The 143,340-nt window shown below is 34.0% G+C and overlaps 12 protein-coding genes, 1 non-coding gene and 1 pseudogene across 16 annotated transcripts; 4 read left to right on the top strand and 10 right to left on the bottom strand.

Annotated features, from left to right (window-relative positions):
- The first annotated feature begins 2,906 nt into the window (after positions 1-2,906).
- On the top strand, positions 2,907-7,329 carry LOC132036079 (septum-promoting GTP-binding protein 1-like). Of its 2 annotated transcripts, XM_059426310.1 has the most exons (6): positions 2,907-3,480; positions 3,999-4,119; positions 4,266-4,362; positions 4,474-4,513; positions 5,616-5,699; positions 6,823-7,329. In XM_059426310.1, exons 1-6 carry the CDS (start codon positions 3,145-3,147, stop codon positions 6,985-6,987), a joined length of 843 nt encoding a protein of 280 aa, XP_059282293.1. In that variant the 5' UTR covers positions 2,907-3,144; the 3' UTR covers positions 6,988-7,329. The 2 variants fall into 2 exon arrangements, with proteins under 2 accessions (XP_059282293.1, XP_059282294.1); XM_059426311.1 differs by lacking the exon at positions 5,616-5,699.
- A 501-nt stretch (positions 7,330-7,830) lies between these two features.
- Positions 7,831-11,390, top strand: LOC132036669 (tryptophan synthase beta chain 1-like). The gene is made up of 5 exons (XM_059427048.1): positions 7,831-8,137; positions 9,123-9,479; positions 10,212-10,653; positions 10,806-10,901; positions 11,072-11,390. The coding sequence occupies exons 1-5, from the start codon at positions 7,838-7,840 to the stop codon at positions 11,245-11,247; spliced, it is 1,371 nt and encodes a 456-aa protein (XP_059283031.1). The 5' UTR covers positions 7,831-7,837; the 3' UTR covers positions 11,248-11,390.
- Positions 11,391-11,590: 200 nt separating this feature from the next.
- Positions 11,591-17,152, bottom strand: LOC132036670 (glucose-6-phosphate/phosphate translocator 1, chloroplastic). The gene is made up of 5 exons (XM_059427049.1): positions 16,145-17,152; positions 14,981-15,206; positions 13,958-14,180; positions 12,934-13,147; positions 11,591-11,882 (listed from the first exon to the last, which is right to left on the bottom strand). Exons 1-5 carry the CDS (start codon positions 16,667-16,669, stop codon positions 11,871-11,873), a joined length of 1,200 nt encoding a protein of 399 aa, XP_059283032.1. The 5' UTR covers positions 16,670-17,152; the 3' UTR covers positions 11,591-11,870.
- A 3,795-nt stretch (positions 17,153-20,947) lies between these two features.
- On the bottom strand, positions 20,948-26,828 carry LOC132036842 (F-box/LRR-repeat protein At3g59190-like). Of its 2 annotated transcripts, none has more exons than XM_059427239.1 (5): positions 26,717-26,828; positions 23,633-24,597; positions 23,349-23,504; positions 22,955-23,254; positions 20,948-21,392 (listed from the first exon to the last, which is right to left on the bottom strand). In XM_059427239.1, exons 1-4 carry the CDS (start codon positions 26,724-26,726, stop codon positions 22,970-22,972), a joined length of 1,416 nt encoding a protein of 471 aa, XP_059283222.1. In that variant the 5' UTR covers positions 26,727-26,828; the 3' UTR covers positions 20,948-21,392; positions 22,955-22,969. The 2 variants fall into 2 exon arrangements, with proteins under 2 accessions (XP_059283222.1, XP_059283223.1); XM_059427240.1 differs by having other exon boundaries at positions 23,633-24,593; positions 26,717-26,812.
- Positions 26,829-34,607: 7,779 nt separating this feature from the next.
- Positions 34,608-34,678, bottom strand: TRNAG-CCC (transfer RNA glycine (anticodon CCC)). The gene has a single exon. It is a non-coding gene; the product is annotated as a tRNA-Gly (tRNA).
- A 4,144-nt stretch (positions 34,679-38,822) lies between these two features.
- Positions 38,823-49,902, top strand: LOC132037483 (protein disulfide-isomerase 5-3-like). The gene is made up of 15 exons (XM_059428020.1): positions 38,823-39,032; positions 41,433-41,523; positions 41,810-41,904; positions 42,360-42,417; positions 43,311-43,495; positions 43,581-43,638; positions 44,756-44,796; positions 44,938-45,012; positions 45,577-45,633; positions 47,008-47,074; positions 47,318-47,464; positions 47,840-48,064; positions 49,035-49,184; positions 49,278-49,355; positions 49,483-49,902. The coding sequence occupies exons 1-15, from the start codon at positions 38,992-38,994 to the stop codon at positions 49,558-49,560; spliced, it is 1,446 nt and encodes a 481-aa protein (XP_059284003.1). The 5' UTR covers positions 38,823-38,991; the 3' UTR covers positions 49,561-49,902.
- On the bottom strand, positions 49,881-51,770 carry LOC132037485 (early nodulin-like protein 9). Its single transcript, XM_059428021.1, has 2 exons — positions 51,460-51,770; positions 49,881-50,616 (listed from the first exon to the last, which is right to left on the bottom strand). Exons 1-2 carry the CDS (start codon positions 51,659-51,661, stop codon positions 50,123-50,125), a joined length of 696 nt encoding a protein of 231 aa, XP_059284004.1. The 5' UTR covers positions 51,662-51,770; the 3' UTR covers positions 49,881-50,122.
- A 7,515-nt stretch (positions 51,771-59,285) lies between these two features.
- Positions 59,286-65,442, top strand: LOC132036427 (uncharacterized). Its single transcript, XM_059426767.1, has 11 exons — positions 59,286-60,037; positions 61,155-61,250; positions 61,464-61,567; positions 61,975-62,222; positions 62,406-62,528; positions 63,054-63,142; positions 63,539-63,644; positions 63,753-63,850; positions 64,241-64,498; positions 64,648-64,731; positions 65,159-65,442. The coding sequence occupies exons 1-11, from the start codon at positions 59,948-59,950 to the stop codon at positions 65,177-65,179; spliced, it is 1,317 nt and encodes a 438-aa protein (XP_059282750.1). The 5' UTR covers positions 59,286-59,947; the 3' UTR covers positions 65,180-65,442.
- A 5,132-nt stretch (positions 65,443-70,574) lies between these two features.
- Positions 70,575-71,831, bottom strand: LOC132036353 (2S seed storage albumin protein-like). The gene is made up of 2 exons (XM_059426675.1): positions 71,606-71,831; positions 70,575-71,024 (listed from the first exon to the last, which is right to left on the bottom strand). Exons 1-2 carry the CDS (start codon positions 71,758-71,760, stop codon positions 70,769-70,771), a joined length of 411 nt encoding a protein of 136 aa, XP_059282658.1. The 5' UTR covers positions 71,761-71,831; the 3' UTR covers positions 70,575-70,768.
- A 1,794-nt stretch (positions 71,832-73,625) lies between these two features.
- LOC132036828 (2S sulfur-rich seed storage protein 2-like) lies at positions 73,626-74,885 on the bottom strand. 2 transcript variants are annotated; one of them, XM_059427217.1, is made up of 2 exons: positions 74,679-74,885; positions 73,626-74,059 (listed from the first exon to the last, which is right to left on the bottom strand). In XM_059427217.1, the coding sequence occupies exons 1-2, from the start codon at positions 74,819-74,821 to the stop codon at positions 73,804-73,806; spliced, it is 399 nt and encodes a 132-aa protein (XP_059283200.1). In that variant the 5' UTR covers positions 74,822-74,885; the 3' UTR covers positions 73,626-73,803. The 2 variants fall into 2 exon arrangements, with proteins under 2 accessions (XP_059283200.1, XP_059283199.1); XM_059427216.1 differs by having other exon boundaries at positions 74,664-74,880.
- Positions 74,886-78,664: 3,779 nt separating this feature from the next.
- LOC132037745 (COBRA-like protein 10) lies at positions 78,665-81,755 on the bottom strand. The gene is made up of 3 exons (XM_059428351.1): positions 81,393-81,755; positions 80,831-81,215; positions 78,665-80,162 (listed from the first exon to the last, which is right to left on the bottom strand). The coding sequence occupies exons 1-3, from the start codon at positions 81,579-81,581 to the stop codon at positions 78,736-78,738; spliced, it is 2,001 nt and encodes a 666-aa protein (XP_059284334.1). The 5' UTR covers positions 81,582-81,755; the 3' UTR covers positions 78,665-78,735.
- Positions 81,756-83,137: 1,382 nt separating this feature from the next.
- On the bottom strand, positions 83,138-88,880 carry LOC132037252 (DDRGK domain-containing protein 1-like; annotated as a pseudogene).
- Positions 88,881-91,645: 2,765 nt separating this feature from the next.
- LOC132035852 (pectinesterase 2.1-like) lies at positions 91,646-94,650 on the bottom strand. Its single transcript, XM_059425993.1, has 3 exons — positions 93,628-94,650; positions 92,494-92,685; positions 91,646-92,367 (listed from the first exon to the last, which is right to left on the bottom strand). Exons 1-3 carry the CDS (start codon positions 94,616-94,618, stop codon positions 91,862-91,864), a joined length of 1,689 nt encoding a protein of 562 aa, XP_059281976.1. The 5' UTR covers positions 94,619-94,650; the 3' UTR covers positions 91,646-91,861.
- Positions 94,651-132,380: 37,730 nt separating this feature from the next.
- On the bottom strand, positions 132,381-135,328 carry LOC132037481 (thiamine thiazole synthase, chloroplastic). Its single transcript, XM_059428017.1, has 3 exons — positions 134,915-135,328; positions 133,163-133,723; positions 132,381-132,797 (listed from the first exon to the last, which is right to left on the bottom strand). The coding sequence occupies exons 1-3, from the start codon at positions 135,266-135,268 to the stop codon at positions 132,636-132,638; spliced, it is 1,077 nt and encodes a 358-aa protein (XP_059284000.1). The 5' UTR covers positions 135,269-135,328; the 3' UTR covers positions 132,381-132,635.
- Between the last annotated feature and the right edge of the window lie 8,012 nt (positions 135,329-143,340).

Below are 143,340 nucleotides of genomic sequence, written 5' to 3' on the forward strand. Positions count from 1 at the left end.
GGTGGGGGTGGAAGAAGGTAGGATGGGGGTGGGGTGGGTATAATGGAGAAATGAAATATGTAACCACGGAAAAACCAACAACCAGGTGGTTAAAAAAAATTGATGATCTCCGGTGAATCATTTCTTTGGTTGATAAATCATTCTTTTAGGTTTGGTACCATTACTCATCTTTCTTTATTTTTTTCAAACCTCCAGAAAGTTGCAACCAACATAATGACTTTATATATGTAAAATTAGGTGGTTTATGATAGCAGCCAAAGTCCATCCTTGGAAGTTTGAACTACCTACCCTAAATGAATAAATGAGATAGCAAATAAAGAACATTCTTAACAAATCATTCCTGGTCCTATAATCACCAAATAAGAAGGTCGTCTTCCGTTGTAATCATCCACAATTGTATATGTGACATGTTAGTCATCCACAATTGTATATGTGGCATGTTAGATTCTTCATGGTCACGCCTTCTACCTAAATTCTATTTCTATATAATAAATGCATTGATTATTTCTCTTTAGAGAATTAGAATATGAAGAAAAGTCAATTTTGTGTATTTTCTTAATGACTGATTGAACAATCTCACGTAAATTTGTGTCGTATTCCTTACAAATTACAATGTTGATAACGACATTTGACTTCTACAATTTGTCTGTTTAATCCGCTAATTAGTGTCGGCTTGTAGAATTCTACAATTCTAAATTCGAAAGGGCAAAAGAATTGCAGAATGGAAACAAAAAATTGGTAACTTTTAAGTTTAAGCCCCTAATTTGGGTTTTAAGCTGAAATTATTTAAAGGAATAATTAAGTTTCTACTCTTTCCATTCACTTTTACATGTCCATTATATTAAAAATAAAAAATAAAATAATTTTACCTGTCGACTTTAAAGATATAAATAGAAAGACAATTTCTTTTCTTGTTTTCCCCTTAACATTAATTTCTAATTCCCCAAATCATTTCTCAAGATTTTTTGAAATGCTAATAGTCATGAATATTATAGTAAATTATACTCCATCTGTTTCAATTTATGTGAACCTATTTCCTTATTAGTAAGTGCCAAAAAGAATGACTCATTTCTATAATTGAAAACAATTTACCTTTATGTAATGATTTATAGCCACACAAAATATATGTGACTCATTTAACACCACAAGTTTAAAAGTCTTTTCTTCTTTCTTAAACTCCGTATCCAGTCAAATGGGTTTACATAAATTAAAACAGAGGGAGTATATTTCATTTATTGTTTTCTTAAAAGAAATATAAAACCATTGTAGACCAAGTAAAAGTGAAAAAAGAGAGCACATGAGGTTAAAAAAATATCTCGTTTTTTCAAAAACTTAACCAAGGGCAAAATTAAATAATTTCAACGCATAAACACTTTTGGGCTTTACCCCAAAATTTAAAGTGAAGGGGAACGTAAGCCTGGAGTTCTTTTTTTTTTTCTCGATCTGTAAGTGTCATTCTTGTGCAGTCCCTTTTGGTATCTAGAAACTTACTTAAATTTGTTGTTAAAGAATAAACAAGATTCACACTGTGAACTGTGAAGTACTTAAAAAAAAGTTATGGACCTCATTAGCCGGGAAAAGGCAAAGAACAAATGAACTTTTATTAATTCTAACAAAATGCTTTGTAGAAAAGCACAAAAGTATGAGTCATTCTGATGCTATTTTGCAGCTTTTAGCTTTATTCCATCAGCATGCCAAATTTTAAAATATCTCTGATCTGCATCCACCAATCAAATCTTGACTGTGTCTCATTTATCTCAATATATGTAATTCATTAATTTAATTGTTTAAGTAAATGTATGTTCTCATCTAGAATGGAAATAATTTTGTAAGACTCGCTCAAGCCATGGTCTAGTATGGAATGAAGTGATAAAAAATTATGACCGATTAAGATTTAATTTCCAATAAAAAGAATGTCTAATTCTCATTTGCCAAAATGGTTTTGATCGACTGAGCTATTAGATAATTGTAGTAGTGAGTTTCTTTAGAAGAAAAAAACAGAAACAGAGGTCAAATAATATGCTGGATAAAATATATTTTTTCTATTTAAGCATCTAATAATAGCGGCCAATTAATATCGGGTTGCACAAATAGAGAGTAGACCCATTGAAAAACAAAATGATCTGTTTCAAAAAATTCTTTATTTTCATGTAAAACATACTCACTTAAGGTGGATTCTTGATTATTTTTTTAAGTCAAATTGTGTCCAAATTCCGTAGCTAAACTTCCTCACTAGATGCTTGTTTTTTCTTAATCCATTTTTTCTTCCACTTTTCTTCTTGGCTTAATATATCGATACCCTCTTCAACTTATCAATAAATTTTATTTTGATATTCAAACTACAGTTTGTTCCAATTAAACACCCAAATGCATAATAAATTTGTTCTTGTTAGATACTTTCGATTCAAAATTTTGATTTTTTTTTTTTGCGCATATTCTCAAGTGTCAATTACATAAATTAACTACTTAAATGTGTCACATCCTTTAATTATAAAGATTAGCCTCAATAAGCCGCAAAACCTCAAGCATGTTCCTATTGAGGTCCCTGTTATAATTAAATGAGATAACATATTTTATATGATTAATTTAACTAACTAATGTTTAAGAGCACGCACAAAAGCTTTTCAAAAATTTGAACCAAAACCCTCTAATAGAAATACTTTATTATGTATTCAGATGCTCAATTAAAATAGACTGTAATTTAGGTGTCTAAATAAAATTTACCGATAATTTTAAGGCCACGTTGCACTACTAAGCCTTTCTTCTTCCTCCCCTCAACAATTTTAAATTATTTGTTTACTCCAAGTCTCCAACTAATCCAATTTATAAGCTACTGAAATGACCCTATTACCCCTACATAACACCTATATATAGTGTAGAACTAGAAAGTGCCTATCTCAATTGACCCATATACCCACGTTACATCAAAATCAAGAAACAACCCAACCGGCCGGCAAATTGGACCCTTCTTTTTAGATTCCTACAAAAACACACATACAGGTCAACATTTCACCATTCTTGATTTTTGTCGTCGTGACAAAGTCCCAAGTTGTTCCAAACAGAACATCCAACGAGAAAAAGACTTACCAACATGTTGAAACCAAAATCATCTCCTATGTATTTACCTCATAGCTCAAAACACCCATGAATTTCATCAAAATGACTAAAGTCTGCAAGAAAATAGTTCAAGTCAACATTAAGTGGAAGATATTTGATAGAGTTTCAATCTTTAAAGATTTTTTTCGTTTCATTTGGGAAAGAATTATTGTTTGTTCAACTGGAAGGAAACCTGTAAGATACAGGCGTTTGTCTAGAAGAACTTTATCAACTCAGGCCATGGAGGAAGTTGAACAGTATGTTGTAGAAGGGGAAAATGATGTTTTGAATGCAAGTTGTAGTGGGTATGATAGTGATTCAGATTTAGTTACTTTGAAGATCAGTATTTTGGGTGATTGTCAGATTGGTAAAACAAGTTTTGTGGTACGTTTAACATAATCTCTTTTTAGATTAAGTATGTTACTACTTTGTTACTCCTTTCTTGTAATATTGATGATGTCGAGAGCCGGAGCTAGACTTTTGAGTTTATGGGTTCTGAATTCTAGAAAATACAGTTTACTGGATTCTTGATATAAGTGTATTTTTAAGCACAAATATATGGTTTGAGCCAAAGCGTCTGCGGAACCCGTAGGCGAAGCTCTAGGTCCGTCCCTGCGGGTGTTCGGACTAGGTTGCTCGGATCATCAAATAGCGCAAACTTTTGGAGGATTTGACGCACACCCCGGCCCGAAAATATTTTTCGAAGAGCCTGACCAATAATATTGTTCACCAAGACTTAAAAGATGAATTTCTAGTCAGATTTGAATTCTGATCTCGGCCTTAATCCACTTCATTGATCACTAGTCCACGCCCTTTGAGTTAGCATGTAACTTCATATTCTTAAACCAAGAAATAGTTTTTTTTTTTTTTTGGGGGTTAAATTTTCTTATTTTATTTTTCAGATTAAGTATGTAGGTGATGAACAAGAAAAGAAGTGCTTGCAGATGAAGGGATTGAATTTGATGGATAAAACATTAGCTGTACGAGGTGCAAGAATTGTATTTAGAATATGGGATGTAGGAGGTATGTTTAATTATCTTCCTTAATCTGGAAAATTTTGAGTTCTATTTTGGTTCAAGTCTAGGCCAAATTTGTCACTTTTAAGGTGGTTACTGTAGCTTGATCAAAATGAGTAATTTGGTTTTGCATTTTGAATTTTTGGTTTATAGGTGATCATAGCTCATGTGATCAGATTCCAATTGCTTGTAAAGATGCTGTTGCCATTCTTTTTATGTTTGATCTCACTAGCAGGAGTACATTGAACAAGTATGTCATCGCTTTAATATGATACTGTTAAAAAATAAACTTTACATTGTTAGTATACAGAAGTTAAACTCCATTATTAAGAGCGTTTCTTTTTCTTTTTTGCAATTGCAGTGTGATAAGTTGGTATAGTGAAGCAAGAAAGTGGAATCAGGTGAGAAACTTAACTTCTCTTTCGCTTTAATGTTGTTTTCTTGAAAATGGAGTAAACGTTAGAACCAAGAATCATCTTTACTTATTAACAAAGTTGGATGGGACTTTCACTAGCCAGTAGCAATTCTTTTCACCAAACAAAAGAAAAAGTAGTACTAACAGGATTATAACTACAGTAGTTGGGAATTTATTGATATATTGAATTAAAGTTTGAAGTGAGTTGAGTAATGACAGTGGTTGGAACTACTTTCATTCCTTTGGATAAAAAGTAGCAAATGGCAATAAGTAAAGTACTTCCTCCGGATAAAAAAAAAGTCCACTTAGCCTTTTTTTCTTGGGTCAAAAAAAGTACCCAATTATTAAATCAAGAAATAATTAACCTTATCTTTTCAGATTTGCTCCTATTAAGTGTTATGTGATCAAATCCCAATGCCTATTTAATTAGGGGTAGTTTAGTCAATTTACATATTTTTTTCTTAGAGTAGTTTCTTAAGAGGTGTGCAAATGGCTAACTGGATTCTTTTTTTGATCCGAAGGGAGTAGTACTTTTGTTACTTTTTGTTCTTGAAGATGATTACTTTATCAGTTGGTTCTTTAGATTTGAATGATTGAAGCTAATTAATGACCAGAATAAAATGGTTATTAGCAAACCTTGATTGTCTTCAACTTTCAAAAAGAATTATTGAGAATGAATTGAATAACAATCATGAGATCATTATTCATTGCTAACAAGTACAGGCTGTTGTTTCCCAATGAAATTCTGATTTGTAAGTACTCATAAGCAAAGATAACCACTACTCTTTCTTGATAGTGATATATGAGACTATGCAGAAAACTTATCGCGCCTGATGTTCTACTTTAGTTTTTCTTGAGTGATAAAATTAGGTGAGGATGTGTATTAGTTAACTATGGTTGATCGAGAAGAATTTACATAAAGACATACGTATATCATATGTTTATTGAGTTGGTATAAACCGTGTGTAGCATTTCAGATGGACATTGTTAAAATATGTGTGATTTCTAGACTTAAAAACCTTGATAGTTATGCTTTTTTTTGCCTTCTAGAAACTCTAATCCTTCGCTTCTACAATTGAAAACTACAGACTGCCATTCCAATACTAATTGGGACCAAATTTGATGATTTTGTCCAGCTTCCACCAGACATTCAATGGTCAGTAGTGACACAGGTGCAATTCTTGATCAACATAGCACTTAAATAATTCCTTCCATCTTTCTTCGAAATCAGTACTTAAATGGTTTTTAAAGCCTTATAACTGCAGAGATTGTTGTAGAAAAAATTTACTCAACTACGTGTTTACAACCAATCCAATAAACACGTGACACGTGCCTTGATATGCACATTTTATCACTAATCGTGATTAATTAATATATGTAAATCACCTGAATCCACACTTAACTCTGGGAAACAATTGAGTTTGCTGTAAAGGTAATTTTTTTAGAATTGCCATGATTAAAGACCTTATTTCTTCATGGTTGTACATTTTTACTTTTTGCAAGTGGGAAAACAATGTGATCCTAACAAGTTCCTCAACTGTTCTTTTTCTCCATAAATGAATATGGTAACCCACATATGCTGGGATTAAATCAGAAGTCAATGTCAGTCCAGAAGAATATTTTAATTTTCTCTCTCCCTCTTTCCCTTTCTGTTAGACAAGCATAAACTGAGAAGGATTGGGATATTATTTGCATTATCAACTGAATTTCAATGCTTTAATTACAAACTTTGTTTTTAAAAGAGTATAAAATAATAAAAAATTAAAGATAAGAAGAAGAAAGAAACTAGTCTTTTGGGTTATAGTCATCCCCAGTGCCTTCCCACAGGTTCCACCCACCCCAACAAACCAAGAAAACAAATAGTAGTTGGTAGGATTATGTATCAGAGTTAGAATTTAGAGCAAGTTCTGCCAGTTCAAGTGACCCCACAAATTTCAGCTGGAACTATATATACATCGTAAAAGCTTGAATATATACATATAATAAGATAACACTTGTTGTGATTTCTTTCCATCCGTCCGATTCTAAATTTCAGATGACGAGAGATCAATTGAGTGAGAGTATCGACGACGATATTCTTTTTATATTAATAGGGATCCCCATTCATTCCTAGATTGCCGTCGCTACGGACTGATTGTCCCTACCTAACAACATGGCAGTGGTCGATTTGAACGGATGTCCTCTTGTTGATTCCTCCTAAATTGCAATGATTTAGGACATTTTGGTTTTATGTCTTATGTTGTGAATGAAGTTTGTGGGACATTGTTGAGAATTTGTTGAAATGGTGCTTTGCAGGCAAGGGCATATGCAAAGGCAATGAAAGCAACTCTTTTCTTCTCAAGTGCAACACATAACATCAATGTGAATAAGATCTTTAAGTTTATTATGGCAAAGCTGTTTAACTTGCCTTGGACTGTCCAGAGGAATCTTACTATTGGGGAACCAATTATTGACTTCTAGAGTTACTCTGCTCTTCCTACTGATGTTAACATTATGTTGTAAATAGTGATATCATTTCTAACACCCTTTTCTTTTGGCCTATGGCCAGAAAAAGGAGATTGAGTTCTTTAACATGTAATATTGCATTTCCTTTTCACTTTTTTTTTCTTTTCTCTTTGTAATAGGCAAAAGGGTTCTTGTATTTGTGGAGTTGAAAGTTGAAGGTAATTCTTAGTAGAGAATGAAGAAAAGTTTCTTGAAATTCAGAGATGTTGAAAAAACTATTTGTAGGAATTTGTTGCTTGACGCTTAGGGGGTGACAAAATCAATCAATAAAAGTATGATCATTTTCAATTCGTTCAAGTTTGGGTGGATTAATGTCCTTTTCATTTATTAACTCACTCTATCTTGGCTCGTTCAAATTTAGTTTATTTAAAATTTGGGCTGATTTAGGTTGAAGTATATAATCCAAGTTAACCTATGAGAAACATTGTCAAAATACTCAAATAAAAAGTTTTTATTTTATTTGATACGTTATATATACAACAATAATTGTGCCTTAGTTCCAAACAGGTTGGAGTTAACCATATAAATCCTCGCTTCTCCATTAAACTTAACTCATATCATCACCGTATCAGATAAAAATAAGAGTTTGGTATGTTATAGTAATGGTAAATTTTTTGCGGGAAGTTCCAAGAGCAAGCTATTATTATCCTGGCGAAGGCTAGACCTCACAAATATTTTTATGTAAATTGCAAAAATAGCCACGTCACTTAAACTGGGTCCAACTCCCTATAATAAACCTGTCGTCATCTTTCTTTGCCAAAAGATGGAAAAAAACAATCATCTCAGCTTTTAAGATCATCCAAACATGGCCTTCTCCTCACCGAGCCAAATATATCCACAACTACCCAACCCCCACCGTTTCTCCTCCTTATCCCAATCACAACTACCCTTCAAACTCATCAAAATTACATCTTTACCCTCCAAGAAACCTGTCATAGCTTGTGTCCTCACCGGACAATCAATGTCGGGTCAGGTCGCTCAACGACCCGATTCGTTTGGTCGGTTTGGGAAATTTGGAGGCAAGTATGTACCGGAAACCCTAATGCATGCTCTCGATGAGCTCGAAACCGCATTCAATTCGCTCGCTACTGATCAAGACTTTCAGGTGTGTGTTTGATTTTATGCATTGTCGAATTGCTGATCTGAATGAAATGGTGGCAAATTAGAGCGAAATGTATATAATGATTCATATAGCTGAGAAAAGTTAGTTAATATTGTTGTTTTTTTGACCGCATTGTGAATTCTGTAATAAGATTAGATCTAATTGATTCGACGTTACAACATTACAAGCTAGTATATTTTCCCAGGATTTAGCCACGTATTATTAGATATCTGACTCTTTTTAAAATTCTTTTTTATACTTCGAACTATGAATGGTGAAGCTAAAAAAAAAAAAAAAACTTGTTCTTTTAGTTATTCAATCATATGAAATGATGAAACTAGTTTTCTAGTAATTTTTTTGATATTCGAAATCTGTGTTTTTAAACGTGTTGAAAGAATTGAATGTGAGTTAACCAATTCTTTGAGAACTAGCTTCAACTGCAATTTTTTTTTTTGTGTGTGTGTGTAAGTTTTAAATAAATGGTACATATCTGCCTCGAGCATAGTTTCTTTGGAAATTGCAGGAGCTAAAATTTTGTTGGAAATTTAGCACAATTGAAATGTTTCTTCTGATATAAAGAGTTGTAGTTATGACTTATGTATGAGCTCTTTATAATTCTCTGCTTTGTTGTTATATCACGTGTAAACCGGGTTTTCTCCAACATCAATAAAATTATGTTACCTTATGAAAAATAAAAAACAAAAGAAACTTTTAACCCCCCTTTTTCTTTTTCTTTTTTCGTTTGCGTTGGGATTTAGAGAACTCCTAATTTCAGTTATTTCCTTGTAAGAGAAATTATTAAGTCTTCGAATGAAAGGGACTTGAATAGATAGAAAGGGATATAGAGGATTCATAAGCTTGACACCAAATGTTTCAGAATTGAGGCATAGTTGTTGGATTGATTAATTTCATCTGCTTTGCGTTATGAAGACTTGTTGACCCCTATAAAACTTCTAACTTGTTTATACACCATTTATGCTGACTGCAGAAGGAACTAGATGGGATATTGCGAGATTATATTGGCAGAGAGAGTCCTCTTTATTTTGCGGAGCGACTTACTGAGCATTATAAACGTCCAGATGGTGAAGGGCCACTGATCTACCTGAAGAGAGAAGATCTAAACCACACTGGTGCTCATAAAATCAATAATGCGGTTGCCCAAGCTTTGCTTGCCAGTCGCTTGGGGAAAAAACGCATTATCGCTGAGACAGGGGCTGGTCAGCATGGTGTTGCCACTGCAACTGTTTGTGCCCGGTTTGGTTTGGAGTGCGTTATTTACATGGGTGCTCAAGATATGGATAGACAATCACTGAATGTCTTCAGAATGCGACTGCTTGGAGCTGAGGTCCGTATCCTACATTATGGGTTGTCCTCTCTGTTCTTAGCTTACTTAAAGAGAGATTTCGAAATTTATCCAATGAATTCACTTATTAACTTTGTGGTTTCGCTGAAATCTCTGCAACCTTTTATTAACTGACTCAGCTACCTGCAATGACACTAACTTGTTCAATAAAATCGTGTGGTTTCTTCACTATCTGTGATGGCACTATGTTTTTCTTGCATTCATAAATTCTCAATTTCAGGAGTGATTAATAGGCACAAGGAACAAAAGTTTGAGTGCAAAATATTGGTAAGTGGGGAGAATAGAATGTGATATGAATAATGATATCCATGAACTTAGAGAGTATGGATAAGATGTATGCAGATGGGGAGAGGTCAGTCGAATAAATGCAAAAGTGAGAAGTTACCTGCAAATTTTCTGGCTCTGCATTACCTATACTGCCTTTATATTGATCTTTTTTTTGGATATATTATCCTGTCTCTGTTTTGATCTGAAGACCATTTAGCATTCTTTCTTAGGGCTTGAGGGACAATGGTTAGCTGAACCATTGCTTTTCTTCTGTTATACGTTCCTGTAGATGGTTAAGTTTTATCCTTTTTTTCCTCCTCTTTTTGGGAAAATACATAATTTTATCTTTTGTAGTTTGGAAGAGTATAAAGTAGTTTGGAAGAGTAATATTTATACTGCATTTGAATTAATAAACATAATTAGCATTTCCCCAAAATTAACATGCAGGTTAGAGCAGTCCACTCAGGAACTGCTACGCTCAAGGATGCTACTTCAGAAGCTATAAGGGATTGGGTTACAAATGTTGAAACAACTCATTACATCCTTGGATCTGTTGCAGGACCTCATCCTTACCCAATGATGGTTAGGGAATTCCATGCAGTGATCGGTAAAGAAACAAGGAAGCAAGCTTTGGAAAAGTGGGCTGGGAAACCAGACGTGCTTGTTGCATGTGTTGGAGGAGGTTCAAATGCTATGGGACTGTTTCATGAGTTTGTTGATGACAAAGATGTGAGGTTGATTGGGGTTGAAGCAGCAGGTTTTGGTCTCGATAGTGGTAAACATGCTGCCACTTTGACTAAGGGAGAGGTAGGAGTTCTGCATGGAGCTATGAGCTATCTCCTGCAGGATGAAGATGGGCAGATAGTTGAGCCTCATTCTATCAGTGCCGGGTAATAACTTGGAACTTTGCTTGTTACTAATGTGCTCGTTTTGCTATTACAGAATCCTGAGTGGGTACACTTGACGCTACTGAAATAAGTATATCGTTCAAAATCAAATTTTACATCTCTTAACTGGTTCTACTCCCCTAATGGATTATTTGATTGGATTACCCTGGAGTTGGGCCAGAACACAGCTTTTTGAAAGATTTGGGGAGAGCAGAATACCATAGTATCACAGATGAGGAGGCTTTGGAAGGTGATAAATCATAAATGACTTCGCTTATCCTTAGTTCTAAAGCTTTACATATGATTTGGTTTCCCTTTGAAGTTATTTTTTTCTAGTTTGTAATTGGCTCACTTTTGCTGCCTGTTTATGATGTATCTTACAAACCCGTTCATGTTTCACTTATTTCTTCATGGTTGCAGCCTTCAAAAGGTTATCGCGGTTAGAGGGCATTATTCCCGCTCTGGAAACATCTCATGCTTTGGCATACCTGGAGATGCTGTGTCCAACCCTACCCAATGGAGCTAAGGTTGTGCTCAACTGCAGTGGTAGAGGAGATAAGGATGTTCAAACTGCCATTAAATATTTGAAGTTTTGACGGAATTCTTTGGTAAAGCTTAGGCTAAAGGATTCTTTGTAGTCTTACAAAGGCAAAGGGCATTTGGAGTATTTTCTGTTTTATGGGCAGAACAAATTTTGCAAGTTAAATGAAGATTTTCCTAAACAAAATCGTTACAAAAACCATCTTCACGCAAGTGTCTCGTCAGTGTTCGTTTAATACATTTCTCCAGGAAACGTGTGTTTTGTTTAGTTTTATACAAGATTCATGTTATCGTTTAGTTTTGGCCCTCAGACTATATCAATGCCAAACATGGAAAAGAAGCAAAACCAACCCTGCCTCTCTATTTGAGCCAAATTATGGAAGGGTTATAAAACAAATCTGCATCAATGAACTAATTTATACCACTCTCAGTCAAGTATTCAGTTTATTAGTACAGTTTTTGATGTCTCTATCAAGTTTGATGAATAACAAAACAAGGAAACCAGCCTTAGTAACTCTATAGGATTTGAGTTAATTTTAACCCATTATTGCTATCTACATACTCATAAGTACCCAAAGTAAGGGTAGACTGAGAATCCTCAGAGATGTTTTCTCAACACCTCACCTCAAGGTTTTTCTTCAACGCCTTTATCCCTAATGCGCTATGCAAATTGCACTCTTCACTGTTTTGCCTGCATATGATTCGGAAGAGTTTTAAGTTAGTAGAGGGCCGCAATAAAAATGATGAAAACATGGAACCTTGGAACCAACGCAAAAACACGAAAAACAATATCATATACCTCATCTAAGTTACAGGACTATCAGGAGCAACAATAAGTTTTGAGACAGGAAATATTACAATTCTTCACATTTTGGAATCAGTTTTACCTTACCCTCAAGGAAAAGTCAAAAAGTTTGGAGTTGGATCATTTTGATTTTTTACAAAACTGGTGCTAACAAAGCAAATGGATCATTTTGATCATCTATAATGCAGTTCCTCCCCCACCACAATACAACAAAAATATTTGAATCCTGAAGCTAGCTATATGAATCTTTTACTATCCATTTTGCTCTATTTGAACCCATTCTGTTCCAATATTCAATAAAGAAGCTCTCCAATATATGCCTTAATCCCAAATTGCTCGGGGGCGTAGCCACCACAATACGCTTTATATTAATTTCACACTATTCATTTCAGCACTAAATCATATTAGGAGTTCTCTAAATCCTAAATTAAAATTAGCTTAAATATGAAGCGTGCACACAAAAATAGGAACTAAAAGATCCGAGCGAAGATTGGCATGGGAAGAAAAGGAAGACAGTTGTTTCTCATTCCCATTTTATAGTGGCAATAGACGATAGTTATCGATTCAATACTTTCCACCACTAAATGATAATAATTAGGGTTCTCTGAAACTTGATTAAAAAATAGTCGAACTATGATGAATCCTCCCAGTTCTTCCTTCCAATTCAAAAGGAGAACACACAGAAAAAGAGAGAACTAAAAGATCCGAGTAAAGGTTGGTGTGGGAGGAAAAGGAAACCGTTACTTCTCATTCCCGTGTTTATAATAACAAAATAGTATTTATCTCATCAAAAAAATAATGACAAAATAGTTATGGAGAAAAATTAGCGTGCATGCATACTTGAAAGCAGAAAAAACTAAATAGGCTTTAGAAAAACATATCAAGGAAGCACAATCGATCACATCTGATACAGAAAGGCAAAAAATGAAATTATCACCTGTGAGTACAAGAAAGTTCCAAGAATTGCAATGGCAGCTCCAAGAGCGTTGACTGGCTGGACGGGTGTACGGAAGATAATGATGGAGGAGACAATTACAGATATACGTTTCATGGTGTTTCCAATACTAAACGTCAAAGGAGAGATCTCATCTAGGGACATGTATGACACCTGATTGTAGAGGTGATAAAATACACTCTGGGCCGCCATCCACCTGTTATCAACATATATTCACCACATTAAACATCAGTTTAATTGGATTAAACAAAATTAGCTCTGGGGCAGTTCATGGACTTTATACTTTCACAGTGCTTGTAAAGTATGTGATGCAACTATTTTCTTCCTTGTCACAATCTGACACAGCTCAAACTAATGGATTAAAAGGGAATCGATTCACTTATTCACATATCAGTTATTCTTTATACAACTAGTGTTATAAATGAAGTAAAATATATATTTCTCTCACACAACAAATGACGGCAATCAATAACAACAAATATGTCTCAATCTCAAGCAATTTAGGGTCGACTATATGAATTCTCACTGAACTTGTCACTCTATTAAGCAGGTTCAACAAACCTAGTTTCTCTTGCACTAAAAGTTCTCTACATTTTCAATTGACATATTAATCTCTAATATGATTAAAATTACTGCAATCAAACGTAGTACGCTCTCAGTTCCAATTTATGTGGTAATATTAGTATTTATGGAGTTAAATAGGTTCTTCCTTGACCACACATAAATAGGTTTTTCCTTGACCACACATTTCTTAAATATTTTGATTATTAACTATTAACGACATATAGTAACTTTTATATAGTTTCCAAATATGTAAATTTTATTTCCAAAAGCTTATAGACATTGTGTCGGAATCCACGCCAAAAATTGAATACTTTGACCCTCATACTCCGAACCTCGCCACATAAAGTGGAATGGAGGGAGTATTATTTAACTAGACCAATTTTTGGCAAAATGCAGATGCCACAAAATGTAAAATAAGATAGGATGGCAGTCATGTAATTACCAGACTATTTGGGGTCCAATTGTAGAGACAGCCTTTTCAAATCCTAGTGCCCACATTTGTGGTCCCTCAACAGCAATGGCAAATGGTGTGAGAAGCAACAAAGACAACATAGACAAGCAAGCATAGTAGTTCATCCCACTAACAGACTTCCCCTTCATACCCTTCTTGGAGAATATATTTCTGAAGACAAATGCCACATTCGAGATCATAGCCCCCGAGAAACCTAACGTGGACAAACCAACAAAAACAGATAAAAATTTCAGCAAACAAATTCATAAGCAAAGTTTGTCTTCAACACTCAAAACAATCTTAATTGTCAAAGACATCACAAAATGCCAAAACCACTGTCACCTGATTAAACAAGAAACATGTCAGCCTAACAAAAACTCAGATGCTATTTCATCCACAAGGGAGGTCTCCCAGAAATATAAAGTGATCAAATGCATCACATAACAATCTTTCCATTAATCGGAGAATTATCAAACTCGAGAAGTCAGAATTAAATGATGCACTATACGGTGTATGTAGAATGACGAAAGTCATTTTTCAGAAAAATGTGTTCCATGAATAAGTCAAATGCTGATATTTTGGGTTACCAGAAAATGTTGGCAAAAGTCATTTTTCTTTTAGCACTAAATTTTCTTTTTTTGATAAGGAACGCTATCAAAACTTGAACTTTATATTAGGCAGTTAGACATTGTTATTAAATCTTACTGCCTCAAATTGTCATTAAAACACTCTTCGATTTGCTAATTAAATATTTTCCATTCAAGCACTGAAAGATATTTTTCATGGAAAACATTTATAGAACACCGAACACAGTCTAATATTCAAGCTGTTACAGCTAGGAGTATAAATCATTTTTCTTATGCTACGAAAGATTTGTCATCAAATTTTCAGAAAATTCTGTGTATACTTGTATAATGACATAAAAAATGTCTTACCATGCAAGCGGGGAAGAGAATCAATACAAATGATGAGGAAATCAAGTCTTAACAACTAGTAAAAGTTGAGCTAACTTACCAATCCAGTTGAAGTTCAACTCTGTAAGAGCAGAAAGACCACAACCACCAATGATGGGAATAAGAGATAAGTAAACGGCCGTAGGGAAAGTCTCTCCCAAGAGGAACCTTGAAACCAAAACGCTAAAAGCAGGTTCACCACTCTTGATGATGTGAGTGAATGAAACGGCCACCTTTGACATGCTCACTGTAGCTGCCACATGCCCAATTGTATGTGCAACGGCAACCTAGAATACAAAACGTGAAGAAAAAACAAAGACTGATTAAGACTCTATTCTGCATAAAAAAACAACTTTTTTTCATTATGGTAATATCGAAGCTAGCTTGTATTTAAGGCTCTATTCGGCACAAGCAAACAAACTTTTTTTAATTAGCTTGTGTACATACTATCTCTCACTAGCACAAGCAAAGATACCAAAATAACTCTGACCACAAGAAACTTAGGAAGAAAAGAAATCACTTAGCATTGAAGGTTTATAAACAAACAAAACTTTGTTTTCAGAAAACAATTGTTTGTACTCCAAAACCAGTATTTTTGTTGTTTTGTGATCTCTATCAACAAACCCAGAAAATATTTCTCCCAAAGCTAAATCCAGACAAAATGGGTTGGTAGGTTTTCTCTTAAATCCATGATTAAACCAAACCCATAGAAACCCAACAAAAATAACACCAACATACAGCTTGTCAGGCAGGTAATAAATTCACTATTACAAACAAGACTAGATCCCGGTAATTGAATGAAAATTTCAAAGTAAACCAAACATTAGAAAATAGATCACAAGTACCAGTAGCAACCTAAAAACAAGACATAAAAGACCAAAAATACGGCCACGAAGATCGTCAAAAACAAGAAAATAAGCAAAAAGTTGTTGCCTTTCAGAACAAATACGGCCACAAAGATCGTCAAAACAAGAAAATAAGCAAAAAGATGTTGCCTTTCAGAACAAATATGGCCACAAAGATCATCAAAAACAACAAAATAAGCAAAAAGATGTTGCCTTTCAGAACAAATATGGCCACAAAGATCATCAAAACAAGAAAATAAGCAAAAAGTTGTTGCCTTTAAGAGCAAAAATTGCCACAAAGATCATCAAAACAACCAAATAATCAAAAAGTAGTTGTCTTTAACCAATTGGGGTATCCAAAAAAATCCAATTTTCCTTACCGGGAATAAAGTTTTCCAGAATTCAAGATCAGTTTTGGGTGTCTCAGCAATTCTAACAGCCCAAGAAATCAACATAATAAGTGAACCAGCAGCAAGTGACAAAGTTGATGTTAACCAAGGGAATGGAAATGCATTCAACACTTTCTTATTATATATATTAAATATCACATTCAAGAACCACCATGTAGCAAAATAAACACCAATCTTCAACCTCCTTGCCACCTCAGTTTTCGTTTCGGGTCCCTCAATCGGGTCGACCCGATCCGCTTCATATGCCTTACACTTAACCAAACTACTACTCTTCTTCTTCTCTTCAACCGGGTCGACCCGACCCGATCCGAAGCTTTCGATTTTAGAAACAAAAATGGGTCTTGACAGCGCTACGCCGGAGCTCCGGCGTGATGTCATCGCCGGTAACGGTGGGATAACGGAGAAACGCCGTGAAGAAGTCAAAGATTGAGACTTTGACCGAATGAAATCACACCCATTGATTGTAAAACCTGATTGTTTCACTGTTGAAATCATAGTGCAAAAAAATAAAATATTAAACTTTGAGCTGGCAAGCGAAAATTTGGGTTTTTTTTGACTAAAACTTGACGAAAAAAACAAGAAAGATCAAAATATATTACTATTAGCAAAAAAAGAAAAACCCCAGATCAAGATTTTGGAAGTAGAAACAAAAAGTTGAAAACTTGGAAAGATCACAAATGGTATTAATATTCAGCAAAAACAGAAAAACCCCAGATCAAGATTTTTTTTTTAAAAAAAAAAACCAAAAATAGAAAACTTGGAAAGATTATATTACTTATCAGCAAAAACCCAAAATCAAGATTTTAACAAAAAAAAAAAAAGGGTTTTTCAAGGCTCTATCTACGTATAGAGAGCCTGAAAAACCATGTGCACTTCGTGAGAATATTTATGAGCAGAGAGAGAGTAAAAAAGAGAGATTTTGTGAGATCTAATTTAGAGATAAACAGAGAAGAGGGGATTGAAATCTGAGTGCAATAAGAAAAGATTTGATCAAAAAAAGGCCAGTAGGAAAACGAGGCTTTATGGAAATTGGAATAGTAGAAAACTAGGGTGGCTGCCAAAAAGTAGTACTACTATATTATGTTATGGTAGAATAAGAAGAGTCTGTTTGAAAGTGGGGTCTTTTTAATATTGTTTTGTTCCTCTATTATAACGCCTGCCCTATGATATTTCAACTAGCATATCAGGGTTTTCTCTCCATTTATGTTATATATTTTGACTAATCACGATATTTAAGAAGTAATACTTTTAAAATTTATGATTTAAAATAAGTCATAAATATTTATGTGATTATAAATTATTTCATTAAGATAAAAAGAAAAGTTTTAAATTAAATTATTTTATAAAAAAAAATGTATCAATCTTTTTTGGATTGATTAAAAAAAAAGTGTATAATATAAATTGGGACAAAGCAAGTATCTTTTACGGGTATCAATCAAGACTTGAACAAGTTGATAAAAATCACATACTCCTTCGTCCTAATTTATGTTGTCGTGTTGGATCAAGCAACGCGAGTTTAAGAAATAAATGAAGAATTTTTAAAACTTGAGGACTAAAATAAACTATTTGTGTGGTTATAAATTATTTCATTAAATTTAAAATTAAATGAAATGTTTAAAGTTAAATCAATTTTAAATAAAAAAAAGTATGACTTTTTCTTTAATATACTAAAAAGGAAAGCATATTAGGTAAATTAAGACGAAGAAAATAGTATATTTGGCTCCATTATATTTGAATGTAAAATAAGTTAGAAAGAAAATGGGGAAATGGTGGTTGGTGCGATCCAAACTTTTCATTTAACGGGGTGTTGAGTATTGACCGTGAATTTTGTTCTGTGAATGTTTATGCACCAAAGTCTAACATGACATGAGTGGGGTGCATTGGTAGGTAGATTGTGACCCTGTATTTCTTAATCATGTATTCTTTTAAGCTCTAAAATGGAAATCTTTTCGACAGGGAACAATTTAACCCTTCACTGGCTATCTAGCATGAAATCAAATTAAATTAATCGGGTCAAATAATTCAAGAACCTAGTTAAACTAGAAAAATATTTCGGTTTATTGTTATTCAAAACGAAGTGCACAAATAGCCGTTTTTAGAATCTCTATTTAAAGAATTTTTTCTTGAGCGGACAGTCTATTGAAAATAGTTTTTCTACCTCCCAAAGTAGGGATAAGATATGCGTACACACTACCCTCCACAAATTCGACTTGCAGGATTACACTCATATGTTGTTGTTATTGTATTTAAGGACTTTTAAAATTTCATAATCAACTTCACTACTTCAAATACGCATGTCTGAAGTTTCGAAAACTTGATTATTGGAAAGGATGAGGTTCAGTTTGAAGTTTATCAAAATCGATTAAATTTAAAAAAAAAAAAAAAATTTTAAAGAGGCGTACTACAAGAAGCTGTTTGGTGTCATTTCTACTTGCCATTCATCTATGGCTTAACTCGTCAAAATAGAGAAATTCTCCCAACTAAGTTTAGGTGACATTTTCGTTTTTCTTTTGTGTCACAGAAGAAAAGATAACATCTCTTAGTAATTAATAATGGAGCACCTAACATGCTGTTGACTTCTAACAAGATATAAAACCTTCTAACTTTGAAAAAAAAGTATGTACGGAAGAGGCAATACTTTTAACAACTCCAACAATTATTTGTAAGGTATTTGGATAGTGATTAGTTTAAAATATGATGTGATAAAACAACTCAGCAATTATTTGGAAGGACTTGGGGAAAATAGCCTTCACCTTGAAATGTTTGTATCTGATGCCGAATAGAAGCCGTCCTGAAGGTAGTTTTTACCTGAATATAAATGATAATAGAAATCTCCTTAATTCATTTATGCGTGTTACTTATTAGATGACTGACTATTATTTCAAGAGAGCCGTAGTTATTCTTGTTGTTTACTGACACTTGATTAAATTTTTCATTTTGACATTCGAAGTATCAGGGTTCGTCGTCACATTGCGTGGACATCTGTGAGATCTATTACAATGCTCTGTTTTAATTAAACAGTTGAATTTCTCTTGTTCGTACCAATTCTGAGGTGGTTATTTGACGCCCAGAGAAGACCTCCAAAGTAACCGTTCTTTAGTCTGTCCCTCGATCGATTCGCGGTGACCCACTCTCACCGTAGGAACAGCTCTAGCAGTCTACCGACATCCCATAAGCTGGGATTGAGACCCATGCCCAACCTCAAAACAAATCTTTCTTCCAAAATTACAGATTCATCTTGCGGACTTTGATTATTCTGTCAACCGAAAGTTATTCATCTCGTAAAGATGTTAACATATCTTTTATTACAAAGAAGTGAATAGTGTTTTCACTTTTTTTTTTTTATTACACTTAGAACTATCAAGTTATCAAATCTAACTCCAGACAAAAGTTATATAGCTAAATTTTAGGTAGAATGGATTATAACTTTAGATATTTATGTCTGAAGTTAAATTTAACAAATTAAATAATGATATCCAAAATAAGATACACCATCACAAAGACGACCCCTCGCTATCGATCAAAGCTTACCCACAAGTCTCAACTCTTGAAGAGTAAGGGGCACACCATGTGTTCAGTTGAGTAAATTTAGTTAGAGATTGCATCATTACAAATTATTATAATTAGTGTTATGTATCATTAAAAAAATAGTCTCATTCTTTTTCTAATGACGATCATAATCAAAAGCAGTACTGGATTCAGTGCATCGTAATTGCTCTTGATAACGACAAAAAGAAACATAAATTTATAATATCAGTGCAAAAGTTTGACCATCTAGTATTAAGAAAAAGTTATCTGAATTGGCATATTCTTGTTAGATTATGCAAATGCTGTGCCATTTAATAAATGTGTATCTGAGAATTTTTTGCAGTTGTTCTCTGCCCCTTGTCTGGTTTTCTCCGTGGGGACAGAACAAGTCTTATAAGTGGCTTTTTATTGGAATAAAAAGACATTTTTAGCCAAAGGGTATAATAACAACCCTCCACAGTATTTATAAGCCAAGATGGGAAAAAAAAAATGCTTTTTCGAGCAATTATTCTTTTCCTTTTTCTTTATACTTTTCCTCCCTCCCCCCACACAACCACCAAAAGTTTTACCCACTGAAAATGTAATATACTATCAGAACATATAAACAGCTAACTACAGGTAACATTCTATAATACAGTGAGATTTGTACATAAAAAAGTAAGTTAAATCACCTGCTATTACAGATTCAAATGTCCTGATAGGGTAAAAATTCTTCAGGTCTGTGTATGAGTAAAATTTTAAGAACTCGTGTACAAAGCAAGGGCAATCCATGTAAATCGATCTTTTTCCTGCTCATACAATGAACTATTTATTGGCAACTTGGACAACTTATAACGATGTTTGTCCCCCGAGCTTCAGCCACGGAGGGTGAGCCAGGGCCTGAGATCAGGCCGAATCCGTAATCGATGGACAGTGAATATTCATGTAAGAGATAATTATCGGTGTACAAAGAGAACAGGCCATGCCACTGATTAGCAATGACTTAGGAAGGTCCAATAGAACAATACTGAGCAGTGCGTACTAAGTAAATGGATAAATGGGAATACAGAACTTTGTCCCTTCTATAAAAACTCAACCCCTCTGATATTTCTATTTTTTATTTTTTTCTGACATTCTGAAAAGGACTTATCAGCAGAGTATCCCCGGTGTAAAAAAAAAAACTCAATTTCTCCAATTGTGAAATGAAACATAATGCATAAAAGTTTGAAGTACCACACACAAAATAGCAGACATAGGAACTTGATATATGCATGTGCAACTTTCTTTCCCAAAAACCAAAATATCATACAATATTTTCCCTATCCTTGTTGTTCATATGCATGAGTCAGCTATCAGCTATAGTAGATTTACAATGCTTGATTCCTTTTGAATAAAGAACAATCACAAAATCATCTTTCTAGCATCTATACCCATCCCCCACAAAATAAAAGACAAAAGAGGCAAAGGGTCCTAAGCTGAGCTAAATGTTTACCTGTTCCACTACAGTCAGATTCCACTACTTCAGAAAGCCAAAAGAAGTTCCAACTGATTTACATGAATCTGGAGAAGTCATTAGCAAAAATAACTGATCTATGAAGTACAAAAATTGTACTAAAGCATGGCGTTGCACTTGTAAAAGGAACCAAAAACTCATAGCCAGCAACCTGTCAGATCCACAGCTAATGCTTGCAAACTAACTGCTTGTTGGAGACTGCATCACATAAAAATGTCATTATCAGGTTTACACACCAGCTTAAATGCTCTGTAACAGTCTATGACTCGTAAATGCAATACTGCAGCACTACCAAGTGTCTGGAAGCAGCAGCCATCAGATGATCGAATTGTCAACTAATTTCATTTTTAAGCGAGCACAAGACTTTAACCACTGTAATCTTGCAGAGCAAACATGAGTTTGATATCGAAATACGTGATGTTACTTAGTACATCAAGAAGTTTAAGTGCAACATGAAACTCTTCAAAGTCCAAGTTAAATAATAATAATAATAATAATGATAATAATAATACATACGTACATACATACATACATACATACATACTTAAATTGAGGAAAATCTTGGCCAGCTGAAAGAGAAGAAAAATCAAATTTCAACAGGCCCAAGTAGATTTGCATATTGAAATCACTCTTGCCTTTAGCTCCTTGAGGAAAGAAGAAATTCTTTGATGTTTCCCGTCATAAAAGTCCAAAGAGGTTCTAGTTCAACAATTTCTTAGCAACACTGCTTTTTAAAATAAGAAACTCCGTGAATGTGCATCCTAAGTCCTAACTAGAGAAACCAGATATTCAATAAGAGATTACCACTCCCAATTTAACCATGTTATAATAATGGTAGTCTAATTTAATACACAGTCTCATGTGCAGAAGTTCAGTTAAGCTGCTGAAAGATGGAAGTTGATGGAACAATTGGGTCTGGATATAGTTGTCCAGTCAAACCTTAACCAACACGGTGAGCTTTTAGTGCAAGCATGCGTAAATCTTTTTATACAATATAAAGAGACATTTTCATTTGGTGACCATGGATACACAAAATTAGGAGTGTTATAATAATGGTAGTCTAATTTAATACATAGTCTCATGTGCAGAAGTTCAGTTAAGCTGCTGAAAGATGGAACAATTGGGTCTGGATATAGTTGTCCAGTCAAACCTTAACCAACACAGTGAGCTTTTAGTGCAAGCATGCGTAAAATCTTTTTATACAATATAAAGAGACATTTTCATTTGGTGACCATAGATACAAAAAATTAGGAATAAGTGAGAGATCTTATTTTGAGCTGGATAGCAACTAAAAAAAGTAATATAAATGAACTTTGAAATGTCGATTAATAGGACAACATATGTGTACTTCTATGTGGTTTTCAAGCACTAGGTACTAAGTTAAATCAACTCCATGATAGATGTACTTCTATGCTATTCTGAAACATGCATAACCTTTCCTCTTTTTGTATTCCCGACTTATAACCAGCTCCTTGCAACTTGCAAGTAACTCATGTATAGTCCATGGAAGACTGACCATCTAACAATGACGAAAAATTAAGCATTCTTCATGCTTGCTTAGTAAAACTCAAGTTCATATCTCAAAGGGAAGAATCTGATATTTAAACTCATTACCGTACTCAGCAGTCTGATTCAGATACTTAGCTAGTAAATTGAATGATGAACCAAAGCAGAAGGGATAAAACAGATGCCACAGTTTTGCATAGAAAGAAAAATAACACAAAAAAGCTAACTAGCTTCTTGATGGAAAAGGAACTCACATGTAAAAGCTGGTTTTACATAAACTTGATAGCACAAGACACTGATCCTCCATGCCGACTCTGCAGTTGATCTTTAACTTCCTTTTGCTTCTTTGGATCTCCAAAAGGTCTCTTTGAACAAACTATGTTCAGCTCCTCCAAAACTATTGCAATTTCCAGCAAATTTCTTAAAAAAGATATTTCTGTATCATTACCATGAAAATTGCTGTATTTCACTGTCTTGAGACTAGACAAGAAACAGGGTGGTACAGATCTCAGGTTCCAGTCATCTTCACAAAGGTGCATGCAGGGTTCAAGTCCCTGAATGGAAAGAAAAATGAGAAATAGGAAAGAACTCATGTGACTTGAAAAGAATTTATAAACAAGTCCACAATGCCAAAGGTTCTACTTCTACCTCAGAAAAATGAAGCGATTCCAACTTTGGCAGACATTGAAGCAGTTCCTTCAATGGTCCAATGGTATGATTTTCAAGTTCCATACTCAACTCCAAATGCGTCAAGTTATAAAAGATTGGAAGTCGGTCTTTCCCTATATCTGCGATGAAGAGAGACTTTGCCAAGCAACAAGTGGGATCACAGAAAGGAGAAAAAAAAAAAAAAAATCAGTACTGCATATTTAGACATTCAACATTCTAGACTGTGATGTTCTATAGCTAATTTCCATCCTGTTAGTAATTACCTCAATAGCTCTGCTAGATATTCTTGCAGCGCTAATCTTGCGCAGCCCTCTAAAGAGCTTAACAGCACGAAAAGCAATTTGATTTCGCTTCTCATACAGAATGGGTATGTGAATTGATGCATTGACTGAGCGGGATATATTATACAAACATATCTCATTTGAGAGATAACCACTGTACTTAAGGAAACTAAGACTTGCCGCATCAATCTTGATTTTGCAGCCATTTAGATCATCGGTGGAGCCAAAGAAAGGTAAATCATCGATTATCAAACTGTTTAATGAAGAGATCGAAATCGCAACTTGCTTCAAGTTCATCCATTCACAATCTAATATAGCCAACTCTCGAAGCACAGGGCAGCCAGAAAACAGCCTCTGGGTTGAGCTATCATCCCGAAATGTGACAAGACATAGGTGCAAGGTTTTAAGTAAAGGAAAATAAGTAGTAGAAGGTAGTTCCAGAACACAATTCATTTCAAGTTTTAGAGAAGTAAGCGTCTTGCTACTGAAAACACATGGAGGCAACATAAAAGGTTCTTCCACAAAAAGACAAAGATCAAGATCTTGAACATTATGCCTAATAACAGCTGCAAGCCATGAACAAACATGAGAGGCACTGAAGCAGACACGGCAGGAAAGGCGAAACTTTTTTATGTCTGATTGTTCTCGGAGTTGAAGAACTCTGTGGACAAAGTGCATGAAACAAGTGACCTTCATCGGATAACCAAAAACCCCACTTGAGTAAAGAAATGAGTCATCAAAGTCAATGTTTTCAACACAAGTCCAAAGATTCTTCCACCTTGTTGATAGTATACATGTCCCCACAACATCTCTGGTAGGAAGATATGAAAGAATGTGAAGAAGAATGGAATCAGGTAAATTGCTGATCTCATCTTCTCCAACATCAGTGTTATGCACTTCCAAAGCATTCTTCCGTTTGAAGCTGCTAATTGTGTGCCACCCACTACCTGGGCAGGGAAAAAAGCAATTAGTAGGTTGAACTTAGCAGTAAAGAAGTAGAAATGGACAAACATCTATACAAGTTGAAGCATAAGATTCTCGTATGCTAACGTGTTCTAGCCAAATTAAAGAAGACTTGGATCTCTAACGCCATAAATGATTTATTTAGCGCGTAACAATCAAAGTACTTACAAGTTCGTAGAGACATCCAAATCCTACCTTACATGAAAAATTAGACGAATCCATAATCAGCCTAATGCATTAGAAGTCTCACTAATGAATCATGCCCTTCAAATGAAATTGACCCTCTATCCCAACAGAAGAAGGAAATAATATGGTTGATACGTGATAATATTGACATTAAAAGAAACCCACTTGGCCATTGTTCGGCCGAGCTTAGGGGTAGATCAATCGATCCAAGACTTCAGCTGAGACAAAGACCAGTTCAGCCGAGCCGAGTATCAATTCAGCCCAAACAATGAGACAAAGGCCAGTTCAACCGAGTTGAAGACAAAACCTCCGTACCTACGTGAGCCAATCAACTGGATAACGATTTTGGTCTTAACTATGACAGGTTAAGCTTAAAACGGGTCTGAGTCAATTAGATTAGCATGAACTAAGTCCAAGGAGTTATGCCTGAGAAGCAATCAAGGTCCAAGTTTCCGTGGAAGAAATTACTGTACTTAACCAAGTCCAAAGAAACTTACAGGCAAAGGATCTAGTTAGTAACCAACTTCCCAAGGAATGAGAAACAAGGAACAAACCAATTACTTGATACAATAACTATCAACTATCCCCATAATATGTGGGCATGATTCACTTATACAAAACTTAAGGAGCAAGTATAGAAGAATATGAAAAAATAGTTAGGGCAGCTTAAGTTCCATTGAATATACAAATGACAACTACTTTTACAGTAGGTAATCAGGCATCCAACACAACACATCCACCAACTCTAGTTATCCTTTTTTGTCAATTCAATTCAATACAGTTTATTTTAGCTCAATTATCGTTTTCATATTATATCCAGGTTTTACAACTTTTTAAGCTTTCCCGAAAGTTAAGTTCATTCCCTTAACAACGTCAATTTGCTTCTACACAAGTGTTGGAACTTTCACTTGGTAGTATTTACCATTAAGAACTCTATTAGAGTCCCAGTGGTTCAGGAAATAGGTCATTGTCACTCATGAGCTATTTTTTTAGGGTTGAGTTAAACCTAAGATCGATTTTCTTTACATGATATCAGAGCAATGACTCGTCCTTATTCTTGGTTTACCTAATGTTGGGTCCTACATTATATTGTCCATTCTAGTTAGAGTCAATCTACATTGGCCTGAGGGGATGGATTGTTGTTGTCTCGAGCGATCTTCGTATCATAAGCTAGCTTTTAAGTTAGGCCAAAGGTCCATTTCTAGTCAAGGAGTAGAGCCTTTCCCCATGTGAATCATCACAAATTATGGGAATCATTAATATGTGATTCGGCTACAGAGCTAACTAAGCTCAATCGTCTTAGAAACTCTTTGTTATTTCATCAGTAATCGTAGAAACTTTGCCAACAAAATGATCAAATGTCTATCAGAAAAACCAAAATCAAGAGTGGCAATTGAAAAATAGGAAAAGAGCCCCTTTACATCAGAAATGGAATAAAGAGAAAAGAATACACGAAAATTAGCTATATGCAATCTGATACTTACATCAATAAAGAGGGTGTTTGGATTCGCTTATTTTAAGTATTTTTTTTGATTTATAAGCTCTTTACTATTTTTTTATAAAAAGTGTTTTTAAACCCTTACTTTTATGACAAAAAGTGTACAAAAATAAGCTAAAAATCGGATATTCTCAACTCATGCATTTTAGCTTTTACTCCCTCACTTTCTTTTCAGTTTGTCTAATAGAATGTCACATTTCTTTATTTAAAAACAATTTTTACAGCATAAACTTTCAAAAAAAAATCATTTCTTTATTAAACTCCGTGGCTTAAATGGTGTCAAATAAATTTGGACAGAGGAAGTAGCTTATAAGCTATTTTAAAAAACTCAATCGAAACACCCTCGAAATCAAGAAGAGTCATATGAGGAAATGGAACATTAAGATCGTAAGAAGGCAGTTAATAAAGGGAGAACTTACTAGTCATCATATTTGAGGAAAGATAAGAAAAAGCAGACACCACTATGGGCTTTGTTACCGGCGAAATTTGGTCATCGGACTAGTACTGAATATGGCAACATCTGACTCGGGTCGTGTATATATAAGTAGTAAATAAAAGCAGTCTGTAGCAATGATGGGAAGCACGTGCTCCGCACCTGACCCCAAATCGTGTGTTGTCAAATCGCAAATCCTACTTCCTACATTTGGATGGAGCGGATTTGGTATTCGTTTTCTTTTTTTTTTTTTTTTTTTTTGGGTTTAGTTTTTGTCAAATTTAAGGCCCCGTTTGTTCATAGATACCAAAAAAAAAATTGAATTTTTTTTTCATTTTATTTGAAAATCAACGTTTGGTCATAGAAAATTTAAAACAGCTAAAACCCCATTTTCATTTTTTTTTTTCACTTTCAATAAATTCAAACAACCAAAGGGGGGATATTTTTCTGATTTAAACCCGCTAAAATAATATTCCTTTTTTGGGAATTTTTTTTCATTTTATTGAAAATCAACGCTTTCATGAAAATTTCAAACAAACCTCCCCATTTTCATTTTTTTTTTCACTTTCAAATTCCAAATAAAGTTAAAAAATATTTGTCTTTCATAGCCAAAGGCCTACTTAGTTTTTCTCAAACTTCCATGTTTGGATTTAGTTTTCTGATATAAGAGGGACCTTGATATGAGAGTGTGGCGGTCGAAGATTAAGGTAGAAGATTAATAGGTAGTCGAGCGTTGTTTTTTTCATTCTTAGAGTACATACTAACTTTTATCCTTGGATACTTAAGAGTTTTGTCAACACGCAAAATAAATTTACTAATATGAGAAATTTGAATAAGAATGATTTTGATTTATTTTTTTGTTGATTAGTTAATTCAAAATTTAAATTATTTGCTCGCAACATCAAAGGAAAAACATATTTTTTATTAATTCAAATTCTTGATATTATTTCATCCCAAATTTTAGATAATTGACTGTTATTTTGATTTTAGTCCATCAGAATTTCATAAAATCTTTTTACATGAAAATTGTTCTATTTAAAATCCAATCGCTTATATCCAAAAGTAAACTCTTACTCTTTTAGTCATATGAACAATTTTAAAATATTTTATTGCATCCTATTAGTTGTGGCAACTTCAAAAATAATTTTACTAATAACATGAATGTGTAAACGATTGAATTGAATTCTTTTGAACTGAATTTTTTTTTTTAATTCAAAAACTTATTGGAGTATCTCGAATTTTATTTATTTAAGTGAAATTAATAGTTAATCTAGTCAGACTTGTATTTTCAAAAGGTAAAAGAATCATCATCATTTAGTTTTGAATCTGTGTGTTTGCCTTTGATTCCCCTGAAATCCTGGACTCTCGATGTTAAAGTGTCTCCTCCAATTTAATCTCGGTTCCTAGTAAAGAGACAAACTATTTAAAACAATCATTGCAAACTTTTTGGTCCTTACCCTCAGTGGTTGTTTGGTTATCAGCTAAAATTATCCCAAGATTATAATTTGACAACACCTTGCGGCCTTTATCGCCCGCTCCAATTAATTTATCAAATGAAATAATTTTGATTATTTTATCAATTAAAGATTCTTTAGGCGAATTTTCGGGATAAAATAATTCAAAGCTAATAACATCAGCAAGAAGTGTGATAAAACTAATACTAGCATAATTATCTATTATCAGAAATAAGAATGGGAAAATGTGTACGATGCTGTATTTCCTTGACAAATATGTACAGAGATGCTCAATGGAGAACTCTTTATACCATTTATTTGGTATAACTTATAAAGTATAAATTTATTCAGTGGTAGGATAAATTTATACCTTCTACCAAACATGGTATAAAAAATTAGTGCTGAAATATCCCAGCTTATACCATGCACCAAACGACCCCTTACTGATCTATAGGGTCTTTCAGAGAATTAGATATACAGAGGAAACAATCAATAAAGTATTAATAAATATTAAAACAAAGAAAAAATTTATTACTTAAAATTTAGTTAATTTCAAAGTCCTAAATATAGCGTAATAATTAAATGACTATTTTGTCTAGTGTGAAATCTAGTTTTAAAAGACAAAAAAGACGAATACTAAGGACCTTCATGCTTTATAATTGAAATTAGTATTTTGGTTGAAAAATAAATTGGAGCAAGATTTTGCACAAAAAATAAGGCTGTAGAAGAACCAATCAATCATAAACAACGTCAACATACATGCAATAGGAGTGTGAATAATAACTTATTATTTTGGTTGAAAAACACAAGTCTTCTCCGGCAGATAAATTAGAGCAAAACTCTTGCACAAAATTACTGTTTTAGAAGAAGCAATCATAAACGTCACAAGTAGGAAAAAACGTGCAATGGACAACTAATAAATTTTGAGCTTTTGAAGATGAAATCCCAATGTCTCGTTGAACGTTTGATATTTGTAAACAAAGAAAACAAACAAGCAGACAAGCGGACAAAATTGCTTCAAGCAACTCTTGATTCCACGGCTTTAGCTCTAGTCAGTGAAGAAAATTGTGTTCTACGAATTAACATTAGAGTTGGGCATAAATATCGAAAATCGAAAAACCGGATCGAACCGAACCAAACTTTAAAAAATCGAAATCGAAAGAATCGAACCGAACTGAACTAGTTTGGTTCGGTGTTCGATGTCCACCTTCAAAAAATCGAAACCGAAATAGCCGAACCGAAGTTTGATAAAACCAACGCACACGGAAATTAAATACATTATCCAAAAAAAAAAAAATAGTCTAGGCCCATTAGGTTTAAGCCCAAAAAAATCCAATTGTAACAAGCATTCTTTTGCTTTTGTATCCCTAATTTTTCACTTCAGATGAGAAAATCAAATATCCTTAACAAAGTAAGGTGACTAGGATGTGTCTTTAGAATTAATGTATGTACTTTATGTGTTTTCTTAGTTATTCTTACTGTATGTATATAACACCTAGTAATCCTATATCATGGTTATGGTTTTCTGTTCTTGTGTATCCTGTTTGTTTGATTTTGATTTCAGTTTATCAGTTTTATTGCTTTTGAGAATATGAATTAGTGTAAATGGAATCGCTTCTAATATTATATCAAAAAAATAGAAATCGAACCAAACCGAACTTCAAAAAATCGAAACCAAAAGAACCGAACCAAACTAGTTGGGTTCGGTGTTCGGTGTCCACCTTCAAAAAATCGAAACCAAAATAGCCGAACCAAAATTTGATAAAACCGAACCGAAAAACCGAACGCCCACCCCTAATTAACATAGCCATCCTTATGACATAATGAGATTATGAATTTTTATGCAATTAAAATTCAGGAAATGGTATTTGTATTAAACTCTACCATATTTGAGTTCTACTACCGATCTAATTAAGGTAATAACATCTGTTATTAATTACTTGTATGATATTATTTCGTTTACTTGTATGATATTATTTCGTATCTCCTTAATCAAAGATATTTTTGAATGTTGACATTAAAAGACTTCTATTTTCAGCACACTTCTTACCAAAATAGCGTATATTTTTTTCTTTATAAAATTATACATATTTAATATTTAAGTAAACGATTTTTTTTATCTATTATAGAGTCTTTTAATAAATGACAAAAAGTTCAATCAACATTTTTAAGGCCCTTCATACTTTTAATATAGTATAAATATAGATAATGCATTATCCAGCTAAACTCTTAAAACATATGTACCAGTACAACTGAAGAAAAAAAAAAATCTTCCTAAAGATTAAAAAAAAAAAAGAAAAAAAAAGAAGAAGAAATATTTGCAACAAAAAGGAAAAATACTGGGCAAAAGTGTAATTTTGACAAACTACAATGATTAGGGTACTATGATACCACTAAACCAGATGCGCCTTCATGTTACACCTGCTATGTTACGTTGTAATTATATATAATTACGAAGTAACTCACTAAGTGTTTATCAATAGTTCTTTTTCTTGTTTAGTCAAAAGTGGGACGTGCACACTTTGGCAGATACAGAAATTTTTGATACTGCAGTTTGAGTATTGCAGTAGCTGATATGCATTTTAAGAAATTCAGTATTTATCTTGGTGTTTAATATTTATAAATTCGCACCGAATATCGTACCAAAATATTTAAGTGCATATGCAATTCATATATATTATATCATTAACAAGTATATAAAAAAGTATCAGAACAAAGCTACACATCTCACTTAATGGCATTTTGTATCTAACAGAGGATTGACTAATGTTGTTTAGACCTTGTAACTTTGATTACTCTATCTTTATTTTGACTGAAATGTCATTTTTGTGTAATTGATTAACGAACGGAATTGTTTGCACCTTCTTTTGAATATTTTATAAAGATGATTAATGGTTATATTACCAAAAAAAAAAGATAGTTGTTATGGGGTAATTTTCACAAATAGCGTAATGTTATAAAGATGATTGTTGCTGTTATAGGTAAAATGTTATTATAGAGGATTCAGATATAACATGAAAAATCGATTTTGAAAATACTTAACTGTTATAGAAATGTGATGTTATGTGGGTAGTAGAGTTGTCGTTATACAAGGATGTTGTTAGAGAGATTGTTTTTCATCCAACTGTTACATTATTTTATATTATAAACATATGGAATATAAAAGTAACATTTGCATATTTACGGGATAAATATATTGCATAGAAAATATTTTTCAGTTGATACATGGTATATTTTTATTTACGGTATAATATATTTTTGCAAAATTGCCATGTGTATATATATGATATAAATATATATTTCGAAAATACCAATGTAAATTTATTCTGTAAATATATTTTTACAAAAATACCAAGTATATTTATGGTATAAAATATTTTCGAAAATACCATGCATATTTACGCTAATTCCTCCTTTTCTAGTGTTTTTTCGAAGAGGTTGCAGATCAGCTTTTTGGCATTTTCGTAGAAGCTTAACAACCATGGTTTGTTCTCTCACTTCTCCATTATTTTTTTTTATTTTGCATGTGGTTTTTTATAATTATTTGGTTTAGACTCTGTTTAGGTGTTGTGATTAGAGTCATTTTTAAGTTTATTCGCCTCTTTTATGGTAAGTATTGGCTTGACTTGTTGATTGGTTATGTTTTGTGGAGTAACTGCAAATGACAGTGACTTAGGTGTGTCTTTATAGCCGAATTGCGGGCTAGTTTTAATTTACTGTTCGTTTTGAGGATATTTTAAGAAATATACAGCTTTTGAAAATATTTGCGCCACGTAGCTTAATATACAATATTATACAACATTATATCTAGGGGAAAAACATTATACATAATATAACAACCTTGTATAAAATGTATGATAGTCTATAAAAAGTGTTTATACACAAATATGATGAAAATCGGGTGTTTATACACAAAATATGATGGGGTAAATAGATTAAAAAATAGACATAGAGCGTAATTTTCCCTTTCTAAGTCAGTGTAAATGGTATTAAGTTGAGAATGCTAGTTCCCTCTAATTTGCAGAAATTGTAGAAACAGCTAGCGAAAGCCGAAACGGTTAGTGGTTCAAATTTGATATAGTTGTCACCTTTAGAGATCAAACTGTCATCTTTTTCTGTCGAATTTTCTTTAACTTGAACTGCAGTTGTACTACCTTTTAAGTTATTGTTTCGTTAGTCTCTGGAACTAAGTGTTTATGCATTTTCCATTTTCACTCTTTAATACACAATTATTTCAACTCTTAATCTCATATCATTACTTTAACCAACACCAACTCATTATTATCACTCTTTAATACACAAAATTTTCATCAAAACACTATTTGATTGGCTATCTTTGATAAATCAAAAAATACTTTCCACTTTGCAATCAAACATCGAAAATTATTTTCAAGCAAATATTTTCTTGAAAATAAGTCATTTCTTTGAAAAAAAAAAATATCAAAAAGTAACGTTCGCCCTACCAAACACATCCATATTTAATAAACAATCCATCTTGTGTTTTTTTCTTTTTTTAATTATTTCTTATGCTCCTCTTATGCATCCATTATTATTTTGGTACATAGTAGTTAGTGAACGCTATTTTTATTCCATTGCTGACTTTTTTTTATGGTCTCATCATATTTTACCAGTGTCGTAGCTACATAAAATGAAGGGTAGTCAGTTGAACACCCTTCATCAGAAAATCATATTGTATATAGAAAAATATATTGTGTCTATAAGTCAAAAATCCCTCTTTATACATATATATTGAATCTTGAACAGCCTTAACGAAATTTCTGATTTTGCGACTATATTTTATCAAGAGTGCGTCAATTCAGACTGATAGAAGATGGGAAAGTGGAAGTATCGGGGATTGTGGATCCAGTTTTATTATTGAAAAATCTTGCTAAATCTAAAAATTCTGCAGAATTAGAATGGGTCCAATATGGTCAATGTTCCAGCAATTTATTTCTTCCACCAAAACCTTCAAAGGCCCCTGACAATGGGCCATTTAGTCAAGGAGGACCTTTTCGTAATTTCAATAATTCCAAGTATACTTTACCCTACCACGGTGGACCCCACGGCCTACCTCCGCCACCATCATTGCTGCCACTCGGGCCTTATTCCATGGCTGCCCCGCCACCACTGTCGTATTATGAATCGGATTATAGAGGTGGTCATATAAGTAATTGCAATGCTATGTAATAGCGTCAATGTAAAGGTATTTATATTAATTAGTGCACTTATTATAGCTAGTTGTTATAGATTTTACTAAATTCAATTTAGTTGGATTTTTTACAATATATGGTTAATCTTCTTTTAGTTGTCTTATTTGATTTTATTTGATCACTATGATCTTTTTACATGTTCATGAACTTGAATTTCGCATAACTAGCTACAGATTCAAGCTTTTGCATTCTAGTAATTAAGATTGGGATTCCATTAAAGGCAAAATTAATGAAAATCAGTAGCACAACCCCTGTTCTTTTCACTTGTTTTTTCAACTTTAACTTCTAATACTTTTTTTTCTTTTCAAATTTCAACTGAATATTATTCAAACGCCTACTTAAGGATCATTTGGTTCACATACCAATTATATGAGCAAAAGAATATAGTGCAGGATTGTTTTTCTTTGAATATGACGCGAGGAACCCCCCCCCAAAAAAAAAAAAATGTTGTCTAAAACATATTGGTAGTCCTTATATTTTGGCCATACTTTTTTTTTTTTGTTTGTTTAAATTTTGGCAATACTTTGACAATATAAGTAATGTAATCTTTTAATTATTTGTAGAAGCAAATATAATCTCGAATATTGAAACATAGTACGTCTACCACGTGTATTAGATTCCGTGGAATGTTGCTCCCTTACAGTATCTTTCAAGGTATTGTAGTTATTTAAATTAAAATCAAAGCACTTTGGTGTTTAGCAAATCAAGTTCATCAATCAATGAAAGGATTGACGAATTCCATTTTTCTTTTTTCAACAAGTTTGGAGTACGTACCGGGAGAAGAAAACATGAGATACATCATTTATTAAGTTATAATGATAGTGCTAAAAAATTTAAATTGTCAATATATGAAAAATAGTATGAAACTATCATTTACAAAATATTAAGAGAGGCGACATTTTTTTTTTTTTTTTTGATATTATAAGTCAGAATCCAATTCTCTAACATGAAGATTCTTCTAGATTTCTTTTTCTTTTCTTGGTTATATCTCAATCTCATTATAATAAAGGACAAAAGGTACAATCAACATTTCTAAGGCCCTTCGTGCTTTTAATATAGTATAGATAATGCATTATCCAGCTAAACTCCTAAACATATGTACAAGTACAACTGGAAAAAAAATCTTCCTTGAAAAAAAAAAAAAAGATATTTGCAACAAAAAGCAATAATACTGGGCAAAAGTGTAATTTTCACAAACTAAAACACAATTAGCTGCGCATCCAGGGAATCGAACCCTGGTCAGTACCGTGGGAGGGTACTATGATACCCCTACACCAGATGCGCCTTGATGTTAAACATGCTATATTATGTTGTAATTATATAATTACGAAGTAACTAAGTGTATTCTCCTTTAGCTAAAAGTGGGACGTGCATACTTTAATAGATACAGAAATTTTTGATATTTCGGTTTGAGTATTGCAGTAGTTGATATGCATTTTATGAGATTCAGTATTCATCTCGGTGTTTAATATTTATAAATTAGTACCGAATATAGTACCAAAATATTTAGTTGCATATGCAATTCATATGTACCATATAATATATCACTAACAAGTATATAAAAAAGTATCAGAACAAAGCTACACATCTCACTTAATGACATTTTGTATCTATCAGAGGATTGGCTAATGTTGTTTAGACCTCGTAACTTTGATTGATTACTCTATCTTTATTTTGACTGAAATGTGATTTTTGTGTAAGTGATTAACGAATGGAATTGTTTGCACCTTCTTTTGAATATTTTATAAAGATGATTAATGATTATATTACCAAAAAAAAATAAGATAGTTGTTATGGGGTAATTTTCACAAATAGCGTAATGTTATAAAGATGGTTGTTGCTTATAGGTAAAATGATGTTATGGAAAAGTAAAATATAACATGAAAAATCGATTCTGAAAATACTTAGTTGTTATAGAGAGGTGATGTTATGTGAGGTAGGAGAGGTGTTGTGTTATATGAGGATGTTGTTAGGGAGATTGTTTTTCATCCAACCGTTACATTATTTTATATTATAAACTTATGGAATATAAAAGTAACATTTGCATATTTATGGGATAAACATATTACATAGAAAATATTTTTCACTTGATACATGGTATAAATATATTTTTGCAAAATTACCGTATATATATATATATATATATATAGATAGATAGATAGATATTTCGAAAATGCCAATGTAAATTTATGCTGTAAATATATTTTTGCAAAAATACCAGGTATATTTATGCTAATTCCTCCTTTTCTAGTGTTTTGTCGAAGATTTTGCAGATCAGCTTTGGCATTTTCGTAGAAGCTCAATAACCATGGTTTACGGGTTTGTTCTCCATTATTTTTTTTTTATTTTGCTTGTGTTTTTTATAATTATTTGGTTTAGATTCTGTTTAGGTGCTGTGATCAGAGTCATTTGTAAGTTTATTCGCCTCTTTTATGGTAAGTATTCGGCCAAAAGTTAGTCTACATGCAAAATGGAATAAGATTCAGATATATGGGAGTTGTCGGATGACCTATCTACTTACGATCAAACTTGTTTATGTGACTAATTATTGTCCAAATCACCTCCATTAAGAATTGTTCTTTGATGTCAACATTTATATACGAACTAATGTTTTTTCTTGGTAACTTACAAACTACTATGTTTAGTGTGTTAAAAGTATTTACAGTAGTAGGAAGCTAGGTCTCCTCAGGTAAGAGGCCGAGATATATTCAACATGTTAAAACATCCAAAAAAGGCCATTATAAATTGCTCAACAACCTATACCGCTCTACGTATTTTATAACTTCTATAATCAACAAAAATCATAGATAGCAACATAAAAAGTTATTCCAGGTCTATGAAAATCACATTCTTCATTAATCTTGATATCATATACTGCCTCATTGGCATGTCGTTCATCACGAACTAGCATCTAGAATGTGGTATGAGCCGAAAGGAGAAACGAAGCTTCAATTTATACGAGAAATACTAATTGGTTGCTACTGTTAGGGGTCATTTGGTCGGTGGGATAGGAAATTATAAATCTGAAATAAATTGTGGGATTATATTAAGGAAAACACCACTAATTACCCACCCATGCCCCCCACGGGCGGAGCCACCTTAGGCGAAGGGTGGTCCAAAGGCACACCCTTTGTTGGAAAATTATGCGGTGTACATAGTTTAAATGTTAGCTATTATGAGTATATATTTAATATTGCACATGCTCAACACAAATGAGAAGAAAATTTGCACACCCTTCGCCAAATTCCTAGCCCCGCCACTGATGCCCCCTCCCAAACTATTTTCGCTTCTGCCCAGCCCAGCCCAGCCTAAGCTAATTACCCGACGTGCCCCCTTCGCCCAAACTCCTTCTTCCTCGATATCATCGCAGTATATTTATATATCATGATGGTATCATGGAGGACTAAGAGAATGACTGAAGCAGTCCTTGATGATACCATCTCAGTGTAGTTATATACCATGATGGTACCATGGTCCTAAGAAGTGTCTCATTGAAGGATTGAAACAGTCCTCCATGGTACTATCACAGTATATGTATATAAGACGATGACGTCATGGGGTTTTTTTTCGAGAAAAGTGTGTCATATTTAGTAAATGAACATGATCATTCATGATACTGTCTCAGTGTACATGATGGTATTCTTGAGAACTAAGAGAAGGACTGAAATATCTTCCATGATACCATCTCAGTATATTTATATACCATGTTGGTATCATAACTGAGGGACATCTCACGTAAATACTTTTAATTTTTTTTTTTTGGGGTACGAAATTAATAGGAATATGAGCCCATGCCCCCTCCCAAACTATTTTCGCTTCTGCCCAGCCTAATCCAAACTAATTACCCGACGTGCCTCCGCCCAAACCCCTTCTTCCATGATATCATCACAATATATTTATATATCATGATGGTATCATGGAGGACTAAGAAAAGGACTTGAAGTAGTCCTCCATGATACCGTCTTAGTATATTTATCTACCATGATGATACCATAGTCCTAAGAAGTGTTTCATTGAAGGACTGAAGCAGTCCACCATGATATCATCACAGTACATGTATATAAGATGATGGTATCATAAAAGTTTTTTTTGAGAAAAGTATGTCATTTTTAGTAAATGAACATGATCATTCATAATACCGTTTCAAAGATACATGATGGTATTACGGGAGGACTAAGAGAAGGACATAAGTATTTTCCATGATACTATCTCAGTATATTTATATAGCATGTTGGTATCATAACTGGGGGACATCTCGGGGAAATACTTTTAATTTTTTTTGAGGGTACGAAATTAATAGAGGTATGGATTAGTTTGGTTTGAGCGGGCATGGATGATGTCCCCCCCCCCCCACCCCCCTTTTTTTTTTTTTTTTCCCTATGATTGGTACAATATTTAACTCTCAAAATCCGAATATCTCTTACTATCCACTAGTGTACTACCATCCCTAGCGAGGCAATGAACGTGATAAACGCGGCCATTTATTAATTAGGTCCTTCTTTAGATTTGTGGGGACCAAATTTAGAGCCTTCTTTAGATTTGTTTTTTTTTTATAAGCCGTTTTTTTATAAGACCAAAAATTTATTTTTTTTGACATTTTATTGATTAATAACTCAAAAAAGTTTAAAAAAATTATAAAGCCAACTTATAAGCCAATCCAAACGGGCTCTTACACATTGATTAATAACCCGACCCAATACATTTGCCGGGCCAACCATCCACTAATTTCGGGTCATTGACACTTTTGTCCCCTATTTTGTGCTGGTTTTTAATTTTACCCACAAACAAATAGTACATAAATTTATGTTTTCGCATCATAATGCACAAACATGTCCGGTACTCTTAAAGAACTTATGCATCGTTAAGCATAAGTTACTAACCCGTTTAACAATGAGAATTATTCACTTTTTTCCGATTTTTTTCCACTTTATTTAAAAATCAGCCTTTGAAAATCCAGATATGTGAAATTTAAGAAATGCCGAAAACGTCGTTTTTAACTTCTTTTTTTCACTTTCAATACATTCGAACAACCAAATTTCTTTGCAGAAACTATAACCAAACACAACTCTATCTTCAACTCCAACTTCAAAATTCCAAATAAAGTGAAAAATGTTTGATTTTCATGGCCAAACGCCTACTTATATTTTCGCATCATAATCCACAAATTATGTCCTGTGCATGCTCTGCTTAGCATAAGTTTGAATGCTGAGGGCAAAAATTAACTATCAGTCCATTTGAAGGGACAAAAGTGCAATATGTTTTCATTAATCTTTTGCAGATTTTTATAATTTGGTTAGATTCAGCAAGTCACAAAATATAAAATCCCCCAAAATCCCAAATAAATAAAAAAAATGCAACACACATACACATTGTGGCTGTACCGAGATTGTGACTGTCCCGCTCGAAACGCCTGCGGGAACTATCCACACACACACACTTTCCCGCAGATACAGCTAATTCCTCACAATTCTCGAGACATCTATCTATTCTATACTCACAATTAATCAAATCACATTTCTAAATTCCTTTCTTTCGAAGATTTTGCAGATCTGTTGATTGAGCATTAGCTTTAGCATTTTTGTAGAACCTCAATAATCATGGTGTCCACGTCGAAGATCAAATCCGTTGATTTTTACAGGTTTGTTCTCATTTTTTTTTTTTTAGAAAATTTTGCTTGCCATTTTTATTTAGATTCCGTTTATATGATGTAATTAGAGTAATTTTTTATTTTTTTGGCCTCATTCTATGGTAAGTATTTGATTGACGTGTTGATTAGTTAAGTGATTTGGAGTAACTGCAAACGATAGTGAATTAGTTTGTCAAATGGCGGGCTAGTGTTAATTTACTGTTCGTTTTGATGTTTTGAAGTGAATTAATTCAAGTCAATGAAAATGTTATTAAGCTGAGAATGCTAGTTCTAGTAATTTGCAGAAATTGTAGAAACAGCTGGCGAAATGGCCGAATCTTGGTAATTGTGTCCTTGTTGCCTAATCGCGGCCTAGTGTTAATGTACTGTTTTGTTTTAATGCTTGAAGTGAGTTAATTTAAGTCAGTGAAAATGGGATAAACTGGCATTCTAAGAATGTGAGTTCGCGGTAATTTGCAAAAATTGTAGAAACAGCTGGCGAAATGGCTAGTGGCTCAAATCTGATATAGTTGTCACGTTTTAACTTTTTTTGATCAAGTAATAAGATTTTATAAACAAAGGGCATAAAACACCCGCATACAAGGAGTATACCGAAAGTAGAAATCTTACAGAAAAAATATGATTTTTTATGAACGACACCCAATCTTTCTATACCTACAGGGACCTCATGGGTGCACCAAAATGAAATCGGGGATAAAAGGCTATTCCTTAGGCGTATTTGTCCTTCTCTATGCTATCAAAAGCTCTCGCACTACCTTTTAACTTATTGTTTCATCATTTATCTCTGAAACTAAGTGTTTATGAATTTTCCATTTTCAAAATTAGCTACTATTATGTTCATGAAAACCCATTACGATAATTAACGAAGGGCTTTTCTTATATTACTGGCAACGTTTAGGAATGCATAAACCTTAGCTAAATAAAGCCATAACCTTCACCTTCCAATTTCATCATGTTGCTAGTTTTGTTCTTATTCTCCTATTGTAATCCATTTAGTCAGATTCCAGTCCTACCTCTCTTTTTGGTAGGATATCTATTGAGAGGAAACAGGAGAATGGACATACTTAGTAGAAGAGGGACCGAGGGAGAAAGATGTGTAGTGCTTCTTTCTGGAGGGGGTGGAAAAGGTAGGAAAAGGATTTAGCTTGGTTGCATGCTACCAATAAAAGAAATGGTTGGATTTTATGTTAGAATAATTAGTCGTAGAGGGCAAGGATCACAAGTGAAAAAGAATCCTTCACTCAGCATTCTAGGAAAATTCAATGTGATTATCTGATGGGTCAGTTAATATGATTAGAAACGTGAAATATCAGACAGGTCAAATAGCTATCTGTGACCTGCAAATGATGGAGGCCGCAACATTATTCCTAAAGCTCAGGGATTATAATCTATGGATGAGATGTGTGGCTTCTCCCCTCCGAGCTGCCATAATGTTTTTAGTTTTCTCTATATCTGAGCAGTTTCCTGGCACAAAAGGGGAAGAAGATTCGGGGAAACCGGTTAATTTTGGCATCTTCTGATTTCCTTCCCGTCTTGTCCATGGTCAACCCAGCATGAAAAAATTCTGCAGTTTTCCGTTAAAGTTGATGAACTAACTGGGTTTGGTTTTGGAAGACTGTGGGATGGGAGATATCTCTTGCTTATGAATGCCTATATTGCATTTCTGATCTACAGGATCCTCCAATCTCGCAATTCTGTTTCTAGCAACTTTCACTTTTCCATGATCTCAAGGATACGGAGCAAATGATCTTGTGTCCTTTTAATAGAATTTAAAAAAAAAAACATGCAGTGTCCTCTTAGGTTCTGCCTACAAATTTAAGCTGTCTACATCATCCAACACTAGAGGTTGGTCTCTGGAAGGTTCAAGTCTGTATACTAACAAGTCTTTCTTCTGTTGTCTGGTTTGTTCTAGAAATTGTATTTAGCTTTTTTTTTTTTTTTGGTCGTATCTTATTTGGAAAAGAAAGTTCTTTCACGTGGTCTCTAGTTAATTGCTACCGCACTGGCCTAGGGCTTTGATCTAGTGGTAGGAGCATAGTTTGTGATGTGTGGGTTAGACATAATTTGTGATGTGTGGGTTAGACACATATCAGGGGCTCAAACCCTGCCCGGTGACAAAAGCCTGGGATTTCTCGATTATCAAGAACAAAAAAAAGAGTTAATTGCTACCGCACAACTTTTCAAATTATTGATTCTTAATCGAGCTTTAGGCCTTTTCAATTTCAAGATCTCTTAATAAATAAAGATCACTATCTACACAGTTAATGTTCAAACATGCGATTTCACATATATACTGTAAGTGCATCCTGAATTGGGTGAATTCTTGCATGACGATACTCGAAATTTACTCCTTCAGATTGTTGCATAAATTTATTTTAATTTTAATTGCAGGAAAATCCCCCGAGATTTGACGGAGGCATCATTATCTGGTGCTGGATTGTCCATCATAGCAGCACTGTCCATGATGTTTCTCTTTGGAATGGTAGGAACTCAAAATGATTATATTCAAAGAATAAGTGGTAGAAGATAGTGAATTAAGTGGAATTGTTGAAGCACCGCTTTCCACTAGCTTTAAGATAGATATGTAATCCTAAAATTCTGGTACAATATTGTATCTTAATACTGGTATTGTTTTTCCTTGTCTTATTACATTTGCTTTTGGGTCCTGTTATCAGAAGCGATGGTTATCAGTGGTTGTCATTTGTCAGCTGTCTTGTAGCTCCTCATCGGGGTAGTAGTTTTAAGTCTATCTTGTTTATAACTTGTAGGAACTGAATAATTATTTGACATTGAGCACCACCACATCCGTTGTTGTTGATAAGAGTTCTGACGCTGAATTCTTACGAATTGATTTTAATATGAGGTAAGATTCTGAAACATTTTGGGAAAGAATATTCAGTTTCCCTTTTCCCTTCTTCCTTCTACTTGATGCATATGCCAAAGATAGATATTATCCATTTCTGGAATGGAGGCACTTTTGTTTAACATTCTTCCATACTTGGCTTTTTGAGCTTTGTTAACACAAATGATGAGACTATATATGAAAAAAGTAAACTGGGTCATAGCAAGCAGTTGATTACATAATAATGGAGCGCTTTGCTGGATTACTTATGTCAGCATAATTACTACTCTTTGGGAATCTTTTCTTGCAGGATTAAACGATATTGCGAGTTGTTTGTTTCTGTTCAGATTGTTTCAAGATGTCTCATGGTTTTCCATTTGATTCTCAAGTCATGCATTCCCTTCTATGATGTCGTATTAACTAATCAAGCCATTCCTTTAAGTTTATCCATAATACTTTGCTAACCTGTCTTGCAGTTTCCCGGCACTGTCTTGTGAATTTGCATCAGTGGATGTGAGTGACGTCTTAGGAACAGTAAGTTTCAACTTGTTTCTTATGGACTTCATTATGTGACTGAAAAAATGCTTAAAGTGATTAAACTATCTAAAAATTTTGTAAAGAGCTTCTTAGGAGTCGCTTGTTTGAGAAAATCTGTTCAAGTTTTGAAAAACGTGTCTTCAAACTTCTTTTTTCTCTTAAAAAATTTCATTGAAGAAGTGCTTAAATGGTGTTCTCATTGAAAACTCTTCTACTCACAAATCTTTTACACACAGAAAAAAAAAATCTGCAACTATCCAAACGCATTTTAAATATCCACAATCTTTTTTTTTCTCAGAATAATTTTTCCAAATATTGTTTAAAGAGCTCCGTAATTCTTTTGGTTCAGTTCCTGCCTGTGTTTTCTAGAATTGCTTGTGATATACGTATGCCTAAACAGCAATATGTGTACTCTATGTTCTCAGTGTGTATTTTGAAGGTAGCTAAGATTGTTGATCTAGGATATATTTGCTTATCGTTAGCGAAGAGAAGATGGCTATTTGGGGCTGGAGTTAAGCAGCTAATGCGACACTTGCTTTTCTCAACTTTTGCTTTCTTCAGATGGTTTTGGAATGAATAAAATTATTGTTTGACAGTCTGTGGGTATTCATCAAGAAGAGATTTTCTTAGGGCCCATAGGGGATGTATATCTTATGTCGATATTCTGCAACTAGTGTTCAAAGATGCTTTCGATACTGATCAGTCGTCACACTATTCTGCTATGAATCGCCTATAACTATTGACAAATGATGCAAGAATTGTCCAATAGATTCTAGTTGTGCATGTCAAAACATCATGCAGTTTGATGTAATTAGCCATTAGCTTTTTGTATCTTCCAAAAGGTGTTATTAGGTGTTATTGTTTAACAGATTTGTATATATTTATCTCAGAATAGGCTGAACATAACCAAAACAGTACGCAAGCATTCCATTGATAAACACATGAGGCCTACTGGCTCTGAGTTTCATTCGGGATCAACTGCAACAGAACTCAAACATGATGAGGAAGATGATGAGGAATATGGTGAAGGGTCTGTTTCCCTAAATGGACACAGTTTTGATAGAGTTACTCACCAGTGAGTTATTAGCTATACACCTTAGTCATCTGTTTTCACATCGTTAATGTTCATCTCTGTATTCTTATCACCACTCTTTTTGCAGCTACCCAATTTTGGTTGTAAATTTCTTTGCTCCTTGGTGCTATTGGAGCAACCGACTGGTATTTATCTATTTCAACCAAACTGCTACTTTCCTCTCTTCTTGTTTCTGGTTGTAGGCTAAGTTAAACAGAAAGTTTTAGATATACATGATTTGCTTTGCTACCAAGAAGTGTGGATTTGCTGTCTGAGGGGGGATTATTGATAATCTATCTTTCTCATAATGATCTAGGGAATGGGCTAATTTCAGGGTTTTGTGTATCAATATGCACTTACCTGTGTCTGTATATGCTTGTTTTGATATATATGCCTAAATGATGCAACTAACAATCGGATTGGGGTAAGCTAGCATACTATTCATAGAAGAATGAAACCAGATTACTTAATTAAATTAAAAAAAGAAGAAAAGAATTATACAGTAGCTCAACCAGCTAGAGTTTAAAAAATGGTATTAAATTTGGAGAATCGTTTTGGATCTGTAATCTGCTTGTACGGACCAAAAGTTTCTTTTGTTGCCTCTTCTGGTCCTAAAACGATGCGGTTTTGCTTGTAAGATCTCTTGCTGTGGTTAGGTGGTGGTTTTTGGTGCATATCGCTAGCAGCACACCAAGCAAAGTGAGTCTAATGAACTATAGCTGTTCCTCCATGTAGCGTCTTTTAGTTTGGGTGAAACAAGCTCATGGAAAATATAATATGACTCATCCAAATCCTTTTTACACCATAGAAATGTCACTCTGCTTTCATCTCTAGTGGTTTTCCTCTATGCCATCATATCTATGTTCATTATGCAGAGCATTATATTGTTTCTTATCAGAGATGGAATTTGCTATTTATCAAAAGCAATTGGAAGATTGGGTACAGCAGTGGCCTTTTCTGTGTCTGCAGTTGTAAATCTTGGCTTCTAGACTCGGATGTTCCACACATTTCGTGTATTTCTACTTCATATCCTTGTGAAAATAGTAAATTCACGCAGTAAGGCAGTTTTTTTGTCTGCTTTACGCATGTCTATTCCGGCTTAAACAATCAGACTATCTTCTATAGAACAAATTATGGCAGTCCTCCGGTTAAACTAAGAATTGCTTAAGCTGTTCATTTTGCTGCAAAATAAGAAGTTTTCGCTCTATAGAATAGCTAATATTCTTTTTCCTTTTCTGAAAATAATTTCCTGTTTTGTCTCAGAAACCTTCATGGGAGAAAGCAGCCAATATTATAAGAGAGAGGTCCACTTTGTTGCTTTTTTACTTTTTACAACTTTTACCGGAAACAGTATATGCTAAACTCCATCTCATGTCCGAAATGGAGCTTCTAGCAATCCCCTGCTGATATGCTGATTCTAAGTTCCATTTTGCAATCATTTTCAGATACGACCGAGAAACGGATGGGCGTATTCTTGTGGCAAAAGTTGATTGCACTGAAGAAGTTGATTTGTGCAGAAGGTATATTTGAGTGAAAGATTTACTTGTTTAGTGGAGGTTATTCCTGTAGCTGTTTGGCAAAACCTTTATTTGACCAAAAAATTACACCTTTGGTTTTGTTGTCTTTGTTTATAATTACTAGAAAAGATGGTTAATCTAATTGTTTACTCACAAGCTCGAAAATGGAAAAAAGTAACTGAGCATCAAATCATTGAATACAAATTTTGTATAGATTCTCAAACTTTGAGAGGTCAGTTAGTTTTAGGAGATAGTAGTAATGTTACCTCAACTATCACAGATCTAATACTGAATTTACCTCCTCCTTCAATTCAATTTCTTGATTGCTGCAGTATTGATTGGTTGGACCGTGATAGTGAACTTGCAAAAAATAAATATCACCTGAATAAAGGAGAAGATTAGGTTGGACATTTCATACTTTACGCTTTAATAAGAGGGAGTCCATGTGTTTCCTAATTGATGGAGTGCTGAGAGTTGTCTTGACTAATGTTTCGTTAGTTTATGATTTTCTTGCTATGATTTCATTTTATCCTTATGCCTAACAATCATCTAATAATAAATGTTCAGGAATCACATACAAGGGTATCCCTCCATTCGCATCTTCAGAAAAGGATCCGATGTTAGGTAAACCATTAATTTATCTTTATCACTTCTGAACTTGCGCTACTATTAGTTAATATATATATATATATATATATATATATATATTTTTTTTTTTTTTTTTTTTAATGTTCTTCATATTATTGGTTTGACTGTGATCCCAAATCCTCTCAAATTCAAAAAGGAAAAATTAAAGTCCCTTGTTAGGCTGTCTAGCATGATAACCGATGCACTTGCCATATCTTTGATCCCTTTCCGAAGGTTTTGGAACCCTATCAGTGCTACTTTTGGCCACGGAAAATGTACTGAAATTCCTCTTCTTCATCATTCTATCTTCTGCCTTTTCTTTTAAGGGAAAAGGTGCAAATATGCCTCTCAACTTTGCGATTTAGAGCAGATATACCCACGTTAAAAAAGTGGTGTATATATACCCTTGCCGTTACAAAATGGTGCAAATATACCCCTGCCCTTACACAAATAGTGCAAATATACCCTTTTCGCTAACGGGATTTAAAAAAAAAATCATTTAGCTTATTTTTTAATTAAAAAAAATGCCACGTGGCTTTAAAAAAAAAGTCTACCCATTTTTTTTAGTAGACATTTTTCTAACGCCACATGGTAAATTTTTTTCTGGTGGGTCGGGTCTGGTTCGTTTAAAAAAATATCTCTGTGGCTTTTAAAAGTCTACCCATTTTTTTTAAACGAACCAGACCTGATCCACCAGAAAAAATATTATCATGTGGCTTTAGAAAAATATGCCTACTCAAAAAAATGGGTAGACTTTTTTTTTTTTAAAGCCACGTGGTATTTTTTTTTAATTAAAAAATAAATTAAATGATTTTAAAAAAAAAAATTCCGTCAGCAAAAAGAGTATATTTGCACCATTTTGTAACAGCAGGGGTATATGTACACCACTTTTATAACGGGGGTATATCTGCTCGAAATCGCAAAGTTGAGGGGTATATTTGCACCTTTTCCCTTCTTTTAATCTTATTTGTTTCTACTTTTCATTCTGAAATTTTGAGGAGCATGATAACTTTGTTGAAGTTTATATCTTCTACCTTTTGTTGTGAGTTATAAGCGTCTTAACCCTTGCTGAAGTGCTATCAGCATTCCATTTTCTGAATAATTAGAGCTGCACATTACCCGGTGTTTGGATAGTGGAGGTAAAAACTAAAAAGGGAAGCGAATAGGTTAATGTTAGTTAACTTATGCTCGTCTACATCTTAATCCTTGATTTTCTTTTTCTTGATAAAAAAAAAATGTTAGTTAACTTACTTTGTTTAACCTTGATAATTGGCCCATGTACTTGGAAGTTTAATGAATTCAATTTTTAGCCTTAATCTAATTTACATGGTTCTAATAATGTATTTATTGTTTACTATGTTTGCCGTGCAGAGACGATCATGGACACCATGATCATGAGTCATACTATGGAGATCGTGATACAGATAGCCTAGTCAAGGTGAGAAGTCTGAGAACATAGTTGGTGGATAAGGAAAAGAGGAAAGCATGAAAAGAGGAAAACTAAAGGACGGTTAAGATTGAGAAAGAAAACAGAGCTGGTCCACATAATGCTGCCTTCTTACAATCACTGGGCACAACCTTTTGAACTAATTTCACAGTGCCCATGCCTGGGGCACTTGTGTGGCATTAGATGTTATTGTATCATGCCATTAAGATGACTGGGATATTTATTCTTCTGCAGATGATGGAAGATTTGGTTGCACCTATCAAGTTGGAGTCTCAAATGATTACTTCGGATAATTCATCTACCAAGCTGGCAACTGGCATAAAAAGACCTGCTCCGGTAACTGGAGGATGCAGAATAGAAGGTTTTGTACGTGTTAAGAAGGTACGCAAATTATTAATGGGAGCCTGTAAGAATAGGTGGACATTTCTTTGTTTTAAAAAATATTCTGGTGTGTTAATACGGAGAAAAGGACATGATGAGGCAGCCAACCCAGTTGGAACCCTTCTTAAGCATCAAATATGCTTTTATCCTTGGGATCATTGCATCCCCTGCATACTTCCCCCCCTCCTGCAGTTGCAACCAGGTCTAAATGAACACAAGGATGATGGTGGAGATAATGAGAAATATGATGTGTTTTAAGTTTTTTAAAATCTATTCCTGGTATTAAGATTTTTGAAGAGCTCATGCATTATTATCTTGCTAATCTTTTAAAATTTCCAAAAACTAATATATCAGTTTATGTTATGTACTGTTCAGATTCCTGGCAACCTTGTCATATCAGCTCGTTCAGCAGCTCATTCATTTGATGCTTCTCAGATGAACATGTCACATGTAATTCACGGCTTTGCGTTTGGTAAGATAATAACTCCGAAGGTTATGAGTGATATCAAAAGACTGCTACCACATTTGGGTCAAAGCCATGATCGGTTGAATGGAAAGTCATATGTTACTAATCCAAGAGATTCCACAGAAAATGTTACTGTAAGCTTCCTACTTGCCTACTGCATTCCTTTTTTTTTTGGGGGGGGGTAAGTAATTGTTGAAGTGTGTGACCATTTCTTCTATAAAGCTTAAACTATTACAGAGAGCACATTTTATTACTTAATTATATTCTCACGTGCGGGCTTGATTCTTTTTCATGGCCACGCACGTGGAATTTTTTTTAATAACGGGTGACAGTGAGACTCAAACCCAAGACTTTTGCCTGCTTTGATACCATGTTGTAGTGTGTGACCATCTCATCTAAAAGATTAAGCTGTTAGAGAGAGCAGACTTTTATTTACTTAATTATATTCTCAACATTTGAGTTCCCCACATCGGGGGGTGTTAAGGGTGATTGGTCTCTTTATAATCTTAGGCAATCACCACCTATTGAGCTAGCTTTTGAGGTTGAGTTAGGCTCAATGTCCATCTTCTTATCACTCATATTTTATAAATTGTAAAACGACACTCTGTTAAAAATTACCAAGTGTTCAAAGCCCCGATCATATCTAACACGGAATATACATCATTTATAAAGGCCATGTTGCACCAAAAAGCTATTAAAGAACCTCATTGTATTTAGATGTTACTGCAACATTGCCTGGAAGCAACTTCTACAAGCATGATTGCAAACCGTCAGAAATCAAAACCATTATGGTGACAATGCCAATAATTCCTTTATTAGGATGTCCAACTTACACACTTTTCTGAATCACGAGAATGGTGCATGTGATGATTAAAACTTATATTTAAAATTTTACATTTTTGCTGTTTTACCGGCTCCAATCTGTAAGATCTTACAAAAGCACGAAGAAATTCTCAATTCTCGGTCATGCCTTGATCCACTTTTCCACAAGTTTTGGGTGCTCTTTTATAATATTTATTCAGCTGGTGTGATCATAAAGAATTCCAAGGATAACGAAAAAAAACCTAGCTCACCTTATTATTTTTTTTGACCTGTAATTTGCAGATTGAACATTTTCTTCAAGTGGTTAAAACAGAGGTGATGACAAGATCTTACAAATTAGTTGAGGAGTACGAGTACACAGCGCATAGTAGTTTGGTTCATAGTCTCCATATACCAGTAGCAAAATTTCACTATGAGCCATCACCAATGCAGGTTTTGCATCAGTTCATTTCATGATTATGTGATAGAGCTCATTACATCCGTTATTTTGGTTTCTTATTCTTATCGTTTGTGCTGTACTGTCAGGTCTTGATTACAGAAAATTCCAAGTCCTTTTCGCACTTTATTACCAATGTCTGTGCTATTATTGGTGGTGTTTTTACGGTCAGTTTCTCCTACTTGCCTCTCCCGTTGCTTCGCACCTTCATTCCGGCTAACGTTTTTATCTGGGCTTTCTTTTGTGTTATCTTCATTGAAATACCCCTACATTCGTTCTTTTTGGCTGTTACAGGTCGCCGGCATACTGGACTCGATTCTGCACAACACGATGAGAATGGTGAAGAAAGTTGAGCTAGGAAAGAATTTTTGAGGACATTGTACACTGATGATAGAAATTTATTTATGCCATATATTTAAGCTGGATATACGCTTGAAAATTATACTATATAGATATTCTCTTTGTTTGCAGTGTGTTGAAAACATTTTGCTTGCAGCAGGAGTTCTGGTGATCAGCATTACGTGATATGTCCAGTTAAATGTGTAGAATGAGGTTTTGTTGTAGGTTCATATATCAATAAGTGCATCAGATTCCTTAAACAAGGAAACTAGTATTTGTGGATGATTGAATCAAGGTGGAAGATCTGTAAAGCTGTTCTAATAAGGGGAACTCTATTCTATATCCGCACAAAATAAACAGAAGAATATTTATTTCTCTTTTTTGTACATTCGTCTTACAATATTTAGAAGTAAACCACGCAAAAACTTTACACAACATTCAGATTTATTTATTCTCATCGTAGAACCAAACAAATACAAACCAATCTGCCCTTTTAATTCACTGTGAGCAAAGTAGGAAAACCATGAAATATAAAGCCCAAAAATGAAAAACAAAAGAACAACAATCAAATACAAACAAGTCCATCAACTCTTCATCAGAATCCTAGAATGATGGAAGAACCAATAAAAGCTGCAGTGGAGCCAACAAAGCTCAAGACAATCGACGAAGCGGCATTCTTTTTAGGAGGAGGAGGAGATGATTCTTGTGAAGGTGCTGCAGTTGGGTTCATCTCAACTGAGCCAGTGGGTGGTGACGACGGTGCCTCCTCGCCGGAGGGGGCCGGAGACGGAGGAACATTTGCTGATGGAGAAGGAGGTACTGTTTTGTTAAAATCTGCTGATGGAGAAGGAGGAGATGCTACTCTTTCGTTGCTTTTGTTTCTATTTGCCATGACAATAACATGCAACTTTTGATTCTTGACACAGTTGTCATGAACCCCACTGATGAAATAGTATGGCCCAGAGTGGGTTAACTTGACCTCGCTGTGTCCATCACTGTACTTCTCAATAGGTGAAGCAGTGTTGCAATTGTCAAAGTCTGCCTTGTTTACAAGAAGCACTGAGTCTTTATCAGCAGGGTAGTTAAAAGCTGCCAAGGCAAAATGAGAAATGGTGTCAGAAACAAACTTGTGCACGGTCCAGTCCGAGGTGAATCCATGATCTAGAGTTAGTGGATTATGAATAAATGTAATCTTATTCAGCGTCGGATGTAGTCAGAGGCGGATCTAAGATTTAAATTCTAGGGGTTCAACATCTTAAATTTTTAGCACTAAACCATTATATTTCTAAAGTTATGAATTCATATCTACTATTTATTATAATTTTAGTAATTTTTTACACATAAATTTATAACCCGCATCAGAAGTTGTTTAATTGCTCCATCCGCTTCCATCCGCCTCTGGATGTAGCCTTAGTGTTACGGGTTCAACTGAACTCACAATATTTTTGACATGTTAATATGTGAAGAACAACACTTTTTACATCTAAACTCATAATTGTAAAAGTATAATGAGTATAATGAGTAAAACTAAGAATTTTAAAGACCGAATCCATCAAGAATCATTTGCCTCTAATCTTATGATATGTATTTATTTTAGAGTTTCTTTTTTATATGCATTTATAATTGAGTTTAAAGTAATGTATTGACGTGTGAGATCTGCCTTTGAGTCAAGAGAGATCAAAATTAAAAATACGAGGGTAAGAGGCTATCCCAAAACAAATATGGGATCCTTCACAAATACCGGCCCGATTTAGTAGAGTATTCACTTTTTCGAACCGATATACATAGATTACAATGATTATACACATGCGCCTGCTATTTTTAGTTTAATTGATTGGGTAGACGGCTATTTAAGTTAATTCAACAAAAATATTGGAGCTAAGTTTGGGAGTGAATATAAAGGTAAAAAATTGAAATGGAATTTAAACTTACATAAAGTGTCACCAATTTGGAATCGACTCCTCTGGGCCCATTGGTCGTAATTATTGGCATTTGGATCCATAGGGACACTCCAATATCCTGAACCTCCAACTCTGTGCTCATAACAATTGGCATTTTGTAATAACATCAAAATATTTAGCAGGCCCAAAATACAAAAGGCTTTTCTATTTGATCTTGAACTTGTTTGAGCCATTGGAGAAAATGAAAGAACACAAAAAACTAACTACTTACTTAATAAAATTGCAATCAAGATCTTAGCAGAAAATGTTGAAGGAAATATAAAACTATTTGGGTGATTAGAATGGAGAAAAATGAGGGATATTTGTAGGTGCAATTTGAATGTAACTTTACAAGCTGTGGCAGTGAAGCTTTATCTTCTTTTTGTTATTCTTCACCTTTAGATTTCTTAACTACTATTGCAAAGCATAAAGCCAAAGAGAGGAACTTCTTGTTTTTGAGCACTTTTTAGTAACTTATTTTGGGTTTATTCTTTCCTTGAACATAATCAAGAATTTTCAAATCTTGTAAGTTGAATTGTGGAATATGCCAAAGCAAACAAGTCTCTTTTAGCATATATATGAGAAAATTTATCGGGATCACAACGTTGGAAAAAGAGAGGTGGAGTATATAGGTAGACGAAGTATTTTTCTGTCTAAAGGTGTGTTTGGTACGACCGAAAAATATTCCTACGGATAATGTTTTATTTATGTACGCCAAAGTTCGATTTCTTCTCTGCCGCTACACAATTAAGGAGAGGGGGAAAATAGATTGATTGCTCAGGTGAGTTATCTAACTTGGGGCTGCATATCAGTTGGTTCGGTTCAAGTTTGAAAGTTATCTGTTCAACTTATCGGTTATCGGTTTGTAGACATGTTAAACCGTTAAAAAACCGTTATGATATCGGTTAATCAGTTGTTGTTTGTTATCGATTCGGTTATCTGTTTAACCGTTAAAATTTCACACACAAAAAAAATTCAAGAACAAAGAACCCATCTTCAAAATTGAAAGTAGCTTCAGCTCCTAAGACTATGCCGAATAAAATAATACAATTGAAATAGAAGAACGTAAACAAAATTGGACCAACTAAAGATGTGATTTTATCAAACTTGTCACTGCAAACACTGATGCATAAGGGAAATAAGAAACATTCTTCAGGCATATACATAACATTAGTTAGCAATAACTTGTCTAGCACCACCAGAGAAATACAAAAACACAGAAACAAGAGTGAGAATTGAAAGCAATGTAGAATGTAGAAGAAGTAAAAGATAGTTTACGTTGGGCTTGCGTCTTGCGAGTTGGAGGAGAAGGGTTTTTGAAGTTGAAATCGCCGCTTGAGAGACTGAGTTTATGAAGTGGAAATCAAGTGAATCATAAATCTAGTCAAGTGACTTTATATATGGAAGGGTAGAATTGTAATTAAATAAATGGTTATCGGGTTATCGGTTCACCCGTTAACAAAATTGACCAAACCGTGACCCGACCTGTAGCAACCCCCTAGGGAGGATGCTACTAATCGAAATTTATCGATACTAACTAATTTAAATATTCGTCCCGAAAGTATTTTTCGCAAAATAGACTAATAACTAAATTTAAGGATAAAATTTATTTGACAACATGTTCACGAGTAGAACGAAATAATAAATGCATATGTATTCGAGCGTACCACAAAATGTAGAAGAAACAAATTTAAAAAAATGACTTTATCATGTGGTAGCGGAAATAGGCCCATATGAACAAGTTTCCAAATACGACATTTCAATATAGTAGGATCTAAAAGAAACCTAAAAAAAAAAAATAGAAATATCCAATCATAAAAATGGACAACACCTATTTTGAGTTAAATAAACACTTTAGAATTCATCAAACACGTAGTAGAGAAATATTTTTCATGCTACAACATCCAAGGCTCATACCAAGCATGAAATTCAACTCTTAATCTCAAATACAAACTAGTTAAGTTCCCAAGTTCAGCACAAGTACTGAATTTAAAATATTACAAACTTGGGCATGGAAACTCCCAAAATAGTCAAGTCATTCAACAAAACCAAGTTACAAAATATTAGCATCATGACCCAAATTTCATTTAAAAGTGCATATCTAAGTGTATCACATGGATCACGTACAAGTCCCTAAAAGCATATAAAATGAACATGCTCATGCAAATGTAATCTTCATCTAAGCATCCAAAGAGTCTACTTCAAATGGTCATCCTCAAGTCTCTTTCGGAACATCACCTACGATAGTAACAAACTATCGCTAAGCATAAAGCTTAGTAGCACATAAACTTAACTAACACTTAATATAAAAATATATAAAAATATAATGTAAGGAGTACAAGAAGAAATTCTAGGAATAAGTTTGTCAAAATCACCATCAAGAACTAAATGAAGGTACAATCCTTTCAAGGAAATAAAATATCAAATCTTAAAATAGTTCAAGATATCAATATTCAAAATTTCAAATATCAACAAGCTTTCCAAAGCAAATCCAAGAAAGTTCACCATTTGGTTAATTTCGCCCAACACATACATCATGCAATCACATCAAAGCATAATCGAATAATAAGAAGGACCTAATCCCAAATCAAGTAGGGTCGTCACCCAATAATCAAGAGAATCAAGAACCATGTTGAAAGTGGCTTCCCCCATTCATACTTAAGATGGACCAAGATCCATAATTAAGATGAAATGTGAATCCAAAGTCAAGATGGGACAAGATTCGAATAATCTCAAGAGGCATGCCAATATAAGTGACAAAGTCACTATCACAAGAAGGACAAAGTCCCAACGAGAATGCAATAATGCTCAAGCAATCCGTTTATGTGGGCGAGTTAGTTTGTCTTACAAAAGCGTTCCACAGGATACCAAATGATATTCAAAGTCAGGGAGTGACTCAAAGTATTCATACTCAATTAAACATAGCGAAATAAGTATTTAACTAGCAAAAAGAACCGAATATGATAGCAAATTAAAGTAAAGACAAGTTTTACCCAAGCTTAAGATATTCAAAATACTTCAACTAAACAAAATGTGAAATTCAAAAATATGTGCAAACCTTGGAGCTTTAGTGCCTCTAAAGCTCAAAGGAAAACACCAAGAAGTTACAAATCCCCAAAGTAATGATCAAGCACTTATATCGACTTCCTTAGCTTTTACAAGAGCCTCTTGTACCACAAGATTGATTGAACTTCTTCACAAACCCAAAATCTAGGATTTTTTAAACAAGGTTTAACCCATCTTGATTTTTGGTGGCAACATTCGAAAATATATTCAAAGCATGACAACTAGAAAGATCTTGATGATAGTTGGATAGTAACTTAGGTGGACTGGGATTTCTAATGGAGGTTAGGACTTATGAGAAGAACAAGTAGAAAGTGGGGGTGAAAGAAATGGTCCTTTCTCTTTGAGATAGAAAGGCAGTACCCCTTTTACCAAATGGGTCCAACTAATGGGCTTCAAGATCCAAAAAAAATAATATGACAAGTCTAAATTTTTATTTTTTTTCCAAACAAAAACTAAAATTTTAAACTCAAGAAAAATAATAAAAAGTATTTACTACAAGAGCAAGATTATTTAAATGCCAATAGTAAATTTAGGGTGTTACACGACCCAATAAGCCAATAACCACAGCGCACCACCCGATAATCGAGTCATTAACCCAATGATTCGGGTTATTGATTTAACCGTTAATATGCACAACCCTAATCTAACTAATGCAAATTGTGTATGACAATATATTTCCTTCTTTTATTACAAAAGGAAAATCACTTTGTTGCTTATATATCACCTATAAAGCCGTCTTAGGCGTAAATTGATATTTTCGACATCATTTAATGAAGTGGAAAAAATAAAAAATAAAAGCATAAAAACCCACTCAGGCGTACTAAAGTCACTAGTGTTAGGGTTTTGCTCTGATTTTCTTACCATATTTGAGTTTTACTTTTCACTTGAAGGATAGTCAAAGTATAACCATAATTGCATTACTTTTCTTGAAAGAAAAATATAATTCTATTCCATAGTTGGTTAGTCCTTTTGTTGGAGGTAAATGTTTTGGATCTCTATTTATTGAAAATCTCTCTCATACAATAGAAGAACACAATAGCATCCACAATGTAGTCACTAAAGAGTCTTATTTATGGGGAGATTATTCTCTCCATAGTTTTTAATGCTTTCTTTTAAATTAGGTTTTTTAATATGTAGGTCACTTCACCAAACCCTATTAAAATATTATGCCATTTTAGTATATTTCCATTATCTTTTGATTTATCGTTGTTCAAGGTTTTCAATTATATGCTTCCGCATGACGCCCTGATTATTTCGATCCCAATAAGTGGTATCCGAGCTAATGGTTCAACAATGGTTCAACGAGGTTGAAGACAGGTACAAGGTGAATCAGTTCAAGTTGCAACCAACTCAATGATAATGAAGATTTTTGTCCAAAAAAAAAAAAAAAGATATCTGGAGTATTACATGTGGAGACAATTTTCAACAATCTTGCTGCTGCATATTTTTAAAACAAAAACAACTTTTAACTCATGCTTACTTTAACGCATGAGCTCCATTTTTCAACTCATGCTTACTTTTAACGTATGAGCTCAAATTTTCAACCCTTGCTTACTTTAAACGCTTGGGCCAATTTCAACCCTTGTTCACTTTTAACGCATGGGCTCCATTTTTAAGGCACAAGGCTCAAATTTTTAACCCATGTCTACTTTTAACCATAGCAAGCAGCAGTGATGAAGATTATGTGAAGAAGACGGATCAACTTTTGTCAAAAAAATCCAGGCCAAAAGGGGAGATTTGTTAGGGTTTTGCTCTGACTTTCTTACCATATTTGAGTTTTACTTTTCACTTGAAGGAAAGTCAAAGTATAACCATAATTGCTTTACTTTTCCTGAAAGGAAAACATAATTCTCTTCCATATTTGGCTAGTCCTTTTCTTGGAGGTAAATGTTTTGGATCTCTATATATTGAAAAATCTCTCTCATACAATAGAAGAACACAATAGCATCCACAATGTAGTCACTAAAGAGTCTTGTTTATGAGGAGATTATTCTCTCCATAGTTTTTAATGCTTTTTATTAAATTATGTTTTTTAATATGTAAGTCACTTGACCAAACTCTATTAAAATATTATGCCATTTTAGTATATTTCCATTATCTTTTGATTTATCGTTGTTCAAGGTTTGCAATTATAAGCTTCCGCATGACGCCCTGATTATTTCGATCCCAACAACTAAATGAACCGAAAATTCAAAACCTGATCCATTCGATGGCTTTCATTTAGGTTGAAGTTAAATTGAAAAAGAATATTAGAACTTGAAGTTGTACACTCAAAAGAAAATAAGTTGAGTTTTGTGAGTGAAAACTTGAAAAACTTCTAAAACAATATGCAAAATTCAAATTTTTAAAATTTAAAATAGAGATAATGAGTCAATTTACAAACAAATACTTATTTAAAATAATCTCCAAATATTATTTCAAATCTTATTAGTGGTAAAACGGCTTTGTAAGAATTAGAATCAATAGAACAACTCAGTGGAAATTACAACTTCCATAAGAAAAAACAATAAAAGAAACATAAAAGCCAAAAGGAAAAAGAACAAAAAAGAAAAGAAAAGAAAGGTGATTGGGGTAATGACACAGTTTCATTTTCAGTTGAACAGGCTTGGACAAAGCAGTCCATATAAAAGGAAAGTTCTTTCACTTTGAGTTGTGGGTTATAATAATCAATAGACAAAATGATTATTATTTATAAATTTTACACAAAGTCCTAATGATTAGTCAGAAACCAAAAATTTGGATCGTTGATTTTGATTTTTGATCAATGTTTGGTTTGATCCATCGCTATTTGCCCCAATCAAATTGAATGAAGACCAATTCATGAACACCTGCCATAAATAGGCAAAATACATCAAAACCCAACTATAAAATAATGTTTACCAATCACTTTTCCATCATATCTAAAGGGAAATTATTTACCCCCGAAAATACCCCATACTTTGCACAATGTGAAGAACCTAAAAAATATCATTCCTTACAAAATTTCCTAAATTTTAATTTTATATTTATTTCTTTTTCTTTATTCATTTAATTTTTTTATTAATTATATTTACACTAATTAATCCCTAATTAACCATTAAAATCCTTCAATAATTATATCTTCTTCATCACCACCACCTCATTTCAATCCAACCACCAATGCGCTACCACCATCGCAATCAATTTCACTACCACCAATCCGCCACCAATTTCACCGCAACCAATCCTTCAATAATTATGGACAAATGAATTTGAATGAGAAGTATTAGTAATTTTATTTTTTTATTTAAGAGTAGCAAATAGGGATTTCTTCTTCATTCCCATTTCTTCTCCATTCCCATTTCACCCCATTTCTTCTTCATTCCCATTTCAAAATTTCTTCTTCATTCTCATTCTTTTTTAAATTCATATTTTTTCAATCTCATCCCCAATTTATAATTCCCCCCGCCCTTTTTTTCCCTTTTTTCAAATAGAGGAGCATTTTTTTTACCCTTTTCCCTATATTGAAATATAGTCATTATCGTAAAATTTTAAATTTTGCATGCGTGAAACTTGAAACTCCATGTTTTTTTAATTACAATAGTTGAAAATGATTATTATTTATAAATTTTACACGTTCAAATTCTGACTCGGGGCCAGAGTATAACGCTTAGTCAATTCGAAACTCGAATCAACTTATTTGGATTAGAAAAAAATATTTTTTTTTTTAAAAAGAGATAATAAACAAATTTTAACTAAAACACGCGCTTTTTTTGATTATTTTTATAATTTATGCATGGCAATTTGGGTTATACTTAATTAAAGCTCGGTGGAATGAAGACTCATGCTTCGCTCGACATGACTCTAAAAGCATAAATATTTATTTCACTTGACATGACTCGTAAAAGCATAACTCTTTATTCTTTCATATAGTGCCGAGGTTACTTTTGCACCATTTTATAAATAGGGACAAAAGTACTGCAAATAATCCTATTTGTGCAAATCAATGTCGAAATTTCATCAAAGTTTGGCTCAACCGAGTTCGAGCTCAACCTCGATTGGACGAACTAAATCGGATCACTTGACTCGTATAGTGATTAATTTAAAATTAAATTACATTTATTAAACTAGTTATTAAGTAAATTAATAATATGTCAATTTAATAATTGACTCAAAATCTTAATGATTTAAGACCAAACCTATGGTAGACCATTTCTAACCCCTGCCCCATTAAAATTGACCAATTCATGAACACCTGCCAAATTCGAACGCACAAAAATGATGTTTAATGATCAGTTTCCGATCATACACTCGAATCAACTCATTTGGATTAGCTTGAGTTGGATCAGTGTTTGGATTGATCCATAATGATTCAACCTCAAAAGCTTTAAATTTCAAGCTAACAGCTTATGATGATTATGCCTCAAGCTTCATATAAAAATTTCGGGCTCGGCCCGACTAATCATCATTCCATTCCCCAATCAATTACATTTACTAACCCACTCTAACAATTTAATAATTGACCCAAATCACCCGTCGTAATTTCATGAATTCAATTTAATTGAGCCAACCCACGACTAACCATCGATTGAACCAACTAAACCAGCTCACTCGAATCGTGTAGTGATGACTTTAAAATTATATTACATTTACTAAGCTCATTATTAAGTAAATTAATAAATATGTCAATTTAATAATTGACCCAGAATCTTAATGATTTAAGACCAAAAGTATGGTTGACCATTTCTAACCCTTTGCCAAGTCAAAATTGACCAACCCACGACTAACCAGCCCAATTCAGACACTATTCCTTCTTATTTTCTCCAAAAGATCAACAGATTTCAAACACACGCGCCACCGTCAGCGCGTGTCATAAAATAGTTCCAACAAATAAAATAATAATCCACTTTTTAGTAGTAGTTGCTCGATCCCACGTCTTTCTCGCTAACTCTGAGAGTGAAATGTCACCTCCATTACTCATTAACTACAAAAACAATTATTCAACTGTAAACACAAATACCTACCAAAAAAAGAAAAAAATTTAGCCAATTATATGTAAATAATTTTTTTTTTTTTTTTTTTGATATTTCGTTTGTTTCTTGAATCTCTGTCAAATGGGTAGTCACAAAAGCAATTATATGATCTGGGTATGTCACATTTTGTTCTTGTTGTAACTCTGATTTGGATTCTTGAGCTGCAGTTATTGGGTTTCCAAGATTGAATTTTTTTTTTAGCTAATCATATGGTAGAGTAGAAAAAATTACTTTTTTTGTTGTTGATATTTTGTTTGTTTCTTGAATCTCTGTCAAATGGGGGTCCCATTTTGTTCTTCTTGTTGAAACTCTGATCTTGGTTCTTGAGCTGCAGCTATTGGGTTTCCAAGATTGAGATTTTTTTTAAATTTTTTTTGGTTATTTGAGGAGTTTTTAAGTTAGCAAGTTTGGATATTTTCAAGAATGTGGAGGGACCCTGGAGCTCCAGCTGATTCTTTTTACCAGGTTCTCCCTGAATGTACAGATGTTCCAAAAACAAGATTCAGAATCAAGGTTAGTAAAATATTCAATTTTGATGCTATGGGGTATTGTATTACATTTTGTGTTTTTGAATAGATTTTATGGTCTTATGTTAGAAGCTTTTCACTGGGTATGTTGTATGATAGAAGCTTTTCTTATTTTATTTCGTATGATGAAGATATGAAATAAGCTTATATGAAGAAGTTTGGGATTAGTATGGCCAACCGTTTGGGATTGAGGTGTAATTGTTGTTGTATGTTAGAAGTTTTTCTTGAAAAATTAGTCATTAGTGGATGTATTGTCTCATGTTGTGGGATATATAGAGATGATTGAAAAGATCATGTGTTTTGTTGAGATAAAAGATGCTTATTTATCAGACCTTATGATTGGGTTCTAAATGGGGATCATCAACTGCAATGAGCCAAGATTTCAACTCCATGGGTTCTGAAATTTAGACTGAAGATTTCAAGTGCTAATAACTGGGTTCTAAATTTAATGTGTACATATTTAATGAATTTATTAACATAAATACACTATTTGAGCAAAAGCTACTGGATTCAGTCGAACTTGTATCTGGGCTTCCACCTCCACCCCTGGTTGTGAAGACTTCCAATAATGCATAAACGTTTTCCGTATGGTTTGCTCCTCAGTATTTGATAGTGACATAAGGCATTATTGTTTGAAACATTTTTCAGTTTGCATTCAGATGGTATAGTTGGGAGTGGAACTTGGTCTAAGTTTACCTGGTTTTGAGTTGGGGAAAAGGGAATATTCTCCTGAATTTGCTTTTACATGCTTCAGAAGCTGCTACTGACATTAAACTATCTGTTTTTCTATTCCTTTAATTCCAGACAAATAATCCCTTTCTTTCTCACTCCTTAACCTGGCGAATCAGTGAATTCAATTGGACAACACTTCCGGGTTTATGAAATTATGAGGCTGGAGTGCAACATTTAATGAGTAACTTTGCATGATGATTTTCATATAACAATAGTTCCCTGTTTGTTCCATAACGCTTGTGGACAGATGGTTGTTCAAAAGTAGTGCTTACATTTCTCTTGAATAAGTTGAACTCCTTAGTTACACCCCCACCAGCAACCCCAATATTTGTGTTGCTAGATATATATTATCTATTGATTTACTTATTCAGGCTGGGAAAACCTTAAGTGCAAGGAAATGGCGTGCTGCATTTACATCAGAAGGTTATCTTGACATTCGCAAAACACTAAGTCGAATTTATCGTGGGGTAAGTTTGACTTATTGGTGTCAAAGTTTGTGTAGGATCACGTGATATATGATCCTTTAAAGTTCTATTCTACGGTTTTATTATGCTCACTGATTTTCTTTTTTCCTTTTTCGGTCTTTGTGGTACTGATTCAATGAATCCGCATTACATATAAATTTGTGGCAAGATGATTAGCATAGTAGTCTACTAACTATCAAGTATCTAACACTATAGGGGATTCATCCATCAATTAGAGGTGAAGTTTGGGAATTTTTACTGGGTTGTTATGATCCAAAGAGCACATTTGAGGAAAGAGAGCAGATACGGCAACTGAGGAGGTAATTTACTTTCTGTATTGCCTAAGTTTGGCAAATGTATCGAGCACTTGAATTTTTCCATTTTACAACACTTAACTATTACTTTGAGAAGAGAATCATTGGTTTGACTGATGAACTACGTGGGAAATAGACCTTCTTTCTTTGATTTGAAGCAAGATTTCTCTTCCCAGTAGCAGGCGACCCCTCGCATTTTCTTCTTTGAGTTGGCCTATCAGAAAGAAAAAAACAAGTGGATGCGCTAGATTTTATCGTTTTCATTGCAAGCTAATCACTTGATTTTCACAGAGTAACATGGAAGTTTTTTACTGTTGGAGGATAATTTACCATTCCTGAGTATAAATTAACACTGATCCATATCCAATTTCCATGCCCTATTCTTGACCTGGATTTCTGTTGTGTACATTCAGGTCCCAGTATGCTGTACTGAAAGAAGAATGCCGCACAATGTTTTCCATGATCGGAAGTGGTAGTTTTATTACTGCACCTGTAATTACTGAAAACGGTGACCCAATCCTTGATCCTATTACTCTCCAAGAGGCACAAGCAGCAAAAGAATTAAGTTCCGGTGGTCAGCAAAATGGTAATCCTGGATGTGAAATGGTAAAGGAGCACGACAAAAGAATAATCCAGTGGAAACTCTCATTACACCAGATAGGTTTGTTATTTATATAGATTGCATTTGCTTGTTAAAGATTCAATATATTTTTCTTTGTATCCTTCTCTGAAAGTGTTTACCTACTGACATTTTTCTGGTGGCAAATCAAGTACTTGTTGGTTCTCTTTCTCTTCAGGTTGTTTGTATAGTAACGATTCAGTCTGGTATATGTGTTTATGCTAGGGCTCGATGTTGTTCGCACCGACAGGACACTTGTCTTTTACGAGAAACAGGAGAATCTAGCCAAGCTTTGGGATATTCTGTCTGTGTATGCATGGTTTGGCAAAGATGTTAATTATTGTCAAGGTGGGTTGTCATATTATCTTTGAGATATGAAATTTTCCAGTATTTTACCTCTCTTTGATCTGATAATTGCTGACCACAGGGAAATGGCTTTTATCTGTAACAGGTCAAACTTAGCATGTGTTTGTAAAAGCTTTTATACTAGTTTCAGTTATCTATTCCTTGTTTTTGCCCTTTTAGCTATGTCTCATGCAATATGCTTATGGTGGGGATCAATAGGTTTCAGGCATAAAGAAAACATTTGCATGCGCTTAATTTTGAATGTTTCTCTCTAGGTCAAATGAATGCATATTTGTTGATAAATTATTTAAAAAAGGTGAAGCCAAGTGATATCATCAGCATTATCTATATCAAGTTATCAGCTCATACAATAAAAAAATCCTCCAACTAATCAAAAGAGAAAAATAAAAACAGCATTTGTTCTATATTCTTCTTTCAATGCATTAGAGTCTCCTTATTCTTTTTGTTTTTTGCAGTTGTTTCTCATTTTTCTCTACTGAATATTAAGCTCTTGATAATGCTGTGCAGGAATGAGCGATCTCTGCTCTCCCATGATTATTCTTCTTGATAATGAAGCCGATGCATTTTGGTGCTTTGAACGCCTAATGAGGAGACTGGTAAATATTAAAATTTCTGTACTCACAGAACCTGTTTCATCATTGTAATGGCGTAAATCATATTTTCCAACATAAGATAAAGAGTATCTTGTTCCTTTTCGAAATATAACAAGTATCTTGATATGCCACTCAGGTTGTGTAAAAGATAATATTGAAAAATTAGAATCACCAAAAAGACATTTTCCAAATACTAAAAAGAAGAAGTACTCGATTAATATGGGATTAGACTATTTTCTAAAAAAAATTATCCGAAGATTATGCCTCATTTGTAAAGTGGAAATGCCATACTCCAATAGCTATATTTTGAGTTGCACCTTCAATTATTGGTGTCACTGTATGGATTATGCTTTTTGCAGTTCTAGCGACTAATATCAAGTGTTGTGTGAAATTTTAAAGAGAGGAAATTTCAGATGCACTGAGAGATCTGTCGGGGTGGAAGCGCAGCTAAGTAATCTAGCTTCAGTAACACAAGTTATTGATCCTAAACTTCATCACCACTTAGGTATGATCTTTCCCCTTTAATATATACGTACAGATTCCAGTAAGCAGACGTCGTCTCATTTCTTCTTGAAATACTAACATTGGATCTCATTCTGATCTTGTCCCACAGAGACATTAGGTGGAGGTGATTACCTATTTGCTATTCGGATGCTCATGGTTTTGTTCCGTCGAGAATTCTCGTTTGGCGATTCATTATATCTTTGGGAGGTAGGATTACTCTCTTGAATAAAATGAGAATTGACATAACTAGCCTCCCACCAAAATAACAGCCAACGAATGTATATTTTCTTGTATATTAGTGTATAAAAAATATATTAATGTATAATTTACATAAAATACACATTTTTGATACATAATAGCGTATATTTTTTGTACATTTGGGTAGCGAATGTAATTATTTTTGGCCGACCGGCCAAAAGTGTAACATCTGGACCTGCTAGTTGATGGCTTTTCCATTTGGTTGTCTGAAAAGTAACTTTTGATTTGAATTTATCATTCCTTCCTATGATGCGCATGTATACACATATATGATCTTCCTATTATTCTTTTATCATGTTTAAATTTTTAATTTCTCGGTCATCACCTTTTTCGCAACAGATGATGTGGGCCCTGGAGTATGATCCCGACTTGTTTCTTATGTACGAAGACCCTGACTCTGCTGAAAAATCTGAAGGATCGAACGGAAGAGCAAAATCGACACGCCAGTGTGGGAAATTTGAAAGAGAGAATTTGAAAAATGGAGGCAAAGGTGCTGAAGCTCCCCTCCCAATTTCCGTTTTCCTAGTAGCTAGTGTTCTAAAAGACAAGAGCACAAAGTTGCTGACAGAAGCTAAAGGACTGGACGACGTTGTTAAGGTTGGTTTGAAAAGTACATAAATTTAACTTTCTATTGTGATCTCTTACTTGAGAGTCTTTCTGTTCTAACCTCATTTAATGAAAATGTGCCGTTGATGGAAGAAAAATCTTTCGAATATTATTTTAATAATCTGTTTTAATTATAACAGATACTGAATGACATCGCCGGAAACCTGGACGCCAAAAAGGCTTGCACGGGTGCAATGAAACTTCACAAGAAATATCTTAAAAAGGTAATATCCCGAAGCAGTTAATGGATACATGTAAAATGTCCATCTAACTCAGTTGAACCATTACAAGTATTAACTCCCTCCCGTCCTATTAACTTGTCACATTTGCTAAACATAGTTCCAAAATACTTGTTTTTAGAAAATCAAGGAAGAATTAATTTCTTTTTTCAATTTTAACCTTACTACTCAAATAAATACTCTAGAAAAAAAAATAAAAAGATCGTGAGATAGCTTAACTAAGAAAAAATTAGTCAATTAACTCTTTATTATTAATGTTTTCTTAAAGGGTGTGCAAACTGCTAAAGTGACTAGTAAATAGGACTCGGGCGTGAGGAGTATAAAATTATAAACATTGCAAGATTATCTGCAGTATCATTTCTTGTAGACCAATTATGAATTTTCATTTTCTAATGATGATTGCTTAAAACAGGCGGCCAATGGCAACAGGTAACGAAAAGAAAAGCCAACACAAGCGCGCTACGCAATTCATAAGCCATGGAGCTCATGTAAAATAACATTTCTGATGGTACTTTCCCTGTTCTCTCCAATGAGCTTAATGTTGCAACAGTATTGCTGCAGGGTAAGAATGCTATCGTGATTTTTGATATACGGATTTTTTGGCCATGTTGAGGAAGAGTGACTGCTTTTGTATACATACTATGGCTTGATTTGTTAAGGGGCAATGTAAATTTCCATTTGTCATAAAGCTCCAAATTGGGAGTCTTCTTGTATGTTAAGACACGCTTCCATAGGTTGTAACATAGAACATTTTCTTTTGTAGTTTACTAGTTTATGATGAAATTATTATAATTAATATAAGAAGCCAGTTACCCAAGAGACACGGTATTGCTGAGAAAGAGCAGAAGACAGTTCTCTCCTCCATGTTCTTTTTTATGAGAAACTGACATAAATAACCACTCACCCAAAAACTAGCCGGCAAATGTATATATATACGCTAGCAGATTTAAATATTTTTGGCCGAGCAGCCAAATGTGTAACTTCCAACTTTTTATATTATAGAATTACAGAGACAAAGATGAAATCATGCATAGAAATGGCTACACTGACGAAAAATTATCAAAAATGAGTTAATGGAACATTATTGTCCTGACTCTGATTCTATGATAAATCTTTTGGATACAAAAAAAAAAAAAAAAAAAAAAACTTCAATGTGTTGTAATACGTTGTACATGAGAGAAAACCGGTCCTTTAATCACAGCGTTAGCACTCAGAGTTTGTTAGCATAATTTAACTTGTTATACTAAGTTACTATATCAGACGGCATATGAAAAGTAATACTCCTTGTAGGTCAAACTTTTAACTCGAGAAACAAAGTGACTATGTATTCATTTATGGGATTCTTAAATAAGGATTACAAATAATTAAATTTAGTGAGGATTATTCCGTCTATAATTAAAAGATGGTATGTTCCTACAAGTGTTGACAGCGTCCTTAGTCTCCGGATAAATATAAATCACTAAATCTTCAAATGATGCAGTGTCTAACAGTGTTTACTACCCTTTTGTGGGTGCTGCTAGAGCTATCTGCTTTTAAATTTCCTAATACTCGAAAACTTTCATTACACATACTCAAAATCAGTGATCATCTAACGGTTGCAGATTTCCCATAAACGAATGTAACTCTCTTCGTGGGCACAAATTTATTGGTCCAACTCAATGTGTCTGTGTCCATAGTTAACACTTGACAACGCATACTTTCATATCGGTACTCATTTTCTTGCCGTAATTCAACACTTAATTTTTTGTACTTTTGAACTTCCTTTCTAATAGTGGCCCACGTAGTGGTCATCCTGGAAATGGGTCATCCTGGAAATCCATTAACATGAGAGAGAGATAGTGAATAGCAAAGGTAACTGAGGGACTTAAGCAAAACTAGGAAATAATGAGAAGGGATTATAACAGAGAAATGGTGAAGTAAACCATACTGGAAAAAGGCTCTTTGTGAGAATGCCTATGAATACCGAGTTGTAAGATATTTATTTACTAATTATTATAACAATAAATTCATACATCATATCATATTATTATAAAAGGGCGAAGCTCCAAACTCAAAAGTTGAATTACTAAAATGTCCATCAAAAGTTGATGGACCTTTTTACCCTTTAATCAAAATCATACTAATTAAATGTTCTACATTAATATTGTACAATAATGTAGAGGATATGCATAGCTATGATAAGATTGTTAAGCTTCTCTTACCCCCTACAATACGAATGGAACTATAATGTACAATGTATTTGGTTAGGATTTAATGCACAACGTACATGATACTCATTATGATTTGGAACGGTACATAGTATTTTTCAGAATCCATAAATTATCAGACTTTAATGAGTTCTGAGTGGTTCTCATTTGTCATCTTAACGAATATTTTCTGAATTATATCCCACATATGAGAGTCCGTGGCATTTTGCACCCTTAATGTGTGCTCTTTTTTTCAACTTGCATCCTATCCTATTTTTTTTATAATTTAAACCCCAATCTCTTTATTTCCTTACAAAACAAATAAAACACCCTTTTTATAAATTTACCATGAGGGCAAAGTAGAAATATAAATAATATATCTTTTGTTTTTCTTAAATTTATTTATTTTATTAGGAGATTAGATGAACTAAAACTCTTCCACTTTGATTATCCTAGCATCGTTGAAATTAGGTTAAGTCCTCCAAGCTTTCATCAAACAAAGCGAAATATTTTACTAAAATCAAATTTCAATACCAAAGACATCGTTGATGGATAAAAGCAAAGGTCGATTGATGAAGGAGAAAATGAAAGGTAAGAACTTCAGGATAAAATATATTCCATTTGCATGCTTTTAAATTAGTTAATGAAGTACTGATTTGCCAAAAATTTCTTGCTTGAAAACGTGCCTTAATTGCAAGCCTCATTGATATGTTCTTGTCCTATGCTTCATCTTTTTTGTTTCTCTTCATAAACTTAATGATACCAAATGAAATTCCTTAAACTGCGTGGAGACATAATACTTGAATTTCAAGGTACTTTAAAAACTCGAGGGTAAAATGCAATACAAACCGAACCAAGACTTCGCCTTCATAAAATATTTGAAGATCAAACCATCAAAAGTTTATCTCATGAAGCACTTGCAGACTCAGAGACTCTTTGTTGACAATTTGGGGTTTTGCTTCAGTGGGTCTTAGCGTGAAGAACTCATTTTAGAAAGTAATGATATAAAAAGAGGAAAGCACCTTTAGATGTTGTGCTTTGAATGGAGCGAGAGAAAAATGTAATTGATTAAGCTCTTTTTACTTTCATATATTATTTATTTTTAAAGATATATTATTTATATTCCTACTTTGCCCTCATGGTAAATTTATAAAAAGGGTGTTTTATTTGTTTTGCAAGGAAATAAAGAGATTGGGGTTTAAATTATAAAAAAAAAATAGGATAGGGTGCAAGTTGAAAAAAAGAGCTCACATTAAGGGTGCAAAATGCCACGGACTCCACATATGATTATGAAAGCTCCCGTTTCATGTCAGCCATAATTTTAATGGCATAATACATAAATAGGTATTAAAACTTGCAAGAAGATAATTTATCCGATGTGCGAAGTAGGCAAAATAAAGTTGAACATGTAAAACACAAATGACGTGACATTGACTTGAACGTTATTCAAAATTTATGTGACACGTCGGTGTCGTATCGGTTTGTTTACAAGACATTTTATATAAGTTGAGTCAAACGACACCCAAAATTGGATGATCTGAGTTTCTTGTTTATAAGATATTTGTCATGTATTTGCTAGATATTAAATTAGATTTAGTTGTAACAATAAGCAATCTTTCTTTCTTTCCCTTCTTTTTTATAAAAGCATTATATTTTTTACGAACTTCATTATTTTCTGAACAAAAAATAAAAACAGAAAGTTCGCTATAAAAAACTTTTAGTGAACCAAAAATTTGAGAGCCTAAAACTTTACAAGCCTTCTCGGAGTCTCCCTGTTTCCCACGTAGATGACATCCTGCAAATCCATAAACATGAGAAAGTGAGCAACAACTAAACCTGAACTTAGAAGATAATCGAAACATGAGACTTGCCAAATGGTGACATCTGTTTCTGTTGAGAGCATGATTAAATTAAATAAAAACAAGTTCTCTCTAATAACTTAAATTTTCAGATGAGATGTTCACACGCTTCAATATTTAATGGTGATATCTAATACTCAATTTTCAGAGCAGACAGAGGTCTTGGATTTTAGTCTCTACGCCATTATTGTAAAAAGATTTTTTATGTGCTTTGTCCATTAAGTGGCGTATTGAGAAAATGCGAAAATTTATATTTTGACTCACACAACTAATATTATAATTGCGTGCAACTTCTTTCGTATCACCCAAAAAAAAAAAAAAAAAATGAAAAGTATTTGTGCATCCTGATATTTTTGCTATTTTGAGGAGGAGTAAGAGGTGAGATCAATGGTAGAAAAAAAAAAAAAAAAAAAAAAAAAAAAGAAGTAAACACTACTAACACTTTTGGATTTCGATTTTAGTTATTGATAAATTCTGACTTTAATCTATGACAATTGATCAAGTGCATCTAATCTTCAATTACTTAAAATTTACATTTTTTATCATTTTGCTCGTAAATATTCATAAATTTATCAATTATTATATTGTTCCAACTCTTAATTACCCATATGGTATGTTAAATTTGTTCGATTACTCGATATGTGATGGTAATAGAGTCCTAAAAGTGGTCCAAGTAGATCTTTTAGGAGTAAATCAAAAGTTCCAATCATCTTCTTTTTTGCCACCGATGCTTTTTATTTTTTATTTTTTTATAATTACATAGGCGGTTAGGGGAAGGGAATTACAACGTGTGATTGACAAAATAAGATGAAAGTTATAAACTTAACTTTTTTTTACCGATGCTTAATTCATCGGGTACGGTTAATTTTGCATATAGGGTTAACTATGCTAATGCACTTCGTTTATTAATATTGCAACTGAATTTTCATCAATATAATAAGAATTTTAAATTGTGAAGTTTAATCACAAAGAGAAAAGAGAGAAAAAAAGACGGTTGAAACCTAAAAAGAAGGGAAAAAAAAAAGGGAAGAAGAAAGGAGAAAAGAACATTAATGCTAAGGACTTCTTATCTTTTCCTTATTTTAGACCGACCAAGAACTAAAAGACCCAATTGAAATTTATTTTGTTTTCTCCGTATTTATAGTCAATTCGCTCCTTCCTAATTAAGGGAAAATCGCTTGCAGGGAGGGACTACAAGAATAATAGCGTTGTTCTATTGTTGTGTATTTTGATTTTTGATTTAATGACACCATCATTCAGCGCATTTTATGGTATTACCAAAAAAACCAAAAATACCTACACAGATTTATATAGTTAAGCTCGTTGTTTTAAGAAAATGAAATGATAAATGAAAATGTATCACACATAAAATTAATTTTAAATTGTCAACATGTAGTGCTACCGGGGTGTTATTATGTGATAGAAAATGTCTATCAAAGTAAAAGATAAATTCTAGTATAGATTATGACCGGCAATATTTATAATAGTGAATATTGAGTTGCTAACGTCGAACATCCATTCAAGATGTATATAGATGTGCGGTCATGCTAGATTAGATAAAATTAAAAATGATCAAATTCACCGGAATTCAGAAGATGCAAATAACAAGCACATATAGAGGATAAAATAAGAAAAATGTCACTCGACGTGATTTCGTCATGTCCTGCAGATACATCATTTGGTCTAGAAGGTGTTATTGCAAAGATAATTTATCCGTTCTATAAAAAAAAAAACACTACGCCTGTAGATAGAAAGTTATAATTCGGATGCAGTAAGAAGGAGGTGGAAACAAGACATTTTATTCATATTAAAACGAGCAAGATCTGATCTTACATTCATGGTCACCCTTTTATATGCCATGAAAACATAAAACACTAGATAGACAAGCAGATCTCTAATTAAACTAGCTAGCTCACACACGATGATGTGTTTTTTTAACTAACAAACACTATAGCTAGCTATATTTGTTCGTCCACCTTAGAAATGACACTGAGTAGGCTGGATGTTGCACATGCGGGGGAGGTAACGAGCTCTCCCTAACATGCGCTCCGCCTGTTGGCCTTGGGTGCCGCGCTCTTGCGACACCATCCTCCTAAGTGCCTGACAGCGGCATTGAGTGTCCATGTTCCTCATTTCCTGGCAGCACTGTTGGAGATGCTCCTGTGCTTGGTTGCTCTTGTCGTCATCTGTCACCATGCTCAACTCATATTGGCGGCTTCTTGAAAGGTACATCCTGCCATTAGAGACGAAATTCAGGATTTGAATTTTATGAGCTTGAATTCATTGGAATATGTTATTCGTAATTATTTTGCAAAATTTCAAACACAAGTCCGAACTCCATAACGGGTACACTACATCCGCCCATGCATGTTTGTAATTAATGATGTAGGCAAACAATTTATGAGAATACTGTCAAGTTATTGTTATTTCAATTCCTTTGTGTTAAGACAAAAAAAAAGTAATAAAAATTTACACAAACCTAAAATATCTAATATAAGTCTTGTGACTATATCTCGTTTAAGGATAAAATAAAAATTTAAAGTGAAATTAACTCTAATTAATCAAGAAAAGTAACTTGAATTCTTTTTTCAAGCCGATAGAAAAGGAAGACGAAAGTATGACACATAGATTGAGACATAGGAGGTACACTTCTGACTTGTAATATTGGATTTGAGTAAAAAATTATTATTATTATTATAAAGACTTTGCTTTCTGCCTCAAATTCATATTCACCTTGTATGACTGATCTACTGTATGTATGTAAAAATAATATATTTACACAGAGTCACACGCACATATATATAAATTAATTACCTGCAGTGGTTGAGCCTCTGCCTCTGGATCTGTTCTTGGCAACTTTGTGACGGATTGTCGATATCGTCCTCCGTCACGGTGATGGTGAAGCTGTTTGCACTTGCAACGGCTAACAAGCACAACAAAAGAGCTGCAGCAAGTGAAAGCTTCGCCATTGCAACAGTACTGAGATGTGTTTAAATCTTTTGGTGATTAACTAATTGCCAGTGCAATTGTGATGGTGAAGTACTCGGTTTAAGGTTGTATTTATAGCAGATTCATGCTTTGCATGACAAGTACGTGTTGAATGAAAGCTAAAACGGCAATTGGAAATATTTGTATGAGAGGAAGACGCGTGCAGCACCAAAGAAATGCTTCGACACGTTTGTAATTTACATGCAAATAATAATACTCATTTTGAATATTCTTTTGAAGAAGCATTTGAGTAGTGTGGTTAGCGGTTACATATAGAGCCATCTTCATTTGGCTTCTTTTGCGAGGAGTACGTGACTATTGTATGACTCGATCGATTTAATTTCTTGGTGATCTCATTCATTAAAATAAATAATTCATGTGGCTTATATATAGGTGCAAAATATATACATAACACAAATGAATGAGGCTACTGTTAACATAATAAATTCTTATAAGTTATAACAAATATGATAATAGGAAACAAAATAATTAAAAATTAGTATTTAGTAGGGTAGAACAATGTACCTGTTTGAGCATATTGAACTGTAGACGGACTAAATCTTCTTCTCTATTATCCGATCTGGTTATGGCAGCGTTAATTATACAACAACCTCACACCTTTTGGTTTATCTCAAGTGAGGATACAAATACACCAAATAGAGGTGCCTTATTTAAGGGTTAGTTTAATTTCCTTTCTTAAATGACGAATCTAACCCAACATTCTCGGTTTTAGTAAAATTGAAAATCAAATAAAATAAATTGATTATTATGCTGGTTTCATTTGGTTTTCAATTTGGTAATTAGACTTTTTCGATTTTTTATGAGCACCTTTATCTGACGCCACTTAAAATTGTCGATATCTTAGTTGGGTTTCTCGAACCACCAATGAAACAGGGTGCATGCAGCCACTATAAAGAAAGTATAGAAATCGCAATAATTTTTTTTTATATTTGGCAATAATTTAGTTTTATTGTTGGCAAATAATTTTTTTGTTGCCAAAGAATTTAATTTTGTTGTCATTGTATTGATTATTGTTGCAAAAAGTACTTTTGACAACAAAAAAAAAACGTTGTTGCAATAACAGTCGTTGGAAAAAGTTCATGCAACAAATCTTTTTTTTTTTTCAACAATAATCAATCTATGGCAACAAAAAAAAATTTGTTGCCAATTTTTTTTTTTTGTTGCCAAATATATTTTTTTTTGTAGCGAGGTACTTGTTAGGATATATATACCATTATGTTTTGTAAACAGTATACATTTTTACATCAATAAATTAAATTCACATAGATATAGACTCATCTAATGAAGTGAAGAACTATAAACGGCAATGTTAAAAATGTTTCGTCGTCTCCATTACTCATTAGCAATATAACGTTGTACTACTAGTTAATTTCTACCATAAACGGAAACGGAATTAACAAGGAATTCACCGGGTTAACCACTGTAACATGTCAAAATGGCCTAATCAATTACATGCTTAGATTATATCTTTCACCAAGTGTTTCTCGGCGTTAAAATTTGATTATCATATATATATAACCCAAAAAAGTGATGCCATTATATTAGTCGGTGGTGGAGCCACGTTTATCCAAGGAGTACTCAACTCGCTGGAAAGTTACATTATATATATAGGTAAAAAGAAATCACATATATATTACTATGTGTTGTATTCTTAAATTCTTCATATGTTTACTTTTCATATTTTAACACCCATTAATAAAAATCTTAATTCCGTCATATTAGTGTGGCCGAAACCTCTGCTAACGCAAGATTTGTGATTAGTCGTTATACTCGATCGCGTGCATGCAGTACTAGAATGAAGTCTATTAAGAAAAAGAACGAGAAATTTATTTCATACAAAACGAGTCTTCTTCATTGCATGTCCGCCTTTACCTAATACTTGAAACTTTCCATAAGATAAAATTAACCAAAGAAAAAGCAAATTAACTCTGGCTTACATATACACACGATGGTGTGTTTATTATACTACTAAACACTTTTTTTATACTCAGCTTCTATATTAATTAGAAGCGGCACTGAGTAGGCTGAATGTTGCACATACGGGGAAGGTAACGAGCTCTCCCTAACATGCGCTCTGCCTGATGGCCTTGGGTGCCTTGCTCTTGTGACACCATCCTCCTAAGTGCCTGACAGCGGCATTGAGTGTCCATGTTCCTCAATTCCTGGCAACATTGCTGGAGATGCTCCTGTGCTTGGTTGCTCTCATCGTCATCTGTCACCATGCTCAATTCATATTGGCGGCTTCTTGAAAGGTACATCCTGCAATCAGTAACATACGCAGAATTTTATGTAACTTTGACTTACTGTCAAAATTGGAATAGTAACAAACTTTCGGGGGAGGGGAGGAGGGTGTGGGCTTGGGTTAAGCTTATAAATTGGTTGGTACACTAATTAAAATGCTTATAAATCAAAATCAACCAAAAGTCACAAATTGATCATTCCTAACTTATAAATTTAGAAGTTATAATTATGTTTCGTTTGACCAAACCTTTTATGATTTTATCCCTATCTTTTATAATTATCTAAATACTCTTCCTAAAATATACTTCGTAGTAGCTTTTAATTATCTCTCTATTATATTTTCGTCGTTCTTTCTCTTTTTATGTGAAAATACTCTTACATTTGTACTTTTTAAAATATTTTCAAGGTCATTTTAACATAAAAAATGCTTACCAACACGGCAACACCTATCTACCAAACGGGTTAATCGTTTATTTTCAGTTGTAGTGCTTCAATCCAAACATATAATTGTTTATTTGTAAATCCAGTTTTAACATAACTAATCCAAATAGGCTGTCAGTCTAAGAGTATATGTTTATTTTAAAAGTTCTAATTTCTGTCACAAATTTACACAAAATTTTACCTGCAGTGGTTCAACCTTTGCCTCTGGATCTGCTCTTGACACCTTTGTGACCCCTGATTTTCCATATCATCCTCCTTCACGGTGACTGTGAAGGTGTTAGCAGTTGCAACGGCTAACAAGCACAAAAGAAGAGCTGCAACAAGTGAAATCTTTGCCATGGCAACAGTGAGATGTGTTTAATTAATTTTTTTTGGTGATTAATTGCTAGTGCTTGTGATGGTGAAGTAGTTGGTTTTAAGGGTTGTTTTATAGCTAGTCCGATGATTTGCATGGTAAGTACGTGTTGGATAACTACGTGTTGGATAACTTCTACTTAATTAGGTAGATGAAGAAAGTTAATTATACGTGGCTGGCTTCAACCTTCCTTGTGTCAGTTTTAAGTTTTAACATGCAAATGCTGCCGAAAAGCTCTTTGTTTGAATTCGCAATTTACAACTTTTTATTTTTTATTTTTATGAGGTTCCTTCCATATACATATATCATCATGTTCATCAGTGTGGTTTTGCAGATTGTCCACTTTCTCGATTTATTTATTTTTTAAAATTAATGATCCAAAAAACAAAATTGGGACTCATCTTGAAACAAGAAAGTTTCTAGACCATAAAAAAAAAAAAAAACTACTCCGTATCATTCATAAATTGTGTAAGGATTTGTCTATGTTTGATAAGGATGAATTGGTGACCCAAAATTTTTAATTTGTGGGTCATATTTACTGTCACTTGTCAAACAAAGACAACTTTCAAACACAACTTGTATCAGTTGTGTGAGGCACAAAATAAAGTTTCGCGACGTTTATATGTTCTAAGAATGTCACGTGTTACACTTCAGGTATTTAATTGATTGTCCGCTATTTACGTCTTAGTATATCTTTTTGAAAAACATTGACTTGAATTGTTCTTATATAATCAGTATACTATTTTTAATAGTAATTTGGAATTCTTAATTTGTATTAAGTGCGTAAATGGATACCCTTAATACAATCTTACGTTGTCAAACTTAAACAAATGAAAAAGCACAAAGAACATATTGAATAAGCAGAAAAAGATCTTACACTTACTATTAGTCTATATTGTTTATTATTAAAATACCGCTGAAATTTAGTATAGTGGGTATGATCAAAATTTAAAGCCTATCATCCACATTTGAACTTCTTTTAATAATGAGTCAACAATAACCAACTAATTAAACAAGAAAAGCGATGGACTTTCATTTGAATACAAATTTGAAGAGGTATAAACGAGCAGATTCCTCTATGACCATACAACATCATTTTCTTTTTCGTTTTCTTCTTTTGGTGTCTCAAATTTATTACAGTACTCTTCAACTTCAGAGTCATGTAATATTGGTCTCTTTTTCCAGTTCTCTTCTTTACTTCTCCCATCTCTTCAGGGCCATTGCCTCTAGAAAATGTGTGTAAGAGAAACCTTGTAGTAATATATAAATGACAAAAAATCATTGGACAATATAATGCTATCATCAAGAAAAGAAAAAAAAAAAAAAAGGCAAAGGCTGAATTATATACTTCCCCGTCCCATGGTAGTGTAACTTAAAACGTAATTTAAGAAATACGGGAAACATTTGATGCATAAGCTAAATATATGTAAAGTACCGAAATCGCTTTTACCGCCAACAATTAATAAAAAAAATCCATATGGAAAAGGATAAAAAAAAAAATCTCCTACTTTGGGATTTTCATTAAGACAAGGATATATTTGAAAACTTTGATGACGGAAGAGATATTTTTTATCCAAATTTATAATGGGGGATATTTTTAGCCCTTTTCCTAAAGTAGAGAGGCATTTTTTGACCATTTTCCCATTATAAATTTGGATCAAAAATACCCCGTTAACATCGGTTCCAATATTTTAGGGAACGAATATCGAACAAAATCTACTTTATAATTTTAAGCAATCTCTGAAAATTAAAAAAAAAAAAAAAAAAGGAAAGAGCGAAAGGCCATCTTGTCCGTTAATAGACCGTTAGCATCCTTTTTTTTTTTAACAAACCCATCCCCAATATAAACCCTTCTTCATTTTTTTTAATTCACCCACTCACATTTAAATCTCAATCTCTCAATTATAATTATTTGCAATAACTAACCACAAAGTCTTATTATAGTTTCAACTTCCAATTATTAATTTTGCAATTATAAAAATCCGAAGTAGCTTTGGTGGATTTACGATTAATAGCCGCCTTGACTTATGGGTTTCGTTCCAACTCTATCTTTATTTTTCGCAATTTAATTCTAGCAATTTAATTTACGCAATTTAATTTGTTGTAATTTATTTTCTTGTGATTTATTTGATTGTGATTTAAATTAATTCTATTTAATAATGTCAAAGGATTAAGTCCCGGTAGTAGTAGTCGTATTGTTAGGGGTGCTTTTTGAGGAAACATTAGTGTGCATTCGAGATTGATTAGATCGGAGCGACGCAACCAAAACTCGAAGCGGAAGGCGAAGAGGAAGAAATTGAAGATTTGATAGCGTGGACCGGACCAAATAAAAAAGATATTTCCATGACCGAATATGATGATGGGGTTAACGAACTGGTTCAAAATTGGTTTTTTTATTATTCTACTATTTTTGTACAACTCATGTATTATTTGCAAGTTAAAAAAAAATACAACTTGCAAATAAATGTTATCCAAGAATGAATAAAAATATGGCTCATTGAGCTTACTTCTATTTACTTGTGTTCATATTTTTACTTTTATTAAGTTAGAATATACCTAAAATATACTAAGAATATACTTTATTAAGTTATATAGTATACTTAAACATATATAAGTATATATATATATACTATATATAAGTATATATAGTATATAAGTAAGTATATATAGTATATATATATTAAGTTATACATATATTTAGTATATATATTAAGTATATATAGTATATATGTATATATATATATATATATTAATATATATATATATAAGGTATATAGACTATATATATAGTATATATATTAAGTTATACACATATTTAGTATATATATTAAGTATATATAGTATATATATATATATTAAGTTGTCTCTCTATCTCATATATATATGTTATATATATATATAGTATATATATTAAGTTAATATATAAGTATATATAGTATATAAGTATATATACATATATATTAAGTTATATATATATATATATATCATATAATAACTTAATATATATATAGTATATATATTAAGTATATATATTAAGTATATATAGATATATGTATATATAGTATATATATTAAGCTATATATAAGTATATATATATATAGTACATATATATACATATATATAGTATATATATTAAGTTATACTATTTAGTATATATATTATATATATAGTATATATAGTATATATAAATATATATATATATATTAAACCAAGATATATTAAGCGTATATTAAGTTATTATATATATATAAGTATATATAGTATATAAGTATATATACTATATATATTAAGGGAACATATATATGTATACGAAATATATACAACACCAACCCGTCATATTATGTTATAAAGTTGTATTATGTAACAATATACAAATAACTATAATATATATATATATATAATAACTTATTAGACATACAAGACAAGTAGGCACCTTTAAATGATAGTATCAGTCCTTTCGCAAATGTCATAAACATCCCTTGATCTTAAAGTTTGAATATGCCCTCGATACTTGAGGAACATGTACTAGGGTGTTCCGTCCATCACAAGAAAAACTAAAACCAAGATTTACATCATGGTATCAAATGGGCAAAAGCAAGAAAACAACTTTATATAAACGATTCAACATTATAAACAACTTATTAGACATAACACATGAAATCCCTTGCTTTTTGAATATGCCCTCAGCGTCGAGGAACATGTACTAGGGTGTATGTTCAACTCGCTTAGATCATAAGCTGGCACAAAAGCAAGAAAACAACTTTATATAAACGTGACCATTTCTCTAACATAAACTAAAAAAGAAAAATGTACACAAAAAGACAAAGTATATTTAAAAAAAAGCGGTTGGTTTCGTGATTTGTGATCATACCAGCTCGTAATTGAGGTGGAGTTACGATCAGTGTAATCCATCAGTCAAAAGAAAAAAAGTAAAGAGAGCAAGCAAAATTGCTGGCAAAAGACCAATTTGGGATTTCAATGCTGCACTGCTTTTGGGAAACTCAGGTGGAAGAGCACATTCTTCCCCATTGAAGAACACCTTAGAAGGGAATCCATCACCAGCTTCAATGTTAATATGTGGTGTATCCTTCTTTAAAAATGAAATAACAGATTGTTGTTTTCCAGGTACTCTTGGATCCGTATTAGGATTACTCCCATTAACCTCTCCCACCAAGAAATTCAAACCTTTCAAACCTTGCATAAATATAGTGTTATTCCTTTCATGTTGCAGCCTTGTACCATTGAATGAGTACACATTTTCATAGCCTTTAGCTGTATCTTTCTTCATTGTTATCGCCGAAAACCAGTCTTCAAACGCGTCATCTCCCCAGTTGAACAGTGTTAGTCTCGCAGTCCATCCGCTGTTGTAGTTACTATCCACATGCCAATTGATGCTCACCCCACAATTATCAGGACAAGGTAGTTTCTTGGGCAGAGGACCTAAATGTTTGAGTTCGCTCCAAGCTCTCGCCTTTTCTTCCCTGTTTTCAAAAGGGATGAGAAGTGCTTCCGGAGGAAGGAGCAGAGGCTTTCTGTTCGCGTCACATTTAGACGTCTGTTCACAGCCGCAGGCGCAAGTGTTGCAGGGGATAACAGACTCGGAGTAAAAAGCAGAGAAAGAAACACAACATTTGGCTGCTTTGGGCTTCGGACGAGTAATGTTACAAGTAATTTGCCAGCTAGCCACAGCAGTAGTAACAATTCCAATTCCATTAGGATCCGGGAAACCTGATGGATCAACTCTCACTGGAGGTCCACATGTATAAGACGGGTTAATTGTACCCTCAATTTTCCAATTCTGAGGCGGATTTAAGGCGGTTCTGTTTAAATCAGGAGGAAGTTTGAAAACTTCCATCTGGAAAATGGACCTTGCTTCGGTCTCATTCATGATAGGTGACAAAAGAGTCCCGTTTCTGCAACAATAAGGTAACTTGCCAATTTTATCATCATCCGCTTTCTCCTTAGGCAAATCGGAAATGACTGGTTTCTTTTGGCAATTTATCACAGTGGTGAAATCGAAATCCTTGTAATATTGCCCTTGAGGTCCGTAAATGCATTCAGAAGGGTCTTTTTTGTGAGTATGGGCACCTTTAATGTTGTAAATGAACTCGTTCCTCATCCACTCCCACGTTAAGTTCCAGTGATCAAGACGACCCAAAGGATTGAGATTGACAATTGTGACTTGGGCTTGGTACCTGTTTGTATACGCTGATAGAACGTCGTACGTTATGGAGAGGTCTCCATAGCGGCGAGGCATGAACTTTGTGGTCACATTCTTGGGCTTGAATTTAGGATCCCTCTTGCAGCAAACTTGCTGGTAACTTTCTGCAAAAGAGTTAAACAGGTCAACCTTCTAGCAGTACAATCTACATGCAAAAATAAATACACGTTTCTTTGGAATAGGAGGGAGAAAGGGAACGGCGTTAGATGTTAAAAGAGAGAAACAGAAATTCAGAAATAAACAAGAACAAGAAACAAAAGAAAGAAACGCAGAGCAGTTTGCATGAGAAGGGAGAGAGAATTATCTGATGATCAGAGAACCTCGACATTATTTGAGTCTTTTTTTCTTACAGAAGTTTCAATGCCTTGGTGTTATAATGTAGATAATAGGCCTTACTGTACAAATGCTTCCTAATTTGTTTAGGCTTTCAAATGCATGTCATTGTTACAAGAAGTTTATATAAACACATAGTTCTTATGTTAGGTGGAATTGTTGGGATCTCTTTACTCTTATCTGAAGGCCTCTGATTCAAGCCTTGACAATAGAGAATTTCTTAATACATAGTGTTTTACTGCTCATATTACACCAAACTAATGGATGCATAATATGTGTTTGAAGATATAGATGGCTATTACTTAATCATGGTTTATTAATATATATTTTGACTTGTTAAATTATTTGACCATATTGATTTGATATAAACACGTGATGCACGTAAATATTTACCAAAATGCAAGATCACCCCCAATAAGAAAGAAAAAGACATACGTACTATAGCGCTTTGGAGCAGGACATTTGTATCCCTCATTAACAAGCTTGATTGTTGGCATAGGATTTGATTTCTCTTTGAGACCAAATTGCGTCCCCTTAATACTGATTTGTGCAGACATCTGTGTAAAATCTCCAGCAGTATCTATTGCGGTTTTTAAATCGGACTGTGGATATCCTGCCAATGTTGTACCATTTTTACCCACTTTTACAGGAAATCCATCTCCATCAATCGCAACAGCTCCATCCGCGGACACCAACAGCTCTTTATTCTGAAATCCTATGAAAACTTTCCATGATTTCAGCTCGTAAAGCCCTGTATTCAACACCGTTAACATGGACTTAAATGACCATGCCTGTGCTGATACGTTCTTCACCAATGGATATACCTGAAGGAAATTAATGTATTCATAAACACTGTGAAACCCTGAATGTTGTCTACAATCTCCATACAATGAAAATAGTTAGCAGCACTAATATTTATAACAGTATGAAAAATACTTTGACTAAAAACAGAAAAAATTATTCTGGTTCTTACAACTTTGAATTATTTTTTCCAACGATACCTTTTCTCGTCCCTCGAAGCTATATGTGACGAAGATTCCATCGCAATTTTCTTGCTCCGGTGGCGGTGCTGCCGGTTTTGTATCCTCTCCGCCGTAATCTTGCCCCCTACATGTCTGAAAATTGTATGCAATCAACACTAATGCGATCCAAGAGATGGACCTCCATGGAATTTGCATTCCTTTAACCATGGAGGTTTTTTTAAATGATTTTGTTGAATATATTTGTAGATTTTGGATCACATTTACGAAAAACAAATCACGGAAAGAGGAAAAGCCGGTGAAGGGGAAATGTATCGATCGATCACCACCAGCTGATGCCGTGTGAAAGGACACAACGGCGCAGGAGGTGGTAAGGGGAAAAAAATGGACGACACAGGAAGAAGAAAAACTGACTTAATAATAGACAATATTGTAAGACCATTTCAACTTTGCTCTCTTCCTCTAATTTTAGCTATACTTGCGGAGAACGCATATACAAATGTAATAAACTTCTATGGATACTATTTGTTTTACTGGTCATTATATTAGAGTATGCCAATCATATATATATATAGAAATTGAACATGGCAATATTTATCTTTGGTGCAGTGCAGTCAACAGAAAATACCAGCTTCATGCCTTCATCCAGCTACTCAAAAAACAGGAAGTTCTTTCATCAACTGCATATTTTCATTTCATCATCTGCGTTATATAAAAACATGCAGAAGACGCTAGATCCGTGAAAATTAAGTCAGGATTTTATATACACTGCACTGCTTATTGAAACGTGCTTCCTTTTACGTCATTTTTGTATTATAATTCGTCTTTTTGTGTAATATTTCTTCCACATGTCTCTAGTTCCCCCAGCAAGATATTGAAGCGTCGCATGCTACAATCTTTAGTTTTCAAATTTTTCTCCAATCAGAATTCTGCAATAGAAACCCAAAGGACATACATACTGCATAATTAAGATCAGTTTCACTTCGTATCATTAATGTCTCAATAAAATTAGCAACGGACAATGCTTAAATTACAATAATGAAGATCATCATGAGTACCGAAGAGATTCTTTAACTTAGGCTACGGATCTCTCTTTGATAATCTCACTCTATACCACATCAAAAACCTATATAAGTATATTGTTACTCCATCCGTTCCAATTTACGTGCACTTTTCGATTCCCGAGAGTTAATTTGACTAATTTTTTAAGCGAAATTGAACTAGATCAACTCAATATTTTAAAATAAAAATTTAGGTATTCGAAAGTTATACCAAAAGCAATATAATTCGCAATTAGTCTCATGTCAATATAATAAAAAAAAAGTTACATTTTAAATTGTTAGATCAAATTTCACAGTGTGTGAATCTCAAAAGGTGAAAAATGCCCTGTATATTGGGACAGAGAGAGTATTAAATAGTGTCGTCCAACATTTTCTTTCATTAAATCAATGACAGAACATAAACAAGATATGCCAAAATTGAAAACAAAAATTAAGAACCGTGGTGAATGATTAAGTTAAAAACTGGACATTTAACGACAACGTCAGTTGTAGCTGAATCGTCGATTATGGCAGGATCTCACAAAGGCTAGTAACAGACCGTCCTTTTCTAAGCTTTATAGGCAAACTAAATACAGATACTACAAAAGTTCCCAGATTTTCAATTCAGATATGAGCTAGAAGTTAACCCTGCTCTTTGAAAATCAGAAACTACTATTAATTACCGGAACATGTCACTAGAAGTAGGTGAAGTCACAAACTCTAATGTGTCATCGTTAAAACTTTTCATTCCATGGCTGCATTGATTCAAAAACAAAGAATAACTAACTCTCTGATTTAGGCCAGGCGACTCCCACTAAGTGAATAACAAAAACAAATAGCTGCAGTAAGCAAGATAGATTTTGCAAACACCAGGCCTATGCAAGATTTGAAGGAGAGTTCACATGTAATTCTAGGTTTTATGTCCAGAAACTACCGTTCAAAACATTATCATCCTAGGAGAACTCGAGAAGATAACGAGAAAATAACCAGAAAAGTCTTTTCACTAAACTTCGTATATTAAATTATATACATCTTAAAAACTAGCCAACTATAGCCCCAAGGAGGATACAGGAAACAACAGGAAGTTATCCATTCCAAATGAAGTAGCTCGTCAGGATGAACTCAATCTCTGTGAATTTCCAAGTAAGGAATCTATTATAACACCATATACCTGAATAGATAGAGAAAAGGCGAAGATTACGAAAAGCATCAAAATTGAGATAAAACATATCATCAACTTTTAGCACTTGTTTCTCATAGAATTTTACATTCATAATCATGGGAAGACATACTCACACTAAATCAGGCAGCAGCTATCTCCTCAAGGCTGACAACCACCTGCGCTTTTGATTCCAAGTCTATGAATTGATTAGATTTGCCAGCTAGGTGAGAGATACTAACCCTACCTACATGCTTGATATATTCAGCCACGGCTTTCATTTCTTCCAGTGCGATATATATGTATTTCCCTCTGTCATCCATGACACCAGATAGTGTCCCTGATGAAAACACATCCACATTGTCATTTTCAGTAATACTTTAGGAAGCAACTTGTTAACTTGAACAAAGCTAAGAAACAAACATTTACCTACAATATATAAGTTCCACTCTGAATGTTTTCAATCAAGCAAGAAACCGCCAAACTCTTAAGTGTGAAACTAACTAACTTTCATTTCAGACAATTATTGGTTGAGAAGCAACAGGATTATGGAAAGGATGAGTGAACTGAAGTTTGAAGTATATTTGACATTGTAACTGTGATTCCCCAATTGATAAAGAAGTTAAAATTCATATTAATCATCTAATTGCTACAGTGAGTTATGGGGCTTGTTAAGTCTTCACAGTTCTATTATATGCTAACTGGATAAGAGAGGACTTTACAACAGCGAAGCCTACCATAGTTCTATTATATGCTAGCAGGATAGAAAAGGATTTTGCAACAGCAAAGCGTATAATAAAATATAGTTTTATGGTGTGTGTGCACGTATAAGTAAGACAAAAAGAAGTTGTTCGAGCAGAAAACAGCAACCAATTCTTGAGTACAAGTGCACTATAGTAAAGTAAACTATATCCAAAAGATTGTCTGAGACAAAAAGTACAAAATTTACCCATTTCTTCTGGCGATTTGATCCGATTGATGCACTCCTGTCAAATAAAAGATACAGGCTGTGATCAATAATAAAAAAAGGAGAGAAGCAAGAATACTACATAGGTAAAACCAAAACAGCTTATGTTCCTATTCATGTAAATGAGCAATTTTATACAGTAATCTGTTAAAAAGTGTAACTCAAAATAAACTAGCTTCCTGGGTTTTCCTGCTAAGAACAAAACTGAAAAGCAATATTCTACCAAAGACCTGGATGGAGGAACCAACTTAGAAATGGTAAAAGCGGTAAAAGGTGCTTACCTGAGTCCTTAACTTGAATTCTGCAGCAAGATCCTCCAGTTGCACACATTTGTGTTTCTGCAACAGTACAGGAAAATATTAGACCTGCCTGAGTCAATGAGTTCCACTTAACCATAAATCATGTATTCTGAAGATACAGTTATGCAGAACATGCTCAAGCCATGTATCAAGATTTATGTCAGACTAGGTTTTACTAAACTGCAAATCATGTGTCATTACATATGTTTCAATATACATGCACAAATCATACATTAACTGTGATGATTCTAACTAAACATTTGTTTGCAGAATGTGTACTGGTTGACAAGGCCATACATACGAAAAAGAGATGAAAACCTTAAAGTCCCAGGGCAAGAGGAAAAAGGGAGAAATATGTGAATCTTTGCTCTGACACAAGGCAACAGCGGCATAACAAAGATATTACCTTGATGTATTCGACAAAATCAAAAAGGAGCCCCTGGCTTCCATCTTGCACTTCATTTTCAGTTGTGCCTTCAGCATCCACAGAAAATTCACTTTTCCATTGTTCAAAATCTAATGCAGCAGCTTCTTCCTCTTTGGCTTGTCGAGCTTTGGCTTCTTCGTCCTACATAAATTATCTCAGATTTTGATGAAAAGGAATGCTGCAGCTTATTAACTGATTAGTGAAGATACACATATATTCACCAGTGCTCGCTCTTTAGCTTCACGTTCCTCCTCCTCATTTCAGCATAGTGGCTTTCTTTTGTATGCTTGGACTCACGAGCAGCTTCCTCAGCCTACAAGTCAATCTGAAGACATCATACACCAAATTCCAAATTCTCACTTTTTGAAAATTGCAAGAGGCAACAGATATGCGTATTGTGCACAGGCGATGGGCAGAATTCCTGGTTTAGAAGACCAATACTTGTACTTTCCTTTCTGAGCATCCACTGGTTGCCATGGGAAGAGTAAAAAATCCTCCATGCATGGTAAAACTTGAAGTTCTTGACATGTCAATTGTTACTCTTTATTCTATTTCTTTCTTTTTTTTCCCCCTTACCGGTGGAACGGGGGAGTTATTCGCTAAGTTGCGGGGACTTTTCACTTTCGATGCCGCACCCGTGTCGGATTCCCAAAAAATACACAACTTTTGGAGAATCCGACATGCACCCGTTGCCATTTTTGAAGAGTCCGAGCAACATAGGTTATTCGTGCTTTACTTAGTAATATATGAATAACAATGCCAATAATATGCACTAAAAAAGCGATTTATATTTGTCCTAGGGTTTCCACGAGATGTGAGATAACATACACACATCGTGAATAAGGAAAGGGTTAAAGGCCAGTGGAGATTAGAAGTGTCACTAACAAAGAAGTTGAACGAGTTTGAACAGATTTCAGTTTCAACAATCTCTGCTCTGAAGTAACAATGCTGTTGCCAGCTAACTGGGGTTTCCCGAACCATGAAGCAATTTCTAATGGATCACCACAGTTGCTTCACAGTACTATTCTACATAAGTACATAGATTGCTTTATCTTATGTTGAAAGAGTCTTGCAGTCTTTACTACAGCCATAATTTGCTGCTTGTGATAAAAGTAAGGCAGCATGATTAGACCTCAATCAATTACTAATTACTACTATTACCCACCTAGCCCAAAAACAAAAATGAGCAGCATGCACTTCTTAAGAATAGGAAAAATATGAGAAGATTTGACTTATATTTGTCAGTACTAATATCTATACATGCTAAAAACTACTTATTTGCTGCTTATAGCACAGGAAAACCATCTAACTCCAATCTGCAACTCTTTCAAACAGAGAAAGAGGTAAGAGTAGGAACCACTAAGAGTATTAGTTTTCTATTTGGTTTGACTTCTTTGTTAAAGTAAGAAAAACAAGAATCCTACTTAGGAGTTAGGACTTAATGTAGGTTACTGAGACTTTCTACCGAACCAGCAAAACAACAAATAATCTTTTTCATGTCAAAGGGTTGAGCTGCAATCATCTATTGTCCTCCTCGAACTGCTTTTGGATCAGTCAAGGTCAGGAAATTCCATTCAGCTAAATGCAGATTTTCATTAATGCTTTGGAATCAGTCAAGGTCAGGAAATTCCATTCAGCTAAAGGCAGATTTTCATGAAGAGTAAAAACTTGCCCTGCTCCGTGACCCACTCATCTTATCTCTTGTTAAGATATTAATAGCTTCCATAATTAGTGTTGGACTGTTGGTTACAGAGTTGCTTCAAATATTCTTCCAATTTTCCAAACATTGTTTAGTGCAAAGGTTTTGGAAAAAGAAAAAGAAAAAAAAAGGAACTGTTTGTCCAAACTTTGAAAGAAAAAAAGAGAGAGAAATTCAACTTCATTGAAAAACTGAAAAATTACAATGAATTTTTTCCCCAAAAGGTTACCTTTTTCTAAAGCTTAGCAAACAAAGGAAGTTTGATGAAATACTCTCTTTAAAAAAATTGCAAAAACTTTTCGAATCATTTTTTCAGCCAAACTCCATTAATCTTCGCAAGGAAAAAGAAAGTGTGCAAACATGAGGCACCTGTCTTTGTGTTTCCCGCTCCTGACGCTTCTTTTCCTTTTTCTTTGATGATTTGGCAGTATAATACCCATCATCAACAGCTTCATCGTCACTCCCGTCAGCCATTTCTGCTTCACATTTGAAATGCAATGATACATCAGTGTCTACATCAAATGATCTAGTGCATCTAAAGCGAGAAGAGCAGCCTACGACATCTAAAATTACTTAGAAAATGGAAAAAGTAAGGAAGAAGGAGGGGAAGAAAGCACGCCCAATTTTTACAAAAAAGAAACAGCAAGAATGTTTTTTTTGTTAAAAAGCCAAAACTTTTCTCAGTTGATGCAATAAACTAAGCGTGAAGTCGACACAACAAGAATGCAAGAAGAATGCAGTTTGTCCAATGAGCTATAGCTACTTAAGCTCATTGTGAATGAATAATGCTTGAGATTCATGAAACTCCTATGATTTTTATCTCTCATACTTCACTTATGAAGCAGGTGCCCAGAGGTGAATATGATGAGCCATTTCTTTTGCCACCTGCAACTCAATATCATAATGAACGCTAAACTGATGTAGAGACTATAAACGACCACAAAGGAGACATTGATCAACTCATCCAAAGTAGAGAACTGGAGCTGGAGAAAAGAATACCATCCACTGTGGCAGCAGCTGAAGAAGCTGGTCTTCTACGCATTCGACGAGCTCCAGTAGCTCTTACAACAGTTTCTCTCCGCTCAACCTGATATTTTCACAATAAAGAAGCATCGACATCAGCTTCTTACTAATTTTGCATGGTGTATTTCATTCCTGTAGTGCCATCACAATAATATGTGCAGCCTATAATACTCATATTACATCTTCTGCTTGAGACCATGAAGCCAATTTGATACTCCCTCCGTTTCAAATTATCTGTCGCGATTCTCTTTTACACGCCCCTGAAGAAACATTAATTAGGAAGAGTTTTTAACTATTTTACCCTTCATTGGTATTAGACCCATAATTGAAGTGTTTGTAGTCTCTAACAACAATAACTACTAAGGATGAAATGGGAAAAATAATTAATTTTTTTCGATAAATAATTTGAGACAACTATTTTTAGAAACCACGACATATAATTTGAGACGGAGCGAGTAATAATCTTATTTATCTATGATAGCTACTGCTCCTTTCTTTCCAGACTATTCTATCATGACTTTCTCGCTTTTGTTATTTCTCATTTTCATATTGCTTTGATATGCTTGTCCTTTCGGAAACAATTCTCCTACCTTCTTTCAAGGTGGGGGTAAGCGTCTCGCGACACTCTACTTCCAGATCACATTGTGGGATTCCACTGGGTATGTTGTCGTTGTTGTAGCGAGTAATAATCTTCTTACACCAACAGGGTGTGATGTCAATTTTTTACGGCCTTCACCATTTTAGCTTAGAAAAAATGTCAAACAGAAGGACAAGTCATCAGACCTGGGCTGCATCTACATGTTCACCAGGAGACTGAGAATTCTGGCGGCGCTTCCACAGATAAAGTGGAACTAGAGCTACAATCAGAAGCATTGACAGCATTGCTACAAGTATATGCTCCCGCCAGAATTCTCAGTATAATATTATCTGAACTCATAAAAGCAAATCACAAAAGTTAGAAATTAATTGTTTACTTCTTTTTTTTTTTTTATTTTTTTTTATAAGGAGATTGATCAATTGTTAACTGCGAGGTTAAACAATTCATCTATATATCTATGTGGCCTTGTGATTGTGTTTTTCCTTGTATCCACAGAAAAGTTAATGAGCGAAACTCTGATTAATCGTAGTTAATAGTAAAACTTGCGATCAGCGGTATTAATCCTCTATATTCATTCCGTTTTATTCACACCATTCTTATTACTGGTAAAGAATCTTTCTTTGTAGACAAATAATTAGCATCAAGCATTGCAAGTTGCAAATGAATTCGTGGTTAATAGGTAAAAATAAATGAAAGATATGTAATAGGGTTCATATCTCGGTATAGAATAAGAAGAGGACTTGGGAGAGAGAATGTACGCTTCTGACTGGCGCCCCTAAAGGAAATACGTATTCGGGTTGCACGTAACACTCTTCCGTAAGATAGAGTTTGAATTTAAAATTTTACCTTGCAAATCCAAACTCTGTCTTATGATTTTTTTTTTAGTTTTTACTGAGTGAAAATTTGAACTCAAAACCCATGAGTTTTTAAATGAAAGACAAAAATTAAAGACAAGTGCCTTTGAATGGAAAGGTCAATTCACAGGAATGCCCCTTATTCGGGGTGGTCTTTAATTTTTATCCCTCAAATTGTTGGTCTTTAATTCTTACCCTTCATCTAGAATACCATGAGGTTCTAAGTTCGAACTCCCATTTCGAAACATAAAAATTAAAAAAAATCGCAAGGCAGGGCTTTTGGAAAAGTATGCCTCATGCGGCATCAGTTGTCTTAAGGCATAACTAAAATTCTGCCGAATCCGGCTGAGGTTGGACTTTCAGTTATGCGCCAAGGCAACCTACTGAACAACATAGGTTGTCTTGAAATAATGAAAGTTATATCGAGATCCGGCGCATAGGTGGACTTATAAGACAAACTTTTAGTTATGCGTTACAGCAACCTATGCCGCATAAGACAGACTTTTGTCAAAGTCTTGTCTTGCAAAATTATTTTTATTTTTATGTCTGAGTGAGAGTTCAAACTCAGAACCTCAGTATTTTCGGCCACTTTTTCAAGCGAAGGTCAAAACTTAAAGACCACCAATTTGAGGATAAAATTTAAAGACCACCCCAAAAGAAGTACAATCCGCGCAAAAAAATGGAAGGGAAGTCCGCGCAAAACAATGAATTTGCAGGATTGTCCTTCGCTGGGGGTGGTCTTTACTTTTTGCCTCTCAAAATGGCGGTCTTTAACTTTTGCCCTTCAGGCAGAAATTTTGCCTGGCCTTACAGGAAAAATTTATACATGGCTAGAATTTGCAAATTTCTATCCTAAGGCTCAAATTGTGCCTTTTAAAATTCTATCTTGCGATTTTTTTTTCTTTTTTTACTGAGCTGGGATTCAAACCTACAACTTCAGAGTATTAGACGAAGGCAAAACTGAAAAGACCACCAATTTTAAGGCCAAAAATGAAAGACCGCCTCAAATGAAGGACAATCCACGCAAAAAAAAGTTGTTTACTCACGATTTGGGCTTTGTGAATTTGAGATTCATCTGGCCCAGTCCTGCCTTCACGGGTAGAGCTAGCAGTCACCAACCATTTATCCGCTATATCTTTAAGAAATAATCACTATCACGAAATTTCAAATGAGACGCAAGTCGAGCGAAAGCAGATGAAGGAATTGGCGGGCCTAAAGGAGTTGTGGATTGTTTAGATCATGATTAGAGATTCATTTCCTAGTTGTTTATTCAAATATCTCACGTTTTGGCCTTTGTGAATTTGAGAGGCCCATCAAACAGACTGGTCTTAATTTTTATCCCTCAATTCGCTGGTCTTTAATTTTTTCCTCCGCTTAAAAAGGTAACTGAAAATATCTGGAGATTCTGGTTTAGAAACTCAGTAGAGTCAAAAGTATAGTATTTTCACAAAAATCTATGTCTATTCGGGCGAAGTTACATGGAATCTATCTTGGGAGATGGCAGACTTTACCCTGTAAGGCAAACTTCTGCCGCATAAGGTAGACCTTTTGCAAAAGTCTTGCCTTGCGAATTTTTTTTTTTGACTGAGCGAGGATTCGAATCCAAAACTTCGATGTATTTTCGGTCACTTTTTTTAAGCGAAGAACAAAAATTAAAGACGAATAATTTGAGGGCCAAAAATTAAAGACCACCCCAAAAGAAGGTCAATCCGCGCAAAAAAATGAATTTGAGATCCATGTGGCCCAGTCCTGCATTCAGGCGTAGATATAGCATTCAAAATTCTTGAATTTTACCTATGGGATTTAAAACTTCATGAAAGAGGCTATTTTTTAATTATAGGGGAAAAAGTTGCTATTTGTGATTTTACCCCTTTGCAAACTACGTGGGAAAAATTCACAAATAACGGCTATATAACACCTGTAATTGGAAAATAATAATTATCATGGAGCTAGGGGATGGGTTCATCGAAACCCCTTAGCCTAAAAATTATACTGTATAAATAAGTTTAATTTTTTTTTTATATATATATATATAGTCGATATTGAATAAAAAACTTGCGCTGTTTTTCTTCGCATTTACTTCTTTATATTTTGAAACTCCAAGTTAATATTTTGGAATTACCTATGGATGTTCAGTGATTAGGAATTGTTCAAACTATTTCATCCTTTTTAATTAGTCATAAAAATAGCTTTATATTACAAATCATATTTCCATAAACAAAGGTTTTATTCATTAACTCATATAACTTCAAAATCAGCCCGAGAAACTTCCTACAAGCTGATATTTGGTTTATGCTTGCATCCAAATAGCCATCCAATATAGCTTATGGCACATTATATATTACTACTTATTTTGAGCTCTCTAGGGATGCTTGGACACATAGTCAAAGACTACATTATCATCAAAGATAACTTGATAATTCCTTACTCATCTAATCCTTCCACATACGCCACCCCGGTAGAACTCAACCACGATCCTCCCTGAATCAGCTCAGCCACCGTAAAAGGCATTGCCTCAGCAGGATCAGTAATGACATGATAACCGGGCCATTTGACCCGCTTACTAGTACCAGCACCAGGTCCATTGTTCATATACTCCCCATAATATAATGTCTTCAATGCAAAATCTCCATTCCACTCAGCCCAACCCGCTGGATCAATGAGATCACCTAGGTATGATTGCATCACTACAGTTCTTGAATATTCTTTCCATGGCCTACCAAGATACGTTTTGAATTCGCTCTCGACTGGTTCAAGATCCGGACTTGCTATTATGTCACAGAATTGAATTGAAGTCCCCGTGGCCTGATTTGGATCCGTCCTGCCTTGTGCAGTAACCATGTTTTTCTGGTTTTTATCCGGTTTTCTAGGTACGAGTTGGCATTTTTGGAGTACAACGGCTGCATTACCAAATATGAAGTCAACAGTACCTGTAGAGATGGATTCAAGATTTAAACTTAGATGATTCAACCTTTAAAATTCTTAGCGCTGACTGTTAAAAAAACTGAGTTCAATTGAACGCATAGCACATTTAGCGTAATCTGCCTCCTGAGTACCTGTAACATAAGAGTCTCTATAGAACTGCCTTAGAGAATGTGCGTAAAGGGTATCTTGATAAGCATCGATACGACAACGATTTATGACGGACATATCAGCTCCGACTCGAAGTGCCACTGCTTGATGTTTCTCTGGCCCTGCTGTGTTTTGTATGCATATGTCCTGTAGTATAAATCCTTGGCCAACTGCAGCTGCAAGAGAATGAAACTTAATGCATTAGCATATGTAAAACTTGTTCATTAATCAAGAGATGAAACTACAAATAACACCATCTAGTAACACATTTTAAGTGCACCAGGGGATTCAACATCTACCATATGTATTAAAGAAGAAAAATTGAAATTGCGTATATGGTATGATTTTCCGGTGCTGAAGGGACATCGGATGGACCCTTTGAGCCCTTGGTAGGGGACCATATAGATGAAGGCCATGAATATATTAATGCAGGCAACTCATAATCCGGTGGCTAGTTAAGTATGGGCTGGACAGAGAGAAATTATAGCAAATAAGACTAATCATTTAATGCCAGTAAGTAATCACACTAAGGGGTCGTTTGGTGCATGGTATAGGCTGCTGGGATATCCCGGCACTAATTTTTTGTCTTAGTGTTTGGTAGGAGGTATAAATTTATCCTGGGATAAATTAGTACCTCTACTGGCTATGACCTAAAAAATAAGCATAATCTAAGGGTGGGAGATCACCTTATCACTTTGTCCGGGATTATTTTATACCATCTTTTAGATGGTATAAAATAATCCCAAAAGGTGGGATAAATTAGTCCCGGGATTATAATCCCGGGATAATTTTGGCTACCTACCAAACGACCACTAATAGTATAAAGAAATTCCCCAGTGTTGGTGGTATGTAAGTTAAAATCTTACTTTTAGGATACAATAATTAACCAATTATGGAGATATTGGAGGACTAGAGCTAATGAAGAAAAAGGAATAAGTAGTCTGATAACACATACTAGGTGATTGCTTGATTTGCATCCAACCGTCCAAACTTTAGTGGACAGAGTTATCCGGTAGGCTAGTACCAGTGCTGGTGGGAGGTAGCATGTACCTCCTAGAATTAGTCGAGGTGCCTCGATTATTAACAAAAATAATTAGTCTGATAAAATTGAAGATTACCAAGAGTGGCGGAGCGGAAGGTGGTTGATCCATCCACAACATTGAGGCTACCAGTAATAATGGTAGAATTCATGCCATCACCAACAATCATCAAGTTCATTTTCTTCTTAGTCACCTCCACATTCTCTTTATAAATTCCCTTCTTGACATAAATCACATACCTCGTCTTGCTCTTATCTGGTGCTGCAGCAACTGCTTCAGCAACTGTTTTGTAATTGCCTGATCCATCCTGTGACACCACTGCATTTGCTTTAATGTCCTTACCCGAACTCTCCAACAACTTCCTGTCTCTAAAACTCACCCACGATGGCATTTTCCCTAAAAGCGGCCTAAAAACTTCCTCGTTAGGAGTTGTTACAGACGCGAGCATCGCCAATGCAGCCTGAGCTCTCGAGATCAACTCGTCAAGAATTGTTCCATTTACAGTAGCTTTAGTAACGGAATTAAGCCCGTCTAAGCACGTAACGTGATTAGTGAGCACACCACTTAGCCAGATTTGTGCATTGGCATGTGCCAAATCGCTTTTTCTTCTGTTACTAAGTGTTGCAGTTGAATCAGTCACTAAATCAACTGACAAATCAAGAAGCTCAAGACAATCAGTTAAAGCGCCTTGTTGAGTGATGTCATTGATCTGATTCTTGATCTTGTGAACCACTGGAATTGCACTGTTCATTTGATGGACATATTTCACTAGGAATTTTTGCAGAACAGTAATTCCATCAGAATCTGAGGTAACAATTCCATTGGACACTAAATCAGAGACATAACTGAGGCAGAGTTTGGAATCTTGTGCAGTGTCACATAGTTGTGGAAGTGGTACAGATAATAAATTAGAATTAGAATGCTTATTCTCAAATTGATGCGGAGCAACAAGAAACACAACTGAAAAGAGAGCAACAACAAAGGTTATGAGAAAAGTAAGGATCTTGAAGCTGATTACGGAATTTTGTTTGGGTGTTTCTAGTAAGAGAGGTTGGTGAGGAGTAGCCATTTTTGAACTTTGCAACTCTGTGATGTGCTAGATGTTTTGAGAGACTTTCACTTACGATAGAAGTTTATATAATAGGTTTAATTACTACACACATTGATAATGTAAGGAATTAATATAGTCAGACCTCTTTATAATTGTCATTCGTTATAATGACGTTTATTTATCTTGGCCTTATTTTTATTTGAACTTTTTTATTATTATATTTTCTTATACCCTGTAATAGCATTCTGCTGCTATGTAATGATAATACGTAATTTATAGCGGTATCTTTCTTTGTAAAAATTACCTGCATAAACTCAAATAGCGTGTAATAATATTTTATAAGAAATATATTATGTGACAACAAAAGTGTCGATGAAGAAAGCGCCACTTATAACTACTTGGAGATAGAAGAGTCGTACGTTAAACGATTAGACGGCGAAGGAAAAGTCTTATTGAATTTCGCTGTCGAAAGTTTGAAGAAAATTCTTCGTCAGTTCAAGCATTATATTATTACTAAGAGACTAGAATTTACGAAATAGCCTACAATTGTAGAGTTCTCACTTGAAATATTTAAATTCTCAATTAGTTTAAAATGCATATGTTCCATAGATTTTAATTCTTTATCTATGTGGTACAACTAGTTATGAATTTAATAGTAATTTATTAGTCTTTTCAATTTTTAATTTATGAGATATGAATATCAATTGAGATTTTAAAATTTATAAGTATATTATTTTCGTTTATAACATAAAAAGTACAAAAGTTAATTGTTTGCGTACTTTGGTTTATAACAGCTAAATGAGATCTAAATATCGAATAATAGGTATACATGCATAACGACATTTTATATATCATGAAATTTAGGACAATGCAGTACTATAAAAATGTTTGGCTGTATAATTATCTTAGTAAAACGAAGCAAACATTTAGCATTTGAAAATTATAAAATGTCAGTTAATAATAAACCCAAAAGTAATATTGTTAAAATTCTAAAAGTAAAAAGAATGATTATTGTCTAACAGTTGATCATCATGCTCTTCACTAATTTTACAGACAAAACTTTTCAAAATTATTAAAGCATTAGTTAACAAATTAAACTTAGAAGAGAAGGAACAAAAACTAATTTTGTTTAAAACCTAAAAATAAAATATAATTACCATCTAATCTAACAATTTTAGTTTCTTTTTCTCTCAGACTAAGATGAGACGTGTACTCTTCTAAATTTTTGCATTGAATCCCTTCTAAATACTAGTGATGGGTATGAGTTATCTTCTAAATTCTGACATTGAATCCATTCTAAAATTATGGATGTGAGTTTTCAATCATCTACGACAAGCACAAACAAAAGTCTTAACTACCTCAAGTTACCAAAAAGCTACAACATAGCTGGCGGTTGAAAATGATGTTTATTAACTTATCTCTTCTTAAGCTTTTACTAGCTCACACTCCCTTATCGTCTATGCCACGTGAGCTCGTTAATAGTGGTTCCTAAATCATTTAGAAGGCCGCATTTAATATTGAAAGGAAACTACTATGGCATCCGCTTTGTTAGATTTCAAACATGGTATTTTTTGCAAAAATTACATATTTATATTTAATCAGTTGTTGGTGTAGTCATTGATACAATAATAATTGATAAATACCATAGTCCACTTTTCTACTTTATTTAATGTCAACATTAACAAGGCTACTTGTCAATTAGACAGAATTTGCTGGAACTAAGGTTGATACTTGTGGCATTACCAGTTGATTAATGAAAGAGACACAGTAGTTGAGTTAATTTAATGAAACAAAAAATAATTTTGTGACTTTGTATTGTATTGGGTAAAGTAAGTGAAATTAACCATTTATCTATACTAAGTTTTGAATCCTTCATTACAAAAGAACAAAAAATGTAGTAGTTACATAAATAGTAGAAGTAATAAATTATAGATCTGGATCTAAACCGGCAATGTTGGTTTATAATTATATGTATAAATTTTTGTGTTGTCACTTAGATGCAGTGACTCACTGCAAGAGCTAGATCTCTTATATTAATGGAGGGATTACTGATGTCTGTCCTCTATTTATCTGTAGATGCATATGTAAGGGAGCATTAAAAAAGTACAAACTAACATTCTGTAGTTCTTTTCAAACTAGTCCTTCTGTAGTTCTTTTGTTTTACTTCGTAAAGTGATCTTAATTTACTGGCCCGATTAATTTAGAGCTGCACAAATAGGGTCTATTAAGGGGAAATCACTTTTTATTAAAGATTTTTTTCATTTTATTCGACACATTTAATTAAAGATAAATAATTTAATCATCTCACCATACTCGTCAGTAAATTACTACCCCACGTGAATGGAAGAAAAAAATTGGGTACTAGGTGTGGTGACCTAGGTGTGGTTGGTCACCCACTCACCAAAATTCAGTAATCACAAATATCTCCATTATTATTCTGCCTTAGCCATTTATAAAATCAGCAAGGACTTCTGGAGTGGAAGCAGTACACATGTCCGGTCAGTAGTGTGTGCTGATTTTGACAAAAGAAAGAATTGATTTGAAGCACAACTACTTTGTCCAAAGTGGATACAAAACAAAACTAGTCCTGTGGAGAGTCCGGAATCAAAATGACCTCAAAAAAAAATCTTTTGAATCAAAATATCCTAATAAAAAAAATGACATAAATACTTTTAGCGCAGTAAAGGACTTAACCGTAATGGCGCGGTTAAGTCCTTTAACACAATAAAATATTGCGTTATAGAACAGTAAAAAAAAAAAAAAAATTGTCTAACTTCATTTTTTGCAACACTTAGTGTTTTTTTTCATACTTTTACTAACGATTAGTCGTGTATCAAGACTCCAAAACGTCAATATTTTATATAGAACCTGATATTTTTTTCTGCGTACAATAATATTGGCTCAATACATCAAGGATACGCAAAGGTTCATATCGTCATTTTAGGGGTTGAAAAGGTGCCCGAAGTAAGTTTTGTTTGAAAACTTTAGATTTAAGTGTTCTATTTTTATAAGGTTATTTTAGTCAACTTTATATGTCGAGAAAATTAGTCAGCTTTATTTTGAAAAATTGAAACCACAAAAGTGAAATTGACATTCACAGCTACATTACCTCGGGATTTTTACGTTGAAAACTATTGCGTATCATAATATTATAAGTAAAGAAAACTAAAAACTTCAAGCCAATTTGGGGGAAAATTAAAATTGAATAGGATAACAAGTGTTTTTTTAAAAATCGGCTCGGCCAAACCGCCTTGCGGCTATTTGTCCACATAGATCTCAAAAAAATACACAAGATCAAAAAAAATAATCACGTAAAACGGACATCCCAAGAAAGTTATGACCATTTAAAGTTTGACCACTTTACAACTAGTTTTCTCCCTATATTTTTTAAAATTAGATTTATTAGGGGTGTCAATGATTTTTCAACCGATTAAACCGTACTGTACCGTACTGAACCGATTTTTAGGTTCTTTTTAATAAAATCGAAGATTTTAAAATAAATCGATAACCGTACTGAATAATTAGGGTGAATTTTTTATTTTATAAAAAATACTGAAAAAATACCGAACTGAACCGAATAAATACATATGTAGAAATATATTTTATATATCATAAGTTATAATACATAGCTTTACATATCCTTGGGATAAATTTAAATGAAGAAGGCTATAGCTAAAACTTAAACTTACCTGTCGACCCTATAGAAACAAAATACATAAAGTCTTGAACACTACTACACAATAATATCGTCAACTGCTCCAAAAGAAGAAAAGGTTTGGTTTCTCCTCCTTTTCTCTTTGTTTATATTTTTTCTAAATTCTTAAGTTTTTATTCCAATTAGCAATGGTAGTAACTACATATAACTTCATATTGCAAATTCTTTAACTAATTTTTTTAGTACAATTACTCTTCCATAACTTTTTAATCCTTATTTTTTGTATTGCATTAGGTGAGTTAAAAAAATACCGAAAATTAACCGAATTGTACCGATACCAAAGAAAAACCGATCTCATTGGGACGGTTTTCAAAAGTTTAATTTTGGTTATATATAGTAGAGTAACCGAAAAATTGATATGGTATAAATTTTTATAAAAAACCGGCCGAACTAAACCATTGACACCCCTAGTGATTTATATTCAAAATAAAGTTATGTCTTGATTAAAAAATAACACGCTTAAATCAAAACCTTAAAAAATAAAACGCTTAAACCTAAAGTTTCCAAACAAAACTTACTTCGGGTACCTTTTCAACCCCTAAAACAACGATCCGACCGTTTATGTATCCTTGATGTATTGAGCGTACATTATAGTACGCAGAAAAAAAATATCAAGTTCTATATAAAATATTGACGTTTCGGAGTCTTGATACACGACTAATCGTTGGTCTAAGTATGAAAAAAAACACTAAGTGTTGCAAAGAAAAGATTTATTAAAATAAGATGTTGCGATCTTTTTATGGAAAATAACACTAAGTGTTCCTTAAGTGTGTTATTTTTTAATGCGTAACTTTATTTCGAATATGTTGCAAAAAAAAAAAAAAAGATAGCATAAATCGGACGTCCGAACGCAAAAAATCGCGAATATTCGAAATAAAGTTACGCTTTAAAAAATAACACACTTAAATCTAAACCCTAAAAACAAAAAACTTTAAGCTACTGATAGCAAATCTTCAAACAAAAATGGACGTCTATGTATATAGAACACTTAAACCTAAAGTTTTCAAACAAAACTTACTTCGGGCACCTTTTCAACCCCCAAAATGTCGATCCGAATGTTTGCGTATCCTTGATGTATTGAGCCTACATTATTGTACGCAGAAAAAAATATCAGGTTCTATATAAAATATTGACGTTTTAGAGTCTTGACACACGACTAATCGTTGGTCAGCGTATTAAAAAAAAACACTAAGTGTTGCAAAAAATGAAGTTGGCCAATTTTTTTTTTTTAACTGTTCCTATAACGCAGTAAAATACTGCATTATAGAAAGAAAAAAATTACTCTTCTATAACGTAGTATTTTACTGCGTTAAAGGATTTAACCGCGCCGTTACGTTTAAGTCCTTTAGCGCAGTAAATTACTGCGCTAAAGGTATTTATATCACCTTTTTTTTTTATTGGGGTATTTTGATTTAAAAGGTTTTTTTTTTTTTTTTGGTCATTTTGGTTCTGGACGACCTTGAATTTGTGCTAGTAGGACTTTCTTGAAGTGAGATTATTATGATAGATGTGTCCCTTCATTTTTAATTAAAATTTTCAGGTTCAAGTTCTAGAATGAGGAAATTCTTAATAAAAAGTATTTATTTTTTATTGGGTTTGCATTCAAATTAATTGGACCAATAAGTATCTACTACCTATTTGCATTCAAATGAGTCGGACCAATAAGTATCTACTACCCAATAGTTACAAAAAAAATCACTTGAAAATACTATAACTTAAGAGTTGAATTGTCTTGTAATTGTCTGGAGAAATAAATTATGATTTCGAATTGAAGTATCTGCCTATTGAATATGCGAGGAAATTAGAAATTATGCTAAAAAATTAATAGAGTCACAATTTTTTATATTCAAACAAACCAAACTAATAGTTTGATATCCTCCTTATGCATGCAAGATGAAACATAATACTGATGGCATGATGAAGATTCAAACTATAGATGCGGCTTTTGGAGAGATCTTTAGGATGATCAAGGAAAATAGATATTCAGATATTCATTTAAGATGAAGTCTACTTCAACTCATTACAGAACTATTAAACATCAAATAAAGTCTCGAATTAGCAAAGAAAGAAGTTATAAAGAATTCGAAGTGGAGACGGACTTTGTACCTATTATCAAGCTTAGTCAAGAGGAGAACGAGCAATGTCATCCTCTCGGCTATTTTTGAAGACTGTAGGTATTTACTGAAAGCGAAATAAAACCACTATCATACACATGTAGAGGGAAGCAGATCAATCTGAATTTTTTGACGAACGAAGGCCACAAACATAAAGAAGACTTGTTAATCTCCCAAGACACTCCCAAGAAAATTAAAATTTATTCTCGTTGCAAACTTAAGCCACGTAGTTTATGAAAAATATTAAGAAATTCTTAATATACCAATAAAAAGAAATAAATTGTGATTGGTTGCGGAAAAGAGCATTAATCATCACCTAGACAAGTATCTTGTCTTGTCAATAAAATGAAAGAGTACAAATGGCATTAAAGCTTTCAGTGGTGTAAGTCAATATTTTGCCAAAATCAACCCTCATTACAATTTTTGAGTGCGTGGGGGGTCCTAGGCTATAATATTTACAATTGCATGCAATTCTATTATCGTCTCCATTTCATAAACTAGTATCGTTATTTATGAAGTTCTATGGTCCTTCTTAATTACAATTTCTTAAATATCCTTTTCGTATTCTTCAATGTGAATATTCTCGATATGTCAACTTTTTTGGTTGCTTTTTCCCTGAAAATTTTCAACAATGAACGTTTTCAATTGAAAAATTAGATACTTTAATCGGTGTACCTAAAACTCTCTTTTATGACAAACGTAATAATATTTTTGATGGCAAATGCATTCAAGTATTGCAAATAGGTAATGTAGATTCCCTTTCGCTGCACTGTTTGGCTTGTCATTCAAATTCTCCCACAATGAAGGATTATTTGCACCATATGACCCTTTTTACGATCACTTCCATTAGTTTGTGAGTTAATTTCTTTAAAAGTGAATAATTCACAAGGTATGACCTCCTTTTAGAACCTTTTTTGGGGCTCAAGACTTTTGTAAACCAAAAATAAATTTTTAGAATCAAAATGACCCATTAAAAAAAAGGCAAACTTACTCAAATGATTACCTTATTTTAACTTCCTACCATTTGTAGCTACATTTTAGCAAAATAGTGTATGTTTTCGCGTGTATTTGTTGCCAACAAATACATGAGAACACGGTAAAAAAAAAAAGGATCCTTGATTTTAGACTTTAACGGTGGAGCTATTAAAATAGATATTAATATTATTATTTTTTGATGTATTTTAGTGATTTTTTTTTTTGCTTTGATGTATTTCAGTGATTTTTTTTTTTTTTTTTTTGCTATAATGTATTTCCGTGTCTTTTTTTATGTATTTCAGTGATTTTTTTTTATGTATTTTACTGATTTTTTTTTTGATGTATTTCAATGCTTTTTTTGATGTATTTCAAATACACTGTGTACATTCCAACTACATATGAAGCCAAATATATTCGAATTTTCATGTATTTGAATGGATTTCAACAAATACATTCAGATACAAAGAAAAAATTAACAAAATACACTAAGAAATACACTCAAAAAATACAAAGATAAATACATTCAAAAACAGTGTATTTGTAAGATGTAGATTTTTGAATGTATTTGTATTTGGGTTTTAACAAATACACACGGCCAGATCTGAGACACTACCACCACCAAAAACCCTAATCTCTCCACCACCACCAAAATCTAATCTGAGACACCACCACCACCAAAAACCCAAATCTGAGACACCACTACCACCAAAAAACCATAACCTTCCCACCACCAACAAAACCCTAATCTCTCCACCTCCACGTCATCTTCTCCGCCGCCATCTCAAAATTAGTGCCATCGCCGCCACCACTAACAATGCACACGGCCAGATTTGTGCCATCGCCTCACTGGATAGAGTGAAAAGAGAGAGAGAGGGGTGAGCACAGAGGGAGAGGGAGAGGGAGAGGGAGAGAGAGGGAGACAGAGAGAGAGGGGTGAGCACGGAGGGAGAGGGAGAAGAGGGGCGGCGCGACCATGGTGGTGGTGGTTGAGAGAAGGGGAGAGAGATTTTTTAGGGTTTTGAGAAATGAAAAATCTGAAATGGGTAGCGATTGGAAGAAAAGAAAGATATATGCGTTTGGGTATGTAATTTTGATATAGCTACCATTTGTAATTTAGAAAAGTTAATTAGCTACTAAATATAATTAAATAAAAGGGTAGTTAATATTAATAATTAGATCTTAAAAGAAGCTACAATGAGTAAAAATTCCTAAAAAAAAAAAAAAGAACCTAAATAGGCTTTACGCATAGATTATGTGCGTAAAAGGACCAAAGTGTAGTTTTACACTAAGTCCTTTTACGCACAGAATCTGTGCGTAAAAGAGGTAGAATATATCGGACCCTTCTTCTTCCCCACTGGCCCCCCTAATTCAAAAAAAAAAAAAAACGAAAATCAGCCATTAAAGGTCTCTTTCCGAGGTCCTACGCAATCAAAAACATCGTTTTCTTGTTGATTTTCAACCCAAAAGCAAGATAATTCAATTCAAAACTCAAAATCAAAGCTTTAATCTAGGTATTTCACTACGATTTTTCTATTACATTATTAACCTAAGCATTACTATTGTGTGAATAAGGACAAAAAAAAAAACTTTTACACACTTTTTTTGTGCGCAAAAGGGCTGAAAACAGCCCCTTTTTTCATTTTTTTTTAATTTTTTTTTTGTTCACTTGTTGTTAATTTGTTAATTGTTTATTTATTAACCTAAGCATTACTATTGTGTGAATATGGACAAAAAAAAAAAAACTTTTACGCACTTTTTTTTGTGCGCAAAAGGGCTGTTTTCAGCCCGTTTTTTATTTTTTTTTTTTATTTTTTTATTTTTTTTTATTTTTTTATTTGTTTAGTTGTTGTTAATTTGTTAATTGTTTATTTATTATTTGGTAATTGTTAGATTAGTTATTTGAATTGTTAGACTAGCTAATTATTTATTTAATTTTTGTTAAGCCAATTGTTTATTTAGTAATTTACTAGTTTCTCGCTTTATTTAATAATTATATGCTAATTAATTTTTTATTATTTGATTAGTTAGTTAATTGTTTATTTATTAATTATATGCTAATTGTTTGCTAGCTAATTGTTAATTTTTTGATTTGTTAATTATTAATCTTTATATCTTTAATTGTTAATTTATTTATTTGCTAATTAGAAATTGAAAATCCTTAGTTTAGGATTCAATCCTTTGTATAATTTCTCGGTAAAAGATTACATAACTAATACTACGTATTAGAGATTAATTAAAAAAATAATGATTAATTTAAAATGCGTAAAAATATGCCACTTTAATCCTTACTTCATGTATTAATGATTAATTTTAAATGCCTAAAATAGATAGGACACGGCATGGGAGCCCCCCCCCGACAACAAAGAGGTACTTTATCTACAAAAAAGATGAGCATAGGTCCCAGTATGTATGGGATGCACTGGTATCCTCTAGTAGAGTGGTCCGTACCCGTTCGGAGGAGTCAACATGGGATATTCTAGAGGCTATTCCCCTACATCCCTGTGTCATAGATATACTACGTCGGGGCAATATCAACCGGCGCATCTAGGTTGGTCGGCTTGTGCACGATAGGGCTCTAGTGACGGCCATGATTGAGCGCTGGAGACCGGAGACACATACATTTCATCTCCGCACTGGCGAGGCTACCATCACCCTGCAGGATGTCGAGGTGATTTATGGTCTACAGATTGATGGACAGGCATTGTATAGAGTGGAGCCTCCGGAGATGCTGCCGTATCGCCAGGAGTTGGCTAGGCTCACTGGTTTCGAGCCTCTGCAGAGGGATATACGTGGACGGAGTCGGTTGTTGCGGTCCTCCCTCCATGCTCACTTGCGCCTCGTAGATCTGCAGGGTCCGATTGACGAGGCGACGCCTCAGGCTGATGTTGACTGACGTGCTCGCTTATATCTTCTCATCATATTCGGGGGCATCATGTTCCTGAACACGTCGGGTGCGGATATGGGCATTAGGTATCTGCTCTTTATTGAGGACCTAGATCAGCTGGGATGTTATAGTTGGGGCGCCGCTGTCCTGGCTTACATGTATAGAGGATTTGATCGAGCCTCTATGGGCGAGAGGCTCGAGGTCGCTGCATTTAGCCCTCTTCTTCAGGTAATATATTTTAGTGTGTGTAGATAAAATACTAAATATATTTTTTCTAAACGACGACTGATAAATAATTTTTTTGATGACTATGACAGATATGGGTGTGGACTAGGTTGAGACCTTTTCAGCCCATAGTTGCTCACCCTCCCGATGACTATGTTGTTGAGGATATGCCATATGTGCGGAGATGGTCGCGAGGCCGTACCAGAGGTGTGGAGACGCACCATGTCATTCTCCCATTTAGGGATTAGTTAGACCGCATGACGGCGCCCGAGGTAAGTTTTTTTTATTTAACACTAGTTTGTTATTTTTGTTAGTCTTTTATTGTTAACTAGTTGAATTCCTTTTATAGGCTTTTATATGGACGCCGTATGATCAGATTTTGGGTCAGCCACTAGGTGTTTTGTGGGGGCTGGAGCACATGTGGACTGCATGGTATCCATTGATCCATATGGACATCGTTGAGCATCACGCACCCGACCGCGTATTACGGCAGTTTGGGCATGTGCAGAACATACCCGTGGCTACACAATGGGAGCACGCCCACTACACCAGGGACGAGCGTTCGATCGACTGTGAGGAATGGCGGGAGCGTATGCACCAGGAAGTCGATGCATGGAACGCGAGGATGACGACTCTAGCGGCGGTCGGACATGACACTCCGATCCATGAGTACATGACGTGGTACATGCATATCACTCGCTCCTTGATTGCCAACCCCTCGACGCCGCGTGTTACACCCCGTACTTTCAGAGAAGCACTTAGTAAATTTAAAACATAAGTACGTTGAGTTATAGTTAAGTAAAACCACTTTGGAATATAAGGAGCAAGCAGTATTAAGTACATTTAATGAGTGAAGGATGTATATAGGGTATACCGAAAGGTTTTATAAGGAAATGAGTGAAAGAAATGGAGTAGTACGACTTTGGAGAAAGGATGGGTAATGTTTTATGTGAAAATTTTGGTCCAACTTGAGGGGCGAATATATCTTAGCATATGAAGTGTTTTGAAGTGAAACAAAAGCCTAAAATGAAGTTTGTCGAGTCTAGTTTCTGACACAATAAACTGCTCGTCGATAGGATATCAGAGTAGAGAATTATGGACGTTACAATTTCGGCTGACAGAGCAAAAACGCGTGCTACGATCGCTACGATTGCAACCGACTTGCTACAAGCATCGCTATAGTAAAATGCTACGAAAACCCGACCCGAATTTGACCCCTATATAAAGGGTAATAACCTCCTTTTTTCATCAGATTTTCCTGAAAAATTCCAGAAATTGAAGAGAGAGAGAGAAATAAAAAGTGAGCAATTTTTAAGTCGCGGAGTAGTAGTTTATGTCTGGGTAATGCATGGTTGTGATTCTAGTATTGTTTTGCGGTGGATTTTAGTGTGGCTATTGAGGATATTGCTGTCTTAACAAGAAAAAGGTATGAATCTTTCTCTTTTGGTATTATTTAAGGCTTATTTACGGAGACAAAGTCGTTAAATAATTGTGAAGTAAGTTGGTTAGTTATGGAAGTTGAAAACAAAGATGTAATGCTGTTTTATGGTACATATTGGTGTTGGAAATGATGTTATTGATGTTGGTATTGTTGTTGTTATTGTTAGTTGCTGAATTACGATTTTGGGCTAGGCATATAAACAGAGGAGATGCTGCCCGAATTTCGGCAGATTCAAAAAGCGGTTTCATTTAAATGCTTAAGACAAGTGTGTGGCAACGAGTCTAATGATAGTATAAATGATTTATATGTAGATATACGAGCTTGGGAGAATAAACGTTGGGTGACTAAGAAGACCGAAGGGTATGTTAAGGCTAAACCTTTCTTTCTTAAGGCATGATTCCTTTGTTGTGAATCTATATATGACATCTTCAATAAACTAGTTTCTAAAAGTACCAAAGCATACAGTTCCCGATGTTCTTGTGATATCCTTAAGCTTGTTTCATGGCTATTGGTGTTATTTATTGATGTTGATCTCATCTTATGACTTTGTTCCTTCAAGGTGAGACGTGTTCATAATAACGGTTCCATAATAATAATCCAATGAGTTTAGGAACAGGTTCTTAAGAAATGTTTTGTAGGACATGAATAGAGTGCTAGTAGAGGATCCCTAATGAGGTATTTAGTGTTCGAAGAGAGGTTTATGTTGTATCTTAGGACTTGGTTAATGTTCAGTCAAGCGGGAAGAAGTACTAATGGCCTGAGCTGTGCTTATAAGTCTTATGTGATTATGTAGACCCTACAGGTTAAGTGATGACCACGGGAAGTGCATAGAGATTACTTGTAGAAGTTTAGTTATGCTATTGATTATAATTACCACTGGTCTACGACCAGTTAGGCAGATGTATATATTTACCACTAGGCTGAGCCCCGGTCGGGCGATTACATCACGATCGGTCGAGCGATTGCGCTCTACCGTCGGGCGATAATCGGACGGGCAGTTATTACCACCGGACTGCAGCCGGTCGGGCAGTTACCACTGATCAGTTGGGCAATTAGTATAGGATGATTAGTAAGATAAAGGCACAGTACTGTACATAGATATGGTTAAGCATGTGAGAGTATAGAGAGACATGTATCATATATGGATCGGGTTGCACGCCGCAACACCTGTTCAGATAACGTTTGATGATAAGGTAACCAGGACTATGGTAGGGTATACAGACCTAGTAAAGATCGCAAGAAGATGAAAAGGTAGGTATACATATGCTAGATTTCCATCGGTAGTTCAGAAATGCTAGGTTGATTCTTATTCTTCTCATCTTTAGTGTATGGCTATTTTGTTGCACTTTCCGCCTTGCATACTCGGTACATTGCTCGTGCCGACGTCCTTTCTTTGGGGGCGGCTGCGTTTCATGCCGCGGTCTTGAGATACGGCTTAACGGATCTTTCGGTAAGGATACCGACTCGGCGGGCAGTCGTGGCGCTCCACTTGCTTCGGAGTTGCACTGTGAGTCAGCATGGCTGCATATGCATTTGCATAGGTATGGCGGGGCCCTGTTCCGGCCACTTTATGTCATGTACTCTTGTAGAGGCTCGTAGATGTTATACCCCATTTCCATTTTAAACGGGTTAAATTAGAGTACAACATATTGGAGATTCCTAAATTGCTAGTTTTAAGGAGTCGCCACGTAATTGATTTTAAGGTGAATTAGGGCACCTAATTATTAACTAAGGTGAAGCTAACTAAACCCCCGTTAATGATCTGCTAAATTTTCAATTCTAGGTAAGGGTTCTAATTATCCTAAAGGGAAGGAGTTAGGCATCCTCTAGATCCGTTAACCACGGCCACTTAGCCAAACTTAGGTTAATTAATTAATGCTAAATAAGGTGCTTTAAATTTCAAAAAAAGGGCTAAGAAATGCTGCTAAGAGTATTTAGGAAAAATATAAGAATGTTGCTTAAAATAAGATTTTAGAAAAAATATAATAATTTGCATAAAAGAGGATTTTAAATGTTATTTCAAAATAGGACTTATAAAGGTTGTTAAAGTTTTGGAGAAAAAATATAATGATGCTATTTAAATAATACTCATAAATATTGCTAAGGCTTTAAAATGCTATTTAGAGAGAAGCTTGTACCAAATATAATAATCTTACATAAAAGCAAACTTCAGATGCCAAAAATAAACTTACAAATGTTGCTAAGTTTTGGAATAATAATGCCATTGAAACTTGCAAAATATGAATAAATTTCACATAATTAGAAGCTTTTATGAAAAAGACTAGCCAATTTAAACTTGAGATAAATTATATTATATGAGTAAAGTAGTATAGAAAATCTAGACTTATTTTTTAAATAAAATGCATAAAAGTAATGAGTTTTCTTCCTCTGACTTTATTTAGTACATGTTAGAACCCGTATTTTTGAACATTGGAACAATCCGGACTAATTATGATAAGTTAAGGACAAAACTATTTCGGGATGCAAAGTCGGGATTTTTTACCTTCGATTTTATTTTGAGATATAAGTTGTGCATGAATTTATTGGTATGGAACAAGTGGGAAAATTGGGACCACAATTCATAAAATTGGAATTAAAAATGTTGTGCAAAGATGCCATTGTGTGGCCAATTTTAATTGGTCCAACACATTGTGTGGGCCAGGGACAACAATGCACTTCATATTAGTTAAAAGATGACCATGTATTCATCTTTCTCACTTCCCACTTAGAAAAAATATCTAAAAGTTGAAGGAGAAAACCCCCAACCTCACGGCCAAGTTGCAAAAAAAATCAAGATCAATTCTAGCCTTCCAAAAATTATTTCTTTGGCACAAATCAACTATCAAGTCTCTAAGTAGCGTGGAAGAGTTGTTTGGGACATCTAACCATTCATTGTATCCAATTGCAAACCCTAGCCTATTGTGGAGTAGAGAAGAAAGGTAAGAATTTCTCTTGTTTTATGGGTTATAAATGTTTTACGCATATTGTAGTATGATAATATGGATGAATATCATGGAATATAGTGTGTTGGAAGTGGGTTGTGTGCTTGAGGAGCTAGCCGTGTAAATGGGTGTTGAAAATGGAATTGATGAATTAATTCTTGTATCGTGTTTGCTTGTTGTAGAGTGGAGAAGAGAATAAAAACCATCACTATATGTTCATGTACAATGTGGCCGTGTGTAGCCCTCAAATGCTTGGTAAAGGATGAATTAATATCGCTTATTGTTTTAGTCGTCGTCGCTATGAATTCTATGTTGGAAATGAATGGTCATTCACTCAAAATGATGTTGTTAATGTTGCGGACTGTTTTGGAGGTTATTGTATATTTAATGTAATTGGTATATTGATGAGATAGCATTGTTAGAATGTAAATTGTGGATACAAACCATGATTTGGAAATGAAGAAAAAGTTAGAGGGCAGTTTTGGTTTGGGGTCAAGCTTCGGGTAGCTTGGAGGAAAATTTGGATCATTGAAAATGTTGTGTGAATTGCTTAGAATGTCCTTAAATATTGTTGGTAGGGGTTTGGGTTAGTATGTGAATGTATAAGCGTCGATTTTGGCTTGAAGGTAAGTCGTCGAATTGAATTTATGTAAGTTGTTGAATAAGGAAAAAGAAAGCTATTATTGTTATTTTGTCTTTCGGGTTGGTTGTTGATGTTGTTAGGTTGGTTGTTGTTGTTTATTGATATGGCCGAGTTAAATTCTCGGGGTAGCCTATTTACAGGAGAAATGCTGCCCAAATTTCTGTAGAATTAAGGGCGAATTTAGAATTTAAGGCCTAAAAGTCATTAGCTAATGTTTGGCATTTTATGGCTTATTTTTAGATCGTGGGCAACCCGAATCATAGTTTGGATTAGCTTGAGTTTGGATCATTTTGGAGAGCGTTTGAGGTATGTAAAGTAACCTTCCTCTCTTTTCTCTGGCATGTCTTAGTTAAATTAGGCTATGATTCAAGCCTCGAGGAAACTCTATTCTCGCAATCCGAGCTTGTATATGATTTGCACTTGTTTCCTTGGTATCCTTGTGCTAATATGCCATAACGTTGATCCTTATACCCTTGGAATTAATAATTTGCAAAGGCTACTTAAAAGCTGATTTTTTTTGAAGAACTTATTCATTAGCGATTCAAAAACTACAAACGCTCATAACTTTCTCAGAAAAGCTCGGAATGCTTTGAAACTTTCGTAGGAGTTTGTATGATATATCTTGAGTATGTTTTTCATAGGCGGGCTCGATTCGAGGTCTATACTCGTCGTGTGGTCCCGCGATGCCCTTTTATGTGAATTCGATAACCTTTGAAACAAAAGTGACAATTATTATTCCGATTTCGACTATGACTATTTTACTTATCTTTTGGATTTATGATAACGATTTTATGCATATGATTATTCACTACTCCGCTCGTGCCTACTATGATATCGTTCGCGGTTCCCGGCCGGTTCGTTGTCGTGCGCGTTATGATACATTCCGGTGTTATCTTTTGTGATTATGGTTCACCGAGCTCCTCGCTCGAGGGCCGGGTTCCACTTATGTTTGGCGTCGTGCGTGTATGGCGATATGCGTGTGTGATATGTGACGGAGATTCGGAGATTTGAAACCTTCGGTGTTATCTTGTGTTATGGCGCCATCGACGGGCGGCGACCATATTTCACCGTGCCCTATGCATGACTTATATTTTGAAGTAACATTTGATATTTTGGAAATGCATTTACCTTCGTACCTCTATTTCGATTTGATCTCGGATTGTACATTACATTTTTACGCTTTACATACTCGGTACATATTTCGTGCGACCCCTTTTCGAAGGAATTGCGTTTCATGCCCGCAGGTACAGACGCACAGTTTGGTGATCCACCTGTTTAGGACACCCTCTTCTGCTATTTGGAGTGCTCCTCTCATTCCGGAGCTTATACTTTTGGTATATATATTCGTTCATGCATTTGTATATATTTGTTCATGGGTACGGCGGGGCCCTGTCCCGTCATCTGATTCTGTCTGTCTGTTTAGAGGTCTGTGGACATGTTTGTGGGTTGTGCCTACTTTTGTACGGTTGCGTTTGGATACGTTGTGTTTGGGCGATCCCATTCGCCGCGGCGGCCGGTCCGCATATGTATATATGATGTTTTGTTGGCCCCCGCGTGGCCTCTCGTTGGTATTTTACGTACGCAAGGTTATTTTGGATAGTCAGTAAAACAAAGGAAACTCTGCCGAAATTTTTCTGGAAATTATCTAAAATTGAAACATAGCCTTGTCGGCTTCTGTTATATACTTGCATGTGTTTGACACAATTTGTGATAGCGTTTGATAGGTGTGTTTGGGTGCCCAGATCGGGCACTAGTCACGGCCTACGGGGTTGGGTCATGACATTGTATTCGGCTAAAATATGTATAATTTGATAAATCTTGAAGAAATTAAAAAAGTTCTTGAATTTATATTTGTGTATTAGTAGCGTTTTGAAATTTTAAGATAGTAAGAATAAAATATGATTCCATTGACTCAAGTACATAGTTACGCTATTTGCAAATTAATAAGTAAAATAAATACTAGATGCTATAAATGTTTTGACATAAAAGGAAAATGAAGCTTATGGAATTAATCGGTCTTTCTTAAATTAACTACCCTTTAACTAGAGCTAAATTCCATACTAATCTACTAGGGTTCATTTAGCTAAGGAAACAAACAAGTAAAAGGTTAATCAACAAATACAAATCAAATGCATAAAAATGAAACCAAGGAGCAAATGATATCAAAATGGGCTCAGCCCCACTTTCGGATACGCGATTGTCTTTGGCTTGGTGGGAGTGGGCTCGGCCCACGTTTTTTTTTTTTTTGGTTAAAATGCCGCATTCGAAGGGGTCTTCACCGGGCTTCGGCCCAATAACAACTTTAATAACTGCTGTGGACTGTTTCCGCTATTGGGCCTCGGCCCAGAATTTTATTTTCCATTTTGCTGTGGACAAAGGTTTGAGCAAAGATGACAGATTGCATTGGGCTTTTAGCCCAACACCGAATTCGGGAGAAGAGCGAGTCCCTCGGACTCGTAGGCGGTGGTCATGCATAAAAAGAAAGAAAAAAATTAGTATATAATAAAGGACCAAGACATAAATGAAGAACTAGATACGCAAATTGAATTTGCATATAACACGACAACAGAACAATTTAGAGAAATGTTCAAGCCCCAAATAAGACAATGATAAGGAAACAACTGAAGCCTATATGATCACTGAATAAACGTAGGCCAAGTAGGGTCATGCTCAATATTTTTTAACAGATGCGTAGTGAACAAAGAGAGGAATTCCCCAAAATTATCAACACTTAATAGTAGAATTAACTGTCTAGGATGATACATTCAATATACGCTGGATATACCTTCATATACATGTTAAGATAAATATACGGAGTTGCATATACTCTGTGTATATGAGTATATACCCTCGGTATACTACAGCAATTCAGTCCTATAAGAGAAGACATAGGAAAGAGCAATCATGCTAAGTCGTTTAACACACAAAGAACCCTATGTAGGCATCATCAAAGGACCAAAATAGAAACAAACAAGCCACCAGACCATATGATTAGTTGTTGGTATAGATTTCAATCCCAGTTATGTTCAGTTCTGATTTTAATCAACGGAGTGCCTCATTCGAGAATACAGGGGCAGTAAACAGATTGGCAGGTATGCCAATTACGGGGATGAATTAGTTAAGTAAATTAGTCATTCTATTAAAACGACTATTGGATATGCTTAGTATTTTTAGATCAGAATGGGACAAATTCCCACATGCATGAACCAACAGTCAACAAGAGAAACGAATACATGGAACTTTAACGACATCTTCATAAATAGCAGCTGACTGTTTGAATCATTCCAGCGAATACCCATAACTAAGGATTCAGAGGAGAGAAGGTGAGGGGAGATATGAGAGTGTCCTAGCCATATCTTTGATGAAATGAACAGAAAATCAGAGTTCACACGTTAATAGGGGACATCCTCCAGTTTCAACTCATACAGTATAACCTCGCATATAGGCAAGTGATTAGAATTTTAGCCAAGGCAGGTTTGTTTTGAGGATCAGATAAATGATTTAGCATCCTATCTTCCTTTTGTGAAACATAGGAGAACACAGGACTGGTAGAATTCAAGTTCTTGGTAAAAAGACAAATACTACTCCATCCTCCCAGGGTTTGTACATCATTATTATCTCTTAGATCCTATTCTTTCTAACTCCTAATATATATGATTTTAACAGGACAGACCTCACGCAGACCTCACAAGCATTTGATTCCAAACTGATCGTGCATCAATCAACTAATACAATAGAAAAGTAATAGAAGTGAGCTTGTGATTAGATCACATGAGCCATTTAAGAGTATGAACTAAGCCTAACAATGCAGTAATACTTAAACATGGATTAAATCAAACTAAAGTGTAACAAAATTGGGCTAATGACATGATAGCTACTAGATTACCAACTAAACAGTACAATACGGCTGAACCCGAAACAATGCTAAAAGCTAACACACCTAAACATGCTTGAAACCATTAACGAACATAACTAAATAAGAACGACAACTAACACACATAAGCAGCTATTGAACTAATAATTAAAAGCTACCATAATAACATCCTAGAATACAGCCAAGTGGGAAACAACTATAAATTCAAGATAACAAAAAGGGAAGATTCACTGACCTTCTTCGGGTGCAGCGAAGTGGGTGCGGGGCTTCAATATCCACTCGAACACTATAAACCTCCGGATTTACGCGCACTCGAATTCGAGGTAGCAAAATGGGAATAAAATGCGTAGTATTTTGAATCAATATAGAAGGAATTATGCCAGCTAATATTTTAGAGAAATTTGGGCGGCTGACCAGATCTTAATTTCTAGGGAATTTATGCAACTAAAAACTCTAATTTTTGTGGTTTTCCCGGCGGCTCCCCAAGCTGCCCTCAACTGGTTAAGAAGCCCATATTTATAGGGCTTAGACTAGGGTTTTTTAGGGTTTGAAAATTGAAATTTTTGGGCGGGGTTTTAATTATTTTTCAAACACTCTTGTTCAAATCCGAACGTCAAAGATGCCAGTAACAAATCAGAACATAAGAGGAAGAAAACAAAAGCAATTAAAGCTTTGTACAACAACAAAAAATGATAAAAGAAATCTCGGTTGAACCCACCAATCCGAATTCGATTTGTAGTCAAAAAGCACCCTTAGCACGAGATATTTCAGACTTGCTCGAAATGATGAGACTTTCTCTGTCCGTGGCTAAAGGAGGCTAGGGTTTGGCCAAAAATGGAGAAAGAAGAAGGAGGGGGTGCGGCTTAGGGTTCGTTTGGTTTGGCAGCGTTTGAAGAGGAATGAAAAGGGTTTGGGGATTTAATGGGTTAGTGGGCCGGGTTATAGGGTCGTTGGGCTGATTATTTTGGGCTTCAAGTTGGCTGAAATTGGACGGCCCAATCCCTCTTTAAATGCTTCTTTGAGTTTCTAAATGAATCAAAATAATTATTTTATGCTATAAAATAGTGAGTAGTTAATTATGCTACTAATAAATAATAGCAACAATAATTGAAATAGTGGTAGTGGTAATGGTAATAAAATAACGATATCTAGTAACTGCAATAGAATAATGAAATGCCGGTATTAATAAAAGCTAATAATTATAGTAAAAAAAAATATATAAATAATTATCTCTTAAATTGCCAAAATATTAGAAGCGTAAATAGATACTTTAGGGAAGGCGGGACAAAATTGGGTGTCAACTTTAGATAGATATGCACAGTTAGATATCTTATAATTATCTCGACTTATACTATGTTGTATCATTATTATGGATAGCCTTACCGGCACGTTCGCTCGAGATTAGTTTGAAGATGTAAGTATGTTATCTTTTGGGCTTGTACGTGAGTTATAGTTTGGTTCGCTCGATTCCCGTAGGGTACCGAGTGCCAGTCACACCTTACTAAGGTTGGGGTGTGACACCGCGTCCTGATGGCCGAGGATATGCATCACTCTCAGGAGCGTATGAGGCGCTGGTAAGTTTCTTCAATCGTCGTCTTATTATGTATTACTTTACGAATTTATTCAATTCTTAAAATTTGCAAATATATGCAGCTACGGATGACTCTGATGATACGCCATGAAAGCATTCCCCTTACGGAGTCCACCGACCCCGGGATAGCGGCATATGCAGCATGGATAGTTCATCTTACCGACACTGGTATGACACAGGCACAGGAGTGGCATCGTGTCGATAAGGATGTACCAGAGGGTGTTCCTGAGGGTGGTAGGGCGTGGGCGTGGGCGGGCCGATAGAGGTGGTCGGTGGCCGAGAGGTGATGCGGCTAGCGTGGTCGGGGTGGCGCAGGTCTAGCAGATGAGCCTGACGATATAGCCCGGCAGGCTCCGTCGGCTACAGCTATCCCGTCGAATTCACAGAGACCTGGATATACGCCAGAGATGGTCCCACATTATGATCCTTGGTCATCATTTCCACAGGTGCCAGTTGGTGATCTACATATGGGAGGCGGAGATGAGGACTTGGATATTATTTTCGATGACTACTTTCTTCGTTTTACAGCCGGGCCTACGAGACCATCTACATCTCCGGCTCCGCGGGCCGCTCAGGAGCCCTCTTACATGCCATCTCAGGAGCCCGTTGACACACAGGTTTATTTTTTTACAATAAAATAATGTATTAATTAATTATTTTATTAATCTAAACTAAATTATTTACATGTATTATAGGTTCATTCTTCTGCGCTTGTGGACCCGTCACCACTTGTTCAGATTGACCCGTCTCCACCTCCAGCCCACGGCTCGGGTAGCGCTCGGAGACCTTTGAGGAGCCGGCTAAGGAGCCGCGACCGGCATCTCGAGAGGCCGTTGACGCACAGGTTTATTTTTTTACAAAGAAATAATTTATTAAATAATTATTTATATGTTATTTCATGTTTAGTTTATGATAAATCTAAATTAAATTGTTTATATGTTATTTCAGGTTCATTCTTTTGCTCCTGTGGTCCAGTCTCCTCCGATTGAGTCATCTCCTGAGGCATCTACTGAGGCTACTCAGGTGTAGGCTAGATTTCCCCCACGGAAGCATATTTTCACCCAGGGCCTGAAGAAAGGAAGAAAAGATGATCATGCCATAAATCATCCTGTCATTAAGAGGAGGAGAGAGGATCCTGATGATAGTGAGGGTGGTGGGGTTAGGAGGATCCTTAGGCGCTTAGGAGATTGTATATTTGTAAATAAAATGTACATTTTATGTTAATATTATATATATTTTTGGGTATTATTTTTTTAATGATAATTAGTTATTTTAGTGTTTATTGTCGATTAATAATAACTCGTGCGACATCCTATATTAATTAGAACCCTATAACGACGATCTAGATGTATATGTATAAAAAGTTTTCATTTTGGGGTATTATTTTTTTAATGATAATTAGTTATTTTAGTATTTATTGTCGATTAATAATAACTCGTGCGACGTCCTATATTAATTAGAACCCTATAATGACAATCTAGATGTATATGTATAAAAAGTTTTCAAACTTACTTCGGAGCACTTTACAATCTCTAAAACGACGATCTAAATGTATATGTATACTTGATGTAATGAGTCGATATTATTGTATACGAAAAAAAATATTAAGTTCTATATAAAATATTTATATTCCGGTGTTTTGCAAAATCACTAATTTTCGGTCAAAGTATGGAAAAAAGCTTAATTTTGAGTTTGATTTCCAAAGAATGAATGTTGGGGTTGGGGGGGGAAAGGCACTTCACGCACAGAATCTGTGCATGAAAGGACTAAAGTTAAATGTACACTTTGGTCCTTTTACGCACATAATTTGTGCGTAAAGCCTATTTAGGTTCTTTTTTTTTAATGGGTTAGTTTGGTTCCAAAAATTTATTTTTGGGTTAGAAAAGTTTTGGGCTCCCTTTTTTGGGGTCACTCTTCAAATACTCTCATGTTTATCCAAATGAACTCAGTTTTTGCCTTCGAAAATAATTTGCTGGAACTAAGGCTAGTTGTCAATTAGACAGAATTTGCTGGAACTAAGGCTGATACTTTTCTCATGGCATGACCAGTTGATTAATGAAACAGGCACAGTAGTTGAGTTAATTTAATGAGACAAAAAATAATTTTGTGACTTTGTATTGTATTGGGTAAAGTAAGTGAAATTAACCATTTATCTATACAAGTTTTGAATCCTTTATTACAAAAGAATAAAAAATGTAGTAGTTACATAAATAGTAGGAGTAATAAATTATAGATCTGGATCTAAACCGGCAATGTTGGTTTATAATTATATGTATAAATTTTTGTGTTGTCACTTAGATGCGGTTGAATCACTGCAAGAAATTGATCTCTTACATTAATGGAGGGATTGCCCAATCCGACATTAAAAATTCAATTAGTAGATATTTTTTTTTAAAAATCTGCTCTTGGTTCTTTATTCTTGTAACATCAGTTTGATATTTTCGAAAGACCTCTGAAATATTACTCGTAAAGTATAAAAACGTATGTTAAAGGAAAACATTTTTCTTAGTTTATAAATTAGATTTTTTTCAGGAAAAAAATCAATAATTGAAAGCTCTTCTAATTTAATTTTTTGAGATTAAGTCACGATGATCCAAATTGAGCTTTTCATATGTTAAAGTAATTTCATTTCATTTTTTGAATTGAACTCATATTGGCTAACTTATTTTTTATCAAAAAATATTTTGCAAAATACCGGATAATTTTATGTTATATAATTTAGAACAAAATAGTTAAGTTTAATAGGAAAAAAATTATAACTCCTAAATTATATAAAATATATTATCCGGTTTTTTACAAAATATTTTAATAGTAAAAAAAGTAAAAAATATCTTTTTGCAATTTTCTAGTATAATTACTGTATCGAGATCAAATTAGATTTCTTTAAATACAATGTTTTTCAAACATTTTTAGAATATATATAAATAATATCTCATAGTTCCTCTTTTAATATAGTAATTTATTAGATAATTTTATGTCAAAAATGCGCGCACGTAAAATTTGATTAATCAACACCATACTTCGGAATTCATTTTACGATTGAGACGTAAGAGCTATTATTTACGTATTTAATAAATTTTAAAAGTATTTAACAATGATATATTGAAACAAGTTTAATAATACTTTCACATAAAAAAAAACTCAAATATGTATGATATGCTTTGTGGGGCTACTATAACATTTTCCATGACATCATCTTTTTTAGTGGCATAAAATAATCCTAAAGGTTCTTAAAATTTACCAAAATGTGTGATAATTTATAAAGTTATAAGAATTTCAAATAGGGTAAAAAAAGGATTAAAAAAATCATGTGAGAACTACAAATTATGGAGATTCTCCCTTATATATAGTAGTAATATGATAATAAAAGATGGTTTCAACACGTGTGCTTAATGTCAATAAAATTCTAATTAAGGGCATTTCTGACATTCAGCAACTAGCTATCTACGTGTATTATGATCTTTGAAAGATTTTGCAAATCAGCATGCTTAGCTATTTGGACCATACTAGAAAAAAGGCCACCCTTTCATGTTAAATTACAGATCATGCCCTACATTGAAATGCCATTGAATATGGTGGGCCCATATAACTTTCAACATTGACACGTAGGTACTAACGTAATAGCTGTGATAATGGAATACTTTATTTTAGTTTCCTCCATCTATTTTTCCATTTGAATTTGGTAAAGGGTAAATGATTTTTCATTTGAATCTGGTGAGGGTAAATACTTACTACCTATAGCCAAGTTTATTTTATACTGAATTGTGTAAATTTAATATAGTTAATTAATTTAATAAGATTATAACTTATATTAATTAATCATGATTAAATACTAAAAGTAAATAAATGTCATATATTCTTTCTCTTTCTTTTTAGTCCCTTATACTAAAAATATTTTTTTCTTTTACTTGTTCATTTTAGCAAATCAGGATAGATTTATTAGTTTCGTCTAATATGGAAGGTAATCATTAAGTAACTACATAAAGTTATAATAGTCAAACTTAGATTTTCAAATTATAATTAATAAAGTTAATTCAGAAAATAAAACCATAATAAATATTTATTTAAGGGGAGTGTCAGGTTAACATGGATCAAATAAAAAGAAACTGAAGAATTATTTATTAACACGATGTAAACACTCAGATAAAATTTTACCATTATGAGGGGTAAACATAATTCACTATTAAAGAACGTGTAATATTTTGCTTTTTTTTATATGCAAAATAAACCATCCAACATTTGATTAAATGTACTACTTCTATTCTTTGAGTTATTGATTACTATATATATATATACACACACACACAAAGCTCAACATTGGGTTTCAGAAACTTATTAGAGTTTATATTCTAAATAAAATTTAACATAAAAAGGATAAGAAATTATGACGTGTTTTTCTTTAAAAGCAAAAATAAAAAATAGCTTAAAGAAAAAGTTATTTTATTCGGCTTTCAATATTTTTATAAGATAGAGGTTTCTCATATAGAAAAATATTGAATTACTTTTTATAATTAAGATGACGTTATGAAAATAAAGAGCAAGAACACAAAAAAAAATTAAAATATACTCCTTCTTTCATTTAAATTATGTGTTGTAATTTGACTAAAAATATACTTCTTTCATTTAAATTTATGTGGTGCAGTTTGACTAAACATCGACAGACATTTTCATTCTTTCATATATTAGGGGATTTTACTTGGGAAAAAAAAAGGTATTGTATTAACATATTCTAGTCCATAACTCTAGGTTCCCATGTACAAGATCTTGATGAAATAAGCTTTTTGAAGTTAAATTATTTTTAAATTTAAATAATGATTTTTTTAATTAAAAAAATAATATCATATAAAATAAAATAGAAAAGATAATAAATTCAACTTTTTAGGGTCCTTACTCTTGCGAGTAGGGGTGTACATGGACCGGGTTGGTTCGATTTTTTTAAACACCAAACCAAACCAATTGCATCGGATTTTTTAATTTATACACCAAACCAAACCAATAAAATTTGGGTTTTTCAACTTCGGATTTTGTCGGGTTATTCCGTTTTCTCGGGTTTTTCGGATTTTTTTTTTTGGAATAGTCTTGATACAAAATATATAACTTTTACTTCTAATATTTCTTTAGTCCTAGTAAGATATAACTATATAATTAAGGTGTTTCATAAGAAAATAACACAAAATGCGAGCAGAGTGATGACATTGTAATAAAATATTCAACAAAAGATAATAAAATTGGTTAAAATAAATATTGCTAATAAGCCATAAAGAAAATGACCATAATCTAAAAATACTAAGTCATGCTAAAATAGGTACGGCTAATAAGTATTAATTATATGACAAGAGAAAACAAAACTTAAGTTATGTATTTTCACTCTCTAAACCAATTATACAAAACTAAAGAATAGCTATCCAACATTATTTTCATTCCTAGTGGTAAATTGAGTTTCTTTTGTTAGTATTAGTGTTGAGTTGGTTTTGGTGGACTTTATATGAGTTACTAACATCTATAAGATATAAAACTTATTGACATTCAAAATTCTAAGTTCAAGCTTGAATAATATGATAATAGATAAAAAACTACGAAAAAATTAAGAAATATTTATAAATTACATTACAAATAAATATTTTTATGTATAAAATATTTTAAAAATTGAATACATGTAATGTCGGGTTGGTTTGGTTCGGTTTGACTTTTTTTAAGCTAAAACCAAACCAAACCAATTATGATCGGGTGTTTTTTTTTCAACACCAAACCAAATCAAACCAAACCACTAATCGGGTTTTTTTCTTGATTTGACTCGGCTTATCGGTTTGGTGCGATTTATCGGTTTACTATGTACACCCCTACTTGCGAGATAATCAACGGTAAGGTTGTAAAACATCTTCGTCCACTGTTTACTATGCTCCCAGATAATCCGGAGTTTAGAATTTAATTAGAACATCAATAGACTATGCATGTTTGTAATAAAATTAGGTGTGCATATTTTTATCCGGATCTTGTTGTTTTAACAAAAATATATAAATAGTTTTAATTTTCATAATATTGGCCAACACGGGCATCGCCCCCTAGTGTCTGCAGATGCATATGTAAGGGAGCATTAAAAAAGTACAAACTAATCATTCTGTAGTTCTTTTCAAACTAGGCCTTCTGTAGTTCTTTTGTTTGACTATCTTAAAGTAGTCTCAATTTACTGACCCGATTAATTTAGAATTACACAAATAAGGTCTATTATTGTGAAATCACTTTTTATTAAAGATTTTTTTCATTTTCAAAACTCATAGTGGAAACCTTTAATTAAAAATGAATAATTTAATCATCTCATCAAATTGGAATTACTGCCCCACGTGAATGGAAGAAAAAAATTGGGTACTAGGTTCCACTCACCAAAATTCAGTAATCACAAATACCTCCATTATTGTTCTGCCTTTCCGTTTATATGATCAACAAGGACTTCTGGAGTGGAAGCAGTACATATGTCTCGTCGCCCACTAATTCATAGGTCTTGAAAGCATTTCGATCACCTGATATATGACGAGTTGCGCCCGTGTCTATCCACCATTCCACTTGATTTCCTCGCACAAATGCTTCCGTAACCATTGCTACAAATTCATCTTTTCTATGGTTATTTGCCTTTTCTTTCTTCTTTTCAGCTTTAAGAATTTTACAATCACGCGCATAGTGACCAAATTTGTGACAAAGGGGTAACATTCAATCGACTTAGAATTGGTACTAGTGCGCTTGAAATTCGTACTTCTCTTTGCCTCGAATTTTCTTATTAACGATTCCTTCTTGGTTGATTTTTCTTCAACCATATGAGCTTTCATGACGGGTTCCTTCAAAATATTATTGTCACGATATCGAGTCTCTTGTTCAATTTGCAAATGTTGCAACAATTGCTCAAGAGTCAAATCTTCTTTCTTGTGTAAGAGTTTGCTTCGTATTCTTTCCAAGAGGAAGGAAGTTTCGAGACAATAGCACCAACATGAAAATTTTCATCAAGAACAATTCCGGAGATAGCAATTTTATTAGCTATAAGTTGGAATTCTTGCACTTGTTCAAGTGATTGACTTATCATCAACCATTTTGAACTCCATATAGTTTGAAACAAGAAATTTCTTTGAACTCGCCTCTTCCGCCAAATAGATATTTTGGAGAGTGTCCCAAATATCCTTAGCAAATTTGCACTTGGTATAATATTGATCATAAAATTTGTTAGACATTCCTCCAAGAATAAAATTCTTACATAAATAATCATCATCTTTCCACTTGGCAATTTGTTCTTTAATCAAAGTAGCCTCGTCGGTTGCTACCTCGTAACCAGAGCATTAGGACAAGGTTGTTCAAGAACATATGCCAACTTCAATCTTCTTAAAAAGAATTCCATCTTTCCACGCCATCTAGGAAAGTCTTTGCCATCGAATATTTCAAAATTAGGATTAGGCGGAGATGGAACACCATTTAATGTTGATGTAGTAGCCATAGAGACAACTATCTTCAAATTGTTAGAACAAGAATGATAATAATAAAAGAAATCCAAAATAAACTTGCTTGGCTTAGAGGCACGTTAAGACGTTTCTTGAAGATAGTTGGAGTCTCTCCCACGAGCAAACGGAAGAATAAATAACAACTCTTATCTTCGGGATTCAACTAAGCCACAACAAGTAGCATTCAAGAAAGTTGCTCTTCTATTCTTGAATTGGTGATTTCACCTTTTGATCAATGTCTCTCTAAAGTTTTAAGAGGAAATTGTTTTCTTCAAGTGCTTGCCTTTTCCAAAAGAATGAAACACTATTTATAGGATAAAAAATTACATAACATAAAAGTGTTCATTAAATAGGATTTAAAATAGGTTCATGAATTTTTCTTAAAATACATGCAACTTTCATGTAACTTTCAAGAACCTAAAACGTAAAATACTAAATGAAGAATGTATCTTCAAATTCACATTCATTTAGTTTGAAAAACTTTTGTCATATGAAATGTTTCAAAATTAATTAAAACATTAACTTAACAGTATGGACTACCTAATAGATACAAAAAAAAAAGAATCACTTGAAAATACTACAGCTTAAGAGCTGAATCATGTTACAAGTGTCTGGCGAAATAAATTGTGATTTCGAATTGAAGTATATGCCTGTTGAATATGCGAGGAAATTAGAAATTATGCTAAGGAAATTAATAGAGTATATCTTTCACAATTTTTTATATCCAAACAAGCCAAACTAATAGTTTGATCTCCTCCTTATACATGCTGTTAAAGCTAGTTAATGATTAAAGCTTTACTAAGTTGGTGTGAATGAGAAATGGAGGGAAAAAAGACAATGGAAGGAAAATGAAGTTTAAAGCAAAGTTCCTTTTCAAAAGGAGCTTTGTACCACATTGGTGGTAGAAAGGGAAAGTTATGTGCTTATATTAGAAAGCACTTCTTCTAGCTCTTAAAGGGTTGAGAAGAGGGACTCTCCTCGCGCTGTCGTCGTCGCTCGGCTCGGCTTTGGATTTGATTGATAATCTTTTTGGACCAAATTTATTTAAAATTCTATCTTCATTTTCTGAAATTTTATTTATACTTTTAATAATTTTTTATGATTTAATTCGAATTAGCATCTATTAAAATAAGTTAAGACTCAATTTTAAGTTCGCTGAATCTCTCAATGAAAGAACAAATAGAGTGTGTAAAGATGTATTTAGACCTAGGCTTTAATCATATTTTACTAGCGTAATCCTATGAAATTACGAGGGGCTTATCGATATATCAAAACAATCTATTTTTATTTTAAACTAAAAATTATATGTTAACAAACTCATAAAATGTTCAAATGTCTTTTCATACAATTTTAGTTAATTTGAAATTGTTTTACCTACTTCAAATTATGTTAGTTTACAAAACATCAAGTTATCTATGCCTATTTAATACTTATTTCCTACAATATTTGCTTCCTCATAAACAAATTCTTTTAGTATGTTATCCAATTATATGACCATCTTAAATAATTAACAATACATAACTAAGAAGCAATCATATTAAAGGAGTTGTGCCAAAAAAGAACGAAAAATCAATATTTTTTTTATCTAATATATATATATATATATATATATATATATATATATTACTAGTCAAAAAAACAAAAACAAAAATAAAAAGGTGTTTTCCAAATTCCATCCAAACGCTGATTTTCAAATAAAATGAAAAAAATTCCGAAAAAAAGTGAAAACTTTTCATGGTCAAACAAGTTAACTATTAAAAAGTTTAAATCGCCTTTTTAGAGTGATTAATTTATGTACAACATTTTCTTAGTTATCAATCGCCACATAACATTACATTCGTTATTTATTACTATACAAATAATCTTTGCATTATTAATCGCTCCATAATTTACTTTTGTACCAAATGACCCCTAATTGTTAAAAAAGGTGTTTTCACATTGGAACTTATAAGGTGTGCTTCATTTTTGTTTTATAATTTCTCTTTTTTCTTCAGTAAAATACTTTATTCGCTCCTAATGCATGCCGCAGAGTATTATATGTTTGCTATAGAGTGACCTTAACTTATGTTGTTATACATTTTTTATTAATAAAAGCTATATTGATGTAAAGACTCGATGCAGTTAATTTTTTTTTTTTTTCTAGAAGAGCATTGTTTACTATTCTTGTATGAGGTGAGAAATTTTAAAAGAAACGCGTAAACGTCTTTCTTGTATTATGAAGAAAACTTCAATTTTATACTCTAATTGAATCAACTATTATATTTTAACCGGAGGCAGTCGAGAGGAAAGTACCAATTATGTTCCCTGTTCCCACTATGCATTCACATCTTTTTGTCCAATCATTTCTTAATTAAAATCATTTGTTATTTAAACCAATTCGATTAATTTAGATCGGTACCTTAGTAGGACCATTACAGGCAATCATCTAACAAAATCCCACTCCTCTTTGCTGATCGTTGAAAAGTATCAATATAGTCATAATTAATCATCATTTTGATTAAAGTATGGAAGAAAAAGACACTGTTTTTCTTCATAAATCCCTCTGGCATTAGCCCCATCACCTCTAAATTTCAACCCAAATTTCCACCACAAAGAATTAGTCTTATCTACATTTCTATTACCCAAAATGGGGACAGAACCAACATGGCATGAATTATTAGGAAGCAACAACTGGGAAGGCCTTCTTGATCCACTAGACCTCAATCTCCGGCAACTCATTCTCCGGTGTGGTGACTTTTGTCAAGCAACATACGACGCTTTCAACAATGACGAAAACTCCAAGTACTGTGGCAGTAGCCGTTACGGTAAAAGTTCATTTTTCCACAAAGTCATGTTCCAATCTGTTAAAGCTAGTTAATGATTGAAGCTAGCTAAGTTTGTGTGAATGAGAAATGGAGGGAAAAAGGCAATGGAAGGAAAATGAAGTTTAAAGCAAAGTTCCTTTGAAAAGGAGTTTTATCTGGCAGGTGATAGAAAGGGAAAGTTATGTCTTTATATTAAAAGGCAGACCTTTTAGCTTTCTTAAAGGGTTGAGAAGAGGGACTACTCGCCTTGTCGTCGTCATACAAGGCTCGGCTTCGGTCAAATGATTTGATTGATAATCTTTTGGACCAAATTTATTTAAAATTCTATCTTCATTTTCTGAAAAAAAATTTATTTCCGCGGGAAAATATTAATTAGTTAATTAGTAATTAATTAATTTTAAATCCCAACTTCCGCATGGCCTTTCCGAACAGTCATCAAGCCTTTCTAAACAGGTATGATTCGAGGCTATATAAACTGAGGCAATGCCTTATTTTCGATCACTGAAATTTTTCCTTGCATTACAAATTCTGCAATCTTTTTCTGCAAATAAAACCTATCGAGTCTTAGTGTGATTTCGTTCCCGAATTTGAGTTCGTCGAAGTCGTAGGCGTTTAGTACCGCCACTCCTACGACAGTATATCCGTTATATCCTGGGAGGAAATAATCCATAACCTCGGGTACAGTGAGGGGGTTAAATTCCTTAAGGACACACAGTGAATTCTGTGGTCTCGGATTTCTTCATTTCTACAATTTTTTCCAACTTTACATAGTTTCTGTTTTCGTTTTTTACTGACTGGTTTTTTTCCAGTTTCTGGTTGTGTTTTTTTTTTTTTTTTCGATTCTGAACACGGACGAACAACACATGCAAGATGAAACTTAATACTGATGGCAGGATGAAGATTCAAACTAGAGATACGGCTTTAGGAGAGATCTTTAGGAGGGTCCGGAACAAAAATAACCCCAAAAAAAAGGGTATGAACGAAAATAACCCAGGAAAAAAAACAGGTACAAAAGTACCTTTAACGCGTGATTTTCATGCGTTAAAGGACTTAACGAGAGACGGACCGTTAAGTCCTTTAACGCACTATTTTCATGCGTTATTGACCTTTAATCGATAATTTCAACCCAATAACGCACTATTTTCATGCGTTATTGGATTGTGTTTTTTTTTTTTTTTTTTTTCTTTCTTTCTTTCCTTTTTTCCTTTCTTTCACACTTTTTTACATACTTTAGCTATAGATTAATCATGCTTCGAGACTCCGAAACGTCAACATTTTATATAGAACCTGATATTTTTTTTCTGCGTACTATAATGTAGGCTCGATACATCAAGGATACGTAAACGTTCGGATCGTCGTTTTAGGGGTTGAAAAGGTGCCCGAAGTAAGTTTTGTTTGAAAAAACTTAGTGTTTTTTCCATACTTTAACCATAGATTAATCATGCTTCGAGACTCCGAAACGTCAGCATTTTATATAGAACCTGATATTTTTTTCTGCGTACTATAATGTAGGCTCGATACATCAAGGATACGTAAACGTTCGGATCGTCGTTTTAGGGGTTGAAAAGGTGCCCGAAGTAAGTTTTGTTTGAAAAAACTTAGTGTTTTTTACCTACTTTAGCCATAGATTAATCATGCTTCGAGACTCCGAAACGTCAACATTTTATATAGAACACGATATTTTTTTCTCGCGTACTATAATGTAGGCTCGATACATCAAGGATACGTAAACGTTCGGATCGTCGTTTTAGGGGTTGAAAAGGTGCCGTAAGTTTTGTTTGAAAAAAACTTAATGTTTTTTACATACTTTAGCCATATATTAATCATGCTTCGAGACTCCGAAACGTCAACATTTTATATAGAACACGATATTTTTTCTCGCGTACTATAATGTAGGCTCGATACATCAAGGATACGTAAACGTTCGGATCGTCGTTTTAGGGGTTGAAAAGGTGCCCGAAGTAAGTTTTGTTTGAAAAAACTTAGTGTTTTTTACCTACTTTAGCCATAGATTAATCATGCTTCGAGACTCCGAAACGTCAACATTTTATATAGAACCTGATATTTTTTTGTGCGTACTATAATGTAGGCTCGATACATCAAGGATACGTAAACGTTCGGATCGTCGTTTTAGGGGTTGAAAAGGTGCCCGAAGTAAGTTTTGTTTGAAAAAACTTAGTGTTTTTTACCTACTTTAGCCATAGATTAATCATGCTTCGAGACTCCGAAACGTCAACATTTTATATAGAACCCGATATTTTTTCTCGTACTATAATGTAGGCTCGATACATCAAGGATACGTAAAAGTTCGGATCGTCGTTTTAGATGTTGAAAAGGTGCCGAAGTAAGTTTTGTTTGAAAAAACTTAGTGTTTTTTACCTACTTTAGCCATAGATTAATCATGCTTCGAGACTCGAAACGTCAACATTTTATATAGAACTGATATTTTTTACGCGTACTATAATGTAGGCTCGATACATCAAGGATACGTAAACGTTTGGATCGTCGTTTTTAGGGGTTGAAAAGGTGCCCGAAGTAAGTTTTGTTTGAAAAAACTTAGTGTTTTTTTACCTACTTTAGCCATAGATTAATCATGCTTCGAGACTCCGAAACGTCAACATTTTATATAGAACCTGATATTTTTCTGCGTACTATAATTTAGGCTCGATACATCAAGGATACGTAAACGTTCGGATCGTCGTTTTAGGGGTTGAAAAGGTGCCCGAAGTAAGTTTTGTTTGAAAAAACTTAGTGTTTTTTACCTACTTTAGCCATAGATTAATCATGCTTGAGACCTCGAAACGTCAACATTTTATATAGAACACGATATTTTTTTTTGCGTATTATAATGTAGGCTCGATACATCAAGGATACGTAAACGTTCGGATCGTCGTTTTGGGGGTTGAAAAGGTGCCCGAAGTAAGTTTTTGTTTGAAAAAACTTAGTGTTTTTTCCATACTTTAGCCATAGATTAATCATGCTTGAGACTCCGAAACGTCAACATTTTATATAGAACACGATATTTTTTCGCGTACTATAATGTAGGCTCGATACATCAAGGATACGTAAACGTTCGGATCGTCGTTTTAGGGGTTGAAAAGGTGCCCGAAGTAAGTTTTGTTTGAAAAAACTTAGTGTTTTTTACCTACTTTAGCCATAGATTAATCATGCTTCGAGACTCCGAAACGTCAACATTATGTATACGTTTGAAAAAACGTATACGTATCCTTGATGTATCGAGCCTACATTATAGTAAGCGAAAAAAAATATCGGGTTCTATATAAAATGTTGACGTTTAGTCTCGAAGCATGATTAATCTATGGCTAAAGTAGGTAAAAAACACTAAGTTTTTTCAAACAAAACTTACTTCGGGCACCTTTTTCAACCCCTAAAACGACGATCCGAACGTTTACGTATCCTTGATGTATCGAGCCTACATTATAGTACGCAAAAAAAAATATCAGGTTCTATATAAAATGTTGACGTTTCGGAGTCTCGAAGCATGATTAATCTATGGCTAAAGTATGTAAAAAACACTAAGTTTTTTCAAACAAAACTTACTTCGGGCACCTTTTCAACCCCTAAAACGACGATCCGAATGTTTACGTATCCTTGATGTATCGAGCCTACATTATAGTACGCAGAAAAAAATATCAGGTTCTATATAAAATGCTGACGTTTCGGGTCTCGAAGCATGATTAATTTATGGTTAAAGTATGGAAAAAACACTAAGTTTTTTCAAACAAAACTTACTTCGGGCACCTTTTCAACCCCTAAAACGACGATCCGAACGTTTACGTATCCTTGATGTATCGAGCCTACATTATAGTACGCAAAAAAAATATCGGTTCTATATAAAATGTTGACGTTTCGAGTCTCGAAGCATGATTAATCTATGGCTAAAGTAGGTAAAAAACACTAAGTTTTTTCAAACAAAACTTACTTCGGCACCTTTTTCAACCCCTAAAACGACGATCCGAACGTTTACGTATCCTTGATGTATCGAGCCTACATTATAGTACGCGAAAAAAATATCGGGTTCTATATAAAATGCCGACGTTTCGGTGTCTCGAAGCATGATTAATCTATAGCTAAAGTATGTAAAAAAGTGTGAAAGAAAGGAAAAAGGAAAGAAAGAAAGAAAGAAAGAAAAAAAAAAAAAAAAACACAATCCAATAACGCATGAAAATAGTGCGTTATTGGGTTGAAATTATCGATTAAATTCAATAACGCATGAAAATAGTGCGTTAAAGGACTTAACGTCCGTCTCCGTTAAGTCCTTTAACGCATAAAATCATGCGTTAAAGTGCCTTTTTTGCTTTTTTTCCTTATTTTCGTTCATACCCTTTTTTTTTGGGGTTATTTTTGTTCGGACCCTCTTTAGGATGACCAAGGTAAATGGATATTGGGATATTCATGTAATATGAAATCTACTTCAATTCATTACAGAACAATTGAACTTCAAATGAAGTCTCGAATTAGCAAAGGAGGAGGTTACATTGAAGTCGAAGTGCAGATTGTCTGCCTACCTATTGTCAAGCTTATCAAAAAGGAGAACGAACAATATCATCATCTCAACTATATTTGAAGATTGTAGGTTTACTAAAAGCGAACAAGACCACGATCATGCTCATCTACAGGGAAGCAAACCAATGTGAATTTTTTGAGGAACGAAGGCCACAAACGTAAAGAGGATCTGCTATTTTGAGAAGACACGCTCAAAAAGATATTGTCCTTGCAAATTTAAGCGACGTAGTTTATGAAAAATATCAAGACGTTTATTTGGTTTTCTCAATATACCAATAAAAAAGAAATAAATTGTGATTGGTTGCGGAAAAGAGCACTAATTATCACCTAGACAAATATCTTGTCTTCTCAAGAAGATGAAATAGCTAGCACAAATGGCATTAAAACTTTCTGTGGAGCCTTTTAGGGTCAATATTTTGTCAAAATCAGCCAAACTCATTCTAATCTTTAGAGTGGGTTGGGGGTCCATGCTATTCAATTACAATTTTTTTTTGTGCGGATTAGCCTTCTGAGGCACTGATCTTTAATTTTTATCCCTAAAAAAAAAAAAATTGGTCTTTAATTTTTGTCCTTCAACTGATATCATGAGATTTGAGTTCGAACTCCAGCTCAATAAAAAATAAAAAAATCGCAAGCAAAATTTCAACTGAGTAAAAAAAAAAAAAAAATTGCCTTAAGTAATTGATCCAAACTCGTTTGAAGGTAGCAAAAACTCTAAATGCCAATTCAAAACTCTACTCGCAATTTTTTTAAAAAAATTTTACTGAGCGGAGATTCAAATCGGAACCAAGAGATTCAAGTGAAAGGCAAAAATTAAAGACAACGCGAATAAGGACAATCGTGCAAATTGTTATATATCCAATAGCATGCAATCTTATTACTTATCTGTCCCTTTCATGGAACATCATTATTTATGAAGTTAAATGATCTTCTTCAATATCATTATTGATTACAATTTGTCAATATCCTGTTCGTATTCTTCAATGAGCAAATTTTAGATATGTAATTTGTTTCTTGCTTTTTCCCTTAAAATTTTCAAAAATCAACGTTTTTAATTGGAAAATTGGATATTTTACTCAACGTGCTTAAACTCTCTTTTATGACAAAAAGGAATATTTTATTGATGGCACATTTGATTGAAGTATTGCACAAATAGGTAATGTAGATTCCCTTTCGCGGCGCTGTTTGGTTTGTCATTCAAATTCTCCTACAAGGATTATTTGCACCATATGACTTTTGTGATCACTATCCATTGGTCTTTAAAAGTGAACAATTCACAAGGTATGACCTTCTTTGAGAACCTTTATTGAGGTCACTCTTCAAATTCTCTCATGTTTATCCAAATGAACTCAATTTTTTCCTAAAATAATGATGAATTTTTTTCTGCAGATTAATTTAACCCGCCCACCAGAATTGTAAATAATCTTCACTAGCGTCCTCAGAAGAGGTCATTCGTGCAAACATCTCTTTAAAAGTAGCTCAGAAAAGACCATTTTGTGCAAAGGCCCAATCACATAATGAATCATGGGCAATTCTGCTTTTGGAGTAGTCTTTAAATTTTGCCCCTCATATTTGAAATTTTTAAATTTTACCTTTCGACAAAAATTTATGGTTTCCAGGTTCGAACCCCTACTAAGTCAAAAATTTTAAAAAAATTCGCAAAGCAGAGTTTAAATTTCGCTAGTGCCCCCACTAACATACACTTATTAAGGAATTACCAAAATTATGCCGAACCCAAAGATACTTATGCCTTATGGGCAGACTTGGTATAAGTATGTCGGGTCCGACATAACTTTAGTAATTCCTTCAAAAATTTATGCCGAATCCGACATACTTATGGGCAAACTTTTAATTAAGCCTTAACCAAATATTTTTTCCTAGTTATTCCTTATGAGACAGACTTTTAATTAAGGCATAATTAAAAGTATACCCCATAAGACCTAACTTTTCCTTAAGACATAAAATTTATTTTATAAGGCAAATTTTTAGCTATATCTTAAGGAAAAATTCCGTCTTATGCGACATACTTTTAAGCTTATAAGACATACTTACAATTGTGCCTTAACTAAAAATTTGCCCCATAAAACATAATTAAAAAAATTTTTTAGTTAAACCTTAACTAAAAATTTACCAATTAAAAATTTACCTATAAGTATGCCAAACCTGATATAAATTTGTTAAAAAATTACCAAAATTATACCGAAACCGATATATTTATGCCAAATCTGCCCATAAAGCATGAATATGCCGAATCCGACATAACTTTCATAATTCCTTAATAAATGTATGCCGCATTCAACATACACACAATCCACACCTTATCTTCCAATTTTTTTTTTTTAATTTATACTCAAACGAATGCTCGAACCCAAAATCTCATAATTTCTGCATGAACGCTTAGGGTTACAACGAAAAGCAAAAATTAAAGACCGGCAATGTGAGGAACATAATTTAAAGATAATAAATATGAGGGGTAAAATTTAAAGACCACCCCAAAAGAAGGGCAATCCGCGCAAAAAAATGATTAATCATGTTCTCGAATAAAGGCCCAAACACAGCAAGTAACCAAAACGAAGCCAAAAGGCTCATTGGATTATTCAACAACTACTACAGTCCAAAACTTTTTTCACATAAGATGTTTCGAAGTCGAAATAAATCAAAAGAAAAGAAGAATAGACATGACACAGCCAAAGGTAACACAGTGACTTTCATCTTGCAGATTTTTATTCATCCCCCCTTGCCAATTTATCTCCACCACACAACCATTGCTCATCTAGGAAAAACACTAATCTTTTTACCCTTAAAGAAATATATTACATTCACGCATCAGCAGTTTCAGTTTCATCAGCTGCAGCCAAGATAAGATCAGGATGGATGCTTGTTTCTGCAGTTCCATCGAGGGCGTTGGGCAATCCCAATGCTCGTAGGGCAAGGTGCGCTGCCTTCTGCCCTGAGATCATCATAGCTCCAAAAGTTGGACCCTAAACAACAATACAAAACATGTCCAATTAGTTATACTTCAATCAACTATTTGCTTTAAATACCGAAACTATTTGGATCGGCTTATATGAATCATCAGTATCCATTTTGCTATACTAAGGCAAATTGGGAGTTGTTCTCTGCATCTCACACTTATCGGTAGGTACAAAGAATTACTCTGGTTATCAAATGATTGAACAAACGGGAGCAATTTACTTACAATACTTAGCTGACATTCATAAAAATCGTCTAAATGAACTATGAGTTCCATCTATCTTGTTTAGCAGTATCAGACAATCATTAATTCACAAACTTTGTGACCGGAAAAGTATTTTATAAAGGAGTGAGAGGTAACAAGTTCACTTACCATTCTTGGTGCTCCATCAATTTCAGCAACTTCCATGCCTGTAACAATCATTCCAGGTACAACCTCTCTGGTAAGTCTAACAATAGCATCCTCAGCGGCGTTCATGTCCAAAGCTTTCATTCCTGGAACAGTGTTAATCATGCCAATGCTTCTAAGCCTCTTAACACCGGTGGCGCCCATGGGACCATCATGGCCACATGAGCTAACCACAACCTTAGCCTCCATGACATTGGGGTCCATGCAGGATTGTGTGTCGTGGTTCTGTGAAACCAAAGACCAGTTAGTGACAACACCACCAACTCTTCCGTTCTTCACGATAAGGTCCTCTGTTGCAACAGCATTAAAGAGCTTCACGTTTGGCCTGGCCAAAAGCTTGCTCATGATGGTCGAGGTGAACAAGGCAGCATGCTTGATGACAACATAGTTGTCTTGCTCGTCGTAGTCGATGCCTAGCTCATTCAAGAAAAGATGTGCTGGCTTACGCACAACCATGGCTGAGAAGAGTTGTCCGCCTAGCCAGGCACCTCCACCAGGGCTCACGGATTGCTCAATAATGGCCACCTAGACACATCAAATTGATTAACATAAACCACTTAAAAGGTACAAATTGGAGAATATAGGTATTGTAATCAATAATTAATTTTAATTTAATCAAGGACAATTTTAGCAGTTAGAACACCAAACGACTTCACTGTGACAATCAAAGGCGGATATAGGACGGATTCTCTGTCTTTAACTAAAATCATTGCTACCAGCTCGAATTATGTATACATATGCAAAAGAAACTAAAATGTTTTTGTATAATAAGACACTCATTGAGTCTACCAACTCTAGGTCCTAAATTCAGCTTAACATTGTCTCAAAGCAATTTTACTGGTTCACACACATATAAACAATTTTCCAAATAAAGTTATGACTACTGTTTCTTGATCGCTCTCTCAAATCGCAACAAAGCCTAAGGAACAAAGGTGTCACATGATTTATGGGTACGAGTAAAGTTACAAATACTACTTTAAATAGGAAGCCCGTGTCTTTTGTACCTCTCAACTGCCAAGTCTTGTATGAATTTTCCTTGTCCTTTTTTAATTTCATAGAAATACAACCGAAGCCAGAAAAATTCCAAATTTCCGTCTCTAGGATATTATAATTTAGTTGACAAATGTCTCCAGCCTAGTTCTAGTGTTAAGAGTTGCAACACATGACGTAAAGATCAAATTCCGTCACAGATAAAATCCTGGTATTTACATGGAGAAAGGTACGAGTCGTACCCATACAAGAAAAATGAATTTACAAGTAAACACAAGCCAATATTTAGTCTTTAGTAACTTTTGACTTTTTCTGGCCTAGATTTATCTTATGTTAAAATTGTTGCTTCCCCATAGCCAAAAAAAAAAAAACACAGAGAGCCAAAATAATTCTTCTACTTAAAACCCAATACTTGATATGTACAAATAATCTTTCCAGAATCGAGTAAACAAACAAAATAAAAAAAAATAAAAATACTCCCTCCGCCCCGACTGTGAATTCAGACATACAACCTTTAAGTTAGTTAAAAATAATTTAAATATTTAAAAACTACATAAAAAGTAGTATATGTCACAATAATTCACCATTTAAAATAGTTAAAGGGCATTTCTTGTTTAACTCTTTAAAAACGAAAGATATCAATAAACTAAAAATTCTGGCACCCCAAAAAATATACTAAAATTTCGATATTTATTTACAGAAAAAATAAAACTAAGAAAGACATACCTGAATATCAGGGTTCTTGCTGAGTTCATAAGCACAAGAAAGACCAGCAGAACCAGCACCAACAATAACAACATCAGTATCAGCATAAGTGATCATGTCAGTCATATACCTACGTGTCATTTCCCTAGAAACAATTGATTCCTTAATTGGATTAAAACTAAAACTCCCCAAATCATAAGGAGGAGTATCAGCAGACATGGAAATAGACATGTTTTGTTGTTGGTTTGATTTAAGGGATTTAAGTCTAGGTTGTGATGATGAAAGTGGGACACCAAATAAGGATGATTTGTGTGTGTCTAGGAAATTGGTTTTGGTAATAACAGAGGAAGCCAAGGTGGAAGCCATTGTTGCCATAGAGGGAGTTTGGGAGGAGAATTAGCTTTCTTGATAACTTGAGATTTTTGAATGAGGAAGTGGAAGGGGAGAGGGAGGATTTAAAGGGAGTGACAAGTGGTGAGTGATGAGATAAGGTGGTTATACCGGGATTAATTTTGGGATAATATTTAACTTTGGGATAAAATTTATACAAAAGTATCTTATAAGTATAAATTGTATTCTAAACTTAGTTTTGAATAACTTATCTTACCAAGTTTGGTATTATCATTTTTGTTCCACCTGGGAGGTGGGATAAGTTAGTCCTGTCATTATAATCTCAGGATTATAATATTAAAATAATTTAATCTGCGCACCAAATAACCATATAGAGTATTTGGATAGAGAAAATAACAGAGATTAGGACCCTATATTTGAGTAAATGTTTAAAATAGTCTCATAAATATGTGGTGACATTTTTATGTCTTTAAGTTTACAAAAGTTAACGTTTTTAATCTTCATTAAATATTTAACAACATCTGTCGGTTAGTTTTGATGGAAACTTTGAAAATAGAAAAATTAATAGGAATAGTTTATGCTATTTTTTGATTTATTTTAGAATTGGGTTTAGCTTTTTGAGATACAATTTCTGTTAATTGTGTTTATTGTTGCATACTTTAGAATGTGGTGGAACTTTCTTGATTTATATGATTAAAATTTTTACTGTTTTTGTCAATTTTAAAGGGAGTGACAAGTGGAGAGTATGAGAAAATATGTGACCTGATCTGTGTCTGGTGCGTACACCTATTTGGATAAGTAACACTTGTAAAGCATGCAGTACTCCCCTGTTTCTTTTGTGATCGTATTTGACTAAGATACTAAGATACATAGTATATGATATTTAGTTCTTATGATATTAGATTAATCACATTAAATTTTTAATTAATTAAATTGTGTAATTATGATTTCTTTGTTTGTGAATATTTATCATAATTATGAACTATTTCACTATTTAATTACTCATGTGTTATGTTAAGTTTATGTTGTTACTTCATATTTCATATTTGATGGTAGAATAGTACTAGAAATAATCAAATATAATATATTTTTTATATGAAGGACCAAAAGCACATGTAACAATTAATTAAAGGTTAATATACTGAGTCGTATATCATAAAAATCAAAAATAGAATTTACCAATAACTTAGAGACTAGTAGTGCAATTTTCAGAGTAAAAACTTAGGACAAAAAATTAGTACTATCAAGTGAAATTTGCGGCAAGATCTTTCAAACTATTTACAAAATCTTTTAAAACAGGCAATTTTAAACATATCATACTCGTTCCTTCCGTTTTCAAACCTTTTTAGTCCGTTGAAAAAAAATATATATATATATATATATTGGCAATTCTTTAATTCCAACATTTCACATATCATGTTTAAGAGTATACTTTGATACATTCTACACACCTTTATTTAAGACCACAACATTCAAAGGTCTTCAATATTTTCTTAAGCTTCGTGTCAAATAAAAACCAAATCAACATTTTGAAATGGAAAGAGTAATATTTATGAGATTATAAGAAATTTCCCTTAAAAGGATGCAATTTTTTATATGAATTATTAAAGGAAATAGGGTCACCCAAAGTTAACAAACGGACAATTATTGTGTTCAAAATTTAAATATGTAGATTAAATTATTTTAACAATTGTTAACCATAATAAGAATGATTGATATTCCTTTAAAAAAAAATAGTAAGAATGATTGACAAAAACAAAATTAAACTAAATAATTTTAAGTCTCCAATTTTGTTAAGATAATGATTGGACTTAAATATTCCTAAATAAATATAAAAAGTAACATTTTTTTAAAATAAATTTAAAAAAAATAAGACACTTAAATTAAAATAGAAGGAGCATAATTTTTATGACTCCATCCATCTATAGTCTGTGGTTAACATTGAGATTTTTCTTAACAAAGTTCCTGATTTTTTTTTTTCAAAATCTATTTCTTTTAGTTAGAATAAATGAATTTAATTTGGATCATTAAAATTTAAAAAAACAAGCATCACTCATTCAGATATATAAATGGAAGGAAATAATAATGGAGAGAAACCCAATAAGTGGCCACGTGGAGAGGGATATGATTTGAAGGGCCTTAATCGATGATACAGTAAGGATGGCCCACTTCTTCTGCAAGTGGTTTCGCAATATTGGGCTTTTTTGTGTGTCAAAAGTGGAGGGCCAAGTTTTAGTTGGACTCTTTTGGAGGAAAGTATCTTGATTTTTAACGATTTCTTGTCCCAGGAATAGATATTATATATGATTCCATATAATATACAAAATAATAAAAATATTATTAATCCTAGAAGCTGATTTTTCTCTTTATTTTTTGTTTTTTGAAAAAAGAAACAGAAACACCTAGATTGGAGATTAGCCCCCCAAAAAAATGAAGCATCAAACCCGGAATTTTTTACTTTTGATATGCTTAAAAGTGGTTTATGATATGGAAGATTGTATAAAAGCAAAGAGACGTATTATAATTAATTTAACTATCTTGATCCTGTTATATATGCCCACAATGATATTCTAATTTAAAAAAAATTCTAATTATAGTATCATGAGATATTATACAAGCTGCAACATAAGATTTAACAACCCAATACGTTAATACATGAGACGAGTGCTCACCTGATAAGTGACAACAAAAAATATTATAACCTTTAAGCAATTGATCTCTCTCGATCAATGTTTTGGAGTTAATTTCTCAATTCAACTTCTAGCACCGTTATATCTTGGGGAAAATTAGATTCCTCCCTATCAATCCCAGAACTGATAAAATATTTAATAGTGTTGTTATATTTATTTCAATCTTCGTCAACATGTCATTACTAGGAATAGAAATTTTTTCTATCGACGTTCAGTAAAAAATTTGTGATATAAATCATAATTTTTCCATCTCATTTCCCAAAATTGAACCAAATTTCCCCAAAAAAAGACTTTTTTCGTGCGAAAACACCACTATCTAATTTTTGAAAATAGTACTTAATTTTTTAGTAGTGTAAGTATCGTCTTGTGCAAGGACATAATGCTTATCAATGTTATCATTTCACAAAGAACTATATATGGAATTGATTTAAGGAGATGTTGGCTGGACCAACATTAGCTCCATCATTTATTTTAGTGTCATTGAGTAGCCATGTATAGTCTTTTCATCTTTTTCTAGTTGGCCCTTCTCTGCTAATCTTTTCGTGAGGTGGTTACTGACTGAAAGTGACCTTTACTATTTTGGGAATAAAATATCTCCACCACATCAACAAGATTTCTTTGGGGCAAATATTTGTTTTTGGTCATAGCTAAAGGCGAATTTGAATTTAAATTTAAATTTATGTAATATCTAAAAAAACTTTATGTTAATGCTATAACAATAGCTGAGTTTTCAGGCATATATTGATAAAAACAATTTTTAATAAATACATAATTTATGCAGAAGATATTGAATTTCCATGAACCCGAATACAAACCTCTAAATCCAGGGTCCAAGACTTTTGTAACTCAAAAATAAATTTTTGGAACCAAAATAACCCATTAAAAAAAAAAAAAAAAAAAATAGGCTTTAGGCACGAGAATTTGTGCGTAAAGGGGCCAGAAGTGTTTTATGACTTAGTCCTTTTACGCACAAATTATGTGCGTAAAAGCTCTTAAATATACCGCCTCCTTCTTCCCCACCACTGGTCCCCCATGATCAAAAGGAAAAAAAAGTCAGCCACTAAAGGTGCATTTCCGAGGTCCCACGCGATCAAAAACATCATTTTCTGGTTGATTTTCAACCCAAAAATCAATATTTATGGTATATTGAAGTCTAGGAACAAGTTTCTTCGCAATAAAGCTGCATATAATTCAATTCAAAAACTCAAAATCAAAGCTTCAATCTAGGTATTTTACTACGATTTTTCTATTACATTATTAACCTAAGCATTACTATTGTGTATTATTTGCGGATATGGACCAAAAAAAAACTTTTACTCACTTTTTTTTGTGCGCAAAATGGGCTATTTTTGCCTGTTTTTTCATTTTTTTTAATTTTTTTAATTTGTTTATTTGTTGTTAATTGTTTATTTAGTATTTGTTAATTGTTAGATTAGTTATTTCAATTGTTAGACTAGCTAATTATTTATTTAGTTTTTGTTAAGCCAATTGTTTATTTGTTAATAATTTGTTAATTATTTTATTAGTTAGTTAATTTTTTATTTATTAATTATATGCTAATAAGTTGTTAATTATTTGATTAGTTAGTTAATTGTTTATTTATTAATTATATGCTAATAATTTATTAATTGTTTGATTAGTTAGTTAATTGTTTATTTATTAATTATATGCTAATTGTTTGCTAGCTAATTGTTAATTTTTTGATTTGTTAATTATTAATCTTTATATCTTTAATTGTTAATTTATTTATTTGCTAATTAGAAATTGAAAATCCTTAGTTTAGGATTCAATCCTTTGTATAATTTCTCGGTAAAGATTACATAACTAATACTACGCATTAGAGATTAATTAAAAAAATAATGATTAATTTAAAATGCGTAAAAAATATACCACTTTAATCCTTACTTCATGTATTAATGATTAATTTAAAATAGATAGGACACGTCCATGGAGCCGGGGCCCCGACAACGGAGGGGTACTTTATCTACAACGAGCATAGGTCCCGGTGTGTATGGATGCGCCTAAGATCCTACAGAGAGTGGTTCCACTGCATTCGGGAGTCGGCGGCGGGATATTCTGAGGCTATTCCCCGCATCCTCTTGTCATAGATATACTACGGCGGGCGGTATCTACCGGCGTCGAGGTTGGGTCGGCTTGTGCATGATAGGGCTCTAGTGACGGCCATGATTGAGCGGCAACCGGAGACTCATACATTTCATCTCCGCACGGCGAGGGCTACCATCACCGGATGTTGAGGTGATTTATAGTTTACATATTGATGAACGACATTATATAGAGCGGAGCCTCCGCAGACCGTCGTATCCGTGAGTTGACTGACTGTTCACCGGTTTCGTGCCTCGTCGAGGGATATGCGTGGACGGAGTCGGTTGTTGCGGTCCTCCCTCCATGCTTACTTGCGCCCCCGTCATCCGCGCATCCGGGTCGGCGAGGACGACGCCGGGGCCGTGTTGACCGACGTGCTCGCTTACATCTTCTCATCGTATTCGGGGCATCATGTTCCCCAACACGTCGGGTGCGGATATGAGCATGAGGTATCCTGTTCTTTATTGAGGATATAGACCAGTTGGGATGTTACAGTTGGGGCACGTTGTCCTGACTTACATGTACATAGGATTTGATCGAGCCTCTGTGGGCGAGAGGCTTGAGGTCGTCGCGTTTAGCCCTGTTCTTCGGAGTAATATATTTAAGTGCGTGTAATAAAACATTAAATATATTTTTTCGAAAATAATGATCATAAATAATTTTTTTGATGACTATGACAGATATGGGTGTGGACTAGGTTGAGACCATTTCAGCCCATAGCTGCTCACCCTCCCGATGACTCTATTGTTGAGGATATGTCATACGCGCGGAGATGGTCACGAGGCCGTACCAGAGGTGTGGATACGCACCATGTCATTCTCCCATTTAGGGATCGGTTAGACCTCGTGACGGCGCCGAGGTAAGTTTTTTTTTATTTAACATTAGTTTGTTATTTTTGTTAGTCTTTTATTGTTAACTAGTTGAATTCTTTTTATAAGCTTTCGGACGCCGTATGATAAGATTTTGGGTCGGTGTGGCGTTTTGTGCGGGCACGGTGAGCACGTATGGATGGCATGGTGTCCATTGATCCATATGGACATCGTTGAGTATCACGCGCCCGACCGCGTGTTAGGCGATTTTGGCATGGACGAACATACCCGCGCTACACGCGTTGAGCACACCCACTATACCGTGGACGAGCGTTCGATCGACGATGCGGCGTGGCGGGCGCGTATGCACCAAGAAGTCAGATGGATGGAACGCGAGGATGACGACTACAGCGGAGGTCGGACATGACACTCGGTCCGCGAGTACATGACGTGGTACATGCATATCACTCGCTCCGATTGCCAACCCCTCGACGCTCGTCCCGATGGCGAGGATATGCATCACTCTCGGGAGCGTGTAGGCGGGTAAGTTTTATTAGTCTTAAACTTAATCCGTCGTCTTATTATGTATTACTTTACGAATTTATTCAATTCTTAAAATTTACAAATATATGCGGCTACGGATGACTGCGATGATACGCCATGAGAGCATTCCCGCTTACGAGTCCACCGACCCCGGATAGCGGCATATGCGGACGGATAGTTCGAACTTTTACCGATGCGATATGACATGGGCACGGGAGGGGCGTCGTGTCGATGAGAATGTTCCGGTAGGTGCTCCCGAGCAACACCGGTGTTGTTACGAAGGGTGGTAGGGGCGGTAGGGGTGGTCGGGGCAAAGGTGGTCGGGATGGCGGCGAGGTCTAGTAGATGAACGACTCGCAGATATAGCCGTCGAGCTCCGTCGGCTTCGATATCCCGTTGACTTTTTCTTCCCGTGCCGTCGACTTCATAGAGACCCGGATATATGCCGGAGATGTTCGCATTATGATCCTTGTCATCATTTCCACGCTGTGCCGAGTGATCTACATATGGAGACGGACGAGGACTTAAACTTGGATATTATTTTCGATGACTACTTTCTTCGTCACTACGGTCAGCCTACGGCACCATCTCATCTCCGGCTCGCGGCCGCTCGGAGCCCTTCACATGCCATCTCGGAGCCCGTCGACACACGGTTTATTTTTGTACAATAAAATAATGTATTAATTAATTATTTTATTAATCTAAACTAAATTATTTACATGTATTATAGGTTCATTCTTCTGCGCCTGTGGACCCGTCTCCTCTTGTTCAGATTGACCCGTCTCCACCTCCAGCTATAGCTCCGGGTAGCGCTCAGGAGACCGTTGAGGAGCCAGCTAAGGAGCCCTCTGACCAGCCATCTCAGGAGGTCGTCGACACACAAGTTTGTTTTTTACAATGAAATAATTTATTAAATAATTGGTTACATGTTATTTTATGTTTAATTTATGATAAATCTAAATTAAATTGTTTATATGTTATTTCGGGTTCATTCTTCCTCATTGTGGTCCCGGTCTCCTTCGATTGCGTCATCTCCCGAGGCATCTAATGAGGCTACTCGAGGTTTCGACCGCCGTCTCCCCCAGAAGCATATTTTCACCAGTACCTCGAGAAGGGAAGAAAGGATGATCGTGGCGATAAATCATCCTGTCATTAAGAGGAGGAGAGAGGATCCTGATGATAGTGAGGGTGGTGGGGTTGGCCTTAGGCCTTAGGAGATTGTATATTTGTAAATAAAATGTACATTTTATGTTATTATATATATTTTTGGGTATTATTTTTTTAATGATAATTAGTTATTTTAGTATTTATTGTCGATTAATAATAACTCGTGCAACGTCCTATATTAATTCCTATAACGACGATCTAAATGTATATGTACAACAAGTTTTCAAACTTACTTCGGAGCACTTTATAACCCCTAAAACGACGATCTAAATGTATATGTATACTTGATGTTATGAGTCGATATTATTGTACACTAAAAAAAAATATTAAGTTCTATATAAAATATTTATATTCCGTTGTTTTGAAAAGTGACTATCTTCGGTCAAAGTACGGAAAAAAGCTTAATTTTGAGTTTGATTTCCAAAGAATAAAGGCTGGGGTACGGGGGGGTTGTTTGGGGGGGGGGGGGGGTTGTTCACGCACACATTTTGTGCGTGAAGCATACTTTGATTTTTTTTTATTTTTTTTTAACGAGTTAATTTGGTTCCAAAAAAAAAAAAAAAAAAATTGAATTAGAAAAGTTCCGGACTCCTAAATCCAACCCGGTCATAGATGTTCCTTTACGATCTCTAAAAAAGTATTTTAATTGTTTTGGTAAAAGAGTTGCTTTCTAAAAGTACTCGACTATACAACAATTTTTGGTGTCAATTTTTTATCCTGACGCAACCGTTAACTTCACTATCATTTCTTCTTCATAATATCTCTCGAAAGTTAGTGCATAGCA

The sequence above is a fragment of the Lycium ferocissimum genome, chromosome 11 (assembly GCF_029784015.1).
Source record: "Lycium ferocissimum isolate CSIRO_LF1 chromosome 11, AGI_CSIRO_Lferr_CH_V1, whole genome shotgun sequence".
In the NCBI taxonomy this organism is placed as follows: domain Eukaryota; kingdom Viridiplantae; phylum Streptophyta; class Magnoliopsida; order Solanales; family Solanaceae; genus Lycium; species Lycium ferocissimum.

Excerpts from the sequence above, each read along its gene's own strand:
- LOC132036079 (XM_059426310.1), top strand. The coding sequence starts at position 3,145 with ATGAATTTCATCAAAATGACTAAAGTCTGCAAGAAAATAGTTCAAGTC. Across the intron at positions 4,120-4,265 it reads TAGAATATGGGATGTAGGAG|GTGATCATAGCTCATGTGAT; the intron begins GTATGTTTAATT and ends TTTGGTTTATAG. Across the intron at positions 4,514-5,615 it reads AAGCAAGAAAGTGGAATCAG|ACTGCCATTCCAATACTAAT; the intron begins GTGAGAAACTTA and ends TGAAAACTACAG.
- LOC132036669 (XM_059427048.1), top strand. The coding sequence starts at position 7,838 with ATGGCCTTCTCCTCACCGAGCCAAATATATCCACAACTACCCAACCCC. Across the intron at positions 10,654-10,805 it reads GCCTCATTCTATCAGTGCCG|GATTGGATTACCCTGGAGTT; the intron begins GGTAATAACTTG and ends AATGGATTATTT. Across the intron at positions 10,902-11,071 it reads AGATGAGGAGGCTTTGGAAG|CCTTCAAAAGGTTATCGCGG; the intron begins GTGATAAATCAT and ends TCATGGTTGCAG.
- LOC132036670 (XM_059427049.1), bottom strand. The coding sequence starts at position 16,669 with ATGATTTCAACAGTGAAACAATCAGGTTTTACAATCAATGGGTGTGAT. Across the intron at positions 15,207-16,144 it reads TCTGGAAAACTTTATTCCCG|GTTGCCGTTGCACATACAAT; the intron begins GTAAGGAAAATT and ends TTTGTATTCTAG. Across the intron at positions 14,181-14,980 it reads GTTGAACTTCAACTGGATTG|GTTTCTCGGGGGCTATGATC; the intron begins GTAAGTTAGCTC and ends TGTCCACGTTAG.
- LOC132036842 (XM_059427239.1), bottom strand. Across the intron at positions 23,505-23,632 it reads TATCTAGCAGAGCTATTGAG|TCTCTCTTCATCGCAGATAT; the intron begins GTAATTACTAAC and ends TGCTTGGCAAAG. Across the intron at positions 23,255-23,348 it reads AATCGCTTCATTTTTCTGAG|GGACTTGAACCCTGCATGCA; the intron begins GTAGAAGTAGAA and ends CTTTCCATTCAG.
- LOC132037483 (XM_059428020.1), top strand. The coding sequence starts at position 38,992 with ATGGTGTCCACGTCGAAGATCAAATCCGTTGATTTTTACAG. Across the intron at positions 41,524-41,809 it reads TGATGTTTCTCTTTGGAATG|GAACTGAATAATTATTTGAC; the intron begins GTAGGAACTCAA and ends TATAACTTGTAG. Across the intron at positions 47,075-47,317 it reads ATACAGATAGCCTAGTCAAG|ATGATGGAAGATTTGGTTGC; the intron begins GTGAGAAGTCTG and ends ATTCTTCTGCAG.
- LOC132037485 (XM_059428021.1), bottom strand. The coding sequence starts at position 51,661 with ATGGCTCAAACAAGTTCAAGATCAAATAGAAAAGCCTTTTGTATTTTG. Across the intron at positions 50,617-51,459 it reads CCAAATTGGTGACACTTTAT|CTTTTAACTACCCTGCTGAT; the intron begins GTAAGTTTAAAT and ends TTGCCTTGGCAG.
- LOC132036427 (XM_059426767.1), top strand. The coding sequence starts at position 59,948 with ATGTGGAGGGACCCTGGAGCTCCAGCTGATTCTTTTTACCAGGTTCTC. Across the intron at positions 61,251-61,463 it reads TAAGTCGAATTTATCGTGGG|GGGATTCATCCATCAATTAG; the intron begins GTAAGTTTGACT and ends CTAACACTATAG. Across the intron at positions 62,223-62,405 it reads ACTCTCATTACACCAGATAG|GGCTCGATGTTGTTCGCACC; the intron begins GTTTGTTATTTA and ends TGTTTATGCTAG.
- LOC132036353 (XM_059426675.1), bottom strand. The coding sequence starts at position 71,760 with ATGGCGAAGCTTTCACTTGCTGCAGCTCTTTTGTTGTGCTTGTTAGCC. Across the intron at positions 71,025-71,605 it reads CAGAGGCTCAACCACTGCAG|GATGTACCTTTCAAGAAGCC; the intron begins GTAATTAATTTA and ends CTCTAATGGCAG.
- LOC132036828 (XM_059427216.1), bottom strand. The coding sequence starts at position 74,821 with ATGGCAAAGATTTCACTTGTTGCAGCTCTTCTTTTGTGCTTGTTAGCC. Across the intron at positions 74,060-74,663 it reads CAAAGGTTGAACCACTGCAG|GATGTACCTTTCAAGAAGCC; the intron begins GTAAAATTTTGT and ends TACTGATTGCAG.
- LOC132037745 (XM_059428351.1), bottom strand. The coding sequence starts at position 81,581 with ATGGTTAAAGGAATGCAAATTCCATGGAGGTCCATCTCTTGGATCGCA. Across the intron at positions 81,216-81,392 it reads GCTTCGAGGGACGAGAAAAG|GTATATCCATTGGTGAAGAA; the intron begins GTATCGTTGGAA and ends AATTTCCTTCAG. Across the intron at positions 80,163-80,830 it reads TCCTGCTCCAAAGCGCTATA|AAAGTTACCAGCAAGTTTGC; the intron begins GTACGTATGTCT and ends ACTCTTTTGCAG.
- LOC132035852 (XM_059425993.1), bottom strand. The coding sequence starts at position 94,618 with ATGGCTACTCCTCACCAACCTCTCTTACTAGAAACACCCAAACAAAAT. Across the intron at positions 92,686-93,627 it reads CTTCCGCTCCGCCACTCTTG|CTGCAGTTGGCCAAGGATTT; the intron begins GTAATCTTCAAT and ends ATTCTCTTGCAG. Across the intron at positions 92,368-92,493 it reads TAGAGACTCTTATGTTACAG|GTACTGTTGACTTCATATTT; the intron begins GTACTCAGGAGG and ends CCATCTCTACAG.
- LOC132037481 (XM_059428017.1), bottom strand. The coding sequence starts at position 135,268 with ATGGCAACAATGGCTTCCACCTTGGCTTCCTCTGTTATTACCAAAACC. Across the intron at positions 133,724-134,914 it reads GCAAGAACCCTGATATTCAG|GTGGCCATTATTGAGCAATC; the intron begins GTATGTCTTTCT and ends TGATGTGTCTAG. Across the intron at positions 132,798-133,162 it reads TTGATGGAGCACCAAGAATG|GGTCCAACTTTTGGAGCTAT; the intron begins GTAAGTGAACTT and ends ATTGTTGTTTAG.